General features: G+C 39.8%; 2 protein-coding genes and 1 long non-coding RNA gene across 6 annotated transcripts; all 3 read left to right on the top strand.

Annotated features, from left to right (window-relative positions):
* Window positions 1-2,652: 2,652 nt before the first annotated feature.
* SNRPB2 (small nuclear ribonucleoprotein polypeptide B2) lies at window positions 2,653-12,003 on the top strand. Its single transcript, XM_031603311.2, has 6 exons — window positions 2,653-2,817; window positions 4,063-4,235; window positions 7,002-7,142; window positions 8,212-8,265; window positions 8,801-8,889; window positions 9,402-12,003. The coding sequence occupies exons 1-6, from the start codon at window positions 2,754-2,756 to the stop codon at window positions 9,559-9,561; spliced, it is 681 nt and encodes a 226-aa protein (XP_031459171.1). The 5' UTR covers window positions 2,653-2,753; the 3' UTR covers window positions 9,562-12,003.
* Window positions 12,004-12,072: 69 nt separating this feature from the next.
* OTOR (otoraplin) lies at window positions 12,073-17,654 on the top strand. Its single transcript, XM_031603312.2, has 4 exons — window positions 12,073-12,736; window positions 13,203-13,342; window positions 13,941-14,051; window positions 16,988-17,654. Exons 1-4 carry the CDS (start codon window positions 12,613-12,615, stop codon window positions 17,009-17,011), a joined length of 399 nt encoding a protein of 132 aa, XP_031459172.1. The 5' UTR covers window positions 12,073-12,612; the 3' UTR covers window positions 17,012-17,654.
* Window positions 17,655-17,727: 73 nt separating this feature from the next.
* On the top strand, window positions 17,728-105,470 carry LOC116235315 (uncharacterized). Of its 4 annotated transcripts, none has more exons than XR_016464612.1 (9): window positions 17,728-18,346; window positions 20,903-21,168; window positions 40,217-40,332; window positions 43,487-43,625; window positions 43,733-43,863; window positions 97,312-97,372; window positions 97,470-97,556; window positions 101,587-101,661; window positions 103,337-105,470. It is a non-coding gene; the product is annotated as an uncharacterized LOC116235315 (long non-coding RNA). The 4 variants fall into 4 exon arrangements; XR_016464611.1 differs by having other exon boundaries at window positions 17,728-18,339; XR_016464613.1 differs by having other exon boundaries at window positions 17,728-18,339; window positions 97,474-97,556.
* The last annotated feature ends 19,181 nt before the right edge of the window (window positions 105,471-124,651 follow it).

Raw genomic sequence — 124,651 nt, forward strand, 5'->3', positions numbered from 1 at the left:
TTGCTCAACCTTCAAAAAGCCTTTTCTGACTAAAATGTGAGGTTTCGTGCACTATAACTTTGCAGTTGCTCGCACCACAAACACGCACTTGCTAGGGAATTTCTGTGTTTCCTGTCTTTTTGTCCATTGTCTCTCTGCATTTCCCACTGTTTACTGATGTGCTGTATTATCATGCTTGACACAGCAGAACAGATCAGTCAAAGAGTGGAACCAAACTACAGAAGATAAATCCACCCATGTCACACACACTTCTTACTAGCATGTGATTCCTCCCAGCACTGTTGAGATTAAAACATTTCTATGCAGATGGACTTGGGTGAATTTAACAATTCCACAATCTTAATACTGCAGGATAATTACTGTGAAAAGTCTGAAGCATTATTATGTGCATGCGGACCCAGTCAAAGCTATGGAGATTGCATGATGCTATGAAACCAGGACCAAAACTTCCACTATACGCTGCTCTTGATTATTGTCTTACTTTAATGCAGAGATCTGCTTTTAGAAGAATAAAAATGAATCTTATCACAGGTTTCATAACAAACAGCAGCAATAATAAAGCAATGCTAAATATCCTTGACCTTGAGCAAGGGGCTGGAATAGAGCAGTGGCTACAAAGCAATGTTAAAAAGCTGTCTTGTCTGCAACACTGCTTAGAGTGTCTGGAAATCAGCTACCTGTTAGTTGCAAGCATGACTCCAGCATATTATATTGGTGATATATTATAACTGCCTACTAAGTTGCCACAGGCATTCTTGCTAAGAAACTTGGAATAGTTTTTACAATTCTTCAAGCTTTCATGGACTTTTAAACAAATAACTGCTTTAGTGAATAGAAGAGTACTGTACCTCTCTGGGGATTAAGAAAACAAAAGTAATCTAAATAAATCGTGGGGGGAGCCTGAGGAATGAATGTTGCTTCTATTGAACCAGCAGTCAGACTGAAATCCCACCTGAGGAGCAGGAAAGGACGGCTTTCTGCTTTATTGCATTCAAATTCTTCAAGAATAAATCAGCAGTGCTTAAAGTGACTCTGAGCAAGTACAAGTGTGGCACTGAAGAATTATAGAAGCCATGAATTCTTCCTTACTTTCTGTCAGGTTAAGGTTTTTTGTGTGTATGTTTTCATTAGTTTCTTCTCTATGAGCAGCTTAAAGACTTTAAAATAAAGTCATTCATATTATGTCAATATTTTTAACTCCAGGAGACAATCAAATTCCCTTAGCTACCCTGACTTAATAACAAGTAAGTAGTTTAGAACTTTGTAACTAAATTATGAGTTATGTGGCCTGTATTGCCTATCAACACAAAAAACAACACATATCTTTCTAAAAAAACATAAACGTTGTTCACGCCTGGATTTCAAAGAAATGCTTTCTGTTAGCTACTTATAAGACGATAAACAGAGAAAAGTGCCTAGAACTGCTGTCTAACACCATTTAGACTTGTGGTGTGTATACTCTGCACGTAGCTTTGTACTGGCACACCAGTTCCCATACCATTATACAACTGAAGATAACACTGTTTTTCTCCACCAGTAAGTAACAACTCCATCAACAGCTTTTGGGTTTGTTTTTATGTTTTTGTTTTTGTTTTTGCTTTTATATTCAACTCACTTTAACCCACGTTGTTCTTTGTAGAATCATGGAATTGTTTGAGTTGGAAGGGACCTTTAAAGGCCATCTAGTCCATCTGCCCTGCAATGAGCTGGGACACCTACAGCTCTATCAGGTGCTCAGAGCCTTGCTAAATAACAGATTTTCCTTTTGCTCAAGAAAACCCCAGAATCCAGAAGAAAGGTTTTCCTTTTTTTATACACTGCAGCTGAAGGATCAGCTCTTCACAAAGAAATGATTTTCAGTGTTAACTTGCCCAAACATAATTAAATCAAAGCAAGAATTTTCTTATGGAGTAAAACTTTTTGCAGTATTTTCTTCATATGCAACCAGATTAAACTTCTGCAGCTAAAAATTGTTTCTGGAAGACAACATAATTGCTCACTCATAGAAACGAAGGTATGCAGCATGTGGAATTATTCCAAAAATTCCAACGCTGCAGCCCCAGTTCTCCTCTGTTTATTTACCTTGAGCTGCCACCACCGCAGGGCTCTCAAGAAATCATAGAATAATAGAACCATAGAATGGCCTGTGTTGAAAAGGAGCACAATGATCATGCAGTTCCAACCCCTGCTATGTGCAGGGTTGCCAACCAGCAGCCCAGAGCCACATCCAGCCTGGCCTTGAATGCCTGCAGGGATGGGGCATCCACAGCCTCCTTGGGCAACCTGTTCCAATGTGTCACCATCCTCTGTGTGAAAAACCTCCTCCTAATATGAAGTGCTCAGATGCACTGCCTAAACTAAAAACAAATCCTTGCGGATGCACATTTTATAACAGGTGTCCCCCAAAGTGCTGTTTCTTTACAGCTCACACGGTAACAGCAGATACACAAACACAGCTTTATTTCACACAGCTTTATTTCACACAGGAGCACGCTGCTTCATCCCGGGCGCAGAGCCGACCCGAGCATTCAAGCGAGCCGTTCACCCAACGGCTCACACCAAGCCCATCTTTGCCCCACCGCCCTTCGCGGCACGGCCAACATGGCGCCCACAGCGGGCGTGCCGCCTCTCCGCGCACCGCGCATGCGCCGCCCGCCATTACGATTCCGGCGCATCGATCGCTCCAGGAGCGGCTCTGCGGCCTGGCTGTGCGTGCGCTCTGTCTGCAGGCGGCTGTGCGGCCGGCTTAGAGCATGGACATCAGGCCCAACCACACCATTTACATCAACAACATCAATGACAAGATTAAGAAAGAAGGTACGGGGGTTTGCGGAGCGCGCTTTCCTCAGGCAGCCCGCGCGCTGCTGTTCCTTGCCGGGCTGCCGCTCGCGTCTCCGTTGAGAGGCCGCAGCTCGGCGCCTGGTGCTGAGGCGGCCGGTTGGCCCTGTGCCTGGTGAGCCTTCATCGATAACTGTTTTTCATCGTAACTTTTAATTACGGAACTTCAAATGGCCTTCATAGTCTGCAGGCGTTACCGGGCTGGTAGTTTAACCTGATGAGGTTCAACACGGCAAAGTGCAGTTTTGCACTTGGGCCGGAGGAATCCCAGGCATCCCATACAGACTGGAAGGAGCGGTCCTTGAGAGCAGCCCTGCGGAGAAGGACCTGGGGGTCTTGATAGATGAAAAGCTTAACATGAGCCAGCAGTGTGCCCTTGCGGCTCGGAAGGCAAATGGTATCCTGGGCTCCATCAGCAGAGGGGTGGCCAGCAGGGACAGGGAGGTGATTGTTCCCCTCTACTCTGCTCTTGTGAGGCCCCATCTGGAGTACTGCGTCCAGGTCTGGAGCCCCCAGTACAAGAAAGACAGAGAGCTGTTGGAGAGGGTCCAGAGGGACTGGAGCATCTCCCCTACAAAGACAGGCTGAGGGAGCTGGGCTTGTTCAGCCTGGAGAAAAGAAGGCTGTGGCGTGGCCTCACTGCAGCATTTCAGTACCTAAAGGGAGCCTACAAACAGGAGGGGAATCAACTCTTTGAAAGGTTAGTTAACTGCAGGACGAGAGGAAACGATTTTAAGTTGAGGAGGGGAGGGGGAGATTTAGGTTGGACGTCAGGGGGAAATTCTTTACAGAGAGAGTGGTGAGGTACTGGAACAGTCTGCCAGAGGGGTTGTGGATGCCCTGTCCCTGGAGGTGTTCAAGGCCAGATTGGATGGGGCCCTGGGCAGCCTCGTCTAGCATTAGGTGGGAAGGTTGGTGGCCCTGCATGTGGCAGGGGGGTTGGAGATTCATGATCCTTGAGGTCCCTTCCAACCCTAGCAATTCTGTGATTCTGTAGTGCTGGGTGTCAGCAGTGTGCAGTTGCTCCTCCATAGCTGAGCAGTTCTTGCTCTTAGAAAAGTTAATACAAAGTTAGTAGAGTTTCTTCTCTAGCTGAAGGCTCGTGTTGTGAAGCCGATACACCTACCTGCCTAACGATCAACCTGAAGGACAACATACTCTCTGTAGATGCAGACGTTTACATGCAACCTGTTACAGTCTTTTTTCTTTTTATGTTGCTAACAGAATTGAAGAGGTCCTTATATGCGTTATTCTCACAGTTTGGTCATGTGGTTGACATCGTGGCTTTGAAGACTATGAAAATGAGAGGACAGGCTTTTGTTATATTTAAAGAACTAGGGTCGTCTACCAATGCTCTGAGACAGCTGCAAGGCTTTCCATTTTATGGGAAGCCAATGGTAAGTTATTTTCTTCCTTCTCTGTGGAAATAAAATTACCATGGTGTGTTGCAGTGCTTTGGTATTTGTGCCTTGTGAATTAACTATCAGACTTGCTTGCAATTGTGCTGTTACTCAGTGATGTCTTGTCTTGACTATAATTGGAATAGACAGTGAAGCTGAAGTTGGTACTTAGGTTTCCTAAATGATGGCTTTATGTTCCACTGCAGTGAGTTAAAGGTTGTCAAGATCTGAAATGCTTTCAGCTTAGATATAGACAGGGGGGTTGAGTGTACCCTCAGCAAATTTGCTGGTGACACTAAACTGAGTGGTTGGTTGAAGGAGGGAAGGTTTATGTTGGACGTCAGGGGGAAGTTCTTTACAGAGAGAGTGGTGAGGTTCTGGAACAGGTGCCCAGAGAGGTTGTGGATGCCTCGTCCTTAGAGGTGTGCAAGGCCAGGTTGGATGGGGCCCTGGGCAGCCTGGTATGGTATTAAATGAGGAGGTTGGTGGCCCTGCATGTGGCAGGGGGGGTTGGAGATTCATGATCCCTTCCAACCCTGGCCATTCTGTGATTCTGTGAGTGGTGTAGTAGCTGCAACAGAAGGAAGGGATGCCATCCAAAGGGACTGCTTGAGAAGCAGGCCCCTGTGGACATAATGAGGTTCAACAAGGCCAAGTGCAACATGTTGCGGTTGGGTGGAGGCCATCTCAGATATGTGTACAGTCTGAGAGAAGAACTCACTGAGAGCAGCCCTGTGGAGAAGCACTTGGGGTCCTAGTAGATGAAAAACTTAGCATGAGGTGTAGCCCAGAAGGCCAGCTATCCTTGGCTGCCTCAGCAGACGGGTGGCAGCAAGGTGAGGGAGAGAATTATCCCTCTCTACTCGCCCCACAAAGATGCTCAGTGGGCTGGAGCACCTCTCTTCTGAAGAAAGGTTCAAGGAGCTGGCTTGTTCAGCTTGGAGAAGGGAAGGCTCTGGAAAAACCTCATTGTGGCCTACCAGTACTTAAAGGGAGCTTATTAACAGGAACAAGACCAGCTTTTTACTTGGGCAGATAGTGATAGGGCAAGGGGGAATGGCTTTAAACTGAAAGTGGGGAGATTTAGGTTAAGATGCTGGGAGGTAATTGTTCACTCAGAGGGCAGTGAAGCCCTGGCACTGCTGCCCAGAGAGCTGTGGGTGCCCCATCCCTGGAGGTGCCCAAGGCCAGGTTGGATGGGCCCTAGGCAGCCTGAGCTGGTGGGGGGCAGCCAGCCCATGGCAGGGGTTGGGGATGGATGCAATTTACGGTCTCTTCTAACCTAAGCTATTCTATGATATTAATTGTGTCTTCTGTTGAACACATAAAATTTCCCAGGTAGTGTTTTTGAGATTAGGTGCTTTCTATTGAATTTATAATAATTGAAGTTACTCTGAATGTTTGTGAGACATAACTGGAATACGATACTTCCATTTCAAGGCAACAGTGTGTAGGGTGAAGATCTATTCAGTTCTACTCTCCTGAAATTGGCAGCCATAGTCACTGGTTTAGTTTGGAAATTGATGAATAGTTTTGCTTGTGCTTACATCAGATTAGCAACCCGAATGATTGAATTCTGACACAACTTCAGTGAAGCTGGTACAATATTACTTGATAAAAGCAGATTTAATAATGTACTTGATTACAGGCAGGATGGTACAACAATCAACATGTTTCTGTTGCTGCATCTGTTGCATTAGGGCATCCCCTAATCTGGGGGGGTTGTATGTGCAAATGGTCCATTTGACTTCAGTAGTCTGTGGATATGCAAATGCTTTCATCTCATGGCTTTGGGTGATAAGAGCTATACTGTTGTTGTGTTGTTGAGGTACACAGTTCTTTCATTAACGCTCTCAGATTATCTAACAAAATCCTTTGCAAGCTTAGTTCTGTCATTTATCCTTCAAGGCCTTTGTGCTCAGTAAAATGCAGTAGAGAAACAAAACACATCAAGGCATTATAAGCTTTCAGGTGTATTTCCCTCTTTGAATATTGACTGCAGTATGCATCTTATGTGAAGAAATGGATCAAGGATAAAAAACAAATTCAGCTGCTGTGTGGTCTTCTATTGGAGTAGTCTTCATTAAGTGATAGGATTGTGGGGGAAAAAAAAAGTACACACATGTGCATGCATTTGTAATACTGTGCCCTTATATACTTGTAGCTACATTTATCTCTCTCAATTGGGCACTGTGAAGCTTTTGTCAGAAGAACAGCATAGTTGTATTGCTGATGCAACCTATGCAGTCTAGGTTGAATCGAGGCAAATGTTTATTCCAAGTTTTACTAAACTCAGTTTTCTGCAGAGATCTGAAATTGCTGGAACCTTATCACCTCACCCCAACCCCCAAATGCTTTATCTCCCTAGCTTTTTTTTTAGTAGCAGCTGGTGCCACTTTTGTTAACTGATCTTGTATAGCTTTGTACATCTGCTACCTTGACAGGCATGGTAAAGATACTGTTTGGTGATTAGAGTTCTGATTTCAATGAGTGTCGTAGAATTAATGACTTCTTCTCATGAGAGGTCTATCCCAGTTTTTAAAAAGTTCTTTAGTTGTGATCAGAATTAACTATGAACGTTACATACTCTGTAAACATATCTATAATTTAAAACAGTATTTTTAATACAACTTTCTACAAACTTATTGTGTGAACAAGAGAGAATGCGTTCAATGAAGTTGGTGTGAGATTTTCAGAATAATAAACAGTACTTAATAAAAGTTGGTGGTTTTTTTTTGTTTTTTTTTTTTTACCTTTTAAAAGCGTATTCAGTATGCCAAGACAGACTCTGATATCATCTCTAAAATGCGTGGTACTTTTGCTGACAAGGAGAAGAGGAAGGAAAAGAAGAAGGCCAAGTCTCTGGAGCAATCAGCTAATGCAGCAAATAAAAAGATAATTCAGGTAAGCAGCTTCTGTATTTAAAGAAAGAAGGGGAAAAAAATTCAAACAGTGTGTCCATTTTTTTGTTAATGTAATGTTTTATCTTTTTTTCTTTTTTTAGGACTAAGTATTTTGGTACTTTATGGTCTTTGAATTGTTGTCTGTTGATTTGTACTGCTCTTTAGCAGCCATTAAAGCTGCAGGAGGGGATGTGATTATGTAGTCCTTAATGCGTGTTTTTATTTTTTAACACTTTTTATTGCTTTTTTTTTTTTCCTCATTCCTATTGTAAGATGAAAACTAAGGTATAGAGCAAAGGTACAATAAACCAATGTAGAAAGTAACATGTACATATATGTAGAATGCCAGGTGGGTAGAAGGGAACAGTATGTTCCATTTACAATTAGATGAGAAGGAGTTGGTGTGGAATATATCTCCTGTAATGCTTGGCCTGACCAAGGCTAACAACATTTAGCAATTTATTTGCAAAGACAGAAAAAAAGACCAAGACACAGGGTTTGAATATTGTCTTACTTAATTACTGTTTCTGCAAAGACACTGTTTGTTGTCAAGGAGAGATGTGATCGTAAAAATAACTTTTTCTGCATAGAAAATTCAGTTTCCTCAGGATTTATTAAAAGTCAATTCTTATATACTGATTTCCTAGAAGTAATTGTTTTTATTTATAATGCTAATAGCTTTACTTATGCTTGCTAAACTGGAGTCCTCAGTGGAAGCATGTAACTTTTTCTCATGTCTATCATGTCTTATGTAGGTCTTCATTTTCAAAAGCTACTTCCTGTCTAACTAAGCTGAGTTTAATGATGGATGAGTAGTGATCTGCTGTATCTGCTGACTCGGTCATTAGTTCAATTTTTATTCTTTGATTATCTGGTTTGGGGATTCAATGCAGTCCACATGTTGTTTTCCTAGGGCAAGTATTTGATAAATAAATGTTCTTTGGGTTGCAGCTTAAAAAAAATAAAAAAAGCCATCTTTCCTACACTGCTTGAGCTGTACACAAATATGGTGATGTGTGTTTATCTCTAAACAAATATCTTCTAAAAATTACTTTGCTCTTACTTAATAGGGAGCAACACAAAATTCAACCAGTGCCCCTGGGACTTCACCACAGAATCAGCAGGTAATGCTTGTTCTTGTGACCAAATCTTCTGGAGATTCTGAAGCTTAACATCTAATGGAGTCTGTAACCAATAAATTTTAATAGTACACTGTAGTAAAACGATGTGTTTTCAGTGGGTTTCAGTTGCCCCAAAGATAAAAGTAGTTCAGTTCTGCTGTAGATGAACAGGGTGTTTATCGTGGCTTCCAGCTACTTCATCACAGAAGATGTGGAAGGCCTTTTTCCAAGCTGATGTCCTCACACAGATATCTTGGATGGCCTGTGAAATCTAAAGTGGCACTACACTTTGTCCTAACTGTGGCAGTGCTGAGATCTAGTATGGTGGAGTACTGCAGTATCAGCTGTTAAGCAGAAAAACAAAAAAGCACCAACATGTATGTCTGCACATTGCATGAAGGTATCCTAAAGCCCAGCTTCTGGTGGTACAGCCAAAATGAGGGATTTGTGAGTCTTCATTCAAATAATAATGGAGGCAGATTTAGAGGGGTAGACAGCTGTGGATAGTCTGCTGAATTTTGCTCTTCTCTTGTTGCAGGTGCCTGATAACCCACCAAACTATATTCTTTTTCTTAATAACCTGCCTGAGGAAACAAATGAGATGATGCTGTCCATGTTATTCAATCAGTAAGTTTTGAATGGAGAAAATTTGCCTTTGATTCCTTTCGTTACCTTTATGGTTTTGTTTTTTTACTTTCAGTTGGCTAGTCAATTATTAGAAATGAGAGGTTTTGAAGGTATTTCAGTTCTCTGTGTTACTGCCAACTTTACAGATGATTGGGTGCAAAATGCAAATCTGACTTTTTTTTTTTAAACCGATTTTGATTGTAGAAGTTATCTGTTATCAGTCTTTGGTGCATTAAGCTGGTGACTAATGTTAAAGACATCAGAAACAGTTTTAAAAACAGCTTTAATTGCTTCTGCAGATGTGCAAGACTGATTAAATTGCTTCAGCAGAATGATCCTTAAGAGAGGCAAAGTTCTAAGGACTGGAAATATAAAAATTCTTCAATCGAATCTCTTGTTGGTAGTAACTATTATTCTGGTAGATGCTTATGGCAGGGTCTTCTGGGTGCTGAAGGGGGGTAAGTTTTCGATCTTGAAAACACTATCTGACTCTTCTTAAATTTATTTCAAAGGTTTCCTGGATTCAAAGAAGTACGTTTAGTGCCTGGGCGTCACGACATTGCATTTGTGGAGTTTGAAAATGAATGTCAAGCAGGAGCTGCTCGAGATGCTCTCCAAGGATTCAAGATAACTCCATCTCATGCCATGAAAATCACTTATGCTAAGAAATAACCAGACACTCTTTGGAATTCTTTGTATTGATTTTTTTTTTTTTTTTTTTGCCTTTTTTAATATGAGTACAGCATGTTTTCTGTCCTGTGCAGAAAAGATAAGACTGTTGTGTGAAATGTCTGCAGCTGTCAGCACAGTTGCAAGACTTCTGTGCATCTACTGAATAGTAACTTTTTGTGCTAGAATACTAATTTTTATAAAATAAATTCAGCTTATGCTGTTCTCAAACTGTGTTTTTCATTGAATCTGTCTTATTAATCTCTTAGGCTTGCGTGGCAGATGAAAATTGCTAGGTCATGGCCTGAACCAGTGATTGAGCACCAGGTGAGAAGGCATGGCTAACCCACAGAAGTCAGGTGCAAGCAATGCACTTTGCTCGAGTCCTCCCTCCTCACCCTCATTTAAGGTTTAGCAGCTGAAGGAGCAGCATCTTCTTAGAGATCTTGCTCTTCTTGAGATGTCATTGGTCTTTGGACAGGGTGATCTGACTTCTTCTGTATTGCTTTCTAAACTAAATCTTAATGAGTACTTTTATAAGCATGCTCCTGTCCTAGTAGAAGGCATTATATTGCCTTCCATTGCTGCACGGGGGGCTAATTCATAATATTGGTTTGACTACTTTTAAGGTGACTTTCATTTCTCAGAAGTGAGTGCTGGAAAATTATATGTGTCTTCAGAGCAAAAAGCGTGAGTGGGAATGTGTAATGTCAGCGTGTTCAGAATAAATGCAACACTCAGTCTTCAGCCTCACTATCAAGAGGACAGCTGCTTTTCACTGAGAATAGTTTTGTCACTTAAAGAAAGTAAATCATTGTGTTTTTTTTCAATTTTTACAGGTGTTGGTAGAAATTGCTTAAAATTTGAGAGCTCTCTTCAACTTTTTGGTTTTGTCTGTACGGTGGTGGCTGATAGAAGTACATATGTACATGCATAGAAGGCATAGACAAACTTATGGTTTTGTTTTGGTTGGTTTTGATTTTCCAATTGTCTGATCTTTAGCAGTGATTTTAATAAATGGTTTAGGAAGAGCTTTCTGGCTTATTCCAAAGACACTGCTGATAAGCTTGACAGTGTATTTTTAGGCAGGCTTTACAAAATGCATGTCCTAGTATTTCTGTGGTTTTGTTTCTTTTCCCCTTCTTTGTTTAAACCACTTAAGGGTTTTGCTGGACATGAAATACTCTAAATGCAGTGAAGTCATCCAATTTAGTATTGGAAAAAATAACTTCAAAAGCTGAAATGTTTTGTTCAGATGGTGTAAGATGGAAGAAAACCTAGAAAGATGTTTTAGCTTTAGAGAATAACCAAACCTAAACTCTATTTTTGGTGAAACTCGCTGGATTTTCCATGGTGTTGTAGGTGAACTGCAGTCAGGCTCTTGAAGATTTGTATTTTAGAAATGATATTGTGGCTTTTCACATTGCACCACTCCTCAGTTCTTTATTGCTTTGTCTGAGTCCTGTAACGACCATTTCAAGGAGGCAACAGATGAAGTTAGTGTGACTTTTCAGATGTAGTTCAGACAAACAGCTGGTGTTAAGACTGGGTACTACAAGGAAGAAATGTTCAGATGAGCACAGTGACTGCCTTGTGAGTGTTGAGGCTTTTTTGTTACTGAAGTAAATTAATTGGAAAATAAGGAAGTAGGTTGAAGTCTGTACCTTTTCCTCGATTGCTGCAGCTTGGTGCATTTCCTACCTGTGCTGTGTGAGCTTGTGGCTGCAGAGCATGTGTTTTTCCCAGTCGTGCTGTGAGGTGATTGAGGTCTGATTTAAGACTGTTATTTAGACAAAATGTTTTGCATCCAGGAAAGCGTGATTGATTTTCATAAAAACTCTGTTTCACAGATACTTTGCAGAAAAGCAGTTTTATGGAGCAGTTTCAGATGCACTGAAAACAAATTCATCTTGTGATGTAATGTGAGTGTAGAAGATGATGCCCTTCCACAGCTGTGTTAATTCTGTATTTCTGTATATGCATTTTCCATTCTTTTTAGTGAATTCACAATTTTAGAAGACTTGCAAGTGAAAATTTTTTGTGCAGCTGTAAATAATAAAAGTAAATATGTTTTGTCATGAACTTTATCTTATGCAGTTAGCACTGATTAACTGCTGTTTGGGGAACTGCAGCATTGCTTGGTCATTTTTAAGGACTAGTTTTAAGATCAGCTTCTTTGAAGTATGACAACTGTGATGTGAACAGCTTATACAGTGTATATAATAACTTAGTTTTTCTCTTTTGGGCATGTGCATCTATTTTAATTAAAATACTACTTTTTCTCATATTTTGAAAATATAGGGAAGTTAGATGAATGTTACATGTTTTCTAAGACATAACAAGGACCTCTTAAGTTAGCTTATGGTACCATTCAGTGTCATGTCTGTGAGCTCTCAGCTGAGTTTGGCTACATGAATAAACGGGAGATGGTCACTGTCTTTGCTTAACCTGTGTATTCTGCTCTCTTTCTGTGTTTGCCTGTGTAAAAGAAATCTTACCTATACAAGTAGCAGTGCTTGAATTCTAGATTTCAAACTTAAATTGCTGAGTTGAAAATCTTTTTTTATTGAGTTATATTTGCATCTATGTTTCGTGTTGCTGTATGGCATTTCTACACACTGTCATGAGGAGATTGCTGCTGCGGAGAGTTTATGGTCCACGGGGACAATTACATATGTTAGTGTGTGATTGTGAGAATAAGGGACTTAAGGATTTGAAAGGATATAGTTTTCTTCCCTGTTTGTTGTGATCTGCCTTAATTTTTCATTCTCAAACAAATTTTGCTTGATATAAGATTAAGACCATGGTATGATTGGAGGAAAGCTTAAATTATTTAAGTAATACAGTTGCTCCAGAATGGGTTTGGGAAAGGATTCTGTTGCATAAGTGCAACCTGAGGTTTTCCTCTTGCCGGCGGCTCCTCTTGTTGCATTGGAATGTCACCATGGTTCCTTCCCATTGGTCAGAGGTGTTTGTCCAGATGTTTGGCTGTTCCATAAAAGATAGAGATCACTGGGTACTGTGTGCATTTGGGAAGTGCCACAGCAAAGAAAAATGACACAACGTGTTTATTTCATTATCTTATTTTTGTGTCTTGGATTAATGAATCCATTTGCTACTGGAATTTTTATGGACAAGCTTGCCAGCAAGAAGCTGTGTGCTGATGACGACTGTCTCTGTGAGTAATTTTGTTTTAATTTTAATTAGAATACATTCCCAAAAACAGCTGTGGGGCTTGGAAGCCTTAGTGTGACAGAAAACTACTCTGCTTCTTTAGCTCATCTTTAAACTGGTCTGTCAAAATAGAGTGGGAAGATGAATGTGGAGCATCAAATCCCATTTTACTGCAGAATGACTTTTCTAAGGGACCCTTCTCATGAGTGAAAGGTAAGAATAGAGAAGAGACAGAAGGATTGTAACTTAGGTTAGGATTAAATGACGCATTCTGAAGCTGTTATTCTGCTTACTGGAGATGGAAAAACGAGCAGGACAAATTATTGGCAGACATTAATTTCAGAATAACCTACTTTTGCCTGTAGAAATGGTTTTACAAGTGTGCATCCACACACTTCCATATTTTTCTTTATAAAAGCATGTATTTAAATTCATCCTTCTCATTCTTGATTTTTATTTCTTTTTCCTAGACACCATTTCCCTTGTCAGAGCAGAAGAGGATTATAATGCTCCAGACTGCAGATTCATTAATATTAAAAAAGGGCAGTTGATTTATGTTTACTCAAAACTAGTGAAAGAAAAAGAATCTGGAGAATTCTGGGCTGGAAGTGTAAGATGAGATTCCTGTGTATATGAGCAAACCAGAAATAGAGTAGCATTTATTTCTTGACAAAAATGTGTTGATGTTGAGCTACTGTGTGTTTTAAAGTAGCAACTTAGTTTTCAGATTGAGTGTTTAAACTGACTGAGGAGTCTAAAGGGCCTTTTTTTGTTTCTTCTGGTTTTTGTAGTGAAGTCAAATTTTCTTCATTAACTATTCAGTAATTATGAACTTAACCTAAGTAAAAGGGCTCAGCAGTTCTTTTCTGCACTGCTTGCTGAAACTGCAGGAGAAAAACTTTCATTACAGTTATTTGTAAAACTTAAATATAAAGGAAGCAAACAGTAATATTAGCTGAATTCATTAAAAAAAAAAAAAAAAACAAAACAACAGCTGTGCTGTTATTTTATTCCAGAAAATAAATACCTATCTGTATTAGAACTTGTGTTAATAGTTCATTTAATGTGCTGATTAATTGGGGAACTAGGAGATCCAGAATCAGAGTTATGAACACTGCTAAGTAGCTGCTTTTGGCTAAATTATGAATTAGCTTAAAGCAAATAAGGACTGTTCTAATGCACCTAATTATACATCTCCTTGCTTGAAGGTTTATGGAGAAGAGTATGAAGACCATATGGGGACAGTTGGTTATTTCCCTCGCAGTTTAGTCTCAGAACAACATGTCTATCAAGAAGCAAATAAGACCGTTCCTACAACGGTAAGGAATTTACAGAACCCCAGCTGTATATAATTATCCTTGGCTGTGTAATGCTAATTTCCTGTAAAAACAAATCATAATTGTGGCAGTTGATTGTAGCATATCACAGATGCTTAGGGATGCTATCTCTGGGCCTTTACGCAGGCAAATGTTCTCAATAAAATCCTAACATAAGCTCTGATATTGTAGATTTCACACATGCTGAGTTGAGGCCTTGATCCTATTATTGTTCCTATTGATTGGAATAGCATTGCTTGGAGGCCCCGTAAAAGTCTGACCCAAACTTCTTGCAATGTGTTGCAAATGGTTTTCTTTCTTGGAGACTGAACATTGTGCTGCATATTTCAATAACGTGTACAAACCCCTTCTATTAATGATCTAAATAGATTGACATTGTGATAGAGTACTTCTGTTTTACACTCCTGAACACCCTTCTCACACTTCAGTGAAAGCAGGGCCCTGGCAATTGAATGTGAAAACTCACTTTTCCACTGTTCCTCTAGAAATACAGAGCGTTCTTGAGTTGTTTCTATAGTAGCAGCATCACTTGGGTTAAAATATTGGAGGAATTAAAATATATATATATATATGTTTTCAGAATGCTGTTTGAGAAAAGTATGCTTGCTGCCTCATAGTTGTTAGTACATCTATCAAAAGATAGAATTGCAAAGCTATTGGAAATATGTCTTTAAATAAGCTGCATTTCCAAAAGGATGGTTCTTCCCAATCATGTACAATAGTATGTCATATACCAGGCAGATCTTAACATTACTTAAAGATCTGAAATATGCTTCACAGAGAAGTGGAAGAGGATGATATGGCTTGGCTGTTACTGGTAGCTTATATTTATGCCTAGAACACATTTCTCATAGCCTAGAAATTGTATATGGACACTTTATCCCAGATCTTGATTATTAGGTAGGTTTCATTAAAATGAGAAATAATTGAAATGAATTTTAATGGTTGCTAGGATTTGTGTTTTAATGTCAGACAAATTTTATTTGAGGAAATGCAAATCTTGAAACATGTGATTGCTGTTCTTGACGCTTTGTTAGGTTATTCTGAATTTGGCCAGCAGCATCGTAGCAATTAGTCATTCTTTCATGTTCTGTGTGACTAAAATACGTTTCTAAGCTCTTTTCTCAACGGTGTGACAGCCATTCTGCTGAATGGAAAGCTGAGCTGGAAGCAGAGGTAGGTTAAAGTCATGTCTTAGTCTGGAGGCTGGCTGTGGGTCCAGAATGGGCCATTGCTATTGCCAGCCTACACTGCAGAACTTCAATTGGCAAGTAGAAATTCTGCAGCAAAACTAATCACACAAGGAGTTTCATGGTTGTTTCACCCTTAGTTCACATTCTTGCTATGCAAGAGCTTCACAGCAAAACCTGGTGGTGGTAGAGGTGGATTCTTGTTCCTATCTTCTCTTTTGTATGTTGCAAATGTGAGCTTAAAGGATCTGACTTCAAGTTTGCATTTGAAAGTGTTTACAGCAGGTCTTAATGGATCTCTACCTGACCAGAACGATTCATGTAGCAGTATCCTGTAGGGTACTGCTTTACACAGGAGCTATTGTTGCACAGCTCTTGTGTGCCTCTAATGCTACCACCAGCCTTCCAGTTGCAACGTTGTAGCTGATCTTATGTTTGCACTTCTGCTACCCTTCATTTTAGCTGCTGCTGATGCTTGTTACCTTGCTTTCCTGGCCGCAAATCTGTTAAGTCTGTTGCTGTTGTTACCACTGGTTTGAGAACCACTTTTTCCAACTGCCCTTTTCCCTAACCTTTCATTTAATGTTTCATTTATACTATGGGACGTGGCGATGCCCAAACCTTAATGATCAAGCAGCATGCAGTTCCTGCCCGTTGGAAGCACTGAGTTGGCAACTTGATAGGTATCTTGATGGGGGGGGACCTGCTGCACTAAAGAGGAGCATGAAAGAGGACGTTGGTATGGGGGGCCTCTGTCTTCTTTGTTTTTCCCCATAGTAACCGTCAGATCTGGAGTCAATGTATGTCATCAGCAGCAGACCCTCTTAATAAGTTCTAGTGCTTGTGAACTTCTCTCAGCATCCTTTTTGCAACACCAGGCAACCCATACCTATTGGTGCTGTTCCAACTGATAAATCTTATACAATGTTTCCTTCCCAGTGCTGCTACTTTTGAGTCACACTGAATACGGTAGATTCCTTGCAATAGACTGTGTACTACTGAGTGGTGTTGCATTGCTTGCCATCCTTCAGTGATTTTAAATTGGTCATTTGCTGGCTAAAATGAGAGTATTTTTAATATCAGTAAGCCTTTGCTCTGAACCACATTCCAGTGGATAGTTATGTGAGATAGGCTGGTTTAATGTAGATGTTGCTGAGTTTGAGCATACAAGTTGTTAATTCCTTGCACTATAATCAAGATGAGAGCTATGTAGCCAGATAAAATACTAGCAGAAGGCTAGATGAAAGCATATGCTATGAAAATGTATCCCTTGCTGGAAGTTTTCAAGCAAAATGCAAGCTTTTTTTTTTCTACTCAGGTTTCTCTGTAGCAAGTGAATCATAGCCTCAGCCAAATTAAGGCATCCTTTTTATGTCTGGTTAGGAATAGTTTAAGGATAAGGGGTTACATGCAACTCAAATCCGAGAGTGGATGTAGGGAAAACAAAACAGAAAGATAAAGGAATTGTTTGAAGAAAGAAAGAACATGGCATCACCCAATTCACTTTAAAGATTTCTGTCAGGAACAAATCATCCCAGCCACATAAAAGGAGTTGAAAGAAAGGAAAGCTTTCTTCTCCAGAATTCTGTGGAGTTAATTTATAGAGAACATACTTTGAATATATTAGTGTATTCAGTGTTTGCATCTACTTATCTACCTTTGGGGATGATAAAGGAATGTTAATCCTTCAGTAATCTTAAAACATCTTTCCTTTCAACTCTCTTTCAGGACATTGATTTCTTCTGTGAGTAGTGCTGAAGATGGCTAGGTAATCTCCAGGGTGCTATCAAGAAATGCTGACAAAGAAACTTGGAACCCTTCACCGAACACCAGCTTTTTTTTTTTTTCTTTAATACCTAATTGTAAAATAAGTTGTCTTTCAAGTGCAAAAGTTGATTTAAAGGCAGTGATTTGGGATGGGGAAATAGTCTTATGTGGGATTTATTCTTTAGAAATTATTTACCTGCGTATACCTGTGAATGCCTCTATAAGCCTTTGCATTATTTTGAGTAGTACAAACTATATGTAGAATTTAGACTTGATCTGCATTTTCCTTCCATAACTTTATCTACATATTAAATAAACATTGAGAAAGCCCTTCCTTTGAGCAATGTGTGACTTGCTGGTTTTTCTTGCAAGAGTTATACTGCAGTGGACAAACTGGCAGAAAGAAAACCATGAGCATTATTTTGTGTAAGGAGCAATCCGTGCCCTCAGTGCTGATAGTTATGGGGCGTGCTTGAGCTGAAGCATCTCTCTGAATACCTCATGATGTTGTTGTTCCCATTTCTGCAAATATTGGGTTTATTTTCAGTGGAACAGGTTGCCCAAGGAGGCTGTGGATGCCCCATCCCTGGAGGCATTCAAGGCCAGGCTGGATGTGGCTCTGGGCAGCCTGGTCTGCTGGTTGGCGACCCTGCACATAGCAGGGGATTGGAACTGGATGAGCATCGTGGTCCTTTTCAACCCAGGCCATTCTGTGATTCTGTTTTCTAGGTGGGGAAGCGCTGTGTGAAAGGTCAGCATGCTGCCTTCTGAAGCCACCTCATTCCCTGTGCTGGCAGTATGGGGGGAGATGGTGAGCGAGGGGCAAAAAAGATGCTCTGGTAATGTTTCCAGTTAGGTGTATCAATTCTTCCATTTCGGAACAGGCTGCCCGGGGAGGTGGTGCAATCCCTGTCCCTGGAGGTGTTCAGAGGTGGAGATGCGGCACTGCAGGACACGGTTAGTGGGCAGATGGGTGCAATACGTGAGGGTGGCTCGGAGCGCCCTCTGGCGGTCGGACAGAGCCGTACCTCAGCGCGGGGCGCGCCGCCTCTGCCTTGAGAGAACCTTCCAGAAGGTCGAGATCGCTGTCCCGCGGGGTGGGCAGGTTGTGTCGCACACTGGTGTTAAATGGCATTTTTGCTGCGTATATCGAATTTCTGAGTTCTACTCAAAGCAGATTTCCAAGACGAGTGTTGGAAATGCATCCCGCCCGTGGGCATGGTTGAAGTTACCAGTATGTGAAGAGTACACAGCAGTCAGTGTTTGCAAACAGCAGACAAAGCAGATTAAATTGCAGTGTGGATATCAGCAATGTAAGTGGTGAGTTCTAGCAATTGTTATTGGAAAACACAAGTTTTTCCTGCAAGGCTTCATCCCAGTTGCTCACAGTTAACCAATGTACCCAGTTCTATGTAAATGTATATGAAGATTTAAGTTTCTCCACAAAAAAAAGTCCAGGACAGAGTGGACTTCTGTGGTGTAAGATGAGACTGGTGCTTTTAGTCCTTGACACTGTGCATAGCCCTTAATGCACGACCCTGCAAACAAAGCTGGCACACATGGCTGCTTTCAGCTCCTGTTTGCTCTTCAGCCAGCTGAGGTGAACTATGGATGCTTTAGGACAGGTGCAACAGCTGGGACACAGAATGCTTCCAGTTCAGGATGCATACAGCAGGGACTATGCACACACACACACCAGTGCCCTGTCTGAACATGCACCAAGGACAACATTTGGCCTATCAGAGAAAAACATCCTGCTATGGCTTCTTCAGCAGTTACATTGAGCCTGGGGCCATCGTGACAGTGTGTGGGCAGCATGTATTTCTTTTTGCCTTTTTCTAGCCCTCTTCAGAGTCTGTGCTCTGGTTGGTCATCTCTTCTGTGCAGAAAACAACTCAGCAGGCTTTCGGGAGGCATGGAGTCTGTCTGCTTGACAACCTAATTTCAAGGAAAGTAAGATAAGGGTTCAGTTTGTGAACCACTGTGTGGTCTTTGTAAAGCATCTGGCTGTGGAAAAGCATTGTATTGGTGAAGCTACTTGTCTGCTGAGTTCAGTCTCTGATGTACAACTGTCGAGTGGCTTCCAATTTAATGAAGCTTTACAGCACTCTCTGTCTGCCCGGTGTCATAGGTACTTGTTTTATATGGTGACACTGTGTAAAACTGTCATCTCACAAGCACTGGTGGCCTATGCTGCAACCTGAACTCTGGTATGACAGGCTTGATCAGTTTATAGCTTCATCATGTAACATATTGGCAGGATCCTCTTTTAAATTGTCCAAAGGAGACTTGTGACTTCGTTCAGTAGTCACCGGGGATGTGATATTACAAATGCAGCCATTCCTGCTCTGTCTGAGGGCACTTTGTTCACTGTATGAATGCTGAGCAGAGGAAAGAAAGCATGCTGGATGTGCTCACTTTGCGAGAGATGGTGTCTCTGCTCAGAAGGGCAGAGGTACTGCAGTCCCTCCCTCTACAAGGGATTTTTTCCATTTCTGCTCATTCTCTTAATCATTGCTTGGTTCTATTTTCAGTACACCGCTTTTCATCATTTTATTGCAAGTGTCACCAAGTTTGATTAATTTTAAATTCCCATTGTTAAAGCCTGATTATTACTTGAAGGTCTCTCTCATTTTTAGAGCAAAGTCCAAGTTTCTACCCTTAGAAACGTAAGGAAGCGTGACAACCATAATCTTAACAATTCTAGCACAAAAAGTAAACCAAATGATCCCAGACTTGTCTGAGATCTGGAGCAGAGAGGAAGAAATGGCAAGGGAGCACAAGACGTCTGTAGAAAACTTTGGAGTGCTTGCAGTTGGCAGCAATATTAGCGTAGAGCTGACAGCTCAAAATCAATAGTTTTGACACTGAACATGGATCTGCTTTCTGCATTGCACGTTCTTAGGTGAAGCTTGTTTCAGAACAACACAGCTTGCCATTCAGACCCCTTAGTGTTCATGCTGCAGTGTACCTGGCTGAAATAAACAGGAGCTGACTTACAGGAGAAAGAGAGGAGGATCGATATTATGCTAGCAGGCAGTGGAGGATGCATTTGATTTTCCAGTTTCTTTCTTTTTCCCCTACAATGATTATTGTACTTGCAGTTTCCTTATTGAAATCACAGCAGTTTCACTACTACTGCTTTAGTAATAAGTGAAAAAAACATCTGACATGCCAGGTGTGTTATTTGTCTGACAGGACCTTATAGTCTATTTCCCTTCATTGTATCCCAGCATAGGGAAGTAAACTCATAGCTTGTTTTAAGTTTTGTGTTTGAACAACGTTGTTTTCAACTCTTAAGGTGGCCTCAAACTGCATTCTTAACTTGTAATCTTATGCTATCCATTTGGCTGGAGATTCAGAAGCCTTGAAACTAAATTGTAGTATATATATAATTTTTTTTCCAGCCAAAAAAAATTTTTTTTTTTGGCTTTGGAGAAATGTGACACCATAGGTAACTATCTGAAGTAAGAAACTTGTAATTAGGAAAGCCTTGGGGATTTGAAGCTGCTGTACAGTCAGAGTGGTGCTGTTCTGTGAGCTCGGGCTGACATCTAGTGGTGCTGCCTGCCTGGTTGCATGGTGGTCCCCCCTGCCCATCTCAGTGAGATGCAGAACATGCTCATATTAAATGGCAGCAGACAAGGTTTCTGATGTGGCTTGTTGGTAATAATAAGGGTGACTCAGTATATGAAGGATTGAAACCTTATTTGTGATGGCACTAACATTTTACACTGGAGGTTTTCTAATTATATATGCTGCTGTAAGCATCTTATTATCTATTCTGCTAACGATTAACCTGCCTCAGGGTTTGTGACAGATGGTAAGTTCATTAAGGGCTTTCCCACAATGTGTGTTTTTTTTTTTTCCCCACAGAAAGTGCGTTCTTGCAACCACAACTTCATCGTGCCACTGCATTCTGATGACCCTAGTGCTCTTTGTTTCTGAAGTACAGCTGGTCCTATGGCAGAGGCAGTGTGTGAGATGCCCACACCCACAGCATGGTGATGTCCTCAAGTCTCTTTCTGCACGTGGGCTACAGCATGTGCAGAGGAAAGCAAAGCTACGTCCCCACCTTGACAGAGAGAGAGCAGAAGACAGGGGCTATGAAGACAGATTGGCAGAAGAGGCCAGACTGGCAGGTGAGGCAGATGCAGGACTAAGAGAGGATGAGGAGTGGTGTTTTGTCACTTGAATTATCTGATGACTTGTGCTCTTTGTTACTAGAGCTGGCTGTTGAAAGAAAATGTCTTTCTGATGAAAATTTGACCCGTTTGTGATCCTCAGAGGATAGACTTGTTCTGTGGCTAACCATCACTGACAATGAAACATATGAGATGCGTTCCTGGCATTCAACTTCTAGTTGCATTGGGTCCTTGAAGAACACAGCACATGTGCAAATAGGTTGTTCTGTATTGTACCTTAAATGGTAGTGGAGGAAAAGTGTGGCTAGAAAGTAGGCTTCTGCTTCAAACCAAAAATGCCAGTGTGGGTGGGTGTACCCCGAGTGTTTCCCAAAGGATGGTAGAGGAATGGTTTAAAAATACTTTACTATCGGAACTGGTGGAAGTAATGTTGTCCAACTGGTGAAATCATCACCTGATGTGCAGTAAGTCAATCTCACACACAGAGATGAGATACTGTTCTGTTGCAGAGTTGCACAAGTGTGGGTGCTAGGTGGTCTCCCACAAATCTAACACACCCTGGGATATTCGTGACATTTTTTTATACATATTCTTATCACTTGGCCACTACCTTGATGCAGCCACTGGCTTACAATTGGTCAGCTAAAGGTAGGGCTAATCTCCCTTCTTGCCAGCTGTGCTAGTCACGCCACACAAGTTTATTTTTACTCCCAAGATCTTCCTCTAAATGTTGCTCTTCAATCTGTGGTTTGAACTACAGCCTCTGCCAGGAACCATACCTGCATTTTATATCTCTTTTACTTATCCTTTTGTTTTGTTGTCTTTTTTTTTTTTTTCCCCTTTCTTACTTACTCCCTATTCTTATATAATTTACAAGTGATTTCAGTCAGCTGTGAAATAGACATCCCTGAAATCCTGTCAACTTTCTGCAACTTCTTTTGGTTATCAGAAGCTGACTGTCCACAACACATTAAACATAGGTTTTTTTGTTTTTTTTTTATCTTCCCCTTCCAAATGAGACAATATTCTAGCTGTCTCAAATAACCCCATGTAAAATGCTGATGGGTCCTCAGTTGGGCTCTTTGTATAATCTGGAGGTTATTTGGGGTTTTGGGTACTGCATGTTGTACCCTGTATTATGTTAACTGTTTGTTCTGTATAAGCATTAGCTGTCCCCTGTCAGTATTTGGATCTCATTTAGGTTCTATTTCAGGTATAAACTCTTCTGGATCTTTCCTTTCATTTATGCTCCTGTTTTCCAGATTAGCCTTCTCTAAAACCAGTATTTTTTTGTTGTTGTTTTTTCACAGGGAGTAATAATGTATTCATAAAAACCTTTATATCTTTCCAATCAGACTTATAATTCAAAATAACCATTTGAAGGACTCTATGAACTCTCTGTGTTCTCCCCATGTGATCTAGAATTCTTTTCAATTCATCAAATCAGAGGTAGAACAGCGAACCTGCATCCATACAAGCAATCCAGTAGATTTCACATCTTGTCTCACTAGAGCCTGATGATAGCACAAAACTGGGCTAAATCATTCTCGCCCCATGGCTCAACTTTCTCTTAGTTCCTCCCTATAACCATTGGTGTGTCATGATCAGTTCTCCCATCTATGGAACAAGCCACCAGCAATTGCCCATCCTGTTCTTCATCATTTTGCTGAATGCATTTCTTTCCAAGGACAGCATTGTTTAAAGATAGATTTGGGGATTTTTGTGACAGTTTTCTTATACATATTCTTATCACTTGGCACTGCTCTGGTGCAGCCTTTGGCCTACAATTGGTCAGTTAAAGATAGGACTAATCTTCCTTCCTGCAGGCTACTCTACTCATGCTAATTAACTACATGTTTTTTCAAGATGCTGCTGTCTTCAAAGACAAGTTTGTTGTGATATTGTGATTAAGAGTTCTTCTATTTAATCACGTTAGCAGTTTCAGGCATGGTCATCCTGACCTAGATTAAAGTGCATATTTTCTATACCTAAAGATACATGTACTGGTATCCTGCTGGTATCCTACATGTACTTGGTACTACCAAGACTGGTACAAAGATTAGTTATTACTTGACTAACAACAGTAGCAGTAGCTTGCTCATGAGGACTTGTTGGCAACTTTACACCCTGTGTAAAATAATAGGTCAGAATAGCATCTTCTTTAGACACCAGGGTATACGTGATAGAACCATGTAAGGAAAACAGTAACTTGAGAGTATTACTGCTAACCTTGGGCTGATACTGAGAATTGTGCTTGCTATTGAAGTTTTCCTGATTGATGTGTATTTACTGGGAATACCTGATTTAGGCTGGAAGATAATTGCCTTTGTGTCTGTTTTGTTTTTTCTGGCAGAGGAAGAATGATCAATCTTCAGGTGGCTGCTGACCTATTAGCTGTGCTTTCTTCCTTACATTCTCCCACTCCTGTTTTGTTTTGTAGAACTTCTGTGATACAGCTCTGTCTCCAGCCCTGAGAGGTGACTGATAGGCTTATGTAGCAAAATGGTTTTCAGAATCACAGAATCACCAAGGTTGGAAAAGACCTGCAAGATCATCCAGTCCAACCATCCACCCATCACCAATAGTTCTCACTAAACCATGTCTCTCAACACAAAATCCAAACGTTCCTTGAACTCCTCTAGGGTCGGTGACTCCACCACTACCCTGGGCAGCCCATTCCAGTGCCTGACCACTCTTTCAGAGAAGTAGTATTTCCTAACATCCAGCCTAAATCTCCCCTGGTGCAGCTTGAAGCCATTTCAGGTATAGAAATAGCTGGTTTTTTTAGGGATTGATTGAAGGGGGGAAAAAAAAAAGCCTTGGAATGAATAGTGTTATGTCAATACAAATCACAAGGAACCAGTGTGAGGCTGATGGCTTTCCCTGCTCAGATTGAAATTATACTGTCAGTCAGTGAGAAGTAGGAGCTCTGAATATATGGTATTAGGTAAAACTGTATGAGTGTTTAGTAAATAGCACTGGATTTATATATATGTATGTGTAGACACAAAATATTAGGCGTTTTAAGCATCTCTTAAAGGTGTGGATGTCTCTGAAGAGTGTAAAATGCAAAAGAACACGTGATCTTGAAGTACCATTGCTCAAATGATGAAGCTTGCTGTATGCAATGGAGAGAAGAGAACACAGGTGAAATGCAGCTCTTCCTTCTGTGCTGTAATGCTTGTTTTGGTATGTGCTTCAGTAAAAGCACTGCCCATAATCAAGTCCTCAAACAGTGCTAATATTTATTAGAGGGTTTTCCCAAGGATGTTTTTCATTAGATGGGGAAGATTCTACTGTACTTTTAGCACAGGAATATGTAAAATTGCTTAAGGGATGAGCTAATTCTGGGGGTACAGTACTCAGCTCTACTCATATTTTTCTTTTGATACTGCACACCTTTGAACATCAGTATGGAAGAGAAGAGCTGCTAGTCTGTTTGCTAGTGATTGTAAGGAAGTTTCACAGGAGGAAAAAAGCTCATACTTCCTTCTGAACTCTAGCATATTTTGTGTTATCATGTTGAGACAAATGTGCAGTAGAAATTTCAATGAAGGAATACTTGTAGGTGGTGTAAGCTGCCTCTGCACTCATATTTACTCTTCTTGTATATGGTGACACTGCGTTGTGTAAACTGAATACAGCTAGTTTTGTGGCAGGAGACACTAAATGTTAAAAGCTGGGCTTGGTTTTCGATAGTTATGGAATACTTGGTTGTGAAGATGCAATAGTAAGCATCTGAAATAATTTACATACATGATGAGTACTCTGTCCATCATGTGGATGGACCAAGAAGGGCTGCTGTACCATTAAGCAAGAATGTAGCAAATGAAGGAGCTTATTAAGACAGAGAACATCTCCTGACTCAAATGATACCAATGGAGGTGAATGAACAGTGGAATGAAAAAAAAGCAGTGAAAGACCAGGTATCTGACCAGGGACAATGAGTAGAATGGGACTTCCCAAGAGCTGGGGGAACAAGGCATGGATACTCCAGCTTGTGCATCCACAAATGCACATCTAACTCATGCTGAATAACATGACAGATTCATCCCTGCACTCCCTGGATCAGAGATAACATGTTTGCGTTCAGCAGCTCTGGGTGGATTCTCCTTTCACAAGACTGCTTTTTTCCTTTTTGAGACTCATCCCAGCTACTGTAGATTAAACTACAATATATTTGCACAGTTCCACTTTGTGTGTTGCAAGGATACTCAACATGAACCAGAATTAGCTACACTGACCCAGTATCATATCATGTTATTCCAAGCTATGAGCATGGCTTGTAAAAAGATGCTTGGCCATGTGAGTTTCATTGTACCTAGTGTAAACTAACCTGTTTTTTCAACTCAATAAATGGCCCTTGCAGAAGACTGTAATGTTATAACACTAATATTCACAGTTTGTTTTTAGCTAGCTCAAGGATATCTTCCTTATGTTGCTTTTTACAGTGTAAATCAACTTATAGAGCTCCTGTTTGCTCAGGAGAAAAGGATGGAGTGCTATGGTCACAGTGTCATGTTTTAAACAGGAAAGCTACATGTACAGAGAAAGCCTTATGTCATTAAACCTGACTGACAGAGGGAAAACAGTAAAATCTCTGTCCCTGAGGCATTGCCACCTCCTCTTTCCCTGGGGGAGGCATGGTTTTCTGCCAGAACAAGTTCAGTATGCTCTTTCTGGCTTGTGGTTTGTTTGTAATGTAGAAGCATAAGCAGGTGCTGTGTGTTCTTAAGGGTTTGAACTGTTACCTTTTGTTTCAGTTCCAGAGCTCTTTTCCAAATACCTTGCTTTTTCTTCCATTCGTTTTGAGGTGAGAAGAAAGTGCAGAAGGAAATAGCTATTCATGGGTACTCAGAGCAACCATGGCATGAAGTTAATAATTCTGTGGTTCAGGCTTTTAAGCTAGGTCATCCTTTGCTGTTTACTGCATGCATACATACATGCATGCATATAGTCATAATGTGCTGCTGAGCAAATCCCTGCATGTGTTTAGATCATTTTCATTTGTGTGGGTTAGACAAAGCCAAACCCCAGGAAAATAACAAATTGTGTCAAGGCTTATACAGTTTCCAAATAAATGTTAGTGTGCTTTGACATCAATTGGAGTTGCTCCAAATTGTTTGAATACGACCAGTGAACATAAGGAGTTTTGCAGGCCATCCCTGGAACTTTCTCAGAAAAGCAATACTACACTAGTATCTAGCTAGTAGAATTTATGGAAAGGTTAAAAAAAAATTGTAGTGAAAAAACCCTTGTTTTGACTCTTTTTGCAAGTATACATACTAATTTCTAACCTCCTCCCCCTTATCTATCAAATAAATACCACTGTAAAAATGTTTGTTGCAAAATGAGTGATGGAGAGGCTTCTTCAAACACTCTTCATACTGTGAACCCTGCAGATCTACTCTGTTCTACCTGCAGCTAACTGTGACATGCTCTAACTGTGCTGCATCTTAAATCTGGCAGTAGCAAGGTTGCTGACTGCAGGGTGTAGGTAGTAGTGGCTTTCTCATTTTGTTTAAATTTGTAGCTGCTGATGGCTGGCATTGTGTGAAGACCAGCTGGTGTGATGGGAAGATTGGCAGCTTTTAAAGCTTTTCTGTTTGTGGGAAGTGCAGGGCACCATGAATTTGATGTCTTCATGATGTAACAGAACTCACTGCTTTGGTTTTCAGTTGGCACTGATTGCAATGCAACTTAAAGCAGCAGGGTTCTGTGTACTTAATGCGTGATACCATGGTCCTCTCAGTGTGACCCATCATGAGGTTTCCACTCATAAGCCAGCCCTGTTGGTTTCTTCATCTGCTTGCAGGCACAGTCTGGTCTATTTTTTTTTTTTTTTCCTGAAATTTTGAAGTCATTTGCTTTGAAATTTTTCACTTTCTTTCCAAGCTATTCATAAACAAGATGAAGCTGCTTGTAGCCACTCATTCCCATTGATATTCATGGGACCAAATGTAAATATCACCCCCTGCTGGTTTTGGCACAATCTTTGGGAAGAGAAGAGTGGGCAGAAAATAACATCTTGCACTGTGACATTGGGGTTGCAGTAATGTAATCAGAACAACTGCTGACAGAAATGATGGCAATCCTAAATGGTTCTGCTAGCTTGTGCTTTAAATAAGACTTTGCATTCATGACTTTCTCAAGATAATTGACAATGCTATCAAATTCCTTCTCCAATAACACTAAAAATGTGTTGTAAGTGAATCTCCTGTTGTTCTAGTTCTTTTGCATGTTCTCTGATATCCACAGGCAAGGAAAGTGTGTTGGCCTGTTGTCCTATCCCACAACAGTTTTTTAACTGAAGAACTGTCAAGATTCACAGAACCATCCTCAGTCACCTTAAAATGCAATAGCTGACTTTTTCGAGGCATAGCTTGTTACACATGCCATCATATTGAACAAGTTTCCTGCCAAGCACTTCTTGTAAGCACGGGTATCACTGTCATCCCGTAGATTCTGCAGGCTGAACTGCTGTGGGAATACAATCAGCTTCTTTTATTGATCTCAAACATATCCTCAGATAGCTTTAAAAAAACAAAACAAAACAAAAAAATTTGCAGCTGGCACTTTTTCCAAATTAGTATTGCCAAGATGGAAATGCACAGAAGCCGACCTTTTCTCACAAACCACTTTGACATTAGGGAAGCAGGGAAGAGATTTCAAGTGATTGCACCACCAAACAAAACTAAATGCTTTCACAGAGCTAGCTGCAAGCACAGATGTAAGTAAGATTTGACAGGTAGTATCAGCCATCCCTTCTAATTTTTGAGGACTACCTCGCAGTAGTCATAGTAAGAGCTGGATCGTGAATAATTTGACACTGTGCTGTGAATTGCTAATCAAGTCCTTCAGAGAGTATGCCTTAGTGTGGCTGTTCTTGGATTTAAGTGGTCTGTTGCCACGGATAGTATTTGTGGTGGAGCTGCAATGACACCTCTATCCTGCACTAAGGATACAGAATGTGCCTCTTGGTCAGCCATTCCTCATCTCTTTTGAGAAACATGGGTAGTGACCTCCTCCTACCCAATTCTCCTGCACAGTTAGCACAGTAGGCTTGGGAGAGACCTTATCAGTCTCTACAACACCCTTAAAGGAGGTTATAGCCAGGTGAGAGTTGGTCTCTTCTCCCAGGTAACAACGATAGGATGAAAGGTGGTGCCTCAAGTTGTGCCAGTGGAGGTTTGGGTTGGATATTAGGAAAACTTGTTCTCTGAAACAGTAGTGAGGTATCGGAACAGGCTGCCCAGGAAAGTGGTAGAGTCACCGTCCTTGGAGGTATTCAAGAAACGTGTGGATGTGGCACTTATGGACGTAGTTTAGTGAGCGTGGTGGTGATGGGTTGATGGTTGAACTGGATAATCTTAGAAATCTTTTCCAACCTAAATGATTCTATGATTCTCTGAAAAAGCTGTGAGCTATACACAATTGGGAAGAGATTAAAGGAGGTCCAGATTGGATATCAGGAAAAAGTTCCTCATTGGGAAGACGTCACGCACTGGAACAGCCTTCCCAGGGAAATGGTCACTGCACCAAGCCTCTCAGAGTTCAAGAAGCATCTGGACAACACTCTCAGACATATGGTCTGATTTTTGGGTGGTATGTGGAGCCAGGTAGCCTTGATGATCCTTATGGGTCCCTTCTAATGTGGGATATTCTATGTTTCTATGATTTTTGGTTGATGGTGACAAAAATAGGTTGAAAGAGGCCTCATCTCAATTCAGGAGTTAAACTATTAATTTAATTTTAGTTCTGTTTTGACATGTGTTGACATCACTGTCCAGCTGTAACCTAGTCTAAAGGTTACTTCAAGCAATGGAACAAGGTTATTTGCACCAGAATAATCTAGGCATATTCTCCACTTGTGCTGAAGAGTCACAGCATTCATTAAGCAGGCTGCTTGTTTCTCTGAATTGTACCTGGCATGAAGTGCCTTAAAGACGCATTCTGTGGGCTCTGCTTTTTATTTCTACGGCTCTTAACTTGCCAACTGCTGAATTTTTGCTGTAGGTGGCTGCAGAGGCTGTTCTAGTTATATTTGTGAAAGTCAGCTTTACTTTGAGTACTGGAATATAGGAATGTTCTGGGTTTCCCATTGTTATTACCAACTTCATTACAAAGAAAATGCTTCATTCTGCTGAAATGTAAGATGCTTCTGTAGTCTATCCTCTGTAGAATAACCTTACACAAAATCATATTGAAAGCAGATAGCCAAGTGTGTTTTCATTAAAGTAACTGGATTTAATACTTGCTTTGAGCTCTAGATGGCCTTGTTGTTTAAGTTTAGATGCTTAAATATCTTATTTAATGCAAACGAAGTTCTAAGCTTGCTTAACTGCAGGTGGTAGTGCTAACTCAAAGCCTTTGAAAAAATGTTGACAGAATTATGTTTTCTTTATGTAAATACAAATGATGTCTTCTTTGAATGAGCTACAATGAGGTACTTCCATTTGATATTGTTCAGGAGCCAGTATTGATTACATGAACTTTTGAAGTTATACTTTATGAATTTGATAAGCTTAGTCCCAGCATGGAGAAAGGGTTTGTGCTGCAATGAATGGTTTGTTCAGTGTTGATTCAACGATTCCTGATTGCAGGGACTGGGAATCAGCAGATATATGGCAACTGCTCATGGTGGTTTTTCCTGTGTACTTGCCAAGTGCAGACTCAACCCAATAAAATGTTCTATTTTCACCATTCTTGCCATTGGTTTGACATCCCTGTTGCAAAGATCTATCAAAGGAATGCAGTGTTATGGATAACAGCAAACTTTCCAGATGTGCTAGCAAGGGCTACAACAGAAAGGCCTGCAGCACCAGCACAGAGCTGTGTTGGTACTCTGGGTCTCACAGTGATTTAATAGTACATACAGCTTCATATCTATTTCTAGAGGCTTCCCCATCACTTGTTTTCCACTAGGGTTAAATAGTTTCTAGGTTCAGTAGAATTTGATGGATCTGAAGAGACAACTTTCTCTGTGAGAAATTGGAAATGGCAGTTGCTGAAGCTTTCAAGACAATTGAAGAGAAATCAGTTTGGACTGGTATTTGAGAACAGATACAAAGTACCTTTAGGCACAACACTCCACTAGCAAAGGCTTGTGGGTTTGTTTATTTGTTTGTTTGTTTTAAGCTTTTACAGTAAGCAGGCTGCTGAAGATTCATTGTCACTTTGCTTTAACCTGTGGGTGCTCAAGAAAGACACTTTGCAGGCAACTGTAACGTTAATGGCTCCATAATTCTTAGTATTGCACTATTTTTTTGCTTTTAGAAATCACAGAGAAAGTCTCCTACTTCATTTCTTCTTATCTACTTATGGGGGAAGGAGACTTTGACATCTTCAGTTTCAAATATTTAGGCCTCGGTATCTGTCACTTTCTTTTGTATTCTGGGTAACCTTGTTGCATGTGCTTCTTTTCTCCTTTTCAGCCTTTTTCCTTTCAGACTGTACCAATTATGCCATAATATCAGTCTCAGCTACAGTATTGATTTAATTCAAAGAGATTAATGTGGGCTTTGCAAGTTTAAGGGCCAACAGATGGAAAGATCTTGATCTCCTAATAATCCGTCCATCCAGGTTTCCATCTGAGAGTTGGTGGTTGTATTTCAAAATCCTTTTCTATTTTATTTGTAGTTGTTTGAGATTCTGCACACTCAAGCAACCTGACTTTTGTTGCTGTTGTTGCATGGCAGTTAAATGGAAATCATTTTCCCAAAGGGATGATCTGTAGATGTTGGGGAGGCAAAGTGAATGAAGGAGAAGTTACTGAAGGCATTTTACAAATAACTTGCATCCTGTTTTTAGAAATTTCCGGTGTAAAACTCATTAAAGGATAGCTTAAATTTACAGATCTTCATATATGCATTTAATCCTAGACTAGGTTGTATTTAGCTAGAAGATTTTAACACGTTATTGTATATCAGCTACAATTCTTGGAAGGACTGCCTTCAGCTGCCCTTCCTTCTTAAAATAAATCAGGATAATAGCAGATTAAAAGCACTTGTTTAGCACTTCCAGGGGAAAAAATATTGCTTCAAGGTAGAGAGCAGTTATTAAGCCTGGGCTCAGGGGAAGATGCAGGAAAAGGGAAAGATAGACAAGTTTATAGGGCTTGGAAAAATGCAAAAAACAAAAACAAACAAACAAACAAAACACAGGCAAAAAAACCCAACCCTAAACCAAAGATAATAAAAAGGGAATAGCAAGGGGAAAAGGAATAAAATGTTCTGAACTATCAGGCACCATGAAGAAAAATAAACTGTTAGAAAAGGAAATCCTCCCTCTTCTTTTTCTGTTCATTCATAATCATTTTTATTTTTGTTTAAGGCTGGAGCTTGAAATTCCTAAACAGGCTTTAAAGTGTTGGGTTGTTTTTTTTGTTTTTTTTTTAAGCACATAACAATTGCATCTGGAGGAGGAACATTGAGAAGTAATTCTGTTTAAAAAAAAAAAAAAAAAAGATCTTGGTGTTGTCAGAGTCCTATGAATGTAGGCAGAGAAGACAGTATTTCTTTCATAGTAGTTTCAGGGGTGGTTTGTTTGTTTTGCAGTCTAAGTGACACATTATTGAGAGGGTTATTCTTTAGTTAGTGTAAAATATTTACAGCTAAATGAAATAATTCCAAGGTTTGGGTTGATTGTGTGCTTTTTTGCTTTCTTGAAAGCACACCAGACAGTTTGTTGGGCTGTCTGAGCTGCTTAAGCAGCAATGGTGAGCCCTCCAATGCTGTGTATGGCATGGAGAGGAGAATGCTGGTCTTCTGCTGGTTACTGCAGAAAGAGCTGACACCTCAAGTCCAAATGTCAGCATACAGATTTACACTGGTCTCTGGTAGGGTAGGGCTCACTACTTCTTAGTCTTATCAGTTAGTCTAGGGAGTGAAAACAGCAAATTTTTGGTTTGATGATGCTCTGGAGAAAGTACAATCAGTTGCCGTGTGCTGAAGTTTACTTAATTATTTTTGAAAGAATTCAAAAGCAAGTTAAACTACATATCCTAGGATAGAGTGCGAGTTCCTTGTTTCCTTTGTTAGTCTAAATCTACATTTCAGGTTTGCCTGTTGTCTTTCTTAAGGCTTGGCAGCTGTGAAAGTTAGGCATGTGGGAACTGCCAACCCTGCGGAATTCTATGTACTTACATCCTCCCTGCCCTGTGGATATCTGGTTGCTCAAATTAAAGCTGACATGCATACAAGCAGTATTTATGACTACATAGAAGCATCACTTCAATTTGGGCAATTTTTCTGAAAACAGTCAATAACTGTGAAATTAAAATGCAACTGAGTTTTGCAACCCAGATCACTCTATCATATCTTACCATGTCTTCTGTCTTTACACATGCTTTATCCCATGCTGTTAGCTAGCTTAGTATTGATTTTCCCTGAGTACACAAGAAAAACTAATTTTTTTTTTTGGTCAGGTTAATAGATTGAAACATTCAGCTAAAGTCATTTGTTGCTAACTTGCTCATATTTCTTTACCAAATTAAAGGCAAGTCAATATATGCTGAAATAGATAATCTGCTCCTGCAGATAACGTGAAAAGGCTGCAGTGGGCTTAACTACCCATCTGTTGTCAATATCTCTTTCTTGAACATGTCAAGCCATATTTACCAAGTCTACCAAGCGACTACTTTGCATGCATGTCTGCTTGTGGGGCTGTATTCTCATCATATGCAGCAGAGCCCTATTCAGGATAGCTGGAGCTGCCTGTGGTACAGCTTGGCAGCCACTAGTGTGAAGGTTTTATTTTTAGTCCTCTTTCACACACAGCTCTGCCATCCCAGCATGTGTGCACTTACCAGCACTGCAGTTAGGATCTGCTGAATGTTACCAAGCTGCTGGCTGGTGTTGGTTAGGTACTTTGAATAGAAGGGCTACAATGCTTGCTTCTTTCTTTCTTCCTTCATCCATCTCCAATTCCTTGAATTTACCATCGCCAGGGAACAGCCAAAAAGGAAAGAAGATAAAAAAAAAAAAAGGCAGGAATTTGGGGAGATTTTGGCTCTAGCTTTGCCACCGTGGAGAGAGAAAAAAGAGGCTGGACTCTGCAGCTATCTGTCATCTGTGCAAATGTGTGCATAGAGTTGTATGTGAGGGCTCCTGGGGTTTTGGGTTGGACGTAGACTTTGTGACTGCCTGCTCCCATTTTGGTGACTGTGTAAAGTTTTGCTGTCTTTTGACTTTGAAACTTAATTACTGTGTTTCTAGAATGCTGAACTCATTTTCAGGTAAGAGCTTGTTTATCTCAGTCTAATTTTTCAGTTGTCAGTGCACTAGATAGAAGAGGCCTTCAAACAAATTCCAGTTCATCTCAAGAGTGCTTCAGCTGCTATAGGTTATTGTGTATGGGTAAAGAACTTCCTTTTGCAGCTGCAAAGTATCTAATGTATATTGGAAGAGCTTCTTTGTCTTGTACCTATCTCCACAGAAATTTTTCCTTGCAATATTGCATGCTGCTGCCCCTCAGCATGGAAATACGTCAGCCATGTGCTGAAAGGGAGTGATTCATCTTGGTCTTAATGCTCCACCAGTCATATAGGCTTAAAAACAGACAATGACAACAGTTTTGAATAAAATGTCATAGAGGTTTGAGAGCCAAGACAGTGTTGTTCTGACTCATTTTCTGTACAGGCATTTGAAGTAGCCCATATGAGCAAAAACATGAAATTGAGATGAGGTGAAGCTTTCTTCTGCTTATCTTGAGTTGTTTGCTTAAGCTGCCTCTTGCACATATGGGTAAAAGAAGGTCTCCAGCTTCCAGGGCTGTCAAGACTCATTAGATAAGGTGATACCAAATACGTCAGCAGCATGGAGCTGAGTGGGTGGCTAGTTGCTTTCCATCCAGTGCTGATGGGCCTTGACAGCTTGTACAGTCTCATGTAAACAAACCTGACAATTAAAATGTGCTTATTGATGTAGTTGAAATAAATCCAATGTGGCTTGCCTGAAGAATAGTTTTTTTCTGCAATCTGGAACAATGCTTTCTTCACATAAATTCTTTTTCTGGAGATAGGTATGTGTACATTCCTCCCTCATCTCAAAGTCTTAAATAGTAATTATAAAGCAGTGAATTAATTTGGGGAATTCTTGCACTTGCTTTTACTTTATAGATGAAAACTGAAAAAAAAAAAAACCAAAACAACAACAATGTAAGGCACGACAAAACCAATTGTATCTTTATCTATTAAGGTTATTTGGGTTTAAGCCAATGATTAAGCCAGTGTCTCATACAAATGCTTCCCTGAGCAGGTCCAAAACATGGTTCTTCAAGGACATACTGTATCTACTCAAGATGAATTAAAGTAATTGAAAAAATGTCAATTTTCTTGTGGCTTGGCTGTCCTTGAGAACCCCAGGAAGAAACCCAGAATATTATATTTTATTTGTACTCACATCAGTGGACCTGAATACTTGGGGTGGTATAAATAGTTCAACCATTACTAACCAAAGAGGTATCAACATGCCAAGGGTGAGAGTTAGGTTGTATGTATGAATTTGGAAGTGAAGAGGCTTCTCAGATCTGTGTAATTAGAGGTTAAAGAGTCAGGTTTTCTTAATTGTTTTTTTTTGTTTGTATTTTTGTTTGTTTTCCTTAATTAAGAAAGGGAGATGGTTATCTGGAAGCTGAGAGGAGAGATAAGTGGATAAGAATTTTGTAGTGGGGATGTGGTGTTGAGGTCTAGAGTGAAATGTAAGGAATACGGAGGATTCAGTGACAATAGTGTGTTGTTACCTGCATTTATCAGGAAAAGGGAATAGATGTGTTAGTGGGTAAGTTATCACTGTCGTGCTGAGTCAAGACATGGAGAGAAAAAGGGCTGAAAATAAAGTTGGTCACATAAAAATGAAACTGGGGGAAACAGTATGTAGACACTATTTGCTTTCTGCAGTCTTGGAAGGAACCAAGTTTAATTTGTACTCAGGACAAACAAACTGCACAGCCTAAATGTGTGGGTTTATTTTATTATTATTCTTTTCCTACGAGGGACAGGCATTAGGGGGAGGTAATGCAACATAAATGAATTCAGAAGAGTAAACATTTGGGAGTATTGCCCTCCATAGTCTGCAGAGGACCTTACTCTGTATTGCTCTGGCTTGGCCTGGAGAAGAAAGGGAGATCACTACTGAGCCCTGGCTCATTGTGATGTGGAGAGATTGTGATAAATGTTAGCTATGTCAGAAGATGATTTCTGTCTCGTTTTATTGGGAAAGTGAATGTTAATTGAGAATGACATAAATCTATGTTTTATGCCATGAGGCAAAAGGTGACCAGACCAAAGAATTGGAGCTATTGCAGAAATGCTTCTATTACAGAAGTAATTTCTGTTTTCAGTTCAATGGCCGTGAAAATCTTCACGTAAATAAAACCATTCTCACTCTAACAGAAATTGCAAGCTGTTGGTAGGTTTCTTTTGATTAGGTGCTGAACAAATAGCTAGGTCTCACTGCATTCTTATCAGTGTAGAGCAAGGTCAAGCACCGTCTCAGTGGCTGAAGCAATGAAGCTGTGTATTTCTTTCACTGTATTAAACTTTTTAGGGGAGGGAGATGTAAGGGAGACCTTTTGAAACATAATGGGGGACTTTCAGAAACTACATCCACTACCACTAACACGTAGTCTTCACACATTTTCTAATACATCCAAGTACTACATGATTGATATAACTTATTTGGTTTTAATTGAGTGAGTTGCAAGATTGTTTTCTTAAAACTGCATTCTTCAAAACTGTGTTTTTTCAGCACAGTGGTAGCCCTACTCTTGCTCTTTTGTACTGATATTGAAGCCCAGCTCACTCAATTCAGAAGTAGTACCTTGCACCTTCTGAAAGTGGCTAAAATTAGGAAGAGGCATAGAAATTTGGAGAAAAATAAATGAAATTCTGTTGTACTTTGTTTGTGGTCAGTATACTTATTTTTCCTACGTCCATAAGAATGGGAAGATCTTTATAATCTTTTTATTTTTTCTTTTTCTATAAAATTGAGCTATTGACCACACGCTCAATTTTCTAAGATGATTTTTCAGTACGTCTACAGACTAAACCTACTAAGCATGGATACACAAATAATGCATGTGAAAAACTTGGGGCTAATGATGTTGATATGCATATTGTTCCTACTTAGTGCTATTTACTTTTCTTCTGTTGAAACTTGGCTTATTTGCACAGCTAACTGGTAAGTGCTAATTTGTGTATAACTGAAAAGTTTATCTGCTTTGAAAATACAAGCCTTACAGATACATTAAAATTATAGAATGCCTGATGTGATTTTGCTCTGTGGGCTGGTTTGAAAAACTCAGTTTGCCGTAGAAAAACAATTGCTATATATAGGTAACAAATGCACTAATACGCAGCAAACCTTTCTGACTTGGGGATTCATAAATATGGATAAGATAGTGGCAGAAGACTTTATGTGCTAGCTTTACTTCTCTGCCTCATTATTTGCAAATTGCAGCAGCTCATGTCACTTGCAGATCCAAGTCAGGGTAGCTTTTGCTCAATGGGATTGCTAGCTCCTTATTTTAACTCCTGTCTCTGCCACACTCCAGATTTTAAGTAGATTGGATTTCACCCATTAAGCAGTCATTTCCTTTTCAGCAATTTATATGTATTTTAATCTTATTGGCAATTTGCAACGTGTAAATTTAGAGTGGAGGGTTTTTATTCTTTTTTTTTTTTTAATGGATTCTGCAGATCTCTTAAGCTGTGTTTATGTCTGCATAAATGCAGGTACTTCATTAGCATAAAATGTTTAGAATATATTGAGGTAGGTCAAGTATAAAATGCTTTCTTGATAGCATTGCAGGAAGGGTGGATTTTATTTGGAAGGGAGGAAGAAAGGGATGAAACTTGAAAAGGAGGTTTTAAATTGCTGGCTTCACATGCAAGGCTGTGGGATAGTTCATGCAGAACAAGAATGTGTTGTTCAGGTAGGCTGCAGTGGTAATACAGGTAATTACTGTGATGGATTAAAATATGCAGGCCAGATTATGCTCATCTATCAGAAGGTATCCTGTCCTATCAAGCTATGCAAACCAAGGTACAGATGATCCTACAAAATGGTGACTTAGAGCAAGAACTTTCATACTTGCAAAAACACTTCTCTGGTGTAGGAGGTGTTATCTGTTGTTACCTGAGAGAGATCAAATTTTGAATGAGAAAACAACAAAAAGGGAATTTGGTTCATACCAATAAAGCCTTATTTAAGATGGTTGGAATGCAGTATGAAGTCTGAGGCAAAGGCACAGCTCGAAGTACTGGTTGAGAATCTGGTCAGGAAGAAGAGGAAAGAATTTTCCTTGAAAGCCATTATAACTGTCAAAAATCCTGTGGCTGACTTCCAGTCTATTGAGCATCTGGAGAATGTGCTTTAAAGAGCTTCTCTTGAATGTGGTTCTCTGAGGTTACTTGATCTACAGCTCCTTAACCTAAGTATGGGTATGAGTGTGTCTAAAACAGACCTGGTGCTTTCCTGGTCCCTGAACACCTCCCAGAAGCAGATGCAGATCAGCTGCAGTGTTGTGAGCCCTAGGCAACCTTAGGATGTCAATGTCTCCTTTGGCTCCTGTCATGCATGCCCTGCTGTCCTGGTTTCAACACAGAACACCTTTGGTTGTTGCTGAGTTACAGGAGCCATCCTGCACCATTTTCTTCATCAGCTGCTACCCAGGCTGGACAGTGTAACCAGGATCTAGGATCTAGAAGCTTCCTTTCAATTTCAGTCTGAGTTCAAAGCCAGTGATGCCAATCATAGGTGGGACAGATCTTCTAAAGAAGAAAGATATGTGGTTTCTGTTTGGTTTTGTCCCCTCTCCTCAATTTTTAGAATACTGCTAGCATCCTCAATAGTGTATTTATGGTACATCCATATGCTGGTCCCAATTAACTTGTGTAATGTGGAAAAATTACAGATGGGCTTCACTATGTGTACTTGTAAGTACCAGGGAGAAATGGCTCATTCCTTCACTCCTGAAGTCAAGATACATACTTTAAAACTTCAGGATGCTCCATTCCCATAATTGTGCAGCCACAGCAGAGACTGGGAAACACCACAGTGCTCCAGGCACAGCATGTTTCAAACTGATAAGTGAAAACATTTTTAAAATTTATTTGTACCAGCCTGTCTCTAATGAATCCTGTTTGTAAACTGCCATTTTCTTGCTGTTAAATAAACGTTCTCTGTTGTTCAGTGTCCCAAAAGAGACATTTACCGAAATTGCCATTTCTGACAAACTAATGAGTTTGGTCTCGTCAGCCAAGCTGAAAGTAAAATCTCTTACAGTTTGGTTATGTTGAAACAAAACAGCTCCCTCGTGTACAACATTCTCCCAAAAGCTACAGAGCTGCCAGCTAATCAGCTGAGTGCTGCTGTCCCTGCTTTTGGAGAGCTGCTTCTTTCTGATGGTTTTCCCCATCAAAGGCTTCCAACTTTTTGCTTGCTAAATATCCCTCCTCAGTGCCCTGCAAGTGTGGTTTTGATTTGAGTGAAGGAGGAGTAGGAGTAGGGGAAATAAAGATTCTTACACGTAAGCTTTGATATGTGATGGGATGTCCCAGCACAGTGGTGGCATTCCCAGTAGATCAGTTATGAGGAGGATGTGTTGACTGGAGGGTGGGGGAATACACTGCTGACAAAGCGATCACCAGCTCACCACGATAAGAGAAGATGCCATCTATACCAACTGGGAAAAATCCTGGAGACAAAATCTTGTCCTTTCACGTTTGATGTGGCCTGCTTCTGACCCCATACTTGAAGTGTCAGTGATGCAGCTAGCTGGAGTACTGCAGATACAGAAAAATTGCCCATCACAGTAGGATTTTTAATATATTCCAGGATCAGAGCACGAGATACAAAAGTTATGGGGAACTGTTAGAGAAGAGATGGTTGGCAGATGTGTTTGTCTTCTGGGCACAAGAGACTTCTGCAAAGGTGGTGGTTCAGAAACTTTGTGGTGATAATTGGCTTTTTGTGGCACGATGGACGAGCCCATGGTTACTTCTTAGATGAAACTTAGTTGGGGTTCTGTTGGGAATCTTTGAGTGAAGCAAAACATGTGTGTAGGAGGAGTTAACCAAACTTTGGGTTTGCTATTCTGAATCCTTGTGGGCTGATATCTGAGTTCAGTAACATGGTGTCATGGCTTATCTGTGTGTGTAAAAATGTTCACTCTTCAGAGCTGACCCGAGCGTGCAAGATGGGTGAGAAGCCACTGGGTGGCAGATGAGACTAAACCACACAACTGCTCAGCAACACAGCTTGGTTTTGCATTCCATCAAGTACAGAGAAAGAGCTCAGACAGACTGTACCCAACCTCCTTGCTAGTATCTTCTTGTGTGTTTGTCAGGAGTTGGAAAACCAGAGAGGAGGAAAAAGATTGCTGTAGAACTAACTGTGCTGTGGTGCAGCTTGATTTGCTGCACCGTGTTAAATGAATTTTAACATCATCTAACTCACAGCTGTGTGACAGGTTTTAAATGTCTTCTGTGATCAAAAGCAGCATCTGTTTTTAACCACTGACCTTTCTTTTCCTATTTGTTTATTATCCAAGAGGATAAAACCAAATTATATTTGGACAAAACCAAATTATTGGTTACTTTAAACAAGGAAAACTTGCATTTGTGGGAAGGTATGATCTGATGCATGTAGCAATGGGGTTGGAGCTTGATGACCCATTCCAACCCAAGCCATTCTATGATTCTATTCTATGATTTATTTTCCTTTCTCTACTGTACTGGATACATAAACTTTGGTGTCTTTCTTCAGGACGGTAGTAGCATTTTCCCACTGTTTGAAGGTGGGACCTGTTACCCTGAACTCTGCTATCTCTCACCCTACTGTTCTTACTGTGACAAGGTTATGCAAGGCCTTCAGGGTTATAGCTTAAAAAAATGAAAAAGGTAAAATTAAGTTTTCAAGATTGTAATCAGTATGACCCTAACACAACAGCTCTTAATTCACCTCATGCTTAGTTCGCTCAATTGACTTTAATTAGGTTTTCCTTGACTTACAGTCAGTGATGTGAGCTGCTGTTCTTTTCTTAGGATCCCTGTGCTGGCCCAGAGCCAGCAAATTCTCATCCAGCAACTCAGTTGCTCACCATGAACCAGGGAGATGAGGTGAGGCGTCTGGTTGCAGCACTGCCAGGGACCCGAGCAAGGTTGGTGGAAGCAGCAGCACAGTCCCTTTCTTGCTCTTCCTGCATGCCATGGGGTGAACTGAACACCTGGAACACCACCCTTGAGTTCTGCTAAAGCTGCACCTTTAACTTACCACAAACTACTTTAGTTAGTATATACGTACATACATTATACATGTATTCACACACACACACGTACATGTACGTACACATATATAGCAGTATCTGTTAGATAAACAGCAATCAGCACATCATAATCTCAGTAATATAGTCCTGTTAGTCTCTTCCTAGTGAATAATCAAGCTTATTTCTAGCTGTATTGAGGAATACTGTTAATTAGCTAAAACTTTGAAGTATGGGGTCTATGTGGCTGGTTAACAACAGCCGCCTTGGAAGGTTTGGTAGGAATGCCACCTGTTTTTTTTATTAGATTTTTTTCAGACAGCACAGATTCCTACATGACTGCATACAGAAATCAAATACCAGGGGAAATGTAGGCAGTCCTAGTTCTTGAGAAACACGGGTGTTACAAAAAAAAATTGTTTGCTTTGTATTTTGAAACAATTTCCAACGTGTGCTGTTTTCTAAAGCAAGCAAGTGGGGTACAGTGTCAACGAGCCATGTTTTCCTTTGCAGATAGGGCTGCACAAGCATTCTTGTTCTGGAAATGTAATTTATGGCTGAGACTGTTCTCAGATTCATTGTAGAGCATGGAAACCATTCACCTAAGACCTGAATGCTCTGCCATGTGATTCCTTTCATGTTTAGAATAAAGCTTATCTTCCATGTGCTAACCCTTCTTCATTCCATGTTGTAAATTAAAGTAATTAGCAAACAAAAGCCAGCTTGTAGACTTTCCCTACAAGTAGAAACAGGCACAGAAGCATCAAGGCACTTTTCCTTTGTTTAAACATTACAAATGTCATTGATCATTTCATGGAATTAATCTTGGGAGGTTAAAAAAAATCTAATAGAGAGTGTGAAAGGGTAGGCAGTGAAAAATGGTTAGAGTGAATGTTAACGCGAGCACTCTGGTTGTCACTGGTAGCTATTCAAGCAAATGAGATGCTTTGCTGTAGCCTGGCAGAAGAATATTTTTGTAGTACAGAGAAATGAAATGTGTAGCATAGGCAATGCACTCTGAAGAGACATTTCCTGGAAGCCATTTTCATTTTTATCATACATAGCCCATTCTTAAAGAAGGCATGGCTGTTCCTTCCTCGGCTTTTGTGCTGGGACTTTCTATTTTCTGCTGGGAGCTGCAGCAATGTGTGGTTTCTGTTGAGAGAGGAAACTTTCCAGTAAGGCATATATGCTAAAAAAAACCCAAAAGTTTGCTTGTTTGTGCCATTTTTCTTAAAATAGCCCAGAAAACTGTTTTCAAATGCCCCTCCAGTGATGATTTAGGTTAACAGCTTGGTGACATTATTATGTTTCCATTAAATGTTGAGAAGTTTGTGGGTAGTTTCTTTTGGCAGATCAGGTTGGTTAAAAGTATGTTTTCACAGTGACTCGTTTTGATTTCTTTATTACATTATGGGCAACTGTAATAGTGTCTTTCATCTTCTATCTTCTTTTTTTGCTTATTTTCTTTAAGATCCTCTGGTAGGACTTGAAAACACTGATATTCTGCTGAATTCATTCGTCATATAACAAGGACTGGGTACTGCCAAAGTTATGGAATCTCTTTCTAATGGGAGCTGACCAAACCTGAAATGAGTTACAGGGCTTTGCTGTTTTTGTTAGAGAAGACTGTAGGAAACAGCCCAAGTGAACAGGGTAGGCTCACTCCGTGTCTTTTTACACCCCTCTTTTGATCTCTCCTGTGCTGTGCTCTGGAGAGATGGATCTATCTCTTGACTGCCCTGTTGCTGAGTGCATGACAGACTGACTCATGAGCCTCATAAATTAGGATAAATAGCAAGATCCATGAATTAAATCCACGACAATGAGCCTGCCATTTCATTCAGTGTAAACAGTTCTGATTAACCTCTGAAAAACTGAGTATGGGAAGAATACAGTTCTGGTACTTTATCCAGGAGCAAAATATGTTTATATGTAAAACCTTTCTCTGTGCCACAACCGGTGTTGAAATTACATGTCAGACTCTAACAAAGGTCAAAAACATGGAGAGCTGAGCACAACTTCTGCATAACTACATAAATAAGCTAATTACCAGTCCAGATTTTCCCATTTTCTTTTGACATTAAAGGCAGCCATGAAATACAACATTTTTTCTTTGGATAAAAGTTCTTATTATATTTGTACTTGATCTTAAAATGAGTCATGCCGTCAGGCAGTGGATAAGAAAGTTTGAAAGAAGGAGGCAAAGACATTTCTCTATGGTGTCATCCCTACCTTCATTGTATGAGTCATGATACAAAAAAACCCCATGGAACTGACTCTGACTCTACAGCAGGGGTCGTTCATCATACTAAAGATGTAGAAAACTATCCTACCCCACTGAGTTACAATCCAAACATTGTTATGAGTATAAACATCTTAAAATCATCCTTTTCTGAGCTTCAGCTCAAATTGCACTCTAGCAGCGCTTTTTCAACTCTGCTTCACAGGTGAAATGTGCAGGGTTTTAGATCTAGCCATCCTCTTGTTTAAGGGTTGTTTTTTTTTGGCTGTTTTTTTTCTTGATTGTTATTGAGTAGTGTTTTTTTTCTTGTGGGGGTTGTTGGTGGTGGTTATCAAATTGTATTGAAATTTAAAAAAAAAAAAAAAAAAAAGAAAGAAAGGAATGATTGACCTAGGTCTGTGTTTTTCTTATTTTTTGCTAGTAGAATACCTGACAATAATTAGACAATATCTAGTTTCCTGTGCTGAGCATTGAGCATTGTTGAGGGTTAACTTTTTTTTCTGGCTTGTTTGGATTTGATTTGTTTTGATTTTGATCTTATTCCATGTGAAGGTATTCTTTCATCTGTAAAACTCTGAGAACAGTAATAAGAGTTTACAGAACAATGAATCTGATTGCTTGTGAGTAAATCAGCAAAATTCCACTGAAATTAAGGGAGCTGTGGCAAATACAATACTGGGCAGCCTGTGATCAAAATCAGTTCCGTTAAATGAAGGGATCTACTGTTCCTTGCAATATCAAAACTGTGTGAAAAAAAGCATTGCTCTGGCATTCAATGAAACATAAAGTGTGTCTTCTCTCTCTCAGAATATGACTGGCAGTTGCTGCAGCTCTGCATGAGCCTGGGAAGGAATGGTTATTCTGACTTCAGAATGAACTACAAAGAAACATGTGGCTGGAAGAAAATGTGATCAGAGCAAAGGTGCTATTTTGGAGCAGGTCTAAGGTATCAGACGGTTTTGGTTTTGTTTGTTAAGGACCATTCACTTCATTAGCTCCCAAAAGATTTGAAGTTGTTTCTTTTCCAGACGGTTTTCTCCACTCTTTTTGCAGCTTTGTTGGTGCTCTGGGACTCTGTATGACTTCATTTTCTTTCTTTGTGTGAGACAGTGTCCTCTTTGGAACAAAATCTCTGCAGGAGCTACTTACTGAACACAGAAAACAAACGTAAATCTCAACATCAGGTAAAATCTCCACTGAATCAGAGACTGTGAGCAAGTCCCACATGGACTGTGGGCAGCTCACTTTTAAAAAGCTCTGAGCTTACATACCACAATTAGTCAGCAATGGTTGTTAATTATGTCGACTAACAAATTTAAGTATGATGGCAAATAGACAAAACCGTATGAGTGGCTGGGGGAGAAAACTGATGACTGTATGTTGGCTCAAGGCTTCCAAGGAGTAGGGTACAGTGTGTGCCAGACAATGTGTACTGGCAGAATGGCAGGTGGTGATTTTAAACTCTTGTTGCTTTTCTTCCTGTGAACTTGATCATTGAAATGTATCGTTCTGAGTACCTTGTTGCACTGGGAATAGAAGTTGCTCCCAATAATCCTCTGCTTAGACTGAGATTCACTTGACAAAATACAGATTCACTGCTTGCCATCTAGGTGTCTTCCTCTAGGTGTCTACCTGTAGATCTAGTGGCTTCTTTCTGGGTGTCCATAGTTAGAATTTCTTGAGGTAGTCATCTCGCCTTTCTTTTCAGCATGGCTAGATAAAATACAAGTGACATGATTGGTCTTTTTGCATTATTTATTAAATTTTACTTTTGTTAAAGTATTCTAGATAACATCAAATCATTTTATATGCAGCAAAAAATAGCTTTTCAAAAAGCTGCTTATTTTTAAGGTGAGTTATAAACATGTGTAAAACACGAACAGAGTTTTAGCCCTGAAACATGCATGAAGATCATGCAGTATCAGAAGGTAAATGTGATGAAAATTTGTGGGCAGATACTTGCAAGCTGCTGAGCTACGAATTGCTGAGAGGTGCTGGGTTCTCAGAGAGCAGTGGAGCAGAAATACCAAATGGGTAAATGTTTGTGGGAGGAAGGTAAACTTGTTAGTGATGAGTGCTTATCATGAGCTGGGTGATGAGGGCAGCTAGCGTATGTCATTGAAAACATCATTTCTGTTCTCTGCAATTTAGATACGTATCTTAGCTAAGTGCACTAGAGCCTTAATTCAGATTCAGTTGTGTTCTGCTTTGTATTGCTTTGTGCTGTGGAAGGATAGATGTTTTCCAATGAACTAGAATGAACAAATGTGGTTGCAAACAGCTAGCAGATGCTGGAAGCTGGAAGTGAGCAAGAATCAGCTTGAGGGGTCTGTCCCTGGGGAGGGAGCCAGCTCTCCCTGGAATTGGGAAGGAGCTATGGAAGTTTTCCTTGAAGAGCTATTGCCCTTTTATTTGTTTGTTTATTTTAAAAGAGAGTCCACATAACACGTGCTTGTTGCTTGGCAGCCTAGGTAAGATGGCTAACCTGAACATTGTGGTAGCATGGCATTTGACTAGAGCTTATTTAGTGCAAAAGGAGAAAGAAAGAGAGGCTAATTATCAACATCATGCTTGCTAGCTGTTAAAACTAATCTGTAGCAACAGAGGAGGGTACTAGCTAATGGCATCCTTGCTATATTTTTAAGATAGGATGTGTTAAGTCTAAGAGTACATTGGTATCATATTTTTATTGATGAGAAGGTGGGGAAAGTTATTCTTGCAGCAGGATCTAATAAGAGCCAAGTTTCTGTGCTAGCATTTTGTTTATGGGCAAAAATTCATGTTATGTTTTCTGCAGTGTAATTGCAATTACTTGGGTCCTTACTAATGGATTAAAAACCAAACTAAAACAAACATTGTGTAACTCTCCAGGGGAAAACATATCAGTGGTCTTGTATTGAATCTATACTGAAACAGTACAAGCTGCCCTGCTTTGACTTGTAGTAGTAGCTGATGTTAGATTGTTCAGCAAGTTTTTACTGCTATTTTATTGTAGTTCTGAGGTCCTGATCCCAGTGCAGTTTAACACCATCTGTAACAGTAGCCTGATCCAAATTGATCTGTGACCTCCAGATGACTTTCATCATCTCGTCTGTGCTCTCTTAAAACTAGTGAGTAGCTTCCAGATCAAAATTAACAAGAGTTAGGCCTCTCAGCATGACCAGTTACTGGTAGATTAGCACTGTACAAGCCAATAAAAAGGTATAGTCTGAGTCTGTCTGCACCCTGCTGTAAGTTCTGTTCCTTGTGGAGTAGTAATGAGGCCCAGTGATGGGATATAACTACATCTCTGAGTCACTGCTTTGAGGCCCATGCAATGTTTCTGGCCAAATTTCTGCACACACTCAGCATTCCTGAAGAATGATTCCTTTTCATAAAGTTCAGTTAGAACATATGTTGTCTAAAGGTATAAGATGTTGAAAATGTTGTCTTGGCAATGGAATACAAAATCATTGGTCTGTTAATCCATGCAGAAAGCAAGTAGGCTGGCATATAGATTGTCACAGTATGTAATTTGATTTCAGTGTGTATGATTAGAAATGTATAATTGAATGTTTTCAGAGTTCACAATCACGCGTTCAGCCAAGGCTAGCAACTAGGCTCTATACTATATTAATTGCCAGAAGCTGTGGAAAGAATTTGCTCACTGATTGCATAAACTAATAAAATAGATGTTCTTGTAGTTTGGATTTGTCTTGTGTAAAGTTCCAAATTTGTTCATTGCCATCTCATAACCCCAGGATTAGGCCAAATAGTTTTAAGGAGTCACAATTGAATTAAAAACCACAGGAAAAACAGATTTGATATTTTTGTCTGTGATCACAACCATATTATTGTTCAGGTTCAGTGAACACGTGTGTATTCAATCTATTTATTTTTAATTAATGTGTACATCTCTTATAATATACTTGTGGAGGAAAACAAAATATCCAAAATACTACTCCTGCCTTTTTTATTTTATGTGCTATCTCTTAGTGATTCTTATTAGTATGGAAAATGTGTGACAGAGCTGTCATCACAGTGTCTTGAGCAAAGATGAGATATTACGGCAGCAACAGCACACGTGTGATAAAGTGTGCTTATTAAAAGAGCAGATTTTGTGAAAATGGGGAAAAAAAACATTGTGTTTGTAGATGCCTGTTCTGTATTTAGCAGATCTGAGTAATGCCAGTCTCTCATTCTGTCCTCACAAAGGTTACCATTTCCCTGGTTACACTGATTAAAGTGTAAGACATTTCTGAAGAATTTGGGAAACTATCGGTATTTTTTTTTCTAAGAAATCATAATAATTTAAAAAAATCAAACAAAGTACATATTCCACTCCCTAACCCAAAGAAAAGCTGGTCAAAGACAGCAGTGATTTAGTTTTCATTATTTATGTGCCATAGTCATATCTGCATAGAAATCCAAAAACAGGTAGATAGGATTTAACAATAGAACTGACACTACTGCTGATGTTAGGTTACAAGGGCAATGCTAGGTAGTGAGCCATCAGCTTATATTAGTGAGAGTTTGCATTATTTCCACTGCTGTCAAAACAATTCATGTAACCCATGCCCTTGGTGTCAATAAGGAAGTGTAAAAAATAACACTGTAGGTTAGCTGAATTTTTCCTTCCTGATAGTGGGGTCATTCTGATGTTGGACATTCCTAGGATTTTGAGGTGACAGATAGATTTAAGGCTCATTGCAGTTGGTTAGTACTGGGATCCTCTGATCTGCTAATGGGACTAAAGTAGCTCTTAGTAGTTTTAGGCGTCAGGAGACTGTATTCTTCTCTTCCTTCCTGTTACTTTGGTCCTATACTGAGAAGATTAAGCTACAAAAATGAGTACTAAAGACAGAAGCTTTGAATATGTGGTGTATAGTGGTCAGGATTGGATTTCATTTCGTACAGATGCAATAGCTCTGACTTACAAGAACACTGGCTAATGTAGAGTTCTATTAAGGAACGGTAAAATTGGGTGTCTACGTAGTTAATTTGACCTCAGGTTCATTCCTTCTCTAATGCTAGTGCCCATCTGAGGCTTTTCTTCATTTGGAAGAAAGAAAAAGCAGTAGAGTTACCTTTTGGAGATCTTTTCTTCTTTTTTATTTTTTGTTTAGATTGGCTTCATTTCACAGTACTCCAGTATCAGGCTGCCTGTTGTTTCTAGAAAAAAATTGAAACTTTATTATGTTTCCTCTTTACATCTCTCTCCATATTTAATGTTATTTTTGGAAACTGAAGAAAAATCCAAGCCCAAAGAAAATACAGTTTGTGCTTCTATGAGGCAGTTTTCTCATTCCTTATTTTATTTTTAATTGTGTACTATTGATAAAATAGATTGTGTAAAGGAGAGAAGAAACATAAGTCTCTAAAATCTGGTACTAGTATTTAAGCTGCAGCTATTTTCAGCAAGATTATTACATGTCATTCTGCAGCTAGAAAAGGAACCAAACACAGAAACAAAGAAACTGAATTAGGAGTAGTTAAGTAAGATATTGGTGAAAGACGCAAGGATTTTAGAGTGAGTATTGTGGAACAAAAGCATTGAACAAACTCAAGAGTTGGGAAAATGGAAAGTAAGTAAATCTTTGGAGTGTTCCAAAGAGTTGTCAGTTTATCATTTTTGCTATCAAAAATAAAACATCTGTGGGCAGGAAGCAGTAACTTAAGATGAAATCCTAGACTTCTTGATCTCCAGTGGTCTTTACCACTGACTTCAGTGGATTCAAGATCTTAACTGTGTTCCTATAGAGTTTTTTCCTAGATAAGTTTAAAATACATGGATGTGGATTATCACTAACATAACATACTGTCAAGTCACTCTCTTTTGCCTAGTTATTGATAAACATTTCCCTTATGTGCCAGTGGCTGTTGTACAATTGATGGTGTTTTTGGTGGTCTCACAGAGGTTCTCTGATGTTTTGCCGTGGAGTCTGGCCAGGAATTATAACTTTCCAGACAATGCCAATCTTAGGTGTTAGCTTGGGAGATCTCAGACTAAACAAAGGCATTTAATCTTTTGAGCATAATTACTACATAGAGTAGGTTTTCACTCTCTATAAACATAAAAGATTTTTAAAGTACCACTGTGGTGCCCTTTAAAAATAGTTGAGTCTGAATTAGATGAGGCAACAAATACTTCTTAAATGTAGAACTCCTTAATGCAGGAATCTTGGAAGTGTTCATGGACTAGCCTAAAGGCAAAGATTTCAGAATATTGCCAGAGGAGGAGGTGATGCATACTGAAAAGAATCCATTATACAATAAGCTGCCAGAAAATGAGAAGAAATATGCCCTGTACACTGATGGGTCTTACTGCATTGTGGGAAACTGTCAGAGGTAAAAAGCTGCTGTGTGAAGTCCTGCACAATGAATTGCAGAAGTCACGGAATGGGAAGGTGAATCAAGTGAATTTGCAGAAGTGAAGGCCATCCAGTAGGCTTTAGATATTGCTGAATGAGAGAAATGATCAGTGCTCTACCTCTGCACTGACTCCTGGATAGCAGCAAATGCACTGTGGGGGTGGTTGTAGCAATGGAAGAAGAACTGGCAGCACAGAGACCAACTCATATGGGCCTCCGCATTGTGGAAAGATATTGCTGTCTAGGTAGAGAAAATGGGTGTGAAGTACATCATGTAGATCCCCACGTACTCAAGATTTGTGCCACTGCAGATTGTAAAAACAGCCAGCAGGTGGGTTAGGCTGCTAAGATTGGTGAGCTCATCACACTTCAGGCCCTGAAGGAAGAGATGCAACGTATAGATGGGCTCAGGTTCGAGGAGTGGACTTGACCATGGGCACTATTGCACAGGTTATCCACGAATGCGAAACACGCGCAGCAATTAAACAAGCCAAGTAGATAAAGACTCTTGGAAATGGAAGACAATGGCTGAAATATAAATACTGAGGGGCCTGGTGGGTTGATTATATCACACTCCAGGGTGTTTAGCAGTTTGCTGGGTTGAACTACCACAGTCTTGTGCTTTCCTTTTTCCTTGTGGCTTCACTGAGACAAGTTTTCACAATGCAAAAATACCCTTTGGATGGTAACAAATCATTTTTTAGTGGAGATGAGTCTAAATCAGTAATACCACCATTCTGTAAGATGTAGCCTTGCTCTCATGAGCTTCAAGGAGTGCTGAAATGCAGTGGCTTATTAAGGGCGCTTTGATCTGCTTGTCTTATTAAATTTGTGGCAGTGTGCGATCCTTTAAAAGGAGCTAAAAGGGCATGTCTTTGCTACTTCAGGAGAGAGGTGTCATCTTAGTCAGTACTAAGAGACTGCTTTCAAGATAAACTTTCAGCATTTGTTCCGTAAAAGAATTCCTTTGACACAATCATTTCTGTATAAAACAAACAAAATCTCTAACCACTAAGAGTGGGCTTATCGTTAGCCAGATAAAGCATTTTCTTTGTGTGTGTAAGTAGTAAACTACAAGAAGAGTAATAAGAGTTTATTCAGCACTACAGGGATCATTTTCAGAAAGTTATGATGTAATTCAGAAGTGGAAAGACTGACCTTAAATTTCAGCACCAGCAATTTCTGGCAGTGTCATGAAGAGTTTTGATGAAAACAAACCTATAGAAACAACCAATAAAGAGATTTTTTTTTTTTTTTTTTGTGGACAAACAGATTTTAATGCTCTTATGGATATTTAAGAGACTGATTGGAAACAATTTCTAGTCACAAGTGAAAATGAACAGTATTCAATTTTGGATCCTAGTTGAAGTCTACAAAACTTAATTGAAATGCTGTTTTGGAATTTGATTATAGTCAGTGCCAAAGATAACTGAAAATAAAACCAACAAGGTTTTCTTGCCTTTGCTCCCATACAGTGTGTGCAATTCAATGCTATATTTGGATCTTACAATCCAAATATATCCAGAAATCTTTTCTAGCGTTCTCTCAACTTTTAAATCTTCTGTTTTACCCAGTGCACGTGCTCTGATCTCAATATTAATTTGTAGATAAACTGATTCAGCTGAAGCTTACTTGACACCCTGAGTACTCTAGGCAGTGAGGCACTGTTGCAGTGGATTGGAAATCTCAGCAAAGGTTTGAGTGTGGAGGGTTTTCTGTTTTTGTTTTTTTTTTTGTTCCCACCCCTATGAATGCAGAGCACTCATCTGCACCACTTGGCTAATTATGGATTGTACTGTGATTAAAAGGATCGAGAAGGAGAAATTGGAAAGGAAATGAAGCTTAAAAACAAGAAGAGCAAAAAGCCTCTAGGGTTCCTTGGCAACAGGGATTTACAGAGTTTTGTAGTGTGAGATTGCTCTTTGAGAATTTGCCCAAAAAGCAGAATCAGTGCTTTGCTTTCCACTTTGGGGCATAGGAAAGGAAAGTAATTTCAATAGCCCCAGGTATGATGTGGAATGGAAGACTGGTTGAGATGCTCTCTAGGGATCATATGCTTCAGCCTTCTGCCTTCTGCCTTTGGTTTCTCGGGTGATCCTCTAGGAATGCATTCACCTTTTAATTAAATGTTCTATTATATTTTGTATTGCTTATTCTGTATTTTTTTTCATCTCTTGCAATTTTGTTCTAAAACCTTACACTCAGGTCAGATTAACCAACCTGTAATGTCATGCTTGGCTAACCTTCTACTCCCACCTAAGTCCTCAGAGATAAGTTCTAACGTGATGTTCTTTACTCAGTGGTTCAGCTCTTTGCATTGTGGATAAAATATGAAATCCATACTCATTTTACTTTCCATGACTGGAGCCAGAAGAAAATATTTTAATTGTTTAATGTTGTTTCTGCGTAATAATTTCCATTTCCAGGTACTTACTAGATATTCAGTCTTAGTTATTGTGTTTCACTCACTCTCATGGCTAGGTATCCACTGGGTCTTGGAGCTGACCTTTGAGTAACTTTTTGCCCATCTTCCACCAATGGCTCTACGAGCCCACTGGAAGCAGAGTGATCTTCTGTGAGGTGGATGTGGATATTCCCAACACTGAGTTCAAGCAAATCCCTTGTCACTTGTTAAAAACAAACAGAGAAACCTGATTCTGCTGTACTTATTTGCCTGTTTGTGCTGAACATTATTCCACATCAGCCTCTCACATCAGCCTTGAAAACATGAGCACTTGTGTGCTCTTACAGAAGAGCCAGGGGAAAAAAATGGATTTCTAACACACAAAATTTACATTTCCAATTTAGGATTTGATTTATATATCGAGATGCATTTTAACATCAAGATCAAACCGGACATGTATCTTGGGCTATAAAAATTAATCTGCTTCCTGTCAAGCAATAGAAATAGGCAGCTGGGTTTTCAGGAGTGTTTGAAGGGTTTGCTTGCAGCCTTTTGCTTAACTGTCCAGGGAGAAGCTGTGCTCTTCCAACTCTACATGCACAAAAGTCCTTCGTGTTTCTCTGAGGCTCCTCCACAAACCCTTCCGTTACAAATGACAGTGTGATTACAAGAGTTGAGAAGAAAAAGTAATGAGACACTTGAACTCAGAGATATAACTGATGTTTTTCCTAGCCAGTGACATTGCAAAAACGCCTCCATATATAAATTGTCTTGGTACACACTGTACGTACCTCCTTGTGCTCTGGATAGCAAAGACAGTCTTTGACTGCACTGCTGAATTCTGACCTAAATTGAAACTTCATATGCATAGGGACAGTGCCACATTCAGCTTGAGTTCATGTGACTGTGTAGCATAATGGGTTGCTATGGTAGAAACTGTGGTGATGACAGGCCGTGTGACGTCAGACTCATGTAAGATGGTTTTAGCAAAATGAAGAAAATGTATTGAGAGAAATATTAGGTAGATATTTTGGATGAATAATGCTTTTTATACTTAATGAAAGGAAATACTGTGCTACCTGCTTACTTCTGTTTGGCCAGTGAATCCAGACTGGATGGGGCTCATCTGAACATCTGGTCAATTGTTCTGATCAGTGTGCTCAAAAAAATGAGATTTAATTGATAGAAAAGCATTACCATTTCACTCCGTGTAGGCAGTTTTTAAACTTCCAAAGATGAAGCTGAATCACAGATGCTCCTGTGTTGTATCTATGTCTCGTATCTATGTCCAGAGAGATGTGCTCAGCTCCAAATGTTATCCAACTCAAAACTTAACTTTCCTATTACTACTCCTCAGAGAATTATGAGCTAAAATGTTCATTGTGTCCTGGGACTTGTAGAAGTTCATTGAATTTATTGGATTCACCCTAAGCTTTAACGTGTGTTGAGATGTAAGGAAGGAGTATTTGCCAGTCTTATATCTGCTTTTCAACACCTTTAATAAGTCTTATGTTTATGATGTGATCTGCTGCCTGATTGTTCATGCACTAGAAATTATTTTAAATATACCATGCTGTACAGAATAGGTACACTTCCTCGCAGTTCATTTGATTATATTTATAAACAAGGGTTTTGTAAATTTTTGGGGTAATATTTTTCATTCCATACATATGTATGTAAAAGTAGAGAGAGAGAGAGGGAGATTTCAGTAAATGAAAGCAATTATCATTTTTAGTTCAGAGGAATGAAGGTGCTAGAATATATTAATAAATAATCAAGCTACAACATAGAGCAGCTTAGAAATACACTAAGTATTTACTACAGTGCTTGTTGATAGGACACCGTGACATTTACATGAGTTCTTTTATATTTTAATTTGGCTTGTTGCCTTTATTTGCAGTTGTGCTGTTTTCTATAGAGGATGCAAAAATGTTCCTTGTGCCCTGGCAATGGTTCATTTATAAAATAATAAATTAGCAGGCATAAAGTAGGTTTGTGCACAGAAAAGCAATAAATCTGCTAGTTGCCTGAAGAGGGGCTTCGGTATTTTTACTGTGTTAAACACAGCGTATCAAGTACTGCAAACCCTGCAGTTGTTGCATCTATTTATCATGTATTTATCATAAGTAATCTGAATTATAGTGGTATATGTTATCACAGTCTTTGCTATTCTCACAGAAATGCTGCATGGCCACTTTAGTAAGGATGGCTGACACGTAACCAGGTGTACCACTATTCTTCCTTTTGGGATTTTCTTGTAGGATTGCATACGCTGACTTTCCCTTTTGTTCCAGTAGCTCAGTGCTTACATTGCTGCTGAATACAGATTTCACTGATTTTTGTTTGTGGTTTTATGAGCCCTACACATGCTGGTCTTATGCCTCCTGAAGCCCTACTGATAGCAAACAACTGTGAGCACAGACTGGGAAATAAAAGTGCATAGATGAGATTGCTGACTTGGCTATCATACAGTCACTCAGCAGAAATTGGTTATGAAATTGCTTGATCTTGAGAATAAGGAAGGTAATTGGCATAAACGAAATGGAGAATGGGCGGTACAACGTTTGAAAAAGATTTATTATAATTGTCATTCATCAGTTAATCTCTTTTCCTGATAATTGCTCTTAAGTGTTTTTTTTTCTCATTTTGTTTCTAAAGGGAAGAAAAAAGCCTTGTGCTTATTTTGTTTACAGCGTTTGCAAGTTCTCTGTCATGTGAACTCTCAGACTGCTGGGCTGAGAGAAATGGCTGCAGGTCTCCTTTAGCACTTGAGGTTATGGCCTTCCATTCCTCACATCTTATTGTTGATGTCATTTTCATCCCAGAGAAATGATTTTCAGCCCATTCTTTCAGCTTTACTTCTGTGTGGTTTTTTGTTTTTGTTTTTTTGAAGCTTTTCCCAGATGTTTTTTTCTCAACTCTGCTGCATGCTGGTTGAGGAATAATATTTTATATCCACGCTGCATAGACAGCTGCTGTTGCCTCTTCTCAATAACAATTTTGAAGCACAAGAACACCTGTGGTGCTGTGGTTTAGCAAGTGCTAGGCAAATAACTGATGCTTCTCAGTGTTTGCCCCATGTTCTTTCACAGACTCTGTGGTCTTCATGTTGACTTAGGGGTCATGTTGACTTAGGGGATTAGGGGAAAGGGTTTACTGGGACTTGTGATCTTCTCAGACACATCACTGGGAGGAACAAGGTATATTTTCTTGTATTCTAAAAGGCTTTTCTACATTGCTCTTTTTTGACTGTTTTGCATTTTTACACCGTGTTCCAATTTACTGTATAGAACGTATTTCACTTGTTAGATAATTGCTCTGTTTTCTATTACCCCTACAACCAGTTTTGTTCAGCTCACAGCTTAGCATTTTTTTTATCTGCCCACTGGTGAGTTGTTTATAGCCTTGGAGTTTCTAATGTCAGCCTGATCGCCCCATGACTGTATTTCTTACACGGCAGGATTTATTTATTTTTAATAAGAATCATAGGCAGCCTTTTTTGGAAAGTCTACAATGTCTTCATCTAGATGGTGATGTGGCCTTTGCAGAGCAGCTGCTGGAATGAGCCCCTAAATCTTCTAGTTCTTGGCCTTCCCAGACCTGCTCCAAATGCTTTTAGTGGACAAGCAGCGTACAGAAAACTGTAGAATAATACAGGCAGGACCTAAAATCTACTTTTCTACTCATGTCAGTGATGGCAGCTTTAAAAATAAAAAAGTCATATCTATATTCTTTCTGTGTCAAAACAAAACCATCCTCTTTCCCTCCATCTGCAACACCAAAAATGCCCTCGGTAGAATTCTAGCACTTAGAATTCTAGGGTTGAATAAGGGGAGAATTAAGCTATTAAATGGACAGATGAGTTTTCTATTCTATAAAAATAATCAGCTAAGTGCAGGATATTGTGCCAACCTCCACCTGTTGAAATATCAGTTGCATTTCCCTCCACTGCTTTCTCTACCTTTAGCCCCCCTCCCAGCTTAATTTGCTGGACATACACATCCTGGGCTGCTGACTTTGGAGTCTGAAAAGCTGGTTGGTGCCAGCTGAGGTTCAGTGCCCAGGTGCATAGGGGACAATTATGTGTTTTGGTTTGTGACGCAGAGGAGATGACCTGCTCCAGCACACTGGTCTGTGCAAGACATCTTTCTGCCAGCTTGGCCCTATGCAACCAACAGTATCAGCTGCAGTTGCTGCAGGCAGTTTTTGAAACTGGTCCGGCATTCAGTATGCCTTACTCTGTCCTTGTCTTGTGGTTTGCTACTGTCACGGTCTCTTTTTGCACCATCTTCTTTATTTTCTAGCATCAGTTATTCTTTTACTATCTCTGTGTAACCAATGTTCTTTTCCTCAGTCTGATCCACTCAAGAGACTTAATTTACAGTGCTGAGAAGAGTAAGAAGAAGTTAAGAAGATTAAGAGAATGAAAACGAAGATCCATCAATGCTGTCTTGATCAGGATTTAGATAACGCTGTTGGAAATGCAAGTGAGACCATCCAATGAATTATGTATTCTTTCCATACAACCATGTCTCCTCTGTTCTGAGAAGAGTCAGTGGAAGAACTGCAGGTTCTTTCTGCCCTTTTAGGAACTTTGCTTCATTTAAAGAAACTTGGAAGTAGAGGTACTTTTTGGTTTATCTGTTTACTTCTCATCTTCCATATGATTATGGGGAGCAGAGTTGCAAGCATCTGCAACAGTGAATGCTGTGTCAAATACAAATGTTACAATCCATCCTGCCTTTGATGAGTAAAATAAATGTTTGGGTTATTTTTCTATTCAGTAAGCATTATATCGCACTTTCAGGACTTGGTAAATAGCATTGCCTGCCAAACCTCGCACCTTAAAATTTTTGGAAACTATAACATTACTCTGAAAAGTCAGTGTGTTCGGTTTTGTGCATCATCAGAGTGTTTTGGGGGCAGCAGAATTCATTCTTGTTTGTAGATTGCAATGTTTCAAATTTGTCCTCTGAATTTTATTTCAAAGGCATTTAATGTAAAGGGCAAAATTGTCTCTGATCACTAGGGTTTCACGTAGATTCCAGTAGAGAACACTTCCTTACCTTTTAGGTCTCCTCTTCAGAAGTTTGACCTGTTGTTTACATTTTCTGAGTTGTTATTCCTTAGTTTTTAGCACCTTTCCTATAAATCCATTTGAACCCACTGGCAGTACTTTGAGGAAATGAACAATTCCAGGTAAGCATGTGTCATAGCAAACGTTAGCTTGAATTTTCCTTTTCTATTAAAAGAATACAAAGCAGAAAAGATGAGTGCTGCTGAAGCTTGGCCCTGTGTTGACAATTTTTTTATGAATTCCAGTATTAAAAGCTGAATATCACAACCAAACCATTCCTATTGCCTCAGAGGAAAGGGCGTTAGGAAAGCGTCTCATAGTGAAAGCAGTCCCCTTAGCAAGATTAGGTGAAGGTATAAATGTCCCAGGCAATTTGTGAGAGTCAATCCCTTAGGTGCTGTTATGAGGGCTGCAAATAAAGGCAGCTTCTGAAAATTCACTATTTGCTAGTAAGTCAGTGAGAAATCTCTGCTACGTGCAAAGAAGCAAACACTTTGTATGGAGGTCAAAATGAGAACCTGGCTCTTGGTTTAGTTAATTTTCTATTTCTGCTTGTTTCAGCAGCACATGTAGACACCATTTCGCAAGTGGAAGATGCAATTAAAACTTGTAAATGATGCATAAGAACGTCTTGTAGCATATACTGCACTACTGCAATTATCATGATTCATTGACCACTGGGTTCAACCTACAAATCAATGTCTTCCCATGGACAACAGTGAGCTCTGCCTCATCAAAATAGAAGGGAAAACACCTTCCAGTCTCTGACTTGAATCCAGAAGCCTTATACGTTAAATCACTTTAGTTATACTTCTGTACACATGCTTGCACTTGTAAGTACCATTTCCAATCATAACACTGATATATCTTTCTGTTCAAGAGTGGAATTGTGCTAAAAAATAATGTCTAAGTTGAAAATGGTTGCACATATATACAATATTTCACATCAAATGATTTCAAACTACCAAACCTTCCTGGATTTTTCCCTCTTGCACAGCATTTTTCCTGTTGACATCTTTCCCTTACTGTTCAGATCATTCTATTGTTGTTTTTTTTATCTCAATATGTTTGTTTTTATTTATTGCTGCTTCTTTTTTTTTTTTTTTAAGCATACATTAAGTACTCTTTTCTACCTTCTTAGGTCTGGAAGACATTACTGAAATCAGATGTTTCACTGGGAATAGATGTGAAGAATGGGGCTTCTAGGTGAACATTTTTGTTTTCTGTACCAAAGTTCTTATTTTCCCCATAAGATCTGACATGAGATTCACTGTTAGCAATCATAATTGTATGAACCAGTGGGTCTTCAATCTGAAGTACAGAAATGTCAAACTATCTTTTTTGTTCAGGGCTAGTAATCAAGTTCCAGGTTGCATTTATTTAATAAGAGATTTTTTTTCTTTTCATATTTTCCTTCTCTAATATTAAAAATAAACTACTTTTAGTAAAGCAAACAGAGAGTAGGCGAAGCTTGTGTGATTTGGTAATTTATCAAGTGTGGCTGCCAGGGAATGAGACATAAGGCTTTCATCAGCTGCTTAAAAAATGTATGTTTGCTTTCATAATGGAGTTGGAGTGTAGGTGAGTGCATGAGGTAGAGTCCTAGCTTATCTCTTTACATAGAAAATGTTCTTAAGAAAACATGCTGATATGTGCACAATCATAATTAGTAATGATGGCAATTTTTGAAAGAGGGGAAAAAGTCAAATGTAACTGAAAGGACTGCATTTTTCTCCTGTTCTGTAGAAAGCATTATCTCAGACCTAAGCTATTAAGAAAAGACAACAAAAAATTAGCAGAAGCTAGAATCCAAAGTGGCTTGAGGGAACAGCTTTTGTTTAGCACTTTCTTTCCAGTTCAAATATGAAAATGCTAGACCTTGGTGCATTGCTAATACAGATCAATCTAGCTCCATTCCTTCTCTGTGGACTACGTCAAATTTGTACCATGGGAGAGTCTGAGTGGATACAAGCAGACTGTGTAAGTGTGACAGCAGGAGCTCTTGTGTCAGTGATCATACTGGTGTAATTCAGTTTAGCAAATGCAACTCTGATGTGCAATGTGGAAGTGGCAGAGAAGTCATTCAAACTATTTCAAGAAGTAAAGTTATTTTCTGAAAATGCAAGTTCTCATAATTAACTCTCATAGTTATGGGATATGTATACATAGGGATACGTATTGGTCTGGGCACATCTGTGCTGGATAACAGTGGAACAGTTCTAAAACATCAAGTTAATGGAATAACAGTATACTTCTACAGCAGCTGCACAGAATACTAATACTCTTCTTGCTGCTGTTTATTCCCTGCAATTCACCTTCCATTATACATAGGGCTCTTATTTTGCACGTAGCTATCTGTGCATGGAACTGCATTTAAGTAGTTCTTTACACTGCACTACAGAAATTGGGAGCAAATAACAGTATGTTTGAGATTGTACTGAACTTGGCATTTACAGACATTGTTATGCTCTATATAACTTTTTCAGCGGTGTGCCATGAAAGTTTTTGTACAAGGCACAACATCACTATTTCTCTTCTGTTCAGTTGATAATCTGTAGTGAAGCAGCACTTTCAATGGCACAAAGCTCTTCCAGTTTTCTGTAGATTGCATGAAACTTGCCTCTACGTGACATCCTCTGACACTCAAACAGGGTTTTGGGTGGGAATTCTGAGAGAAGAGTTAAGGAGAGTATATTTTATTGTGGCAGATGTCAAGAAAACCATTTTCCCATTGAGTATAAGGACCTAATTTATCTGAGTCTCTTCAGAAGAATTCCGAATTGAAAAACACAGTACTAAGGATCACTTTGTTTATAAAAAACTAAGTCTTATTTTTGGTCTGTTTTTTTTTTCTTCAAAGTTTTTAGATTCTACTGTAAAGCTTTTGAAAAGCAAAAGGCAGAACTGACGTTTCCATTACAGAAAGGTAAACTTTCTCTTCAGTGAAACCTTCACGTTTTCCATTTCACTTCTTTCAGTGTAAACAATAGATCAGATGTTAAGTCCTTAACTGAGACCTGTTGAAGTTATTCATGCCACAAATATTCATCCAATCGTAGGGGTTGGAAAGGACCTCTAGAGGTCATTGAGTTCAACCCCTTTTTTCACTTGAAACAAATTACAACCAAAGATTCTTTAGAGCATTAAACTTTCCATTTATGGTTCTTCTACAAAATTGGATCTGCAGGTCATAATGACACAGCATTAAATAGCGGATTATACTTACTGAAGTTAAGGAGATATGAAATGTTTTTGACATTTTCCAGAATAGCTGCGGTTGTGCTGTCTGAAAGATCAGATCTGGGTGGGAGCCACAGTGCCATAAGATGAGTAGGAAGAGATACAGTCACAGAGATCTTCTTTTGTGCAGGTTTAATAGTTTACAGAAAGTCTTTGACATCTAATGTGCTGATTTGGGAGTAGATGCCCGTTATTCCAATCCCAAGCAATGACTTTGTAGTTAATAATTCAGTGTTACTAACAGTGTAGGTCACTACATACACAAATTTGGTACTCCAGCTTTGTCACCTAAGGTACAACTTGCATTTGCAAGATGCTTTACTTTTATTTTGGAAGGCAGGTTCTTGAGACAAGGGAACACTTTACAGTAATCTTTGGTGACCATATTGATTAATACCACCTCTGTCATCTCCTACACCGTAGGAAGTTGGGATGAGGTTTCTTTACTGCTAGTCATCTTCTGTAAACTCAACACACAAAATAAACTTTGTTGCTAGTTAACTGGATTATCTGTTTTAATACTTATTACCATGTGTGTGTTTATGTGACTAGACAATTGCCTCTCCTTCTTTCTCATGCACTGCAGCATTGGTGTTCAGAACTGAGCACTGCAAGACTGGTAATTCAGAGCTGAAAGTGAACTCCCTGCAAATGTGTCTGCATGCTTTATCATGGCTGTTTCTGTACAGCACATGAGCTTTGCCATTCTGCTGTGAGCGCTGCCATCTCCCAGCACTGAGGCAAGTGGTGGCAGGAGCAGATGGCTCGCTGTGATGCTGCTGATCACGCAGGTAGCTTGATGCTGTCCAATATTGCCTCGTGCTGTGTAACCTGAGTCATTGGAACAGACTGGGAGAGGGTATTGCAGTATCTACAGTCTACAACTTGCACACGTAGGCACTTCGCTTCTTTCAAAACCAGAAGAACAAAAAACCAAAATCTCTCAATTATTCCTCATGTAACTAGAAATAAAGGCAAGTGTCGTTTGGAATGGAGGAGGGAAAAGACCATATAGTACTGCCCATAGAGGATAGGTGAGGGATTAGAAGCAGGAGAGCGATAGGAAGAAAGAGATTCTGACATGAACTCCTGTTATCTTAGCTTTGCTGCTGCTGAGCCATAGTCAATTTAAGAAATACACTGCAAATTTTGTGCCATAATATGTTGTAATTCTGCACAGGTCATTCTTATGGGAAGGTGAAACACTGCTCTGTACTAGTATCAAGTTTGCAGCTTGTTGTGTAAAAGGCATCAGCTGCATAGTATTTAATAGTATTTTAGGGGCATTGTCTAGTGGGCATGGTGGCTATGGGTTGACAATTGGATGGTTGATCTTAGTGGTCTGTTACAAATTGAATGATTTTGTGATTCTGTGATTCAATTCTATGATCTATTGGTAGAACTCAATCTATTTGCACTGAAGATCCACAGGCAGGTGGACCAACTCCTTTCCTCCCCACACACTTGCTCTTCAGAAACAGAATGATCATTAACTTGCTAAAGCTGTCATGACCCTGAGTATGACCTTGCTGCATGACCCCGTGTAAGTTGGCCCCTCCTGTTCAATATCTTTATTGATTACTTGAATGAGGGCATTGAATGTACCCTCAGTAAGGCTGCAGATGACACCAAGTTGGCAGGATGTGTTGGTCTGCCTGGGGGTAGCAAGGCTTTACAGAGGATCTGGACAGGCTGGATAGCTGGGCTGAGACCAATGGGATGAAGTTCAACAAGACCAAATGCCAGGTCCTGCACTTTGGACACAACAATACTACAGGCAAGGGAAGAGTGGCTGGAAGACTGTGTGGAAGAAACAGACCTGGGGGTGTTGGTTGATGCTCGGCTGAACATGAGCCAGCAGTGTGCACAGGTGAACATGATACGAGCATCTTGGCTTGTATCAACAATAATGCTGGCAGCAGGAGCAGGGAAGTGATTGTTCCTCTGTGCTCAGCACTGGTGAGGCTGTACTTTGAGTGCTGTGTTCTGTGTTGGGCCCCTCTCTGCAAGAAGGGCAGTGAGTTTTCTTTGCCAAAGAGTGGTCGGGTGCAGGAACGGGGCTGTCCAAGGAGGTGTTAAAGAAACGTTTAGATGTGGCACTAAGGGACGTGGTTTTGTGGTGAAATGCTGTTGATAGGTGGACAGTTGGACTGGATGATCTTGGAGGTCTTTTCCAGCTGTGGTGATTCTATGATTCTAAATTTTCCTGTGGTTCATTCTGTTCACCTGCACAGTCCTTTGTATGTTGCTTTTCTGAAGTTCTTTGAAACTTGTAAAATTATCAATTATTGGTGATTTTCTCTTGTAGAGCTTTTGAGTCTTGTTCTCTTTTTCTGTCAAAGAAAATTTTGAGAAAATAACCAAGTTTCTTCCTGCAAAGCTGGAATAGCACTTGCACTTTTTTAAGGTTGTGAAATATGCATCCTTCACTGTCACTTGATTCCTTTCTTTGTTGCCTACATCACATAGCAAGACAACAAATAAGAATGAAAAAGTGATTTGTTTTTAAAGTGTTGTTATTATACTTTGCTGGCTATGTTTACTAAGCCTTGAGAATGCCTCCCATTGTATATCCATATATATACATGTTTTTTTCCTTACAGAAAAAAAAATGAAAGCTGGGAGTTGGTGAGAAGAAATATTCCATGAGAAGTACTAGCTCTTGTTCGCAGATCTTGTTAGTATATTGAACTGACAAATGTGTTGAACTTTTGTACAGATTTCCTTGTTTAGGAACATATTTACTGACCTCTGTTCCATGTGTTCATGCAGTGAGGATCTCATGCCTTTCCTTCATCACACTAGTGGCAGACAGCTTCTTGGAAGGATAGGGAAAGGATGTTTCTAATTACTGTTTACTTCACGCCAGTGCTGCTTTCAAGTGCTGATAATGATGAAGTAATAGTTTTGAGCCTTCCTTTTGTTGACTGTGACCTTGTGTGTTTCTTTACTGCCTTGTGCAGTCAATTTATGGCCTTTAAAGATACAAAGGAAAACAAGAGCCTAGAATGCACTGTATTTTAAAGTCTCACGTTGCTCTAGGAACAGAGTAGAACAGTTTGTTGATGACTGACATTTACAATAAGCACCAATACACAAGTCTTAAAGTTCTCCCAGCTCAGAGTAGGTGTAAATGAGGGAGGCATGACAAATGTGAGTTAATTTAGTCTGTTGGCAACCTTCTATGATCTACATGAAAACTGTTATGAAATCTTCCAGTTGAATTTATATTAGAAAGTGGGGCTGTGGATGTAAATTTGGAGAGCCTGTGTATGGAAATTCAGGACCTGTGCATTCCTTTTTTAGCCATTGTACTATTTACGGGTTGCCCTTGGGAAGACTCTGAAAGTGAGTAATAATTGCTCACTGTTTCCATATAATGATAGGATGTTTAATCTCCTGCATTGCATGTTACGTCATTGTGGGAAATCTTTCAGAAAACCAGTATTATAGATGGAGTCAAGGTAGAGAGGGCACAAAACTGCGATTAACATATGTTGACTTAATTGTTCTGGAGTGATTAGGGGTTCAGATGGGAACTTCAGTCACTGCTGAGTGAAATGAAGTTAGATAAATAATAAAGTTTGTTCTGGAGATGAATAAAGCTTGCAAGATTGTATATTTAACCTCAAGATTTTCATTGTTTGATTAGGGGTAAGGTATTATGAACCTGTGGAGAAGAATAAGCTGGCTAGTGTGCTACCATTGTGGAACTCTGAGCTGTTTTTTAATAGAGGAAAACAGAAAACAAGTTTTTATCAGAGTGGAGGTTGCAGAGAGTTGTGGAGGATAGCAAGAGGCAATTTTATTGTGTTCCAGCTTAATGATGCAGTGCAGCAAAGGTAGTGCTGAATCAGAGCTACTCTGTAATCATTCATCGGGGTCAGGAGAAGAGTGTTCTTTGCAGTGGAAACATGCTGTGCCCGAGCTCCAGGGGGTGTTGCTGGCTGATATGTGAATGTTCTTCCAGGACAATGCTGCATAAGAAATGGCAAGAAGAGATAAACAATTTGCTGCTCTTGGCACTTGGGCTCCAGCTGAAAGGGATTGGAAAGACTATTTCATTGCACAGAGGTCTATCTTTCCACTGCAACTGTTTACCAGGCTGACAAATGCATGTAAATAAGGATGCTGAAGCAACATGTAGGTTATTCCCCTTTTCCAGGAATCCCAGACAGTACGTAATTCTGAGGAAGCATCTTAGTGCTCAGTACACTTCATGAAATGGCTATCTAAACTACGACTATATAAGCTGTGGCATCATGCCTCAATTATTTTTATCAGCATTAAGAGGAAAAAAAGCTAGAGTCACAAATCATATAAATTCAAGTGTAGTAGCAATAGCTACAAAATCTACACTGGGCCAAGTCTTATTCAGAGTTAAAAACAGCCCCCTCTGCCAAATCACTGTACAACTGGGAGTCACAGAGAGATATTCTGAAGATGGGATTTTAAAGTCCTTAGAGCAGGGTTGTAGAAAAAGGAGAGTATGTTGGTTCAAACAGATTGTTCTATCCAAATGTCTTTGCAAAGAGATTTGTGTGGGTGGTGATATCTAGCCTTAGAGATTCCTAAGGAACTCTCACTGAGGAAAAACAGAGTACTTTACCTGTTTTTAGTCTGAAGGAACCTGTCTCTAGTAAAACAATAGAGTTTGGCTCTCTGAAGAGTCACTTACAGATGTTGACCAGATGAACTAAGTAAACAATGCAACAAAGCAGAAACTAATGACTTGCTACTATTTACAGAAGAATGCATTCAGAAATTGTTTTCTCTTCGGTAAAATCTTTTCAAAGTTATGAAAGTTGTGTAGAAAGAAAAAAGGCTTGCTTGTGATTCAGTTGTGATTTGAAGGCTTATGCTACTCCAGAATACAGTGTTTGCGAGCTGCCTTCCTCACATTGTCATATGGCCAAAAATATGTACCTGGATCTCCCATTGCTCTGAAGAATGGGAACAGGGAACCTGGAGACATGTACGTGGGTGCTGCAGGCCATATCACTAATACTTCCCTGTGATGGGTCTGGGAAGCAGCAGCATAGTAGCATTATTGGTAAAAGTATTTATTTACCCCTTTTTACTATCTGCCAGTGTCTTAATATCCAGCAGCATTAAGAACAGAAATGCGTGATGAAGTTGACTTAAACACCATCTGGTAGGTAGTTTCTTGACTGCAAGACAGATATGCAGAAGTTCAAGCTTCCATGGCCATAAGGAATATTCAACAGAAGCGTAGTGAATAGCTCATTTAAATCCTTATGGCATCCTAAATATATGTGAGGGGAGAAGACTGAGGAAGTAGAATAGGCTAAATAGCAGCCTTCTATGCCCAATCTAAAATTCTTAAAATCAATTAAAAAGCATTTATAAGACTTCTTTTTCCCATGTCAGAATTGCAAGACTATACTGAAACTTGTCAGGAAGCAAGCTACAGGGCTCTGAATCAGATTCACCCAAGGAATAATAATAGCATGTGGGAACTCTGGAAATAAAAAACTATGGTAATTTAGCCCTCAGAGGAATAACAAAGAGAGAAGAGAGAGAGAAGGGGAAAAAAAGAAAAAAAAACCTAGAAAAAGAAGACATTTACCAATAGTTTTATATCCTTTGTACTGAGGGACAATTTTCCCAGGCAAACTCACACAAACGATACATTTATGCTTTACAAATTGTTCTGGAGACCATTGTCCCTTTAAAGGGAGATCCCATTCCGGGCATTTGCTTCCACATTAGTACTTCTTGTGCAAATGAAGAAATCTTTACTTTTTGTAGTGGAACCTGGGGAGTCTGTTTTGTAACAAGAACAAATGCAGGAGGGAATCCTTAATGCTCACCACACCAGTTGTTCCATATGGTGCTTTTTCTGTTACCAAAATACCTTTTTCTGAGTATCAGGAAGAGGCTGAGCTATCTGCTGAGCAGTGCTGGGAACAGAGACAGCCCAAAGGCAGGGTCATGTATGGCTGTGTCAGAGCCTGGAACACAGTTCTTGTGTAGTAGGTCTCTAATAGAACTTTAGATGGGTTAATTGGTACTTTCTGATTGACTTATCCCAGTGCCAGACAACAGTGATAAAGCCACTTTTCTCACAAGGGTACTTTAATGACTAATGCTTTCTGAAGTGTTTAGATATGAGAAAGGTGAGAAGTGTAGCAAAGAAAATAGATGCTTGCTGGTTTGAAATGCATTGTTTGCAGTCTGTGCTTATTTAGCTGTGGTAAATGAGCTGTAGCATATTATAGAGAAGACCTGAAACTAGATTTTTTACATTATTAAAGTTATGTGTTTCTGGCTTTTCCCCCTAACCTTCTAATATGCTGTTGTTATGGCAACAGTGTTTCTATCAAGAGATTCATATGAACTACTACACCCTTCTTGCACTTCTACCTGTGTTGGTAGTCTCAAGCTACTTAAGTGCGTCATTTCTTGAGTTGTTTTTTTCAACCAGAGGGAATTTCATTATAGATTTTGAGCAGAACTATCCCTCTTTCCCTACTCAAAGGGTGCTTTGACAAAAATCATCATTTCTGCAAAATCGTGCTTTTTTTTAAAAACATATCTTACAAGTTGCAATTCTGTATTTCCTCCTGAGTGTCCAAAGGGCTGGACAAACAGTTCTTGGCAGTAACTTTGAATTACCATGGATGGGTGAAACTGGCATTGACTTCACACATAACTTACTGCAAAGGAATGTATTTCATTTTGCTTCGTCATACACAGTTTGAGCTCCTGCATTCCTCTAATGGTAGCCTTTGAAGGGAGGAGGTGTCTTGCATCACATGCAGGTGTCTGTGCTACCTGCTGACCCCTCACAATAAACAATAACAGCAAAGTAGCACTGCAGCATAATAATGAAGTAGGCATGAGGATTCCTGAAAGGAATTGAAGGGACCCTTAGAGGCCACTTACTCCAGCTCCCCTGCAATGAACAGGGACACCTACAGCTAGATAGGAGGTTGCTCAGAGCACCCTCCAGCCTGACCTTGAATGTCTTCAGGGATGGGACATCCACCACCCCTCTGGGCAACCTGTTCCCCAGTGCCTCACCACCCTTAGTGTAAATCTCCCCTCTTTTATTGTGAAACCATTTCCCCGTGTACTGTCACAACATACCCCACTAAAGAGTCTGTCCTGTTCTTTCTTATAGCCCTCCTTTAGATACTGAAAGGTTGCTATCAGGTCTCCTGAAGCCTTCTATTCTCCAGGCAGAACAGTCCGTGCTCTCTCAATCTGTCCTCATAGGGAGGTGATCCATCCCTGGGTCACTTTTTTTGGCCCTCCTCTGCACACTCTCTAACAGGTCCATGTCTCTCCTGTACTGAGCACTCCTCATCTGGAGGCAGTGCTCCAGAGCAGAGGGGCAGATCTCCTCCTTCACCCTGCTGGCCACGCTGCTTTGTATGCAGCCCAGGATGTTGTTGGCTCTCTGGGCTGTGAGGGCACAGTGCTGGCTCATGTCCAGCTGCCATCCACCAGTACCTGCAAGTATTTTTTGGCTGAGTTGTGCTCTATGCTCTATCCTTACATCCTCCAGTTTGTACTGATAGTGGGAGTTGCCATAACCCACGTGCAAGACCTTGCCCTTAGATTTGTTGAACCTCATAAGATTCACTTGCTCAGCCAGTCTAGGTCTCTCTAGACAGCATCCTGTCCCTCAAGTGGTTTCACTGCACCACACAGCTTATTGGTGTCATTCACAAACTGCTGAGGTTGCCCTCAATCCCACTGTCATTGATGAAGGTGTTGCACAGGTCCTAGTTCTGACCCCTGAGGGACTCCTCTGATCACTGATCTCCATCTGGGCACCAGGCCATTGACCACCACTCTCTGGGTACAGTCTTGCTACCAGTTCCTCATCTGTTGAACAGTTCACTCATCAAATCCATATCTTTCCAATTTGGAGAGAAGAATGTTATGAGGGACTGTGTCAAAGGCCTTACTGAAGTCCAAATAAAGGACATCAGTGACTCTTCCCTTGTGGAGCAGGACCTGCCTGTGGTGAATCCATGCTGGTTATCGCATGTCACCTCTCTCTCTTCTATATGCCTTAGCATAACTTCCAGGAGGATCTGCTTCATGATCTCCCAGATCCCCAGCCTCCTCCTTGTCCTCGATCTGCTCTTGTGAATCTTACCCACTGCGTATCACTGATGAATGAAAGGTATAATTATTCAGAGGGGGAGAGTGATTTTTTATTATTATTTCAGAGTGATATTTCTCTAGTTGGATGTGTTAGCTCATGTTTCTTTATGAAGTACCTTCTGGGCAAATGTAGTAGAACCTTATGCATAGTTCTGTTGTTGAAGTGTTCAGTATATTCAGTTACTTTCCCTCCTTGTGTTTTGAATCTTGTGTTTTATTGCAGTGAACACACCAGTAACTTTATTTCCTTCCTGTAGAAATGACAAAGTTACTTTTCTGTAACTTTGAACTCTGCTTTGTGCTCCATCAGGTATTAGTAAAAACTTCTCATCATGGTGCTCTCAATACCTTAAATGGGAAAGACAGAAAGGGTGGAGAAGGGAAGGTAGGAGTTGATTTTTTTCTTCTTTTTTCTCAACCATCACTGGGCTGCTCCTAGCTGTACAGAAATGTCACCAGACAAATTCCATCTCCACACAATGATGCCCTTTTTGAACAGATATGAAGAAGCTACTTTACTGAGGATGCAGTGCATTCTGCTCACTTTCCACATCTTCTTTTTTTTTTTTTTTTTTTTTTTTTTTTTTTTTTTTGTGAGTTAAGCTAAACCTTGTTTCTACAAAAAGTGAGTGTAAAGATCATTACATACTGTAAAACTTTTTTTTTCTTAATGGTCTCCTTACCAGTTGCTCAGTGACTTCAGAAAGTCTTTGTGCTGTACAATAAGCAATTGCCAAAAAAAACCCCAACAAACCAGGACTTTTTTTAACCAATTAAATACAGTTCTTTCATCAGTGTTGACTCTGATAACTAACCCAGGCTGGTTTGCATTGCAAATTAATTTAATTTTCCGTGGATGGGCTATAAATGTATAACAAGCTATATTCTTCATAAGTAAATATTCTTTTGATTAAATCCATCTTCATTTGCTAATGCCCTAAAATACTTTGATGTTTATTCTTCTGAAAGGTTATAGACTAGGATTTCAGTCATGCTCCATTTTTTTTCAGTGGTTTTTATCTTCTTCTACAAAATCTTTTATTTTTCACTCATTAAAATAACTATCAAAACAGTTCCTGGAACTAACTAGGAAAAGCATCATCAAAGTGTCAAAGTTCATCATTTATTTGATCAAAAATGCTGTTGTGGTGGATTTTTGAATTAATTGGAACACTCTTTCAAAAGTTTTTTTTTTTTTTTTTAAGGTGAAAACTGAGATGAAGGTAATTCTGAGTTCTGAAAAGAGGGCTCTTTCACATTCTTGCATGTTGCTCCCAAGCCTCTCATTAGTGTGCTGTCAGTTTTATAGCCAGAAGGTAGCTTCCTCCCAAAAGGAAACTGTGGGAATTCTGTTTGAATCTACAGCACTCATTTTATAGCTAGTAATTATACAGATAAACTTTCATGGTAGGCAGTACAGATGACTTATGGGCTAATTGCCATCAGTTCTTAAAAAGTGTTTTAATTTTCTATTGCCTTCAGGACCTACTCTTTAAAAATTGGCCTAAGGAATGTGAACGCTCATGAATATGTTTCTTGACACTGCAGCATTCTTGTATGCCGTGTCACCTACATCTAGTGCTAGTAATATGAGGACTGCACAAATCAGTTTTTACTATCAGCATCTATTGCTATCTGACCCTGTGTGGTTCACCTCACATCTAGTGCTAATGTGCTACAGGCAGCCAAGTATCACAGTTATCCATGGCTGAAGGATGAGCATGCTTCTGTGTAAAAGACCACCAGAAGGCATAAAGGCTAAGAATATAATTCTTCTGATCTCAGAAAAAACTCATCCTGATTTACATCCATGTAATGAAGAAAAAACTCAGACTCTGAATGTCTTAGGAGACATTATCCAATTAGAGAAAAGGTCGGGTTTGCACATTTGCTGTCTATAACAGTATATCTCTTCCTCAGTTTCTGTTGGTCAGACTTGTGTGTGAAATGCAAATGAGTGTGTGGAGGAGTGAAAGAGAATGTCATTTCTTGGAGCAAATTTGAGCAGGAATAGAAAATTTCCTCGGAAAAAGTATTTAGAGCAAAATTTTCTGTTAGTCGCTTAGACCTATTATTGCTGTTCCAGCTGCCTTTCTCTCTTACTTACATCTCCCAGGCTTGTACATAATTGTTAAAGGAATAACGTTAGCATATTGGTGATGTCCTACTGAATAGACATTTAATTAGAATTAATCCATGTTTCCAAATGAGGAAGCAATGTTTGCACCATTTTCCTTTCCTGCATGGACATAACCATGCCAGTAATGGATGCGTTGTTATTAAGAGACAGTTGTGTCTGATGGTTTATCCACTGACAGCACAGGGGACACACCAGAAATTATTCGCTCTTCAAGTCCTCTTACAGAGAAACAGGTAGAACAATTTTCATATCCCAAACAATACAGTACTCCATCACAATCCTTTCCAGCTCAAGCACTTCACAGGGAAAGACATTAAGAGATTGAGTGTTGACACCTAGTTAGTTGTACCAATTATTATCTTTCTAAAAATAATCTGTACTGTGATTTATGTTGGTACAGCTGGTACAGTCTTGTAGAGAAACACACCATGTTTTCCAACTTAAGAAACTGGAAAGAGTAATAAAGTAAATAAAACTAGATTTTCTACAGCAGTGTAACTGAGGAGCTGTGAGGGAGACTCCTGAGAGAAAAGGTACAATGCTAGAAGGATGTCTCCTCTGCTACTAGCACTACCCAGTGTCTGTATGGTTGCACCCATGTGACAGAGATAACTGCTTTTTTTAATTTTGTTTCACTACCTCTTCCTGTTGTCTCACTGGTCACAGCAAACCTGTGTGGAGTCCTGAGTGAGGTGAGCCCTGTGTATGTGCAGTCTGTAATCTGACCAGGAAGAAAAGGCTGGCATATAATTAGGAATAGGTAAGTGCAAGTCTAAAGAAAAGTTTCTTGCTAGTAAGACTCATGTATGGTCTCGGATAATGCTGGAAAACAGCTTGATTTTTAGGTATCAGTTGAGCATAGACAAGACAATAATGTTGGAAGGAATCTTTTTTTCTGGGTAGCTGCAGTCCGTTAAAGGAGTTTCTTGCTTTATTATTTAAATTACCATGTGACAGTCAAGGTGTGAAGTAGCACTAGACAAAGTGCTCTAGCTGAAGCTGTGTACTGGCTTGGATACGTATGCTCAGTACAGTGCATTCCCTCAGAAATGTCCCTAGCCTAGCTGTATTCCTGGTATATTCTGATGGCATAATATTATCATTTCATGTACATAAACCAGCATGCTGTCCAAGTGCAAACTAGTACTACGCTGACACAGCCATTCCACTTCCTAAGGTCCTATGGCCTTTGTTTTTGCTTTGGTGCTGATGTTAAGGGGTGTTGTTAGCTTGTGGTGTACACCACTAGGAGCAATAGAACATTCCTATTTATGGCTGTTTTTTCCTTTTTCTGAGATCTGCTTGAGTTCATGTTTCTGTCTGCTAACATTTTTACTCCATTACTTATTCTTCATTGTTCTGCAGCTCCATGTTACATTCAAATTTGCTATATGTGGTCATTTTGCTTATGTTAGATACTATTGCTTTATTTGGTACACCTAAAACCAGCTTTGTTCAGGTCTTCATTTCTTTAACTGGCCATTGGTGAGTAGGTTATTACCGTGGAGTCTCTGGTGACAAGACTGTGCCCCATTTTTTATCAACCCATAGCTGTATATCTACATGACATCCTCTGTCTACACTTCTCTGATGACATATCAGGCTGTGTTTCTCTATGCTACACTGGTATGTCTGAGTCATAAAACCATGGCTACATCATATGGAGGTAAAACAGATTAGCCATAGACATCTAGTCTGTTAAGAGACTCAGTGTTACAGCTACACAAAACTAAATCTAAATTGCAGACAAGTCAAGCTAATTTCAGATAGAGCAAGGCTGGTAAGTCTCAGTTCTGGGTCCCTGAGAACTCGTACAAAGCTTATAGCATATTACTATAGCAGCAAAATCGTATCACAGGGCTAATTTGTTGGATACTGTTGTCATGAACATATCCTGCACAAATCCAACAGGTAAGCTGCAAAGTTTTCTTGCTCTAGTTGCTCTCTAGTTGCGATAAGACCAGATTTTTTTTAGTTCTTCTCTTGTGATGGCTGGCTATGTTAAACTAGGACAATTGTTCAAAGGTATTTTGACTATTGTATGTTCTTATAAACGAAAACATCTATGAGAGGGTAACTTTTAGTATTTCCACAGTGATTCTATAACATAGTAGTTTAAATCTGTAAAACATTAATTTCCACTCTGGTGTCATTGTTGATGATTACTCATCTGATCACCAGGGGTTCCTGAAACAGGTGTGTTCCTAAGAAAAATAAATCATTAAAGAGCTGAAAGCTCTCCTGAGCCTTCTGTAGAAGTGAAGAGAATTTTCAGGCTAGAAAAGTGTTTACAGAGCTGGCTCTCTTGTAATGCTTCTTTCTAGAACTGCTTCTCTTTCTGCTGGCTGCTGCTGCATGCTGTGAAGGCCCATTCCAAAATTGGGCTCGTCTGTAAATGTCTAAAGCAAATATTTCTAGACTTTTTTTTAATCTGAGAAACATTAGAATTTACTCCAAAAACAATATATAAAATATAAGATTATACAATGGGAAATATGAGACTGTGGTGTTAGAAAACAGGCATCCTTTAAAGTTCCTCAATTGTCTTTCCTTATTGACTGGTCTACCTCCTGAAGCAGTGAGTGCTATAGCTACACTGAAAGTAGACAGTTTCTTGATACACTATATTTAAGAAACATACCAAAATGGACAGGGAAACCCAGTCAATGGAACAATGAAAGAAACCACTGGCTTTGTTGAGGGGTTACCATCTGGTTTGTCTGGGGCCAAAGAAGAGCTGTGAAAAGATCATCCTGTGTTCAGCAGCTTATAGGTCACTCCTGCCAGAATGACATGGCTTTATTCTTTCTTATGCAACATTAAGTCTATGTAAGCTATGCCAAGTTGATGGCCAACTCTTGTGAGCTGTTTTGTTGCACAGGGAGTCTGAGTGCTTCCTTGAGTCATTAATGAGCCTGTATACTCTGTTATTAATACATAATACTGAGACACAAGTGAAAAAATTACCTCTGCTGTTCTGAGGCTTGCTAAAACTGGGCCATAATGATTTGTGTAAGGAATTGCATGATTTTCTAGAGGATTGTGTCTCTCTAGTCAGAAGATCTTTTTGTGTTTTGAAGGAAATTAAGTCATGCTCTCACTACTGGAGACCAGGATAAGGCCTACTGGGAGAGATGAATTGTCCACAACTTTCTGCAGCTCTGCTTTGTATTTGCCAAAGGCATCTAATGACAGGGGCTATCGAAAGTAGGGTAATGAATTCTTTTCACTAGCTCTTGTCTACTCATCTGCTTGCTGGGGCAGATGTAAGTGCCCTGTTCTATATGACTTCTGCACAACTCGATTATCATGGTGGTGTCTTGGAAGATGAGGAATAATTCCCATAGACTGGGTTGAAGTGAGTGTTGCAGAGGCATGAGAGGAGACTGTAAATCTCTATTCAGGCACCAGAGTGATGCAGAACCCATTCTGGACTGGATCATGCTTGGAAAGTCCTCTGATGCCTTGCACAAGCTGCCAGCTGTATGTGAGGCTGATGTGTTCTTCAAGGATGCCAGGGAAAACTGACAGTTCTTAAATGGGGATAAAACTCCTGACAGAGTGTCTGAGCTGTCTTTTCGGGTGGAGCAGAGGAGAAAAGGTTGTTCTATGGAATTAAAAGATGAAATTATTTTGAAAATCCAGGCAGGTAAGAGGTATCTGATTGAAAGGAATGTATGGTGATCTCTTTGTTAGCCATATATGATGATATTTGTTCCTGCCACTTCTGCTGTTGCCAGCCATTTGATGGGGAAAAGCTTCTTGAAGGAGGTTTTAAGGCAGACAACAGAAGAGCCAATGGGGTTTTCAGTGACTGAGAAACTGGCTCAGCTGATCTGATGAATTGCTTTGGAGTGTAGAGCTGACCTGGGTTTTGGGGCCTATTAGATGGAAAGCAGTCTTGAAGGGTTGGTGGTTTTTTTTTTTTAGTTTTACAGCTGGATGTGTGGCAGAATACAATCTGACAGTATCCTAAGTAATCTGTTCCCTACAGCACTGTTTTTATGCTTAGTGTTGCAATACTAGCCTGACTGACCTAAGAGGTGGAAGTGGCCATTCGTTCAAGTAAGGGAAGATTCTGCTATTTCTTCAATTATAACTAGATCCTGAAATTGCCACCCTGATAGTTTAACAACACTTACATGGCCAAGGCTGTATTACAGACCATTCTGAGCAAGTTTCAATTTCTAGTGAGCCAGTTTTCTATAACCAAGTCTGCAATAACCACGTCAGAGAAAAACTGAGGTTGCTGTTTTGTCCCAGTATCATGTCAACCTGAATTTGTGGGAGCTCTCCCATATTGCTCTGCCCAGCCTGGCTAAGCACTTTCCAGAACAGCATACCAATCTTTACCTATTGGACTCTTACTGCAGGTTCTGAAGGCAATTTGAAGTCTGACGCACATGCTATTTTTTCAGTATTCTTTTCTAAATCAAAATAGAACTTTTTGATTTTCTCTTACTTCGGCTGTATTTTGTGTCACTGTGATAAGAAAACCTAGCAGTATCTGCAACATCAATAATTAGGATGATTTCTTACTTTTGTTTGGCTTACTACAGAATTTGAGAAGACAAAATCCACTAGTTGATTCTTCCCCTGCATCCCCACCACCACCCCCAATAAGAGAAAACATCCTGGTATTAATTCCTGTTAGAGAAATGGGCCAAGGAAGTATTGTAGGCTGGAAAGACTATTTTTATATCATTCTTTTGGCAAATGCAGTACCTGCAGTGACCAGTGATTTCATTTAGAAATAGAAGTGACTAGAACTCTAGACAATATTTCTAAATCTTTCACAACACTTTAGAAATGTTGGGACTGGGGAATGTCAGAAGCTGCCATTTTATTTGTGGGAAAGAGTGTTGAACTTCCCAGTTACGTAAGTGAATGTAAGGAACACTGTTAGTATCAAATACCCTTTAAGAGGGTGCTTGCTCACCACCACATTTGTTTTGAACTTATCTACTGTCTTTAATGGGATTTAAAAACATTTTTCTACTGCACCAGTTCAACATTTGACTGAAATGTGTTTGGGCCAGTGATGGTTACTGGCATCAATAGTTATAAAGCATGTAACAATACTGCATTAAGTAGGCTTAATTGGCATAATCATTCTGTCAATTTATAAGAGTGTAATTTCTACCTGAAACAGCAGGTTCAAAACAGTTCCCCTCCTCATAAAAGAAACAGTTTGCCTTAGCTGGATTCTGGTTTGATCTGAATTTTTCTTTTGCTCTGCCTTTGCTTTTCTATCATAGTCATTAGCAATAGTAAAATTCCACACTCCATCCTCTGCAGCCAATTTATTTGAGTAAAATATCACATATATGTAGGTACAGTGGAAGACTCTGAAGAGCACATAGTATTGTTGGTAATGAAATTAAGCCATCAAATGCTTATATTTCCTAATCCAACCAAAGGGGAATTATAGTCTGTTTACTTAGAATCTTTCTGATTAAAATCTCATGCCACAAAGTCCTTGTTTGTAATGTTCATTGCAACTTGGTGCAACAATGGTAGTATTTTTTTATGTGTTTCCAGTGTCTTCATTTTCAGTTTGACTAAATTAGCTAAGGTATCTTTTTATCCATCTTAATGATGTTCACATTAGGGACAGCCACTAGCATGCACTGGGGAATTTTGCTCAAAGACCAACCTGCTGTCTAGTAACAATGCTAGCTGCTTTCTTATTATCTCTTACCCTTTCACATACAATAAAGCAGTACTGCATAGATGGAATGAGTCTCCTTACACTGGATTACTTATGTATGAATCTGGCTCCAACTTTGTAGCACCTCTCCTCTTTGTGGTTTCTGTAGTTGGCTGTTGAGGTGGAGAAACCTGGACACCTGAAAAAGGGCAAGTTACAGAATATAAATGTGTTGCTTCCATTAAAAAGCCAGTATTGGTAATGCAAATTAATGCAAAGATGTAGAGAATTTATCTGCATTTTAGCTATATAACTCCTAAGTTAATGCTTGATCACAAATAAAACAGTATTTACCAGTAGATCTGTTAGTCTTAGTACCACAATGAACATTAGAAAGTGACTGGTGAAAACTTGGCATCAGTTTTACTGGTTAGTGCTATATAACCCTAGTTGCAATTTAAAATTATGTAGTATTTATGTGAAATAAATGAACACAAAGTTCACATATGGCATTGTCTGGAGTGAAAGGAGAGGGTGGTTTCTTTTTGTTGTTTTGCTTTTTCTCCCATCGTTCATATCTGACATTTTTTGTGAACCTAGAAGTGTTACGAAGCATTTTCTCACTGTTTAACTGGAGACAGCTAATCTGTGCCATCGAAGCTGAGTTCTTCCACTCCAATTTATGATCTGACCCTCTGCTTCAATTTTAAAGCCTTAATTTTCTGATTCTAATTCCTTCTTTTCCTATGAGTCTGAAGGAGTCGGAGCATGTCTCAGCAGCCTAAGCATAAACATTAAGGTTGTATATAGGATATGCAGAGAATGATCAGATAATCACCTTACAGATTTAGTTTGCAACAACACAGGATCTCGTGGTAATTGATATCCAAAGCTTACACTGTCAATTTAAAAGGTAACACTGGTTAACATTTTGAGATGTACTGAATGCACATGCTCTCATAAAGCTTTGTGGTCACGCAGTCGTATAAGCAATGACAGTGCTCTCTACATCACTTCTAAGCAACAATAGAAGTTGATTTGTAAGTGAAATTTGGAAGTGAAATTCAGGCAGTGTGGTATTCTTCAGCTGAAACCAGTTAACTTATTCCAGTGGCGTATAGCAGGAACCTGTCTCCAAGGCTTTGTAATTGCTTTCCATTTCTTGTTAGCCTTTGTTTAATATTCATCTAGACCAGTATTATTAAGAAGCCTGTATTCCTAGCATAACATTTAATTTTCTTATCACTGGACAGGATATAGATTCTGATACTGGAATAAGATGATCTTCTTTTAGGAGATAATGAAATATTGCTTTGCCCCTATATCGCCAGGTAGCAGGAGCAGTCTCATGAAATAAGCACTATCTCTCATGGCTGAGGTTAATTGAGGAAGACATTTAATTACTTTTCTATAGACCAGTAAGATTGCTGTCACTATTTTTTTTTTTTTTTTGTAAATCCCATGGTCAATTTGTTGAATACTTTGGTTCTTTGGTACCAAAGCTGATGAAAACAATTCTTTTTTTCTTAAAATAAAAACATCTATTTTGTATATATAAATCAAACTTTTCTGCATCTATTCTACTTGATAAAAGGGGGAGGGCTACAAAATGAATGGAAATGTTTTGATGTTTATATTTTTTTAGGAGAATTTATTTTGGAGTTTCAGCATAAAGCCTTGTCTTTGTACTTTGTTCCTGGTGCTGGAGAGGTCTTGGGTCTTCTGGGTGTCATTATTCTAAATCCTTGCAGGTACCACTTTGTGAAACATCTTGTGTAACTGGTACTTGGTGAACCACTGTGACAAAGCTGCTCCTTTCCTGCCACAAACTAAAAAGGGAATTAAGGAAAACACAAGTTTCCAGGCTTAGCAAATCAAGTTCACTTAGTGGTCCAGGCAGTGATGATTCTGAAGAAAGCTGTCACAATTACCATTAGCAAGTATGAACTCCCAGCACAGCTCAAACTGCTGTTAGCATCTTCTATCTGTTCTAGTTGCTTGTGTTGCTAAAAGGTCAGACACCTCCTAGTGGGCTGACTTAAACCAATGTCTGAACTTGATCAACTGGATCTCATGTTGTGTGTCACATGAGAGCTACAAGAGGTTGTTTGCAAAACTCTGGAGTAATATACACTTTTTAGCTTATGCAGATTTTGCCTTTGAGGATTATTTATAGAGAAGAGTTTAGCAATACAGAGCATAAATAAATAACGTAATGATACTAATGATGGAGTTGCTCAGACATTGATTACAGCTTCATTAAGCAAGATTACTCACTGTGAGCTCTGCACTACAAATTCGGTTTTGACAACTTGACCTATTCTCTATTTTAATGTAGTGAATTAGAAAAATAAATTGCTAAAGCAGAACACGCACACAAAAAAATTTCTAACACTTCGTAAAATATTTATTTAAAATTATTAAAAAAAAAAACATCCTCATTTCTCTGGTTTATTCGAGATAGGCAAGCTCATGTAAAATATTTTAGAAGGGAAATATTTTTATATTAAAAACTCAAGGAGTCTTCATTTCTCTTCTTTCCCTTTTAATTCCCAAGTCATAAGAAATCTTAGAATTTCTTATGAAGAAAGAAATCTTCCGGTCCATCTGTCCACCCACCACCAAGGTCCCATTTGTCTGTCTCGTCCCACTGCCCACCCCACTAAGCCATGTCCCTCACTACAACATCTAAACATTTCTTTAACACCTCCAGGGTTGTTGACCCCACCACGTCCATGGGCAGCCTGTGCCACTGCCTCACTGCTCTTCCTGAGAAGAATTTTTTCCTAATATCCAGCCTGAATATCCAGCTTGAAACCTCTCCAAATCACGGTTCTTTTTGACAAAGTCTAGTAGTCAATTCTGGAATTATTTCTAAGGAACTCTATGCTTTATAGAGAATTATTTACAAACAGAAACACAGATGCAGATCTTCTTTAACAGCAAATGCTGTTTCAAAGTGGAATTTGCCAGCATGTGTGATAAATTAACCTCAGAATGAATACTTTACACAGAAACCAACACTGGAGCAATGTAGTCCCAGTTTCTAAAACTTATGGTCTGCAGTATAATCCAGAAGTATGACCAACAAGCTGGCATGTGTTAAATAGCAATAACTAATAGCAATTACTAGAAGCACTAGCAACAACTGCTGTGCTTCTACTAAAACAGATGGAATGTTGGTTGTGTCCATCTTACATGAGATTCTCTCCATAGGTGGTGTGGAGGAATGAGTTATAAACATTAGGATATGATGTTACTGTAACTGGACAAGCTTTTTACAGGACTGAGCTGTATAAAATATATACGCCTTTTTGCAAGTGATGGGCTGGTTTTCATATGGAGAAAAATATGTCAGGATAATGTTTTTTTCTCATGTGATCCAAGTGTCAGCTTCCCTTATAGAGGTCAGTTCCTTAAGGCCTTCATTTTCAGAATAGTCTAAAAGGTTTACTGGAATCATCTTACAATGAATTAAAAGCTGTTGGATAATATGATTACCATTAACTCCAAAGAGGAGTGCTTAAAATGAATCTCTATTCATTGTATCATTCAGAACTTAATGTTATTCTCTCAAGTTGGAGTCCTAATTTTAGGCTACCTTATATCTCTTACTTATCTCTCTTACTTCTTATTTCCCTATGCTCCCTTCCTCATAAGTAGAAAAACTTTTGGGTTATGCTAACAAAAGTTTATACAAGATTCTTCTCCTTCCAAGAAGGATAGACATTTCTTAACATCTAAACATGAGCTAGATTCCTAGTCTGTTACTACATAGAAAAAACTATCAATCTTCAATTACATAATTGAATAAATTGTTTACATGAAATTTGAGAGTGATAGGGAAAAAATATGGCATAAGGTAAGAACAGGATCATGAATCTGAATTTTTTTCCATTCCTTTCAATCCTACTTATTAAATGCCTGGCCTTGAATAACTGGTAGAAATGTAACATGATTTTGATATGTTTAGTTAAACTTGTTTTACCATAACAATCTACTGTTAATTGCTTTTCCAGAAGGTAGCCAGAAAAGCCATACTGTGTCTCAGGGAGAGTAAATTCACAGTGTCAGTCAAGTGCTATCACTCTGAGCTGCTCATTATTTATAATATTATTTCTGCTTTTCCACTGTACCAGCCCTCAGTATGTCACCTGGGTATCAAATTGTTGCATTAGTAGAAAAACTGTAGTAAGAAATACCAGCACAAAGGTGATAAACACCTCTACACAAATTACCCTCAGCATTAATCACTTAGGCTTTGTGAGAAACAGCACACTGCAATGTTTCCGAAATAATCATACTCTGCCTTCAGCTTTTTAAAAATAGCCCCCCAAACATGCATAAGCATCAGATGTTGTGAAACAGACCTCCCCTAACTGTTTGCAGTTCTAATTAACAGAGATTTACACAGTTAAGTCACTTGAATGCCTCCTAGCATTATGTGCATTGTTTATAAATGTGTGCTGTCAGATGTATGGATAAACCTTTTTCTCACGTTATCAGCATTTCCTCATTTTCATCTGCTATGACAGAAGTGGAAGTTTTCATTATTATTGTTATATTCCTTACAACAGACTGAGCCATAAAGTTCCAGGGCAAATACATCACATAAGAATAACAGGTGGTCTGCCTGCTTTACAAACATCAGAGTGGAGAATTTTCAGTCTCAAGATGATGGGCAAATCTTCAGTAAGTTCTACTTATCACTTTGTCAAAGTTGGAATCCACTGAACATGCAGAGTAGAGCAGTGGCCTTTTTATCATTCCTCTTCCCTCTTGCAGAAGCATATTTTACAATAATTCAGAGTAACTGTTTTGGTATGTCTAAAGCATACATCTGGGGCCTGTGCACAGTGTCTAAAGGATGAATAAAAGATACTTGAGTCTTCCTTCATTGGGCTTGGCATTGTAACCAGGCAAAATTGCAGAATTGGCAGAATATCTGAACCAGAAATATGTTATCAGGAACAATGGCTGCATCTCAGCGCTGGTTGGTTTTCATCATAGTTATATTAATTCACTTTTTATCTACTCTGCATGTTATGGGAGGTTCTTTTTTTTAGACCCATGGGCTACTTTTGGAGTTCGCTCAAGTTTTGAGCTTTTCCTTGCAAGAAACAAATTGAATTTCTTACATTGGCTTCTATCTCCAAGAGCTTCATCTTGAAATCAGCAACAAAGTATTGTGAGATATAAAGTGGAAACCACAAAGTATACAGTGACAAGTATTTTATCTAAGTCCTTCCATGTTTAAATCAGATTTGTTAACTTTGACCACCTCAGCTTCCCAGAGTCCCTAATTTACTTTTATACTTTTTGTTCTTCCCTTTGAACCCAAATTCATACTTATTCTATACCATTGCCCCCCATTCTATGTTTTCCAGCCTTATACTGCAGGCAGTCTTATGTTTAGATGTATATTCATGCATTTCAGTATGTAGTAGGACTCTTCATCTTAACCTGTGTTCCATGAGAAATCTGTCCTTTGTGCTCAGTTTCTGCAATATTGCTAAATTCAGATCTGATCAGCTAATGGGTTTTCTGATGCACACAGTGGAAGATTTTGGTTAGGGAAGACGAACAAAGCTAGCACAAAGTATAATTAACAACTTTTGAGAGTTTCTCACGTCGGTTTATAATGGGCTGCATGAAGTCACCTTGTTCTCCCAAAAGACAGATTATAACATCATGGAATCATAGAATGGCTTGAGTTGGGAGCTACCTTATCTATTGCCAACCTCTCTGCAGGATTGCCAAGAACTAGATTGGGTTATGCAGGGCCCCATCCAACTTGATCTTGAATGACTGCACAGACACGACATCCACAGCTTCTCTGGGCAGCCTATGCCAATGTTTCACCACCCTCTGAATAAAGAATGTCTTCCTAATATCTTACCTAAATCTCTCCACTTTTAGTTTAAAGCCATACCCCCCTGTCTTATCATTATTAGACTATGTAAAAAGTTAGTTTCTATCTTATTTATAAGCTCCATTTAATTACTGAAAGGCTGCAATCAGGTCTTCTCTTCCTATTCTCTTCTGTCTCAGCCTTTCTTCATAGGAGCAGTGCTCCAGCCCCCTGATCAGCTTTGTGGCCTCCTCTGGACCCGCTCCAACAGCTCCATGTTTTTCCTGTGCTGACCCAGATTTGAGCACAGTACTACAGATGGGGCCTCATGAGGACAGAATAGAAGGAAACAATCCCCTCCCCACCCTGCTGTCACCCATCATTTGAGTGCAGCCTACAGTTTACACAAGTATGCTTTTCAAGCTTTGTCCAGGTCCCTCTGGATGGCATCCCTTCCTTCTGTCAGATCAACTGCACCACCCACCTTGGTGTCATCAGCTAACTTACTGAAGTTGAACTCAGTCCCTCTGTTTATGTAATTGATGAAGATGTTGAAGAACACTGGTCCCAAAACAGACACTTGAGGAGCACCACTTGTGTCCAGCCTCCACCTGAACATAGAACTGGTGACCACAACCTTCTGGCTGTGATCATCCAACCAATTCCATACCCACCATACTGTCCAACCACTGAATCTGTTTCTCTTCAGCTTGGAGATAAAAATGTTGTGTGGGACCCATGTTAAAAGCCAAGATGAGCCAAGATCTTTTTATTTTATTCTCTGGCTGTAGAACTGACTGAACGTTATAAACCTAGCCCAAGCATACTGTTCTTAGAAAAGTACTGCAGGAGCTGTGGATTTGAGGTACCCAAAACTTATATAAAGTGTATGCTAGTTACTCATTCCTTAGCTGTCAGGTGGAAGCTGTCAGTCTCTCTTGTGATGCTGACATACACCTCCTAGAAGCTAGAGTCACACTGCTCAAACTTTCCCTCATGCCTTGTCACTGAACAGCCATCCTGATAAAGGCTTTCAATCACTGTCAGTCAGGCTTGGATTTAGAGGTGAAAACCTCTGCTGTCTATCAATTTATTTTTATAACAATAGCAGCAGGAATGAAATAAGGGCCTGCTCTTCCATTTGCCTTTCCCACAGCTTCTTGCAGCTCAGCAGCTGTTGATAGAACGTGAACTAACTATTCTCATCCCATCTCCTCCCTGGAGTAGTGCTGCCCAGGGATGCTCTTCTCACACTGTCACTGCTACAGTCAGCCTTAATAGCTGTGAATCCCTGACATACCCAGCAAGAGAGGCCTTTAATCACTGAAAGCTGATGTAAAGAGTCATCAAGAGGGAAACACTTCACAGCATTCTCTTATTTGAGTCTGAATGTTATTGGTCCAGCAATATTATAGGACTTCGTCTTTGAAAGCCGCCTGTAGTTGTTTGTTTATCAGCTTGCCTCTGCACACAGGTCCCCCAGAACATTTACCAAGGGCAAGAGATATCTCCTTCAACAACTAATTAGACAGGAGTAGCACTGTACTCCTCCAGCACCTGAAAAATACATATAGGGAGAACAAGCTATTGTTAACCCAGAATTATTTTAAGAAATAGATTGCATGAATCCTTTCACATCATTCAAGTATCATATATTTTGTTAAGTTTTTGAGTTTTTTAAGTTGAGATTTTTTTTTAAACTCACTTTCTACTTGTGGCTGCAACAGCCACCAGCATTGTAAAAAGCCTGTAAGCCTGTACTTGGCCATCACATAACAGGACTTACCTCCAAGAACTGAAACGGTACTCATGTTTTGCTTAAAAGCTAATCAAAATTGGAGCAGACAGTCTTTAAAAATGACATTTATTATGACGTTTTGCTAAACAGCAGATGTGTTTTTGCTCAAGCATGTAAATGTCAAGGAGCTGAGCACCTAGCAACCAGTTTGCAAGATATTTTCAGCATGCAGAGAAGGTTCACGAAGCCTTTTGGCAGACATACATTCCTTCGTGCTCAAGAAGTGTCCCAGCTGTAGCCTTGGGCAGCTGAACTGTCTTCCTCACCTTTTGTTTAATTAATGATCCACCTAGGAAACAACATTGCAACATTACAGAAGAGGTGTTCACCAACCAGATGTTTTCTAGCTAGCTGAGGTCTCTGAAACCACTCTAGAGAACTTATGGAGGAGGGTGGTGAGTTGACAACCTTTTGATATTGAATCCCTATACCATATTATAATTGAAGATCTAATGGTGCTTCAGTCCATTCTTCTCTCCAAAGGCAGGACCTGTGTCCCTCCTGACGAGTTTCTTTCTCCCATTTCTAATAAAAATAAACCAAAAAAACCCCACAAAAATTATTTTTCCTTTGTGTAGATTTAATCCTGATCATTTTGTCTGTATTCTCTGTGGGCATGGAGACCACTGAGGTCTGCAAGAGTTCTGTTGCGATCCAAAGCAAAGGTCTTTTTAACACAGCAGTCTGCTTCCATCAGCAGTCAAAGCCAAGAATACACGGTACTGCTATCAGAAAAAAAGCATGGCCAGATGCATTATAGCTCACAGGATTTTCTGAGCCATTTGTGGTTTCTCTAGTCATCAAATTGCAATGGATTATTCTTCCACTTGGCTTGATTTTTCTCTAACTGCAACTGTTTGTTATCTATTTGAATGCTTTTACATATCATGTCCTTTTCCAGTTGACTGCTCTGTAGGCTGAACATTAATTTCATCTTCTTTCAGAGGTCATATCTTCTAGAATTCTGATCATTTTCTAAGTGGTCCATGCCTTTTTGAAGACATAGTTTCTGTCACTGGTCATATAATATCAATCGAGCATTCATCCGTGTTGAATATTAATTTCTTTATGTTCCAGTTGCATTTTATTGATCTCATTATTAACATGGTGCATTTTCTGGGAAGCATGGTCTCCTACAGATAGCCATTTTTGGCTGTGGTCTAAACAGGATCTGCAATTTGCTTTTGAAGATACTTCCATTCTTGTTATACTAAGTGGCATACAAAAGCAGTCACTCCTCAGATGGCTATGTTTGAAATCTGTAACCATGGACAATACTTATACATTTCCCCCTGCATCTGAGACCCATTCTCACTGAAGTTATTGTTAGCAAGCCCTGACAATACTGACAGTGGCCTTAACTTATGCTGAAAATGACCTTTTCTTTTGGATGAGGCAAAAGGCTTTTCTTGGCTACAAATTCTGTCCTGTCCCTGAAGGACTGAAATTGATGCTATTCCATCTAATGTAGAAGGAAGATCTTGTGCTTTTCCAACCCTCCTGTCAAATAAGTGGTGTGTTTTCTACAGGCAATGTGTCCAACACAGAAGCATCACTATATGAGTGTACTGCAGTGCACTTAGTGCTGTGGCACTAAGTAAGGAGGTACTCTACAGTAACCTGTCTCCTCCTCACTTATAAAAGTTAGTAAGGTTACCCTAAAAGTATAAACTTACGTATTTCTTTGTGGGTGATGTTTTGTGGGGGGGAGACCTCATGGCAGCCTACAGCTCCTCACAGGGAGCTGATCTCTGCTCTTTAGTGACAGCGACAGGAACTGAGGGAATGGCATGGAGTTGTGTCAGAGGAAAATACTAGAAAAAGGTTCTTCACCAGCAGGGGGTGGGCATGGACCAGGCTCCCCAGGGCAATGGTCACAGCCCCAAGCTTCCAGAATTCAAGGAGCATTTGGACAATACTCTCAGACATAGGGTTTGAACTTTGGATTGTCCTCTGTGGAGCTAGGAATTTGATTTGATGATCTTTGTGGATCCCTTCCAACTCCAGATATTTGATGAATAGATACACTGGAATTATATGAGGGCTACAGTTGCAAATCATCCTTGCTCATGTATAATGGCCAAGTACATATGAAGGGGAAATTCAAATGACTGCAGTGTCATTTGAAGAAAGGTAGGTCTAGCTAATTCCAAGTGAGCACAAAAATACCTTGGATTTTTTCTCCTTTTGCTAAAAGAACTCTGCTGTTCTTTGCAGGAGAAATGCACAAAAGGTGATGGCTCTTAGTGGTACTATGATGGACGGATGGCATGACCATGGGCTCTGTCCTGGATATTGTTGAGTGTTCTGTCTTTGTCCTTGAGAGTATCTGAAATGCGAATTTGTTGATAAAATTACTCTCATCTGTGAGTGTTTTTTGCTATTAGGACACAGTGTTCAGTATCTCAAAGGGCAGGGACCTCTCTGAATATCTGTGTGACAGAGAAAGCCTTGCATGTGAGAGGAATGGAGTGATGTGAAAACAGGAGGATCCAGATAGCCTTTTTCTAAGTGGATGCATAATTTAGTGGTTTGTGGCCTGCTGTTTTTTCAACAACGAGTAGATTGTCCAGTCACATCTGTCTGAGAGGGATTTTTTAAAAACAAAGTTTGCAACTGTGGAAATTAAGAAAAGTGCTGCTTCTGTTTCAACTCCCTTTATAGCCCTGCCCAAATGAAACCAGCAGTTGGAAAACTCGAACTTGGTACCAGTTACAACACATTGGCATTGTTCTGATTGCTGACAAAATCTTGCTCCTCAGCAAGCTGTAGCATTTTCCTTTCATGCTACAAATGAATTGGTAGAAAGGAGGGTGATAAATACGACAATACTGTGGGTCCAAGTCTCCAGCAAGCATTCTATACTGGCTCTTGCAGCCATGCCAGCAGCTGAGAGTCTTTCCTGGAGGACAGAAACTCTTTATCGCTATTCCTTTCAATCCAAATCTTATTAGCTTTCATTTGCAGAGAGGTTGCCCTGACATGGCAAAGATTGTGTGCTGTATTTTTCAGATACTGTTAGTGCACAGCAGCTGAGTTGGCCGATGTATCTTTAATTTCCTTTTGGCATCCAGCCTGAGGGAACATGAAATAAGCAATTTCCTCAGACATAGTATCAGTAGAAAATTCATCTTGTCCCCAGCCTGCTACGTGATCTAAACAGAGGACACTATGATTCTCAGCTTTGATACTCTGCAACAGAAATTGGAATATCAAATCAGCCTCAGTACTTGGATGGCTGTACTTCCCCATGGGGCATTTCCAGTCATACAATTGATTCCTTATCCTGACATTTTCTTAGAATTTCCTTATAATGCAGCTATCAGTAGGTTGTTTACAGAGTACTGTATAGTCTACCAAAACTGTTCAAGTGCTTTATTTCATGTTAAAGAGTGAGAGTCTAGAAAACAAAGCAAAAACAGGGAGGATGGTGTTATATTTTGGGGTTTTTAGGGTCAGGTCCACCATTATTAATTAACCTTTTTAGTTTCTAATCTTTATCTTTCTGAAATCACAATTTTCTCTCAATGTTTACTTCATTTACTTTGACTATCAATGAATTTTAGTGGCTTTTTAATCTGATTCCTCTTACCACTCTCTATTCCCAGCTCCTAGCTTGTTCAAAGGTCAGTTTTTGAAAACCACCCCTCACCCTCAATTCTTCCTACTATTCTTGTGATAGAAAACTGTATATACATTAATGTGTTGGGTAGATTGCTGATGATACATAGCTAGAAGGAGTGGCTGACACACCAGAAGGCTGTGCTGCTATATAACAAGACCTGGACAGACTAGGGAGTTGGGCACAGAGAAGCCTGATGAGGTTCAACAAGAGCAAGTGTGGAGTCTTGCACCCGGGGAGGAATAACTGCATGCACCAGTACAGGTTAGGGGCTGAAGTGCAGCTGAGGACCACAAAAATAAAGGGCCTGGAGCATCTCCCTTATGAGGAAAGGCTGAGAAACCTGGGGCTGTTCAGGCTGGCAAAGAGAAGGCTGAGAGGGGCTCTCACAGCTGTTTAGAAATATATGAAGTAAGGAGTCAAGCTGATGAGGGCAGACTCTTTCAGACGGCGAGCCACAATAGGAAAGGGGCAATGGGCAGAAACTGGATCACAGAAAGTTCTGTACTAACACAAGGAAGAATTTCTTTATTGTCAGAGTGACAGAGCACTGGAACAGGCTGCCCAGAGAGGTTGTAGAGTCTCCTCATCTGAAGATATTCAAGACCTGTCTGGATGCCTATCTGTGCAACCTGCTGTATGGAACTGCTTTGGCACAGGGTTTGACTGTGATCTCTTGAGATCCCTTCCAGCCCTACAAGTCTGTGATTCTGTAACATGAAGTAGCTGCAGAAAGTCTGCTATGCTGATATATATCCATGGGACAGGGTTAGCTAACCAGAATTGTTGGATAAAATATTGAAGGGGACCTATAAGAATACTAGAGGCCTCTTGCAACACATTGCTGAACCAAAGCCTCCTCCAGCTGAGGTTTGGTGCTCTTCACTTAACCACACATTTAAAACAGTTATTTGCATTACTTGGAATAATTTGTATGTTGTTCCAACTGCATGTGAACTGCTGAGTCATGGCCTGAGCCACTGATTGAGCACCTGGGGAAAGGACCCGGTCAGCCTTGGGAGCACAGGTGAGGGCAATTCAGCATTCTAAGAGAGCCGCTGCACCTCTCTTAAACCTCGTGTGAGGGCTGAATGCCACTGGGGAAGGACCTGTTTCTGGAGATCTCTCCTTGGTGAGGCTTTCCTCTGTCAACCTGTACTTTTCTGATATGGGTGAGCAATCTTCTTCCATTCCTTTATAGTACCTTTCTATGGCACTGGTCCTTCTGCCATCACACCTGTGTTGTAATACCCTTCCCACTGTATTGACCTGTCCAATTGCTATAGCATGTAGGCTGCAATTTCTTTAAAAACAAAACCAACCAAACAAAAAAACATCAGCACCAACAACAAAAGAAAAACCCAACTCTTATTGTCTCACATCTTAAAAATGGTTGTGTATTTGAAAAATCTTGCTGATGTGAAAGAAGGCGTTACTATTTTATTTGAAGCGTTACTACGTGTCAGACAAGAAGCAGAAGGCTGGAAATGTGTGAAGTGGAACAGCTTTCTCATTTGTAAAGGAAGAAGGTGGCTCTAGACTAGACAAAGCAATTGGGCAAAATGTCCTATTGTTCCTTTGTATGGAAACTAAAAGGTGAAAAGGACCATCTTTCTGAATTAAAATAAAGCATGTTCAGAGCAAGGGTCATTTCAGGGTTTAACTGAACCTCCCAGTAAACAACCTCTCTGGATTAGTGCTTGCTAAGTACTGGATAAGACCCTGTAGTGCTTACCTGTCCACTTCTTAGCTGAGCAAACTGTTTGTAGGAGATGTGGGGATAGCTTAAGCACAAATTTAGACCTTAGATTCAATTCAAGTCACCATAAAATAAATAGAGACAAGTGGACAGAAGAATAGATGACAAAAACAAATGCAGGAGTAAATTTTCCACTGCCACTGGGAAACTCAGTGTATCCCACTGAGGAAATGTTGACCTGAGAAGCTTATGGGGTTTCTGGTGTAGCTGCTGAAGTTTGGCACACTATCTTCTTATTTAAAAAATAAATAAATAAAAATGAATTGTAGATGTCAGAGCTTTGCAAGGCTTGGAGATGTGCTGTATTTGTTGGATAAATTAACAGTACTTTGTTGTCAGGTCTTTAATAGCCAGAATAACACTTATTATGCCAGATAGAGATGAAGAAAACATTATTGTGCAGTTAGCATTCAGTGGGGTTACTAGTAATATGGATCTCAACCATTTTTACTGTGTATATTTATTCATTCTAAGGCAAGACATCTACTGGATTTAATAATAAATAATTATGAAAATAGAATTATTCTTACTTATACCTCTTCACAAAGGAAAGCAAACTATTTCTCCACCCTCTCTACTCTTTGTTCCTTTGCTTCCTCGAGTTCTTCCATTTTTACTGATGCTGTCTGACACTGTTATGGTTGATCATATATGAAATGTTGTTTTAAAATCCTTTTTCAAGAGCTATTATCTATAATTTGATCTAATGTCTGCAGAACTGAATGGGCCTTGAATAGTTGGCACTTGGACTGTAGATATTCAAACTATTATTTAAGAGTAATAGCTTAAGATGTCATTAAGAGATATCAGCATTTGATCAAAGCTAATACTGGAGAACATAAATAGGTGATATGGTTAATATTTCACAATCAAGATGTGGTAGATGTTTGTTCAGTGGAGTGTACGTGGAAAAAAAACTATTACTATTATGAAGGACAAACGTGCATTTTTCAAGGTCTCAGCTGCCCATCTTCTCTCAGAAGGTCCAACAAAAAATGCTTCTGATAGCTAAGAAGAACAATTAAACTGAATACAGAAACTGAATATAGTCCAGATCTTTCTGAATGTTACATCTTTTCATCTATCTATATCTTAATCTCTATGTAGCCATTGTTCAGTCTAATCTTGCAAATAGTATATATCTTATAATAGCCCTTTGGCTATGGAGCTTATTGAATGTCCCAAAACCATAAGCAGGTAAGATTTTTACTCTCTTATCCCAAGACACTAATAACAAAATAATCAGGAATGTTCCTGAATCCTTCCATGCTAAGGCTTCCACTGACCCAGCAGAATCTAATTGGCATGGAGAGGGAAAAGGAGAGAGAAGATAATCTTCAGCTGAGCTCTTAAAATGAAAAGAAAAAAATAATTTAAAATCTCCAGTGCAAAAGTATTTAGGCATATCTCTTCAATTCCACACGTTTTGACTGAAACATTTCCTTTATCGTTTTGCTGAGTTCTAGGGAAACTGCTTGGAGGCTGTCAACTCCTCTAGCAGTTTTTTGCATAGTAGAGATTTCACTGAAGAGGCAGCTCTGTCCAGTGCTGTGGTCATTGCAAGAATGTCATAGTGACAGCATCTCTGTCACCAGCTGTCTACAATTATCGTGCTTTTACATTCTGGCCTAAGCTCATGACTCTATCTCTTGCTGCCCATGCATGACTCAGAGCAAGTGGATGGATGCACCAAAAAAGGTAGAATGATGAGGTAATTAAAATTCATAGTTGTCATGTAGTACTTCTGATCCCTAAGCTATAAAGCATTTTACAAAGGAGAGCAAGTTTTATTGACTGTTTTGCAGTCAAAAGATACTGATAGATCCCCATCCTACTGCATCCAGGAAGCCAGTGCAAAGCCCTGGTGTAGTTGTAGCTCTTTTGAGACTTTTGCCCTAATATCCAGGCAAAGGTGATAGAGAAGAACAAGCCTGATGTTATTAAATAGAGCTACAATTCAGCCTTAGCTGCAACTGGGCCTTGTGTAAATACTCTGAAGTCTCTTGCTTGAAAGAGGGATAAAAGAAACATTGCTTCTGATGATCCAGAAGAAAGCCAGATTGCACATTCTTCTGATCCTAGGCCTTACTGGGACTGGTAGGTGCATGCAGGGTTTAGGCTCAAACCTTCTCTGCTCCTTTTTCCATCCAATGATGTATTGCTACAGTTGGCAGCCAATGGCAATAATGTGTGAGGTTGACTGAAAAACAGTCTCCTTCAGCATGTGTGTGTACACACTGTGGCATCCAACAGCTAAGGAAGTGCAGCAAAAGAACAGTGGTTTATGTAGGACTGAGGAGAGGATCCATGCCTTCTTTTGCCATAAAGAATGGGGAGGGAGGGGTGCAGAAAGGAGAGTGGAAAAGAAATTTAAAAGGCTTTGCAAGCTTCTAACATCAGTGATGAACTCGGTAAAGGGAGCCTGGAGAGCAAGAATATCACGTGGAAGTCCTGGGGAAAAGTTTGACAGAGGAGTAAATGGAGTGGTGTGGATGGAAGGACCTTGGGAAGCTGAGAAAAACAGACAAATCCTGGAAGTGGTGTCTGTAGGTGGAAGCTAAGCCTGCTGCAGGAGATTTGACCAGGGAGATATTCCTCATGGCATTTACGGCTTTGGTCCAAGCCAATGAAAAATGGATAGAAAGGATCGAGGAAAAGATTTGCAAAATTGCAGTATCTCTCATGAAGTGTTAGAGTGGGTCGGTACGTACAATGGCAGCAACTGTTTTAAGCTAAACAATGAGTAATCTCTTTCTTTATAATCACAAATGCAGACATATGTATGTTTAAAGCATATTCTAATGGTGTCTATCACTTTATTGAATACAAGCAATATACTCTGTTGTGCTCAATCTTTACAGCTGTGATAAAACTTGCACTGTCTTGGTTCGTACTGCTTAATGTGGTAAAGAAAGGTTTGTTTTTTGTATTAGTTCTACACATGAGTTTTCTGAGCAGGACTGACGAGATGTATTGAGCTTAAGCATTAGTACAACAAATATTCTGTGCAAAACATGCACAGGAGGGGGAATGGCTGTTTCCAAGGGTGGACAGTGATAGGACAAGGGGGAATGGTCTTAAACTGAGGCAGGGGAAGATTAGGTTAGATACGAGGAGGAAGTTTTTCACACAGAGCGTGGTGAGACACTGGAACAGGCTGCCCAAGGAGGTTGTGGATGCCCCATCCTGGAGGCATTCAAGGCCAGGCTGGATGTGGCTCTGGGCAGCCTGGTCTGCTGGTTGGTGACCCTGCACATAGCAGGGGATTGGAACTATATGAGCATTGTGGTCCTTTTCAACCCAGGCCATTCTATGATCCTTTGTAGAGAGTGCTTTTTAGGAGGCTGCATGAGTGATCGGTTTCCTTCTAACAATAAAAAAAAAAATCTGTGATTCTAAGTCATCAATCTAAAAGGAAGCTGAAATCTGAGAGTGATGATACAAAAGGGTCGTATCGACAGTATGCTTGCCTTAATGCACTTTCATCTATCATCTGTATGGTGAAAAGACTGTAAATAAGACAGTGGACCTATATCATCTCTACCTACACGGGTTAGTTTAGTTCACCACTGCCTGTTCAGAAATGTACACCATCATCTGTTCAGGAATACAGCAATACTCACAGTGGGAATAAGTGATATTTCTTACAAATCTTGTGTGACTTCCATTCAGCTCTTTTCCCTGCAAAATTTTCCTCATGCCACTGGTGTACAATTTTCTTAACAACGCTGATTTTTTTCGCAGCACTGTAATTTTGCTTTGTAAATTCTATAGTTCTCCAGTGTCTTCATGAAAAAAGCCATTTGGCTTTTTAGCAAGGCCTTGCATTGTCGTCTGGTGAATTTACTTTTATTTACTAGGTTATATTTGGCAGACTTACCATTAACAAGAGCTTCATCTGTGAGGGGTTGTTCTCCTTCTTCTCCCTGGAGTGCAGCCATGGGAAGGTCTCAATACACTCTTCTGAATATTTACCTTATTCATTCAGTTTGCAGTAATTCCAGCTAGTATTTGCCTGGAGTGTTTTTAGTTGTGTTACTGCTTTTATATTATTTGCTTTCTTTGTCTTTTGTATTTGCCCATGCAGGTTTTCTGATAAAGTTTTTCATTGTCCGTGCTTTTTCTCCTGTTCCCTTTGTGCTGTTTCTTCTTTGCTTGTTCCGAATCAGAACAGGCCTGCCCAACTGTGGAAGAGGAGAAAGTCTGTGTTATCTGCAGCTGCAGAAGAGACAAGTAACATCAGTCTTCTGTTACTATACTTCTCTGAGTAAAAGGTCAGCCTCGAGAAAAAAGAAATGCTTCTCTGAGTTTTGAGTCTGAGTTTTGTTTGAGAAGTCAAAATCAATTTCCAGAAAAAAAAGTCAAATTTTAACAGATTTTGACACTCTTTATGTCAGGAGATTTTTTTTCCAGAGACATATTTTCCATGTAGGTTTGCTGCAGAGATTGGTTCCTCACCCTGTGGCACAGCGCCTTGAGGTGAATGGACAATACAATTCATACCTTCAAGAAAGGTAAGAAATTTGGGTGTTAAGAGAAGCCACAGGACTTTGTTTCATTATGTGAGGCAGACTCTTAACAGCCAGAGGCTCTTTGGTATGCAATTCTAGATGTACCCATTTAGTATCATAGAATCACCAAGGTTGGAAAAGACTTCCAAGGTGATTCAGTCCAACTGTTGCCTACCCCAGTATATGCTTTCTCTAAGAAAGATGATCCAAATTGAGCTCCCATTTGATTCCACAGGTCAGATCTTGAGCTGGTAAAATGGATGCATGTCAATGGAGACATCTCTACTTGTCTCAGGGATTCAGGTCTTTTTGTCAGTATGCGTTGGACTACTGTTATAAAATACATTAATCTACAGTCTCTCATTGGACACTGGAGATGAGTAATAATGCAGTATGCAGCCTAACTCTAAGGCAGTTTGAATGAGGTTTTTCCCCTTTGTGACTCGATAATGTTTTCAGAAATGCAGCACAAGAAATGCAATACACAAGGAAATGCTGTTCTTATAGCTGTTTCTTAATTGCCATTAAGGTAGCTGGCAAAAGGCAAATCTCCAAGGATTGCTGAAGCATGTTTGCAACTGTAAAGGGAGATAAATAGAAAGAAACTCATTTCATGATTAAAGTTTTGGTTTTGCTTCTTTAGTGCAAATCTTCCTGCAGCTCTAGAATACATATGAACTTGAACACCTGTCTTCATATTTAGTTTAGCTTCTTGTTAGACCAGGAAAGTCTTTTATTAAGGATGGATTAACTTAAAAGACTGAGATCTTCTGTTTGTTGAGGTTCCACTGTAAAATATCAAAATAATTTCCATGCAAATATCAAAAAGGTTGGTACATTTTATTGAATTCCAGATCACATTCTGTGCTTAAACTTTGGAAAGCAGACAAATGAAATGGAAGCTATTGTAGTTTGCAGCTCTTCTGTGTTAGAGGCTTATATATCTCTCCAGAAGTACATCCAGCCTAGTAAATAGTCTCAACCAGTAGCTACACTGGGAAAAAGCATTGTATAGAACAGGATGTCCCTAAAATACCTTTCCATATATAATGCTTTCTATCCTTTGTCAATCTGATGAATACTGTTTTCCAGCCTGGGAGACTGTGGCTGGACCATCCTGATTAATTCCACCAATGATGAATGAGTCTAATTTCTTCAACCTATTTATAATTTGGCTTCTGCAACGTTCTGTTGTGGAGAGCTCTGGAATTAAACAGTGTATTGCATAGGGGAGAAAAAAAAATCTTGTTTGTTTTTCAGCCTGCTGCCAAGTAATTTTGAGTCCAAGCACCAGAAATGAGAGCCTTTCAAATCTCTCAAGATTTATTTTGTTTTTAGGCTGAATCTGCCACCTTCCCAAAGATAAAATTTCACGTATGATTATGAAGAGCAATGGTACAACAAATGGTTGTGTTTCAGTAGTACCAGAAACTAAGTGTAATGTAAAGCTAAGGGCCTGCATCCATGCTTTAAACATTGCAACTTTGACACCGCAAGTATTTCTGGTACTGGGAAGAGGGAACCTTGGCTCTGTCATGGAGTTCTCAAGGGAGATGTTTAGAAGGTTGATTGTGTATATGAAAATACTTACGCCAAAAGGTAAAAAGCAATTAAAGATTTCTAACTAGTCACACCATTCGTTATGCAAGCATCACTGTTTAATTTTAGATTATCTTTTCCTACACCAGTTTTACTTTTCTCCCTCAGAAATACTTGGGGTTTTTTTTGCTGTTGTTGGTTTTGTTTTTAAATCAGGTCTCCCTTTCAGGTGCTGTCAGAGAGATGGTACAGATTCTGTGTGTTTGCCTCTAGGGAATAGTGGCTGATGGTTAAAAAACAAGAGCATACCTCAGGAAAAATTGCATGCAGGGGGTCACTGATGTGTTTTTTTGTACGCTACCATTTGATTACAGTTGCTTCTGTAATGAGTATAATAAGGCAGAGAACCCAATTAACAATCCACCAGGAGTGGTGATGATGGTCATTGTGCACTGCTGGGCTGAATAACATTAGGATTTAGTTAGGCTGGAGGCTACTGCATTTACTGAATATTTTCCCTTGGTGGTGAGCAATGCTGGCTTTATTCCTTTAAATAGAGAAAGCAACGTGAAAACTGAAAGAAAGAATGACTGAAGGTTGCTAACAGCAGCAGAGGATGATAGGCTCAATTCAATTTAGTTTTGCTCTGTAGCTACATACCTTTTTTTTTTTTTTTTTTAACCTAGACTTCAAAAGTCTTTCAGAGATTATTATAGGAATAGATGAAAAATGCTACTAATTAAAAAATAAAAAAAAATCACAGTAACATGAGCTGACTTGGTGCTGTTGTTTCTAGATGTCCTTGAAGACAGAAACCTCTGCTAGGGAACAATGTGTTCTTTGTGAAAATATGTTTTTATATCTATCTGAATTGAGGTCTCAATACAGTTAGTTCACAGAAATGCAGATATCTATAATGTTTCAAAACTGTCATGAAGAAAACTGATAATCAAGATTGTATGTACTGAACAAGAATTGATTCTTAAGATGCTTTATGTTATTTCAAGAGAGGTGGGCAGGTTCCATATGTCTGGAGTGCTTTTCAGCATAAAATAGAGCAGTGTGTTTGGGAGCAGTTGTGTTGGTGGTCATTTTGGAAAGCCTTGCAACTCTATTTGAAGGAGTATGTAAGTAAGTATATGGCAGCAAGGTGTGCAGGTTTTGAGCTGTCTGTTACTCAGCCAAGATATGCTGTTTTACGTCTGCCATACCTGCAGAGCGTACCAACAATCAGCCCAGGGACTGACTTTGGTAGCAGCCCTCTTCCCTTTTCTGTCTGGATCTGAGACTCCCATGTCTGCTTACCCTTTCTGAGTGCTGGGCACATGTTTTTTTTCTGGATTTGCTGACTCTCATGCTGCAAATGTAACCACCCTACAAGTCTCAGTGCCACCTGCAGCCACCTTTGGATGCTTTCCGTAGCACTCTGCTGCTAGCACTGCTGAGATGTGCTCCTTCCAGCTAGCTTCTGGAAAGTGGGAGTGCAGCTGTCTCACCCCTTGGGACCATTTCTCCAGCCTCCCTTGCCCTGTGTGTTGGGTTGGAGTGTTCTCTGCCCCTCGCCCTCCACCTTTTCCATTAGGTGGCTTGTGCTGTCATCTGGTACCAACATGGCATAACTGCTGCTCCTTTTCTGTAATGTGACTTTCCACTGGCAGATATCAGTGAGTTTTACGACCTTCTTGCTGGTTGCAGCATTGCCGAGACTGTATAAATCACAAAGTTTCAGCTTTACAATACAAAACTGATTATTTCATTGTGTTGAGCTGGATCTTGGTGCTTGTCACAGAGGCAAATCTATGGTTGAGATAATGTTTCCCAAACCACTTTCTGTTTCACCCTCTGTGGGCCATAGGGATTCCAACATTCACAAAGGGAGAAACAAGAAATGTTTTGTTTGGATGTACACAGATAATGGCTGGTAGAGAAGAAAAACAATTGCCCCATTTCACCATGAGAAAGCAGGCAAGTCCAATCCTTTCTCTCAAGCAGAACTGCACAGAAGCCTTGCTGTAGAATCAGGACTAAAATTTCACATAAACCAGGCATTCATCCTTCCTGTGCATCTTTGGGCTTGCTCATTATGCAGTGGATGTGCCATTATGTTCTCCGACAAAGCCAGAACCTTCTCTGACAAAACTAAGTCCAGTTTTTTTTCCTAGCAAATTGAAGTATTAATGTTCTAAGTGCAAAATATGCATTTTTAAAATACCAGGATAAGGTTGCAAGCTCAATTTTGACAATTTGACAAAGTTGTGAGCAACTGGAATCAACTATTTATAATGGGAAACATTAGTGAATTCTAGTTGAAGTAATTGTACACTAGTATATGGTCCCTTGGAAGAACAACAATAACAGGATTAAACAAGTAATTTACATTGGTTTCTTATAATAATAATAGAAGATTCTGCTGGTTTCACAGATTTGGCCTGTGTAGTTTATGCAGGGACTAAACAACCAGAAATGGAGATCTCACCTGTTTTTCACATTCATGACTTCTGTTACCTGTAGCAGTGTCTGATGCAACTGCCTTCCACCTCTCTCCACAGGGGCTCTTTCTCTTTGCTGTACCCTGGACATTTCAGTGTTGTGAGCTTGAGCTTTCTTTAGGTAAGATTTTTTTTTTAAGCAGTGTTCCCTTGTCATATATCCTGAAGCACTCTGGCATCCAATCACTTCAGAGTAATTTATTCATGTTTTCCTCCAGACAGTTAGTTCAAAGATGCTCTCACTAAAGTGTCCATTGCCCTCTGGAATTGTGTCCAGGAAACCTCTGCTCCCATGGGGACCTCAGGTACAGCCATATGCAGTTACCAAGATGTAGATGCTTCTTGCAGTTTCATTGCTAATTGTGAAGCTGTTCTGCTTCTATTCTATGCTCTGGCTGGTAGTGCTCTCAGGCTGCAGAAATGTTGTTTGTGCTGTCTGTTTTGCTAAGTACCTTTGAAGGCATGGTGTTTAGCAGAGATTTTTTATCCTCTCTACCAATAAGCAAGCTGCAGGTATTTTCACACAGTGCAGCTCCTCTTTTAGACTGTCACCTTCATCCAGTCAGGTTGTCACAGGACTTTGGTAGAGCTTAAACCCATGTTGGATCCAGTCCTTTATATATGAGCCCAAAAGAGTGAGCTGTGGGTGTCGTTCCTGCAGGGAACAGCTCTGCAGGTTCCCCCAAAGCGTATAACTTCACACACACATCAAAAGGAGTTGCCTTGGAAACGAAACCTCTGAACCTTCAATTAATTTCAGGGGAGCAGAAGGTCATCTGCCCAGTCAGCAGAGCTGTGTGTCAGGTACTAAAAGTGTGGAGGAGGAGTTGGTAAGGCCAAAGGTGCTTTTGTTTTAAAATGTCAAAAAAATAGAAAAGAACGTGAAAATCAAATGATAAGCTTATGCACTGAAGATAATAGCTGAAGTAAGTGCTTTGCTTTCATGAGGGAAAAAGTCAGTTTGCCGAGAAGCTACAATGCCTGTACCTGCTTAATCATGCTGTTATCACAGGTGACATTGTTATCAGTGTGGCTATAGGGCCATGGCCTCGTGTTCCCAACAGCAAATGTAAGGGAGACATCCTCAGATGCCATCAGCTCAGGGTAGCTCTGAGGAATTACACTGAAAACAATGATCAGAAAAACTGGACCAGATCTCTGGCTGGTCTAAATAGTGCTGTTGCACAAAATGAGCTAAATCTGCCCCTTGGTTCAGCACGGAAAGAGAAACCCCATTTCTACAAATCGTTTTCCTGCCTTCTAGTGATTGATTTAGTGTATCTGAGAGATTTAGAAATCAGTCTCCAATTAAACACAGCTGAGCATACTATTACTGCATACAGCAAATACACAGTACAGCCTTGATGGATGGCTTAGGTGCAGGTGGTGGCTCCGCACTGATGAGGTGATGAAGTGGACATCTCTTCCTTCTTATGACATGGGCTCCTGCTTGAAGATTGCATCTGTATGCAGAGAAGCAGTGATCAAATTGGTGGTGGCAAGCACGAGTGGGCACTGTGACTGGTTGGTCCACTGAGGTTGAGAGCACTCTGCCACATGTGCAGAGCATGGAGAAGCTATGCAAAAGCTATACTCTCTACCATCCTTTTGTAGGTGTTTTTCTCCTTTAGCCTGTACTGTTCTTTAGAGGAGAATTTGTGAGAGTCATTGGGAAGCCATAACGAAGCTGCAGTATGTGAACAGGTAAAGTGGCAAACATTAGGGGAGAATGGCTGTAAGGAGGAGAGTGCTCTGAATGTCTCTTCTAAGTTTGCTGGTGATACCTACCTGACCAGCTGAACTACGTGGGCTAGAGCATTGGTATCACAGTTCAATTTTTGATCTACAAAAGCCAGATAGCTGAATGTGGCCTCCCTGCCTGGATCAGAGAAATTAGAAGAAATAGGAAGAAAAGGAAGGACAGGCTGACTTGGAAGCATCTGTGCATCATTGCACGTATCCTCTTTACGGTCATCAACTTGACATCAAAACAGCCCTCTGCTCTTTGGCTCTGGTTCTTGTCCCACTTAACACACAAAAGTGAGTGTAGTTGCCATTTAACCTGATGCTGTTAATCTGACACCATTTCTCACCCAAAGGCATTTCCTTCCCCATAGTTTTCTGGCTTTCTGTATGAACTGCCAAGTATGAAGAGGTTTTGAAGGAGGCCAGCAAAGTGGAACCACCTTAAGAGCAGCCACTTCTTGAAAAAGAGTCAACAAATAGGATGTTATTCCCCACCTCCTTATTCTGTCAAACTACATCCTGTGGTTGGCTGGGTTTGTTGTATCTGGGCAGAGTATTTTTATTCAAAAATATTTTGCTATGAAACTGACATTTTTGTAGATTGTGTTATCCCTGAGGGCTAAATGGGGAGATGAGAAATGATTCTGATGAAAGAACAGGCAGAGAATATCTGTCAGTGCCAACTCTTCTACAGGTGACTGCACATTCATTCTCCTGACAGTGGCTCTTGACTTGACTGTGACATTTAAAATAAAGAACCAGAAAATCTTGACAAAGAATGCTAGCCATAACTGTAACTTTAGACACGGTACAAAGCAGATTGGAAGAAGTCAACATGTTAATGTGTTATTCTTGTTTTAGAGCTAATTAAAAGAAGAGAAGATAAGGTGCACTGCTTGCTCAAAGTCCTGATTTACTGCCCTACCGTGCTGTTCTGCTTCCTTGCTTTTTGACATAGCCATGATGGGATTAGTACTTACCCCTTAGAGGAATGTTTTCTAAGGGTCTCCTGTGGCCACGAGGATCAGGAAAAGCTCTGCTGGCCCTCAATTCTTCTGAAAGGGGAATCATAAGATAAGAGAAACATAAGATGGGGTTCTTTCTTCTACAGCTGTTTTGTGTAAATCTGTTCAGTTCTTGACTGTTTCTGCAGCTCAGAACTATCCTGTCTGGCAGAGTAGGGCATGCATTTTGCTCTACAGCCATGGTGTGAAAACTGTCAGATATTCTGCACACAAAACCCTTCCTGGCATGAGCTAGCTGTAACTTTGAGTAACTTGCTCCATTTTAATAGGTGTGTGGCTTTCAATAGCAGTATGAAAACTGGCATCCCAGCTCCCAGACTCTTTGTAACTTTGCTCTGCCAGCAGAGGAGTGAAAAGGAGCCTCGGAATAATTGTGTACCAGGCTCACTTAACTGGGGAAAGAAAACCTCTTTGTTCAGAGCAGTGCTTCAGATCACCAAGGTTTGTTTGCAATACCACTGCACATCCTCCTAATCCAGTTAAGGTTAAGTGGGAGGCATGTAAGAAACATCTTCCTGGACATGATGATTATTTCTAAACCCCTAGCTGCTCTTGTCAGAACAATCACATTAAGCACCTATTGTACAGAAGAAGGGTCACTTTCTGCCACTTTGAACTACAGCCAGTGTTGCTGCATTTGGAGCATGAGATTCTTCTGCAAAGCCAGCTTGATGCCTCATTATTTCTTGAGGGTTCTGCTTTGGAGGTTCCAGATAAATGTACTGAATCCTGATTACAACTTTCTTTCATTTGTAAAAACAAGGAGTGTGAGAATACAAACATTCTGCTTGATTCTCACAAAGCATTATCAGAGTTACTTTATTTCATTGTCAGAAGGCTGTTCTCCCCTCCTCTCCCAATTTTTAATGAGACAAGCTTATATAGCACAAAATTATACTTAGCTTTTAATTCAGCTTGATTGGAGTATCATGAAGATCTTAAGCTTATATATGCAGACAGAACTGGAAGCAAGAATTATCCAGTAGCATTATCTTTTAATGGATGTTTCTATTTTTGTTCTGAATTCATTTGCTTAGAATAATAGCTAAAATCTTATGCAATATCTAGAGAAAGCATCACGGATAGTTCAGTTAGCAGACAAAGGGATAAATAGGTTTAATTTCATGGAAGCTTTGTTAAATGAATTTTGTTTAATGCCAAATCAACGTTTGGTTTGTTTTTAGCTGGAACTAATTAAGCAGGATTGATGGCTAGTATGTTACCAGCAGGCTAAAATGAACTCTTGGCAGAATAGATGAGTTCAGGATGAACAAAGAACCAAGGTCACTGTTAAATGTCTTGATTATCTCAAGATATCTTGAGATAAGTAGTTACTCATCTTCTAAAGCACCCTGCTTTTCAGAGCTTAATATTTTTTTAGAGATGGCAGTAAATTAGGCTGAATATTCATGGCTGTAAGGGCAAGTAACCGAAACCTCTTTTTTGGATGCATTGAAAAGATGGGATATGTGGTGGTTGTTAAATATGTATACAGTTGGGAACATTGCATTTTTATTGGGTTTCAGTATATTTATGGTCATCTGTTTTCTTTTTTTCTCTGCAGATATTCTACAATGTATGAAATCTGGGCATACTTTTATAAGGCTTTGGGCTAAATACTGGGTCTGGAAGCTATGAGGTAAGATCCTTCTTCTAGTGCTTATGGGTGTCTTTAGCTCGTTTCATAAAAATAGGTGCTGATTTCAAGTGCTCTAAGATCTTCAGTTTGGATTTTCATTGGTCAGTTATATTATTTGATGTTCCAAAGATGAGCTTCAAAGATTAATTTCTTTCCATCTCCAAACTGAGATCCATTTTTATTGTTTTCTTCAGCTCAGTCTTCAGGTTATTTGATAATGCAGCTGCTGGTATTCTCTTCATGAAACTGACTGTCTTATGAAGCTAAGTGCTACGAGGCCCTGTGCTGGCTGGTTTTATAATAGCAGTTTTCCTGTGAAAATAGCAGCACTCTTATTCTCAGATTCATAAATGCATGCTATTCAGAGCCTTATACTATATAGTCATTGGCAAAAGAAAAAACAAAACCAGCCCAGGCAAAGCTCTCCATAGGCAGTAGGTAGAGCTCATTCATATCATTATATCACTTGGAAATGGATGCTACTGAAAAATGTTGTGTAAGTAGCTGCCATTTCCAAATGTCATAAAATTCTATGCCCTTAGAGGGACAGAGTGATGCCTAGATCAGGTTAGCTTTAAATTTAATATGGCTTGTTCTCATGGTATATCCAGGCTTAGAGCTGAGGGAGGAGGAATGGATATTGATTCTGTAAGTTGGTTTGCTATTGACCTTGCTGCATTGTTATTGGTCTGGATAAATTGTTTAATGCACACTTGCAAAATTTGCAGCCTGCATCTTTTAGTGGGTCCTGTTTTTCTTAATAGGCTGATGAATAGCTAGTGAACAAACTGCAATAATTCGGGCATTCGGACCTAAAATATATTGGCTTGTGTCATGTAAAGAAATGAACCAGATTTAAAAGAAAAGTCAGCTTTGTGCAAAGATGTAGAAGAAAGATAAAAAGCTGATGTAGAGGTGGGGTTTGAAATGTATGAATAAAAACATGAGATCAGAGGAGGGGGTGGAAATTAAATTTCTAATGTACCCTTCTTAGGTGATCTTTACACGGGTCCTTAAGTCTATTGAAAATTAATTCCTTCCTTCATTAAAACATAAAATCTAAGTTCCTTTATTGTATTGAATAGAAAAACTATTTATAAATCAGCTGGGCAGAGTTGAACCTTCCCACCATTTTCTGTAGTGCATCACCAAATGCGTCCTGTAGGCTTTTTTTTACCTATGAGGTACAGTTGTTTTGATGGTGCGTGTGACACAGATATGCTCTCAAAAATAACATATTAAATATGTGCCAATTTCTGCCTGCATTAGCAGTCTCAACAAACTGAGAAAATATCCGTGGCGTATATTTTTAGCTAGATATAAAGATGTATCTACATCTTTACACATGCTTCTTTCTTGGCCTCGGCATAACAGAGTCCCTTTCTTTAATAATTTACCCCTTTACAAGAGGTTTCCAAGGGATATTAAAGGCAAACTGAGCATAATATTCACCTTCAGTTATCAGTACCAGCAATCAATATTATGTGATATAAAGGCTTGGACAGTGTGCTGTTTCCTGAATAAATGTTTTTATTCAGTAAAGAGCTTGGCTGAGCTCTGATTCTCCTTGGAGAATTTCAGAAAAGAGGATTTAGAAACTGATTTCTACATCTATTTTGTGCTCACCTGAGGGACTGGAATTTGCTAACTGGCTACAATGGGTTTACCTCAACAGATGTAAGGAGTTGATCCACAACTCCTCTTCATTCCTTCAGCTTGTCAAGTAATTTCTGCCCGTAATTAAGAAGAAATGAAAAATCCCGCTCTTCAGGATTTGCTGAAATTTGTGACAGCTGCTCTGAAAGTAATGCCTTCTGTTTAATTATTTTTGGTCCATGAAGTCGGAGGCAGATGTTGGTTGGATGGCAGTAGAGGCTGAACCTTCCCACCAATATTCCATTATGTTTCATTGCTGTGTGACAGATGGCAGCAGGGTTATTTCACAGGTGAGCAACTCTTCTGTTTTAAATAAAAGTCCGAATCCCTACTGCTCATTTTATCAGGTGTGCTTTGGCTAAGAGAGAATGAAGGGAGCCTACCTGTGGAAAGGCTGTTATCCTGAAGTGTGTTCACAATGATGCCTCTGACACGAGAGGGGAAGTGACCTGTCAAACAAATGTCATTTTCATAACACAATACTTATTTATAACATGCTGCTCTTCCCAGTCTTGCTCCAGATCAGTGTGCCGAGCACAAAACATTTCAATATAAAATGACAGGATGGACAAAAGGATAGGAAATCAGAAATAAAATGTCTTTTTGTCTACATGGACAGAGACAGGAGTAAAATCCCATTGTCCTGGATCCTAGTTCCAAGTGCTGCCTTGAGACCAGCTTTCTTGAGATAGCCCAGAGGTCATAAATTTCAGATCTTGCCTGACTTGTTGCACATCCTCTCCCTCTTTCCTTGAGACGATCAAGTCCATAGATTAATTGCATCACCTTCCACAGTGGAAAATTACACAATTTTCCCATGTACTAACAGTTTCTGCAGCTCTCCAGTTGCCCGTTCCTGCCTGATACCAACATCACTGACCCTGGAGCTATTCTGCCCATTCTTAAATTCTCTTTAATCATATGGCACCCAGTGGTAAAGCACACAGCTTTTTGTTTTGTTTAAATTTTGTTATCCTTTGATGCTTGATTCTGATATTTTGAAGTTATGCAGAGACATCAAATGTTCTGGTGACTTGGGAAGAGAGCAAGACACAAAATTAAGTGTAACAAACACATTCCTTAGACAATGGACCTTTTGGTTTCCCTAGCTGAATCTGTAATTCAAGCAGCACAACAAATTAGTATTTCATTGAGGGTTTCTCTAGTCCGGGGATGTATTAACTTTGCATGTCAAAGGAAAACAAGTGTGTTTTCATTGAATGGTGGGTTGCTTGCAGAGCTGACGTTGTAGGCAGGTAGTCGAAAGATAAGCACTGAAAAACAGTCATCCTACTCCTGGGAGGAATGTGTAAGGAAATTCAAGTAGTCCTAACCTAAATGGAGTTAGCCATTTTCTAGCTAGCATTTGGTCCTTCAAAAATTGTTAGCTTTGGTCTCGTTATGCTACTTGACAATAAGAGTAACAAATCAGGAGTGTGGGCACGTTCACATTCTCCACCATTAGTGGCTGATGAATAAGGTGTCGGGTGAGGTTGTGTACTTTGAAAGCAAAATGGGAGAAAACCTTATAAAAAGAGACAGTTCTGCAGGATGAAGACAGCTACTGAGGGAGTGCAATGCTATAAATAATTCTTTGTAAAATACTATTTCAGTTAAGATGTCTGTGACAGATTTAGATTCAGATTATAGAATATGAAAACATAGCAGATTTTGGTAATTGGATAAGCACCTATGAGGGGGGAAAAAATCTATGAACAGTTGTTTTCTTGTTTATATTGATCTCTTCTCCATCACAAAGCCTCGTGTATTTCCACCACAATTAAACCTTTTATAGCTGTTATTTCCTTGGACTGAGACATAGTGAAACCCATAAACTGTTTTGGCACTTGGGAGGGATCAAGGAAATATTAATTGTGCTGCAGGGGGAGTCCTGTTAATACAGGAATCTTCTTCTAAAGCTGGATTGAAATATCTTTCAGGTAAGAATTAGAGCTGACCTATCTGTTCACACAGTAATGAAACCTCGAGCCATCTGTAGATTAAATCTACTGAGGGCTGTATGGTCTGGATGGTTTGCTGCATTATTTGCTGTGTTATCCTCTTCTCATAGTCCACTCTGGTAAATTAAGCATCATTTACCTAAAAGTACAGCCTTACTAAAATAAACATAAAATAATAACTTCATCTCTTCCCAGATTTTTTTTCCTTGAGCACAACAGTAGTCTTCATTTTCTAGTTAGATTATGTAATGCTTTATTTAATGTTAAAACATTTATTGGGTTCTCCTTAAGTTGCTTGTGTATCCTCTCTTAAACAATAGGTATTTATAAAAAACTGATATTATTTTCTTACTGGTTGATTGGATCTTTGGGATTATTTTCAGCACATTGTTTACACAGAAAAGTCTCACATCTGCTAGGTACTGCTTTTAATGCATCAGCAATGAGGATAACTGAAAGCATGTACCATTGCCAGGATAACTTCAGAGAGCTGTGACTGACAGCTGAAAGTTGCTGAGCTTATTACCTGGAGCATTAATGCATTGCCAGCTCTTAACCCCACCTTGGTGCTGAACCATGGTATTAATATTTCATAAGATAAACCTCTGATAGCAAAACACTGTGAATACAGATTGAGGAGCACAGAAATGAGAGAAGCTGTCTGGTCAGATCCTCAGCTATTCATAAATTGGCCTCATTGGACCATGGTGGTGTGCTGCATTTTGACAGTGTTCCTTTGAGAGCTTCCCACTGGACAGCTGTAGATAAGGAAAGTGGCTTTCTCAAACTACAGACTACAGAGAAAAATAAACGCAGAAAGTTTTCCCTATACTGCTGTTTGCAGTGGTAGATAACTGTGGCTGCACCCACTTCTCCAATTGCTCCACTAAGGTTCTGTGTCTCTGTGCCAGCCCTTCCTCTTTTCTCTTTCTCTTCAACTCGTGTGACATAAGTGACCTAGCACAGACTGGCCTCCATAATAATTTGCCACATGATAAGAAGAAATCTTGATCTGGCTGCTGACATGAACACAGGCCCAGCTTTAGGGGTCAGTTAATGCCTTCTACAGAGCTGTAGCAGCACAGAATCACCGAGTCACCAAGGTTGGAAATGATCTTCAAGATCATCCAGTCCAACCATCCACCTATCACCAATAGTTCTCACTAAACCATGTCCCTCAATGCAATGTCCAAACATTCCTTGAACACCTCCAGGGTCGGTGACTCCACCACCTCCCTGGGCAGCCCATTCCAGCGCCTGACCTCAGAAAAGCAGTATAAACAGCAGACCCAATTGAGGCTACTTGTGTAAGCCCCTGACCTTCACCAAGTATCTCCCTTGACTTTTCAGCACTTCTAATAGTAGATACACTTTTGGTCATCTGTGAATCGGCAAAATGAACTCAAGTGGCACAATGGGGAGATGTTCTATGTATTAACAAACCAGTTGTGAAATTCTGATTAACTGTAAACACAATGTCAAATTTTTCTTTACCAAAGAGATGGTGTGCACTTCATAGGGACCAGCATTGTGCTTTGCTTGAGCTCATCCAAGCAGAGAATGAAGAAAAGCTGTGTAAACTTGTCTGAATCTGACACTAACCCAAACTGCTCTCTCTTATCAGGGCAACGTAACCATGAAGGCTTAAATCTTCTCAGGTGAGATACAATTCATGTAGGTATAAATCCATTTCACTTAGGAAGAATCAGATTTTCCTACCTCTAACTTTTAGAATAATATTGTTTGAAGTCCTTGGCACAGACTAAACAGAAAAGCATCTTAATCAGGATGTAGCAGCGAAAGGGGCATCCATTTTACTGCTTTTAATTTAGAGGTTTGGTCAGCGTAAGAGGAGCAGTAAACGTAATATTTTCTCCCTGCAATTTTTATCCTCTGTAATTGAAATAAACTTGACTGTAGTGTTTTTTTCTGTAGCAAGTGGGATTTTTCAGAATATTTAGAGGGACAAAGCCTGTTGCAAGTCACTTGGGCAGACTGAACTGAGAACAATCTAGGCGCTCAGCTCTTCTTGAAAATCAGAGGGTGTGAGGCATGTATCATCAAGTCCAATTCACACAGGACTGCGTGTTTTTTTGCTTTCTGCAGAGTGTCTTTAAACCTACTTCTCCTAATGGAAGACTCCTGAGTTGAGAGAAGGGAGATGTATTACTTGAGGCTGCATCTAGTGAGTCAGGTACTTAGAAGTTAGCCTGTCAGCCTCAGGTTCTCTGTAAAGGGCATGGAGAGTTCTGTGTTGGAGAAGAAACTTGAATTCTAATCCAAACCACGTAATAAGATTTAAAAACGGGTAATGTGAGTTGTGAATCTGTTCCAGATTGAGACCAAAAGATTTAAAGCTGTCCTATGGCACCCTATTCTGGTAGCTATTTTTATTTCATGGTACTGAATGCTCATCTCCTGCTAACCCACTTAGTTGCATGCACTTTACTCTTCCAGACAAACATGCATTTTTAAGGTGAAAACACTTATCAGCTGATTAAGGATGGTGTGCCTGGCAATTTCTTGCTAATGTCTCTCATTGTGCCCTCCATAAAAATAACAGTCATGGTATAGATCCTGTTTTAAATAAATACTTGCGAGTGCTAAGCTCTGAAAATGTTAAATACCTCCGGCTGTGTGCAAAGACTCAAATTTTATGGCATCAGACCTTAGTGGCTACCTAAATTGTTCACCTTTTTTTCCTTTGCCCAGTACTTTGTATTTTCTTCTCTGCCACTTTTGATGTCATAAACCGTTCTCTTATAAACAGTGCTTTAATGGGAGGGTTGGTGGTCTGAGCAGTATCATGAGAAGACTTAAGGTGTATCACTGCCATGTCTTGCTCCATGCTGAAGTCTCCAGCAGTCATAGCTCTCACCCTGACAGTGTCTTAGTCACAGCCCTGGGCTGTGATGTATGCTGTGTGTAATGTAGCATTTACAATGATAAGTGCTAGGAATTTTGGAGCCAAAATCAGTGCTAAATTTAGTCTCTGTTTCAGATCTCTAAACTCTAAACACTTCTGGTCAACATCCTACCCTATGTCCATGGAAGGGTTTTTGCTGATGAACTGTAGGACACATTGTGTTTTTATAAGTCGCTCTGCTCAGAAGTGACAGAGGGTGAAGGCAAACAAGCAAACTGTAAGATGAAAGGATCATTTAGCAGTGAGAACACGGTGTGATTCTACATAAAAAGGATTTACCTACCCACTATGCATCTGCCCATCTCTGCAGATGTATGTGCTCTGTTTTTCAAATTAAAATGACTGGTCAGACCGCATTTGTTCATAAGGTTTTTTCAGAGAGTAGATAGAAAATTTCTTTTTTCACCATCATCCTTGGTTCCCTTGAAAGACCTTTGAAAGACAACCTGTTCGTGTACCCTAATGCACTTGGGCCCCTAATTCAAGGAGGTATTTGAAATTGTAATTTATTTATTTATTTATTTATTTTTGAGATTAACAAGCCAATAAGAACTTAAACTTCCTATGTAACAATTTTTACAGCTCTAAGTAACTTTTCATTTTTATGTAATGTTCATGTTGGAATTTTATTTTTCATTGTACTAGTTCTGTTACTAAGAGCAAATCAAATTACAAACTCTTTAGTTTCCTCTCACGACACCCCTAGGCCAAAAATGTCACTGATGCTATCTCAACCCAAGGGAGAGCCAAGGGATACGTGCCACTAGCATCTTCAAACACATCTACTTCCAGATTGTCAGTTGCAGATAGCCCAGGAAGGATGGGGTCTGTAGCAATGACTCTTAGGGGCTTTGCGTTATTTTGGTGATAGTGTTTGTTTGTTTGTTTTGTGAAACAGGGAGGGCTTCTGCTTGAGGAGAACTCTGTTGTGCTTTTCAACCAAAGCTGCATTCAACTGCCATCTTTGAGGAAGTGCCCTTGGATTGTGCACGCTCACACTAATTTCCTACTGTAAAAGACCTGTCAGAAAGAAGAAAATATCTAACGACTATCATCTTTTCACAGCTCTGCAGCTGGGAGGACTGCCACTTTTCTGTCACTTCTCTCTCTCAAAAAAAAAAACAAAACCAAAAAAAACCCCTGTAGTTTCTTTCTGTTTTATGGCAGCTTTCAAAAGCCAGGAGCAAACAAGTGTTGGAGAAATAAAATGGTCTTATGAGTAGTAAATTTGCACCTTCATACCCTAGACAGCAAATGCCAAATTCGCTTTATGTAAGCAGCCCTGCTGGAGAACTGTGAAAACACTCTTTGAGCCACAGTCTGTTTTATAGATGTTATATAGATGCAAATGAAAACAGTGCATCATTACAATCTGTTGTGCATTCATTGCAGCAGTGACATTTCTGTTCACTTCAGTAGGGTTTGTGTTGTGTAGTAGGGCTGAGCATCTTCTGTCTTCCTGGAATGGGGCAGTTTAATTCATTTTAATGAATGGAAGCATCTTCAGAATTTTCATACTGCAACAAAGACTGGGTATAATTCACGTCGCCTCTCAAAAATTTGTGTGGTGAATATAGTAGGCAGATTCAACCTTATTGTGGCTCCAGGAAACTGTTACCCAGAAGCTTAGAGATTCACTGTAATGGTGCTGCACCGCTGTCCTTACAGATGTGCAGGATTGCACTAGCTGATTAATAGCTGCAGTACTGCTTTTTGTATTTAGAATTGGTTGCAAGATACTGTGTGAAATACTGAAATCAGTAGATGTGGAGATGAATACTAAGGATTCTGCTCAGCTATACCAGAAAAGCAAGATATTGCAGGGAAGTGACCTGGAAGGAGGCAGTGGATTTCCTTTTGCTGTGATACACCTGTAATACACCTCATTCACATGTCCTCTCAGTTTTTTTTTTTTTACCCACAGCAGTTTCTCACTCTGTTCTGTTAAAGCTTTGCATGGGTTTTGGCATGATCTCTTGTCTGTGCGTCTCTTCCTTTTTTCATGCTATCTTTCTTTTGCATAGTACTTTTGTTTTATCCATCTTTAATTTCTTTCGCCTCCCTTCATGACATTCTGCATTCCCACTGCCTTCTCTCCTTGCTTTTTCTTTCTCTCCCTTTCATACACTCTTAGTCTTTAGTCCCTTTACCCTTGTTACACAGACCCCTACATTTTCCTGGGCAAAGTGCAGTGTCCAGCTGATGGGGTGCAATCACTGTGACCGTATCCAAATGGGAACGGGGCTGCAAGCCTCTTGAGGCCTTAAACTATTGCATACTACATGTTCCCTTTGCCTCTGAGGAATAAGAGAACCAGCACATGGATCCTCCTGCACTAACAGATCCAAGTAACACTGCTGTACAGGGCAGCTCAGTTTATTCTTTCCAGAGGCTCCAGGATTGCTGTCCCTTCCTGCGAGGCCTTCATGGTGCAGTAAGGACTGAACAGCTGTATTCAGATCGGGGCCTCACTTAGGAGCACTTAGGTCTCATATTGTTTTGTATAGCCAGTCATGTATCAAATACCTGGTACCCAACTAGGTATTTGGGAATTTTGGCTGCAGTGATCATCAGTTTAATGAAGACAGAACCGATAAGCTTCATTACAAATGGTACTAGTGTTAACCTGCCAGAGAGATGTGTGCTATAGTGTGTGCCTTAGGAGCAAAGGAGTCACACATTGTGTTGGAAACCGTCTGCCTCTTTCTGTAGTCTGAAGAAATTAGCTGCCATGTTTGGCATCTGCTCAACCCACAGAACTTAGTTATGTTCTATCATGGGTTTGTAATTTATCCACAAGCCTCCAAGCCCCGCTGATAGACTTTCAGAAGTCTGTAGGCCTTTGATAAAAGGCCTGCTCTTACATCTTTGCCTTTCTTCACCATGTATTCGCAGCAGCACTTGTAACTGTAATGAAGGAAAAATACAGTTCAACAAACTTTTTGCAAATCTGCAAGGGGAACAAAGCTTCTATGCAAATTGCTTTATGTGTATTTTACTTCAAAAAAAGCTGCCTTATATGACCCCACCTTTTTATTCTAATGTATTTTAAAAGAAACATTGGTAATAAGAGCTGAGAGTGCTCTACCAGGTTAGTAATGGTAGGCCTTATTACTGAAAGCACTATATCACAGCCTTTTTCATAACCTTAACAAGCTATACTTAAAACCTATTTTCCAACTATAAACTTCATTTTTTAAAAAAATGCCTTTCATTTAATGTTTAATCTTCCTCACTGTGGGTCAATACCCATTTGTTCTAACAATACCGCACCTTTCTTTCTCATGTTTTCTTTGAGATGTATTTTCTGTGATTCTGTAATTCTGTGATTTTTTTCAGAATGGCCCTCTCTCTTCTGTTGCTTTGCTTAGGAAAAAAAAAAAACAAAAAAAAAAAACAAAAAAAAACCAGCCAGACTGCAAATTTTGAGCTGATTCTTTATTCCTATGACGGTCATCACTGTTGTTGCTGTTGTTCTTTTGTTCTTGTTTTTCTTGTTTTGTTGTTGTTGTCTTTTTTTTTCTTTCTTTCTTTCTTTTTTTTATATCTGCATCAGTTTCAGTCTTTCTTTAATCTGTCTGACCAGAACTATTCACTTCATTGCAAAGATTTCCAGTGCAGTTCATCAAATGCTTGACTAAAGGGAGACCCTGCATTTGACTGAAATAGGAGGTAACTAATAATTACCATGACTGTCAGTTGAAAGATAGCTGGTAAATACTTCTGAATTTCAAATACTCTTTAACTTTGCAGAAAATATTGTTTTTAAGACACAGTTTCCTTTAGATATGTATGAGTAGTTCCCACAGTGTTATAATTATGTCTTCTTTCCAGAAGGCATTCTGCCTTCTGGATTTTGCCTGATTTTACCTTTTACATTCAATAAGAGAAATCCAGATCTGACATTTTAGCCAAATCCTCTGAGGTCAAGAAAACTGCAATTAGCTCATGTGCCCATAGCCACAATGCCATCCTTCTCTCCTGCTGTTGTGATATCACAGCTCACTCTTGCTTTGATTTCTTGGTGACCTTTCATTTTAGTGCCCAGCCCTGTTGACAATCTCGTGAAGGATATTGCAGAAATAGGTAGAATTGCTTCCTAAGCAGAGAGAAGTCAGACCTTAACCAGTCTGTGGGGATAGGGATAAATGGTTAAGAATTATAGAATCATAGAATGGTTTAGGTTGGAAGGGACCTTTAAGATCATCTAGTTCCAACCCCTTGCTATACGCAGGGACACTTCGCTCTGAACCAGGTTGCTCACAGCCCACCCATCCTGGCCTTGAATGCTTCCAGGGAGGGGACATCCACAGCCTTGCTGGGTAACTTGTTCCAGTGTCTCACCACCCTCACAGTAAAGAATTTTTTCCTGATATCTAGTCTAAATTTGCCCTCTTCCAGTTTAAAGCCATTTCCCCTCATCCTGTCACTACTTTGCCCTACAAAAAGTCCTTTCCTACATTTCCTGTAGGCCCCTTCAGGTACTGGAAGGCCATTATAAGATCTCCTCGGAGCCTTCTCTTCTCCAAGCTGGAGTCCCAACTCTCTCAGCCTGCCATATAGGAGAGGTGGTCCAGCTCTTTGATCATCTTTGTGGCCCTCCTCTGGACCTGCTCCAACAGCTCCATGTCCTGCTTGTGTTGGGGGCCCCAGAACTGGATGCAGTACTCCAGGGGGGGTCACGAGAGCAGAGCAGAGGGGCAGAATCACCTCCCTCAACCTGCTGGGCACACTTCTCTTGATGCAACACAGGATACACTTGGCCTTCTGGGCTGCGAGTGCAAATTGCTGGCTCATGGTGTGTCTTTCATCACCTGACACTTCCAAATCCTTCTCCTCAGGGCTGCTCTCAAGCCATTCTCAGCCTATCTGTGTTTGAGATTGCCCCAGCCCAGGTGCAGGATCTTGCATTTGGCCTTCTTGACCTTTATGAGGGTGGCGTGGGCTCATCTCTCAAGTCTGTCCAGGTCCATCTGGATGACATGCCTTCCCTCTAGTATGTCAGCTGCATCACTCAGCTTGGTGTCATCTGCAGAATTCCTGAGGGTGCACTCGATCCCATTGTCCATGTTGCCTACAAAGATATGAAACACCAGACCAAGCACTGATCCGTGAGGAATGCCACTCGTCACCAGTCTCCACTTGGACATTGAGCCATTGACTGCAACTCTCTGAGTGTGACTGTGCAGCCAATTCCTTATCCAGTGAGTGGTTTTTCCATCACATCTATTTTTCTCCAGTTTGGCAACCAGGATGTCATGCAGGACAGTGTCAAATGTTTCGCACAAGTCCAGGTACATGACGTCAGTTGCTCTTCCTTTATCCGCTGATGCTGTAACTCTATCAAAAAAGGCCACCATGTTTATCAGGCACGACTTGTCCTTGGTGTAGCCATGTTTGTTACCATCAATCACCTTGTCATTTTCCACATGCTTCCTGGCATTCTTGCTTGCCTTCCTTTTTCTCAAAATGGACTCTTGCTGGGCTTGGAGGAGATAGTTCTTGAATACTAACCAGCTTTCTTGGGCCCCTCTTCCCTCCAGGGCTTTCTCCCACATCACCCTGCTAAGCAGTTCGCTGAAGAGTTCAAAGTCTACTCTCCTGAAGTCCAGAGTAGCATGTTTGCTGCACACCCTCTTTGACACCCTAAGGATTTTGAACTCCAAAATTTTGTGCCAAGACTGCCCTTGAACTTCACATTACTCACCAGCCTCTCCCCATTGTTGAGGACCAGGTCTGGTGTACCACCTTTTCTCTTGGGTTTCTGTAATCCTCAGAAGAGGAAGCTGTCATCAACACATGCCAGGAGCATCTTCAATTTCTGGTGCACTGCTGTGTTATCACTCCTACAGATATTGAGGTGGTTGAAGTCCCCCATGAGGACAATGTTTTGTGAATGTGAAGCTGCTCTCCTCTGTTTATAGAGGGCTGGTCTTCCTCATCACGCAGCCTATAGCAGACTCTCACTATGATGTCTCCTTCACCTGCCATCCCTTTAGCCCTAACCCATAAGCTCTCTGTCAGCTCCTTGTCTATCCCAAGGTGGAGCTCCACGAAATCCAGGTGTTCATTGATGTAGCGGGCAACACCCCTTCCTCTTCTCCCCTGCCTGTCTTTCCTGAAGAATTTATACACGTCTATTCCTACATTCCAGTTGTGAGAGTCATCCCACCACAACTCAGTGATGCCAATGACATCAGTGCCCATAGGCATGCACACGCCTGCAACTCCTGTTTATTCCCCATGCTCCACACATTGGTGTACAGGCACTTGAGTTGGACTCCCACTGAGGCTGATTTACCAGTGAGAGGTCCCTTATCCTGTACCTTCAAGAAATCAGTGGCAGACCCAAGAGGGACTTCATGTATGTTTCTTTATGTAGTTTCTAAATGTATGCATTTGAACCACAGAGCTCACCTCCCCTTGCTGAATACATTCTATCACCGCATTGTGTTTTCTTTTAAAATTCTACTGTCAGCATACTCATCTGTCATGTATAAGTGGGTACATTTATTAAGATGACTAATATATTAACATCAATCACTATTCATCTTTAAGATTATTAACAGCCTAATTAATTATTCCTCATTGACATAATATGCACACTCAACCTGTGTCTACACACCAGTGTCAAGCTGCAAAAGTCACCTGTTAACCACAGTGGATGAACATGAGATTTTCAAAATGTATGCTAATGAAGAGAAGGCAGAAAAGAGGAGGACTGTTTTATTAGGACATCAGTGGTGTCTCCCAGGCAAGTAGCACACCAGTGCTGGGCCATGCTCCTCGGGCTGAGAGCTCAGCACACAGTGCTTCCTGCTCCTACCAACTGCTTCAGAAACTGATTGACCAAAATCTTCCAATGAAAGCCGGTGTAAGAGAGGTTCACTGATTTTACCTAACCTGTTTCTAAATCAAGTCAGTTAAACTGATGAAACTGTTTTTTCCTCTTGCTGTGTGTTCAAGGCCCATAGTAGGCTAAAGACAACACTTGTCATTAGTGCTAAGCTTCTTTCATCCCTATTACTCAAGTGCTTTGCCAGGATGAGTGTTATCTGATTGAACAGCTACACATACCCAATTACGCAGACTTGAAGCAAATTGCTGGAGAACCTGGTGAATGAGACTCAGGCTGCAGGGGCTCAGATAAGGGGAAAAGCGCCTTGATCAGTACATGCAAGAGTCATTGGTCATAACTGGAAGATGCTTGAGTGTGTGTTTATCTGACAGAGCAAGAGGGCATTACAGGAGAGGTGTAGAAGGGAAAAAAAACACACCTATTTTATGATAGCTCATGGACTTTTGGAAAATACACAGTATAGAAAGTGCAAATAACTTCTTGTTCTTTTGACTGACTTGGTTTACTCTACTCTACTCTGTCTTTGCTCTGAAATTGTTTCAAAGGAGCTAAAATGGTCATATATAACCCCTAAAAAGGAATGATGTAACTGTTACTGCTAATTGTATTCCTATTATTGAAACTGTTGAAAATAGGCACTGCTGTTTGTAGAGCTATCCTGGCTTCTTGGCATTGATTTGAGCTCAGGAAAATGGGAAGGATCACTGTGCATACAGTGAAGTTGATTTGTTGAAATGGACGCCAATACAAATAAGCTCATTGCAGCAAGGAAGTGGACGGAAACATCAAGGCATGGAATGCATTTTATTAAAGGGTGTTTCTTGGACAAGAAGGAAAATCTAGCAATGGGACTGAGGCTGTAGCTGTTAACACGGTGAATGTGCAGGGGTCTGAATGTGCTGAATGTCTTCACTTGGCACGTCTTGCAAATACAAACATGTAAGGATTGTGATTTCTCAGTTGGCATCTAAGGTCCACAGCTAAGAACGAGGAGTTCTGGGGCCTAGTCCCTTAACCTTATTTCTTATCCAGCGATTTATAAATATGAAGCGTATAAACACGGAATAGCTGCACATCTGGTTAGGGACTGTTTTTATTTCTGTAGCAATAAACAGAAGAGATGAGGTCGAAGTTAGAGTAAAATCTCTTAACCAGATAGATTCACTGAAGTGTTGTACATGTTCTGAGCAGCGTGGCACCATGTCTGTGAGGCCGGCGTGTGCCACTAACTGTTCAGTACTACCCATAGAGCAGAGCTCCAGAGGCAGCTGTTGAAAGATTTAGAGCAATGCCACCTAGTGATAGAATATAGTCTCTTGAAATAACTGTTTTAATTTTATAGATTTTAAGATTCTTATTTCTTTATTGTACTTTCCAGCAAATCCACTTGCTAGCATTGAACCTGGACAGCAAAATTGCTTTGAGGCATAACTAGATCTTGTGCTCAGCAACAGCTTAGGTTTGTTGGTATGGCTCATATGCCACCAGAAGCAGCAGGCAGAACTGACCAGGAGAAGCTATCTCACCTCGCTTCTTTTATCTTGTCTTACACCAGTTAGTTGCTAAATGCTGATACCACTATTTAGCAGGAGGACGTACATCTGAATCTGACCATTTTTAGCCTCTGTTGCCTGATAGTAAATTCTTTTTCTTTTTTTTTCCCAACAGCTGCTTGAATAACGTGACCATCTGTTCCTTGTTACAAAAAAATAAAAATAAAAATAAAAATATATACACATATATCCTTTTTTCAGTGCTTAATGTTATGCAGTCCATATCAATTGAGAATAGGATGTACTTTGTCCCACATTTCAGTAATAGTCAGGCAGAGGAGTCTATACAGAGATACAGTGGCATGATTTGATAAGATGCATGATGGTTGCACTGCAAGTAGAACATTGCAGGCTCTTCTTTCCTTTTTACAGTGTTCATTTTTTCTTTGGTCTTCATGCATCTTTTCATTATTTCCTGGGATTTCCCGGTAACAGAAACAGTTATTCAAACTAAACTCTGTTATGTAACCCTTTAAAAGCTAAAATTATTTGGACTGTTCTATATTATGAACTTCCATGAGAAAATTGAACAGATAGGTTTCCCACTCAGATTATTTTTGTCTGTGATACCCTTCATGAAGTTGATGATCCTGGTGTTTTATTTCATCATGCAGAGTATTCCTATGTCTTCAAGGGAGTGCATTTTTAGAGCAGCCTGAGAAGGATATGGCTAAAAGAACCTGCTGAAGCAAACTTTTGGGCAAATCAGCAATATACATTTGGGGACACAGATGCTTTTACTTTCTGATGTTATTAAAATAGATCCAGGAAAACCAGTAGCCTATCATATTATCTACGTGAGGTAAATTCAATATGGAAAATCTGTAGTAAAAACTAGACCTTTTGTTTTCTCATTTCCCACCCAAAGCCACTTGTTTTGAATTTGCAATTGCTGATTTCAAATGAAGAGTCAGCCTCAATTCTCTGATACTGCTGTACCTTCTTGTCTAAAGTGAAAATCAAACAGAAAATTTGCAGAATCCTAAGTCATCCCATTGGGTGCTGAACTGTTTGCTCTGCACCCATTGAACACTGACCAGATTTAAGGGTCACAAAGAATCACCCAATTATTGAGAAATCTCTTGAACATCTCCCCTTAGCAGGACTGTAGTTCCGGTGGCAAAAAGGTTCTCACTCCTTAAAATCTCCTTAAAAACTTAATTCTTGCTGTTTTAAGATCATTACTGAAGATTTATTATTGAAGACTGTAGGCTACAAGTAAAATTAAGATGTAGTCAAGCACCATCTTTTCTCAGTGCCTTAAAGATGAGCTCTTGAGCTCATTTCTTGTGGGTTGTGCATTACAGTTATCTCACAGCAGAAATAATAGCAAATAATGGATTTCTTCATGAAGAGAATGACTTGTCCCCTGGAGCAATCCTAATGTGTTTATCCTAATTATTTTATTTGCTCTTTTTTTCCTCTCTTTTTGTCTTTCTCTTTCGTTGTATTATTTTGAATCCGTCCAGTGACTTTGTCAGTGAATTCATTGGGAAACCACAGTACTGCTTAGTGTAAAAATATGCATATATAGTCTTCAGAGTGCTTTGGGCATGGACATCACTATGGAAAAGAAGGCATAGGAATAGATATGTTTGATGTCAAAAATTGTTTCTGCTAGGGGAGAATCTTAAAGAAGAGAAAGGCTGTGTCATCCATCTCCCACTCAATTTCAGCAGGCTTATAAATGTCCTGCCTCTTAGAAAACCCTTCATATTTCTTTATTAAAAAAAAAAGTTTATTCTTCTTGTCTACAGTGCAGTGGAACCTCAGACTGGAATTAGGTTTTACCGTGCAAGCAGTCTCAGTAATTGTTATATGAAGTACCAATGAGTGGAAAGGAAACATTCAAGTTTTCCGTTCTCCCTGTGCCTTTCCCATTGCTAACCTATCTCCTCTGTGCTCTGGCCTCTTGCAAGCAGCTCCTTGTGGCATGATGGTAGGCAAAGCACTGGGCTGGTGGGTGATGGCAGCCTGCACTCAGTGCCAACCATGTTGGGACATGACATGACACAACCCTCCCAAAGCCCAAGCTGATATCTGTTGAAGAATGTATGCAGCATCCTTTGAGCTCTGTGTCCCAGCTGTTATCCTCTGGCAGCATCCCAGCTTCAGAGCCTCCAGGCCAGGAGTGTGAGAGAGCTACTGATTGCCAGGAGAAAGCTTTTATCACTGAAAAGGTGACAGCTGAATGTGATAAAATCTAAAGGTAGCCATGCAGGGATCCTGAAGGAAGTGAATCGTGATGGGTAAATAGCTGTTAACTATTATTTTGGCAAGATGCTTTAAACTATTTGGGATTTTCTTTCTTTTTTTTTTTTTTTTTTTTTTAGGTGATGATTAAGAGTTTCTCATGGAGAAATGAAGAACTGCTGGCCTGCAGCCTTCTCCAGGAAGGGGGGTGAATTGTAGGCATATGAAATTGGGACAATAAAGAGTACAGAGGAGTTCATCTCAGTCTCATATCAAGCTACTTAGCTCTGGCAGTATTTGGCAGCTGAATTATGAGAAAAGCGATCCAGGAAGCCCAACAGATATGGTGGAGGTGTTTGTTTTTCTGCCTTTGCCTCTACTTTTCAGTGGGTAGGAAGGCTTTAACGTGAAACAGAATATACAGAATTTGTCTAAGTTCCATCATAAGGACAGCTATACAGTTAAGTCTTCTAATAGTCTTCTTATTATAAATATTATAAATAAGTCTTCTTATTTTTCTGTCAACAAGGAGAACAAAGTTAATGAAAGAGTTCGATTTACCCTTTAGAAACTTGGAATCTCAAAGATAAAACAAGCAAACAAAAAAAACCAACAACCAACCCTATATGTATATATGGTGCCACCAAAAAAAACCAACAACCAACCCTATATGTATATATGGTGCCACATCTGTAATTTATGGAAACAACTTTAATTCTGCCCACATAAGAGCTTTCAGCTCAGATGGGAACATCTTTTTTTTTTATTTCCAGTCTTGCCTTTATGAGTTAGTTTGTGATCATAACTCCTTTTTAGCACTTGAGTTAAGAAAAAAAAAAACAACACACACACACAAAACCACAGCTTTCCTAATTAGTTTTTGTTCTCGCTTGGAAACAAAACCCCAAATTTTAGTAGATGGAAATTAAAAGCAAGGTTCTGAAAGCATATCTTTGTTTCACACAGATGATTGCTAACTACTAAATGAAAATTATTAAGCATACTATGGGGGCATAACATATTTTAATGAATTAAATCTAAAATGAAATGGACAACAGTAAAACCGAAATTTTTCAACATTATTTAATTAAGAATCAAGCGTCCGGTTTTTACCCAACAAAATTGTCATGGCAACTGTCAACAATGCATATGGATTTTAGTTGTAATGAACTGCTGTTTTGTCCCATGTTTCAGCCATACAATAGCCACGTGTTTACAAGTTAGTGCTCCAACAAAGCTGAAGAGCTGGTTCTTAGATGTGCCACACTTGTATCATAGAATCATAGAATGGCCTGGGTTGGAAAGGACCACACTGATCATCTGATTTCAACTCCCTGCTGTGTGCAGGGTCGCCAACCAGCAGACCAGGCTGCCCAGAGCCACATCCAGCCTGGCCTTGGATGCCTCCAGGGATGGGGCATCCACAACCTCCTTGGGCAACCTGTTCCAGTGCATCACCACACTGTGTGTGACATCCCCCATTCCTCTCTATCAAATGTATGAACAATTACACGGGCACAGAAAGCTGGAACTGCAGTTACCTCCCTCTCTACTTACCTTCCCTGAGCCATTCTGTAATTCACTTGGGACACTGTTGGGATCTGTCCGAGGCAGATCTTTTACCCTAAATTGACACATCCAGCAATTTTCCTTTCTCCCAGTCATTCCCACTGTTCAGAGATCTTGTTTACCTTTACTTTCTTCTGTCCTTTCCCCTCAAGTCTGCTGGTTTGTTTGTTTCTCTGCTTGTTTTTCCAGGTTTTGCTTAGGAGCTTTCTTTCACCATTGTTATCTCCTAAAATGTCACTGAAACCATCTGCTTCAAGCTGGCTCTGCTGAGCAACAGTATCTCTCTAATATTGTTTGCACAGACATCCTTTCCAGACAGACTCCGTCTTCAGCAGAGAACTCAGTAGCATAAAACCCAAACAAGCCTGGTAAACCCGACAAGCGCATCCCTTTAATATAAATGGGCCACATATTTTCATTACTTTTAGTACCTCTCTGCCATGGCTGCTTGAGCTGAACATTTGTCTGTGAGGATATTAAGCAGTGGCTAAGAGTCAGATTCAGGAAACGACTTCAGCACATGGGTAATCATATTCCCATTTAGTAAACAGACGCACACGTTGTAGTACCAGGGAAATCCTTGAGGCTTTCAGCATATGCCTAAATTTAAGCATACTCAAATGCTCAGTTAAGCGCTATTTTCTTCCAAGGGCTTTATTGTTCTGTTTTGTGAATGTGTATTTTACATGTAAGCTATTTCTCTCTGTCTTTTTTTGAATTGCAGACTTGTAAAGTAAGCATGGGAGATTGCTTTCACTGCTTATCTCAATGCCTTTCACCTTCCTCCTATCAGACACCATGTTATGCAGCAGCCCTTCTGTTGCTCCTTCCATCTAGACATAATAAATAAAATAAAAACTGACTGGGAAGGAAATTATGCCTCTCTTTGCTTGGCCCACCAACCCTGCAGTCAGTGTATTCTGAAGACCACTTCTAATAGTCTTCTACTATTTGCATTATCATGCCATTAATTTAGTAGGATTATTATAATTCTGGTCTACTCTGGTGCCTGGCAGTAAAAATATAAACAGAAAAATGTGTGTTGTGAGGATTATGCCTGCAACTTGAAGTCTAACTAATTAGAAAGCATGGACTAGGCTTCTGGTGTCCTTTAAGTTTGCAATGTCCATCCAGTCCCTAGCAGAGATGGCATGAAACATTTCATCACTGTTCTTCATTTCTGTGTCTGGTAGCTGCCAACCTTTCTGGGTACACATAACTTACATAGAAAGTGGTGCCTGCTGTAGCTTTCTCTCTCCAATAAATTCATTGAACATAAAGTATAGCAATCAGAAGCTATTTGAATGCAAATGATACTTTCATCATTAATGTGTTCACAACAGTAATATTCCTATAGCATAAAACAATGAAAAGGTTCAGATGGGTATTTTGAAATAGGACAGATGATCTTAAAATTGTCTAAGATAGCTGTATCCCAAGCTCTTTAACCTAGAGCCTCGCCACAAAACTATCAGTTTTCCTCAGCATCATCATGTTGCAATCTTTTCACTGTTGTGCTTGAATGGCCCAGATGTGTCTTCTGAAAACCCACTGTAAGACTGATTTGGCAGTCAGCCCAACGTGGAGCAGTAGTGGCCGTGCTCTCTCTCAACTCATTTACTGTGGTCTGCTTTGCTTTCCTCATCTTGATGCTGCTCAGTATCAAAATAAACCAGTGTAAAGCCTGCTCTTAAAGGCTGTCATGGGATGATCTGCAGCAAGGCTGATGCACAGTCATCATACCTTTAAGATATTTGTGCAGGAATCTTTCTAAGTGACTTTAATCCTGTAGCTGAAGTGGGCCAACTCACAGCAGTGGGTCAAAGGGAAGTTTCTGGTGGCATTTACTTGATTCTCTTTATGGTGTGCATTCAATTACACAGATACTCGATTGTTGTGGATATACAGAGAAAGTAGGGCTCTACTTGCTTTTCTTTAGATACATCTACTTGTTCCCTGTCCTAGTAACTTCTAAACAAGACTACCAAGCAATACTCCTGCCCTCCAAGCCATGTTTTTCTTTTTGTAAACTATCCATCCAATTCTTTCCTTTGAAATTTCTCCTCATGTCTTTTTAGCCTCATTTTTGTTGCTCCAAATGCAGGCATTATCCTTAAGCCTGCTTCAGAATCCAGTTATAGCCTGGTTATATGCTTAGTTCACAGTTCACAAGGATAGGTTTAAGGGAGAATAAAACTTGTGCAAAAGGATGCTCACGTGATTCACTCATAATACATGAAATTGTGTCCATCTCTTCAGAATGCTGCTGCTCACATACCTGCTAGGATGACCAACTGAAGATGTAAGCAATGTTAAGCTTGTACTTAGGACTCAGTTGACTTCCACAGTAAGGAAATGAGTTCTTCCAACTTCTCCTTACCTTCTGATCTTTTTGGCATGGCACTATTCTGTGCAGTTCCCAATAAGAGAAGTGCCTCTCATGTTAGTACTTTGATGACCTCATGCTAAAAGCCAACTACTTGTTGTAAAATAGTCAGGATCATATGACTTAAGAGTTACTTAGAGATGTAGCCAGCCACCCATTTGGGACCTAGAATTGTTAAACTAATGTTATATCACTTTTTAAATCACTGTTGTAGTTTGAGCTGGTAAAACTAGTAGTGTTATTTGTGAGCTTTCTGTAAGATAAGTCAAGATGTATGGGGAAGCTTTGTCTCTTCTACTGGATGAACTGATGTAGTTGGAAAAACAATATGCAGGTTTTTTGATCCATCATCTCTGCTATATTGGTTGTATCTGGGAGATGCTTGATATTGCATGACGCTGATGAGTAAATTGCATACAAAGTCAAAATGGCATTTGTGAAGCGGACTAAAACATGATTAAATGCTTAAGTAGAATTACGAAGTGGGAATCATTGTTGAAGGTGATTTGTTTCTGGAGATATTCCAGAGGACTGGGGCCAAGAAATGATCTTTGTAAGACCTTGCTAAATCCAGTACATCAATGTACTGATAAAGTTTGCAGGTTAGAGAAGGAAGTCATGAACAATAAAAGAGAGGAGTGCTGACTGATCTGGGTTGTTTGGAAAGCTCCATGCAAGTAAATTACATCTATTTCAATAAAGTAGAGTAATATATTTATGGGGACAAAGATCATTAGCCATACTGCATGTAATTACAGCAGTCCTGAAAAAAGCTTGAGGTAGATGAGAGATGTATAAGTTGGCTTGGGGTGGTCTGCTAAACAACTGGGATTCTCAATGGGAAGGAGACTGAATGGACTCTCTGGTTGATGAAATACTGGCTATCCACTAAGAAAGTGCGAGTGATATAAAATCCATTTAGCACTGGCCTGACCTGAATTATCTGGAGCTGAAATATCTGGAGCAGTTATAGTTCACAAATCAAGGAGATTAAATGGGAATTGTTGTAGGGCTGCTTCACATAAAGAGATTGAGGGAGTGCTACCTAGATGTCTTTATCATCACTACCTTGAAGTTACTATTAGGGGAGGAGAAATTTGGTAAAATTTCAGCATGTCAGCACAGAAATTCGTAATAAAACTACTATCCAGTAGTCAATGTGGTACCAATCAGAATTCTAAAGAACAGGCAGAGTTACAATTTTTTTTTGCAAATGACTGTAAGCAATCACTGTAACATCTCCACAGTGGCTGTAATGGAGCAGTCTTGATTTTTAACTCAAATCTGCCACATCAAGTAGAAAAAAAAAGGCCTATGGACTGGAAGCAAAAATGGATACATGTAAGTTCTACAGCTTACATAAAGTACCCGGTTAGAAATCCAGTGGTGCTGTCTGATCTTAAACTGCTATAAACATTGACATATTGGAACTGACTTTTCCTGGTGCTATTCAGATTTGATTTTTTTTTTAACTCAATCTTTCATAATATTTTTTTTTCCACCCTTTTTTATAAACATAATTGGAACCATCCAAGCTCAACAGCGTGAGGTTTACAAGCTAGAAGCAGCTGGCTCCATCTCTTCATCGGTGTAATGTCCCAGCCCTACGTGTTCTCTGGTAGCACTGACTTGCAGAACAGCATTGTCAGCTGGCAGCAGGGGATGAGAGAAGATATGCTGTGACTAAGTCAGACTGCTTGCCCAGATCTGTGATACGGCCCCAGTTTCTGAACACGAGCAGGATCTTGTCTTGTTGATTTGATGGAGGCAGGAGGGCTGCTCCATTGCCTTTGTTATTGGTGTTCCTCCTCCTCCTTTGAGTTATCAACAAAATGGATGCATAGCAAGCAAAGGAAGAGTGACTACAAGGAAGAAAGTCTTATATAT

The sequence above is a fragment of the Phasianus colchicus genome, chromosome 2 (assembly GCF_987193195.1).
Source record: "Phasianus colchicus chromosome 2, bPhaCol1.hap1.1, whole genome shotgun sequence".
NCBI classification, from domain to species: Eukaryota; Metazoa; Chordata; class Aves; order Galliformes; family Phasianidae; genus Phasianus; species Phasianus colchicus.

Coding starts and splice junctions, on each gene's coding strand:
- SNRPB2 (XM_031603311.2), top strand. CDS start 2,754: ATGGACATCAGGCCCAACCACACCATTTACATCAACAACATCAATGAC. Junction 2,818..4,062: donor TGACAAGATTAAGAAAGAAG/GTACGGGGGTTT, acceptor TGTTGCTAACAG/AATTGAAGAGGTCCTTATAT. Junction 8,266..8,800: donor CTTCACCACAGAATCAGCAG/GTAATGCTTGTT, acceptor CTCTTGTTGCAG/GTGCCTGATAACCCACCAAA.
- OTOR (XM_031603312.2), top strand. CDS start 12,613: ATGACACAACGTGTTTATTTCATTATCTTATTTTTGTGTCTTGGATTA. Junction 13,343..13,940: donor GAGAATTCTGGGCTGGAAGT/GTAAGATGAGAT, acceptor CCTTGCTTGAAG/GTTTATGGAGAAGAGTATGA. Junction 14,052..16,987: donor ATAAGACCGTTCCTACAACG/GTAAGGAATTTA, acceptor ACTCTCTTTCAG/GACATTGATTTCTTCTGTGA.